Raw genomic sequence first — 144,179 nt, 5'->3', positions numbered from 1 at the left:
AATTTTCACAGATGCACCATAGAAAGCATCCTCTCTGATTGTATCACAGTTTGGTACGGCTCCTGCTCTGTCCACGACCACAAGAAACTACAATGGGTTGCGAACGTAGCCCAGTCCATCACGCAAACCAGTCTCCCATCCAGTAATTCCACCTACACTTCCCACTGCCTCGGAAAAGCAGCCAGCATAATCAAGGATCCCAGACATACTCTCTTCTATCTTCTTCTGTCGGGAAAAAGATACAGAAGTGTGAAGACACATACCAACCGATTCAAGAACAGCTCCTTCCCTGGTCCTGCCATATAATAAGCTGATCTTTCGTTTCACCCCAGCTATTTCTGTAACACTACATTCTGCACCCTCTCCTTTCCTTCTCCCATATGTACTCTACAAATGGAACGTTCTGTCTGTATAGAGTGCAAGAAACAATACCTTTCACTGTATCCCAATACATGTGACAATAATAGTCATAGAATCTCTACAGTGCAGAAGGAGGCCATTTGGCCTATTGAGTCTCCTCTGACCACAATCCCACTCAGTCCCTAATCCCATAACACCGTCTATTTACCCTGCTAATCCCTGACACTAGGGTCAATTTAACATAGCCAATCAACCTAACCTGCACACTTTTAGAGTGTGGGAAGAAAGCGGAGCACCCGGAAGAAACCCATCAGACACAGGGAGAACATGCAAACTCCACGCAGACAGCGGTCCGAGGCCGGAATTGAACCTGAGGCCCCTGGTGCTTGAGACAGCAGTGCTAACCACTGTGGCACCCGCGGAATGGAATAAAGAAGGCTAATTCTGTGCACTCCTTTTTAAAGTTGAGCCTCAATTGCAAGGTGAGCAGATACAGGTAAAAACAGGTGACACCTACTTCAGAACGGCATGGTGGCACAGTGGTTAGCACTGCTGTCTCACAGTGCCAGGGAAGTGGGTTTGATTCCCACCTTGGGCCATCATCTGTATGGAGTTTGCACGTTCTCCCCATGTCTGCGTAGGTTTCCTCCCACAAAATGTGCGGGTTTTTTTTGATTAGTATTGCTCATTTGCCCCTTAGAATCAGGGGGTTAGTAATAATAAGTAGGCTTATGGGGCTAGGGCCTGGGTGGGATTGTGGTCGGTGCAGACTCGATGGGCCAAATGGCCTCCTTTTGCACTGTAGGGATTCTATGAATCGTGAGAGAGAGGTCTTCTTCAAAGAGATCAATGCCTGACAGGGGCACAAAGCAGGAATCATATGCCTCTGGGGAAAGGTAGCCGAATGACCTGTGTGATTGTCCTGTGAAAGGGTTAACTCGACCCTGAGTGCTGGGCTGAGAGATTCCACAGTTACTGACTCCGGTGAAAGAGTTAAACATGCTGTTACTTGTAGTGGAAACCAGCAATTGCGGCGGGGTGGTGGGGGGAGGTGGATTGGGACTCTTGGTGCTGTTTCTGCTGCCAATTTGCGCTGGCATCCACTCATTGTTTCATATCCGCTTCCCCCTGAAAGTGACTTATTTTCAGGGATGAATCATAGTTCCTGAAGCCATAGAAACTCTTTCGAGAAACACTCTGACCTCTTCAGGGCTGAGTAAACACAGGTCTGTTGTATTACAGAAAGATGCATATTTACTGAGCATTTTCCACCTGAAGGGAGGTGCAGTCCAGAAAAGAGAAGCCTCTCATGGCCTTTTACCTTCCTCCCAGTTCTAACTGTCTTTGTGTTGCTGTCTCTCAGAGTAACCAAGGCATCTGCATTGTCAGCAAGACAACACAAACTGGTTTGATTTGCAGATGTTTCTGTACGAGGAGCGGATAAAGATTGCTGCCACTGTACCAAGATGCATGCAACACTTATAGACCAGCTTTAGCACCAGTTGCTACTACTGGCACACTTGACACTAAGCACAGCCTTTTGCCAATGTCCGGTCATGCCTGCAAGTCCATGGGAAGTGGTAGTTTAGAGGGATTGTCACTGGACTAGTAATCCAGTGACACGGGGTAATGGTCTGGAGACCTGGATTCAAATTCCACCAAGGCAGATGGTGAAACATAGAAAATAGGAGCAGAAGGAGGCCATTCAGCCCTTTGAGCCTGCTCTGCTATTCATCACAATCATGGCTAATCATCCAACTCAATAGCCTAATCCTGCTTTCTCCTCTTAACCGCTGATCCCATTCGCCCCAAGTACTGTATCTAGCTGCCATTTGAATTCAATAAAAATCTGGAATTAAAAGTCTAATGACAGCCATGAAACCATTGTATAAGTTTATATATTAGTGTCACAAGTAGACTTTCATTAATGCCACAGTGAAGTTACTGTGAAAATCCCCTCGTGGCCACACTCCAGTGCCTGTTCAGGTACACTGAGGGAGAATTTAGTATGGCCAATGCACCCTAACCAGCACGTCTTTCTGACTGTGGAAGGAAACTGGAGCAACTAGAGGAAACCCACACAGACACGGGGAGAACGTGTACACTCTGCACAAACAGTGACGGGAATCAAACCCAGGTCTCTGGCGCAGTGAAGGAGCAGTGATAACCATTATGCTATATTGTAAAAATGGCCTGGTTCACTTTAGGGAAGGAAATCTGCCGTTCTTATCTAGTCTGGCGACTCCAGACCCACCATACTATTCTTGATATCTTAAATGCTCTTGGAGGAATGGGCAATAAATATTGGCCCAGCCAGCGACACGTACATCCCAGGAACAAATGAACAAAAGCATAATCCCTTAAGAGAATAAAGTTTATTAGTTAGTGTCACATGTAGGCTTATATTAACACTGCAATACAGTTACTGTGAAAATCCCCTAGTCGCCACACTCCTGCACCTGTTCAGGTATAGTGAGGGAGGATTTAGCACGGCCAATGCACCTAACCAGCATATTTTTCAGACTATGGGAGGAAACCAGAGCACGCGGAGGAAACCCATGCAGACACAGGGAGAATGCGCAGACTCCACACAGACAGTGACCCGAGCCAGGGATTGAACCCAGGTCCCTGGCGCTGTGAGTTGGCAATGCTAACCACTGTGCCACAATACCACCACATCCTGCTGTGGATGTATAACGGGTGTACAACAACCCTTGTACAACAACCTGTAGTTGCTAGACCTGGTCGTTACAGCAATTGGAATACATGGTTCAGTCGGTAACTCTCTAAGTTGGATAGCCCACACCGGGATAGTGAGTTTATAGACCATGCCAGGAGACTTGAGCACAGAATCTGGCCAATCATTCCCAGTGGAGCGCTGAGGGAGCATTGCACCATCAGAAATGTCACCCTTCAGCTGAGCTGCTCAATCAAAGTCCCATCTGCACTCGGAGGTCGATCCCATGGCATTAATTTGAAGAAAAGGAGTGGGGAGCTCTTACCGCCATCCCGGCCAATACTTATCCCTCAACCATCAGCTAAAAACAGCAGACGTCACGTACAAAAACTGCCCTCTCAGGTTGATTAATGTGTATGCCCCTGCCGCCAAAACCGATCGGCTGGCGGTTTTTGAGCAGCTGCCACTGCTGCTCACCACCTCCAGGCCAGTCATTCTGGGTGGGGATTTCAATTGTATCATCGACAAGGCCGACCGATCCAGCAGGGCTGTAAACAAACTGGACGCTACGTCCAGAGCCCTGCTGGAGACGGTCAAAGATGCCAAGCTGCTCGACGTCTTCAGCAACCTAGCAGACGGAGGGCAGCGCAGGTACACGTGGTCGCGGCCCGACGGGTCAGTCCGCTCCAGGATCGACTTTATGTTTGTGTCCCGCACGCTCACGGTCAGGCCCACCGACGTCAGGCCGGTGTTCTTTTCTGACCACTGCCTCCTGCTGGCCAACTGTCAGGTGGAGGCAAACCAGAAAGTGGGCAGGGGGTCCTGGAAGCTGAATGTAGAACTGTTGACCCCAGAGAACCTCGAGGAACTCAGGAGGGTTTACCACGGTTGGAGGACCGTCAAACCCTTCTTTGAGTCTCCATCGCTCTGATGGGAAACCATCAAAGACAACATCAAAAGGTTCTTCATTCGCAAAGGGGTTCAGAAAGCCAGGGGGAGACGGGGGGACATGTCCCGACTCCAGAAAAGCATGCAGGAACTGCTCCAACTGCGGTCGATGGGGGTCGATGTCAGGGAGGAGCTCCAGGAGGTGAAGAGCCAGCAAGCCTCGCTCTTTGCCTCGGAGGCCGCCAATGTCATCTTCCGGTCCAGAGTCCGCTCCGTGGAGCAGAACGAAAAGTGCTCGTGTTTCTTCTTCCAGAAGGTACACAGAGAAACCTCTGTGATCAGCAGCCTGAAGGAAGAAGACGGCTCAGTAGGGTCATCGCAGTCTGACATTCTGAGGATCTGCAAATCCTTCTATGCCGGACTGTATGACCTGAAGCCGACAGACAGCACGGCCTCCCAGTCTCTCCTGTCGTCTATCACGCAGGTCTTAGACGACGGCGAGCGGGACAGCCTGGACAGACCGGTGTATCTGGACGAGCTGACCAAGGCCGTCGAGTCCTTGCAGAAGGGTAAAACTCCCGGAAGCGACGGCTTACCGGCGGAGTTTTACTCGGCGTTGTGGGACGTGAGGGGCCCGGACCTGCTGGAAGTATACGAGAGTATGCTTCTGGAAGGCAGGATGTCAGAATCCATGAGGAAAGGCATCATTACCCTCATCTACAAGCAGAAGGGGGAAAGGGAGCAAATTCGAAATTGGCGACCCATTTCACTATTGAACGTGGATTATAAAATTCTGGCCAAAGTCATCGCCAATTGGGTCAAGTCTGCTCTGGGGTCAGTGATCCATCCCCACCCGGCAGGAAGATCACTGACAGCCTCGCGCTACTCAGGGATATGATCGCCTATGTGCAGGACAGGCAGGTGGATACCTGCCTCATCAGCCTAGACCAGGAGAAGGCGTTTGACAGAATATCGCACAGCTACATGATGGATGTGCTCTCCAAAATGGGCTTTGGGGAGGGAATCTGCAATTGGATCCGGCTGCTCTACACAGACATCAGTAGCGCAGTTTCAGTCAATGGCTGGGAAACAGATAGCTTCCAAATCAGGTCTGGAGTCAGACAGGGCTGCCCTCTCTCCTCTGTCCTTTTTGTGTGTTGCATTGAACCCTTTGCCGAGGCCCTCAGAAGCAACCCAGGCATCAAAGGGGTGACAATCCCAGGCAGCGGAGGCACGCAGGTCAAAGCCTCCCTGTACGTGGATGACGTGGCTGTCTTCTGCTCGGACCCCTCATCTGTTTGCAGGCTCCTCCAGATCTGTGAGCCGTTTGAGCTGGCCTCGGGAGCCAAAGTCAACCAGGGTAAGAGCGAGGCCATGTTCTTTGGGAACTGAGCCAACAAATCCTTTGTCCCCTTCACCAAGAGGGCAGGTTACCTGAAGGTGCTGGGAATATGGTTTGGAGCAGCAGGGGCATGCGCCAAAAACTGGGATGAGCGCATCGCGAAAGCCAGGCAGAAACTGGGCTAGTGGGAGCAACGCTCGCTCTCCATGACAGGAGAAAACCTAGTGATCCGATGCGAGGTGCTGTCCGTGTTGTTGTACGTGGTGCAGGTGTGGCCTATCCCCAAATCCTGCACTGCAGCAGTGACGCAGGCCATCTTCAAGTTTATCTGGAGATCAAAGATGGATCGCATCCGGAGGGAGGCGATGCACAAACCTCCAGAGAACGGAGGGAAGAACGTTCCCAACACCGCCCTCATCCTGATGGCCACCTTTGTGTGCGGCTGCATCAAGCTGTGTGTAGATCCTCGGTACACTAACAGCAAGTGCCACTACTTTTTGAGGTTCTACCTGTCCCGAGTGTTGCGAAGGAAGGGTCTGGCCACACTGCCGCGGAACGCTCGGAGTATGTGGACCATACCGCAGCACCTGTCCTTCGTGGAGAAATTTTTCCGCAAACACACCTTTGACCACATGGCGATTAAGCAGTGGCCAGCGCGTAACGTCCTTGGGACCCTGAGAGAAAAGGAGATGGCGGATCCTGTCGGATGGTTCCCTGAGCAGACTGTCAGTGTCATCTGGCAGAACGCCTCATCACCAGAACTGACAAACAAGCACCAAGATCTGGCTTGGTTGGTGGTGAGAAGGGCACTCCCCATCAGGTCCTTTATGCACGCTCGAGGTCTCAACAGCACCGCACGCTGCCCTCGAAGCGGCTGCGGGGCTGATGAGACGGTCGCACACCTCCTTGTGGAATGTGCCTTTGCAAAGAAGGTCTGGAGTGAGATGCAGTGGTATTTGTCGAGGTTCGTCCCGAGCAGCTCGGTGACGCAGGACTCTGTGCTCTACGGGCTGTTTCCGGGGACGCACACCGAGACAAATATCAACTGCTGCTGGAAGGTCATCAAACTTGGTGAAGGACGCACTTTGGTCTGCCGGAAACTTGCTGATCTTCCAGCTGAAAGAACTGTCCTCGACCGAATGTTGCAGACTGGCACATTCCAAGGTCCAGGACTACGTGCTGAAGCTTGGGGCAGCCGCCGCAAAGGCACAGTGGGGAAAGGCCACACTGTAAGGCCTTTTAACGGAGGCAGACCGAGGGCCCAGGAACTGCAGAATACCCTCGACCTGCGTAACTGTGTGGCAATCTGAGCAATAACGGCACACAGTAATTTATTGAGGCATGTATATAGTTTTAATTATTGAAATGTAATCATTGTAATTAGTACAAATCTGTAAATATTGAGGCATGGATATAGTTCTAAGCATTGAAATGTAGTCATTGTAATTTGTACAAATCTGTAAAAATGTCTTCGATTCTGCACTGTTTGCAGTTCAAAGCCCTGTACATTTGCAACAGTTTATTTGAGATTTTATGAATAAAGTATATTTTTGGAAAAAAAAAGCTAAAAACAGATTATCTGCTCAGCATCACATTGCCGCTTGTGGGATCTTGCAATGCCCAGCCTGGCTGCTGCATTCTCTACATTGCAACAGTGACGGTGCTTTAAAAATATCAATTGGGTTTTAAAGCACTCTGAGGCTTTGAAAGGCGCGAGGGAAATTAAAGTCTTTTTGTTCTTTCAAGAGGGAGGGAAAAGGAAATTGGCCAGGAAAAGAACAGAGGGGAATATTGGAGAGGGGTGTTGGGGTAGGGGGTGGGGGTGGGAGGTGGGGGTGTGTGGGGCTATGATTTCAGAATGCGTGTGGGGGTGAGGCTATGGTTTTGGAAGGGGTGTGAGGGGATGGGGCTACGATTTCAAAAAATGTGTGTGATATGGGGCTATGGTTTACAAAGGGGTATGGGAGGGGTGGGGCTATGGTTTTAGAAGGGGGGTGGGGGGTGTTGGGGGTTGGGACTATAGCTTTGGAAGGGGTGTGGGGGTGGGGTTACGGTTTTGGAAGGGTTAGAACATAGAACATAGAACACTACAGCACAAACAGGCCCTTCGGCCCACGAGTTGCGCCGATCACATCAACACCTACCAATCTACAGACCTATCTATAACCCCCAATCCCATTAAACCCCATATACTCATCCAGAAGTCTTTTAAAAGACCCCAGCGAGTTCGCCTCCACCACCACTGACGGCAGCCGATTCCATTCACTCACCACCCTCTGAGTGAAAAACTTACCCCTAACATCACTTCTGTACTTTCCTCCCCGCACCTTAAATCTGTGTCCTCTCGTAGTGACCATTTCAAATGGTCGCTAAATTTCAAGGGTTGTGGGGGATGGGGCTATGGTTTTTTTTAAAGAGGTGTGGAGGGGTGTGGGTGGTGACACTATAGATTTGGAACGGTTGTGGGGGATGGGGCTATGGGTTTGGAAGGGTTGTGGGAGGTGGGGCTATGGTTTTGAATGGGGTTTGGGGGTGGAGTTATGGTTTTGGAAGGATGGGATTGGGGCATTGGTTTTGGATGGGATTTGGGGGGTGCGATTATGGTTTTGGAAGGGGTATGGGGGGGTGGGGCTATGGTTTTGGAAAGGTTGGGATGGGTCTATAGCTTTGGAAGGGGTGAGGGGGTGGGCTATGATTTTGGAAAAAGTGTGGGGGTGTGGGGTTATGGGTTCGGAAGGGGTGTGGCTACGGTTTTGGAAGTAGTTTGGCAGGTTTTGGCAATCTCCCAAACTTGATCAATACTTAACCTGACTAACAATCTGAAAACGCACCTTGTACCCTACCTGAAGTAAGTGTCAGCAGCAAATATATAAATAGGAGGGTGTGTCTCACCCAACACCTCATTGACTTATAGAATCCCAACAATGCAGAGAGAGAGGCCATTTGGCCCATCAAGCCTCACAGCACCAAAGATTCAGATTCAATTCCCGGCTTGGGTGACTGTGTGGAGATTGCACGTTCTCCCCACGTCTGCTATGGCCTCTACTTCCACTTTTCTGTCTTGCCAGGGCTGGCACAGTGGCATAGTGGTTAGCACTGCTGCTTCACACGCCAGGGACCTGGGTTCAATTCCAGCCTCAGGTCACTGTCTTGTGTGGAGTTTGCATATTCTTGCCGTGTCTGTGTGGGCTTGCTCTCGGTGCTCCAGGCTCCGGTTTCCTCCCACACTCCAAAGATGTGCAGGTTAGACGGACTGGCCATGCTAAATTGCCCTTTAGTGTCAGGGGATTAGCAGGGTAAATACATGGGGATAGGGCTTGGGGGGATTGCTGTCAGTGCAGGCTCGATGGGCCAATGGCTTCTTTCTACCCTGGAGGGTTTCTATGATTTTATGACTATTCCTGGAAGTGGAGCAGTGGTTAGCAGGGTAAATATGTGGGGTTATAGAGATAGGTCCTGGGCAGGATTGTTGTTGGTGCAGCCTTCATCTGTACTGTAGGACTTCTATGAGGTCTCCCTCTTGCACCATTTGAAGTTCTTTCTCCATTTTGTAGTCATTTTCAGATAACAGGAGTCACTCCTGTTCTGCCCATCAGTACGTGCACTGTGTCTTCTTACTCCGTCACCACCCCCCCCCGACCTTCATCCTGAACATACAGCCAAAATGTAAACATGGCAGTTGCTCTCCCTGCATGTACCCCATTTATCTCATGCCTCCATTCACAAGACCACTTCTCCCCCCACCATCAATCTGGAAATACATCCTCCAAAACTTCCTGTCCAGTCAGTGGCACAGTGGTTAGCACTGCTGCCTCATAGCACCAGGGACCTGGGTTCAATTCCTGGTTTGAGTCACTGTCTGTGTAGAGTCTGTACATTCTCCCTGTGTCTGCATGGGTTTCCTGTGCATGCTCTGGTTTCCTCCCACGCTCCAAAAATGTGCGGGTTAGATGCATTGGCCAGGCTAAATTCTCCCTCGGTGTACCTGAACAGGGTGTGGTGACTAGGGGAATTTCACAGTAACTGCATTGCAGTGTTAATGCAAGCCTACTTGAGACTAATAAATAAACTTTAATTAACTTTGCTGATTTCCTAAGCTGTGTATCCCTTTCCCCTTCTTTATGCAGAGGCTGATTATACAGGGGGTGCAGGAGAGCAGAGTGTGGAGACCTATGACTTCCACAGCCTGTGTTAACAGACGACAACAGGCATCATGGGTGGTGTCATCCTGTGTTACAGGAATTTGCACACAGTAGCTGAATCCGGAAGGGCATTAGCCTAAGCAGAGGGTGGAGTAAGGAAGGAGAGTGACACCAACTCTCTAATGGCTTCCTTCCCCTTTTCGACCCATTCAACCAGCCACTTAGCTCTTACAACCAATGGGACGTTCCCCTTCCAATATAAAAGCAAACTACTGCCGGAATCTGAAACAAAAACAGAAATGTAAGTTTCAGCAGGTCTGACAGCACCTGTGGGGAGAGAACAGACCTAACGTTTCAAGAGTCATCTAGACTCGAAATATTAGCTCTGTTCTCACATTACTGTTACATTGTTTGTTTTAAATAGGGTATAACCACTCATTATAGTCAATATAACTGATTCATTGAAGTGATTCTATTAAAAATATTGTGCAACCCTGAACTTGGGATCTAAACAGCAGAACTTTAAACAGCCTTACCTCTTTGCGGTGTTCTTTGGGTCAGTTTCACAGTTTCCCTGAGCAGATACCTTGTGTCTAAGTTTGAAGTTTATTTATTAGTCTCACAAGTAGGCTTGTGATATTAATATATAAATTTAACTCTGCAATGAAGTTACTGTGAAAATCCCCCCGGTCGCCACACTCCAGCGCCTATTCGGGTACACTGAGGGAGAATTTAGCATGGCCAATGCACCTAACCAACACGTCTTTCAGACTCTGGGAGGGCACAGCAAGAAGTCTCACAACACCAGGTTAAAATTCAACAGGTTAATTTGGAATCATGAGCTTTCGGAGCGCTGCACCTCCCTGAGGTGAATGGAGAATCTCCACTCACCTGAGGAAGGAGCAGTGCTCTGAAAGCTCGTGATTCTAAGTAAACCTGTTGTACTTTAACCTGGTGTTGTGAGGCTTCTTACTGTGCCCACCCGAGTCCAACGCTGACATTTCCAAATCAGGACTGTGGGAGGAAACTGGAGCCTCTGGAGGAAACCCATGCAGACACAGGAAATGTGTGCAAACTCTGCACAGGCAGTGACCCAAGCAGGAATCGTACCCAGGTCCCTGGCGCTGTGAGGCAGCAGTGCTATCTATTGTGCCACCGTGTTATTCTCTCTCTGAAACCAATATACTTGATCTCTTGAAGTGAAGCTATCAAAAATATCATGCAGTCTTGATCTTGGGATCTAAACGGCAGAATTTTGAACATTACCTTTTTGCCCATTATGGTGTTCTTTGGGTCAGTGTCACTGTTTGTCTGAGCAAGTCTACTGTGGAGTGCTTCAGGGGACTTTTACAATGCTGAAAAGCTCTGTCATGTAAACGCAGGACGTTGTTGTTTGATTCCAGGGGCCTGACTTTGTATACTTAGTTCCAGCAGGGGAGGGCAGCTGCCCAACCTGGGAGGGGCATCTTAATATGCACAAGGGTGAACAGACTCCCCCTTCAGCCGAATTCACCTTTCGGTTCTGAATTGTACAGGGCTAGGTAGCAGAAGGGAACCAGCTTTCAAACTGAGGTCAGCTTTACCCATAGTGAAAATTCATTGGTTGCTATAAGAAGTGTAACAGGCTAAGGTTAGCAAAGGGAAAAGGCACAGACTTCTATTTTAAAACCCAGACTACTGATGTCCGGTTTAGAATTTCAGTGTTTCCAGACAGGACACTTCAAACCTGTGTCCATGCCAACCCTGTGTAGCATAGTGACAGAAATCTCTATGTCACTATGGCATTCAATACATTTTGGAGTTATTTCGTTTGGTGTAAATCAAAGTAGAATGCTTCTTTAAAAGGACATTTTTGATTTGATTTGATTTATTATTGTCACATGTATTGGGATACAGTGAAAAGTATTGTTTCTTGCACACTATAGAGGCAAAGCATAAGGAAAAGGGATGGGGCCAAGGGGGCAGCACGGTGGCACAGTGGTTAGCACTGCTGCCTCACAGCACCAAGGATCAGGGTTCAATTCCCAGCTTGGGCCACTGTCTGTGCAGAGTTTGCACGTTCTCCCCCTGTCTGTGTGAGTTTCCTCCAGGTGCTCTGATTTCCCCACACAGTCCGAAAGACATGTGGGCTAGGTGGATTGCCCATGCTAAATTGCCCCTTAGTGTCAGGGGCACTAACTAGGGTAAACGCATGGGGTTAAGGAGATGGGCCTAAGTGAGATTGTTATTGGTGCAGACTCGATGCACCGAATAGCATCCTTCTGCACTGTAGGATTCTATACTTGTATGATTCATACTGTTCATACAGCACATAGGGAGAAGGAAAGAAGAGGGTGCAGAATGTAGTGTTACAGTCATAGCTAAGGTGTAGAAAAAGATCAGCTTAATAGTAGGTCGATTCAAAAGTCTGATGGCAGCAGGGAGGATGCTGTTCTAGAGTCGGTTGGTATGTGACCTCAGACTTTTGTATCTTTTTCCCGATGGAAGAGGGTGGAAGAGAGAATGGCCAGGGTGCGTGGGGTCCTTAACTGTGCTGGCTGCTTTTCCGAGGTAGCGGGAAGTGTAGACTCAATGGGTGGGAGGCTGGTTTGCTTGATGGACTGGGTTTCATTCATGGTCCTTTGTAGTTTCTTGCAGTCTTGTTCAGAGCAGGAGCCATACCAAGGTGTGATACATCCGGAAAGCATGTTTTCTATGGTTCACCTGTAAAAAATCCGCAAATGCTGCGGTCTAGCTTTAAAATTTCTTTCAGTTTCACACAATATACTATGTGTGCGTGTGTGTATGGGTGATATCTCTTTAAAAGTGTAAAGCGAACAATTGATACATTCACACAGTGAGCTGGCGCATCCTTGGGTGATTGGTCCAAAAAGTAATGAGCGGGTCTTTTGGGCGGGCACTTGATTGGTCCAGAGAGAATGGGGTGGGGCCAAAGGGCCAGTGTTGGCTGTGTGATTGGCCAATTTGGAAGGAGGGGGTGGGGCTTGCTGCAGCTCCCTCCCGCCAAGCTCGAATTGTGAATGGGCAGCGCGGCGGAATACCGGCGTCCGATTGGTGGGAAAAGACAATGGGAGGCGGGGTCCGTGTGGACGGTGACCTCTGATTGGGTATAGGGGCAGAGGGGGCGGGGCGGGCAGCGAGGTGATTGACAGGTGAGGCAGCAGCTCCGCCTTAAGCTACATTGTGCCCGGCACAAAAGTAGCAATCTGATAGCGGAGCCGCCGAGCTGCAGCGCAGCGCCCCGCAATAAAAAGGAGCTGGAAACCCGGCTCAGACAAGAGCCAGGGTCCGAGCAGCGGCGCAGCCGGATAGGGGAAGGAGAGGGGGAAGAGAGGAAAAAGAAAGTGCGGGGCCAAAGAGGCGGGGGGATAAATGCCAACCGGTGTGGGGCAGAGCAGAGATGCAAAGCTTACCTGCGCTCGGAATTGCGGTCGCGTAGCTTGCGACTGAGAAGGGAAGAGACTCCGGGTGAATCACAAAGTGCGGCAAAGCCCTTCAACCCGCACCTGAGGACTGCTTTGGAGGAAATAACACTGGAGGATCCCAAATTCAAAAGTTTCTACCTGAACAAGTGCTGGCGATTTTACCTAAACCGGAGGGAGGGAGCGAGAGAGAGACCTGGAATGGATTAAAAAATCGGAATCACAAGGGAACACAAAAACACACTTTTAAATAACAGATTATCAACAGCAAACAATAAATTGGAGAAATCGACCAGGAAGGAAAATTAAGATGAGTTTCAGAATAGACTGAGAAGATTGTAAGTGTGCACCTTTTGTGAATATTTGCCCTGTTCCATTTGGAGAGCGGTGAAATTGACTGGGAACGGACATTTCACCTGAGAACTTGTTTGCTGCAGAAAGCCAGCGATCAGGATTTGTTTAACCTCGCTGGGAGAAAGGGGGAAATAGAAATAAATGATTCTGTGAAGGACTCCCTCCCCCTTGACTCCCCCCTCTCTGTGTCTGTGCAGGGAGCAAAGCTGTAGACCATGCTCCCTGGGCATTGCCTGTTCCTGGTCTACCTATCCCTGTGTCTGGCGGGGCTGGCTCTCTGTGCCTCCAAGGCGATGGTTTGCCAGGAGATCACTGTGCCCATGTGCAGGGGGATCGGCTACAACCTCACTTACATGCCCAATCAGTTCAACCACGACAACCAGGACGAGGCGGGGCTGGAGGTTCACCAGTTCTGGCCTCTGGTGGAGATCCAGTGCTCGCCGGACCTCCGCTTCTTCCTGTGCAGCGTCTACACCCCCATCTGCCTGGTGGAGTACAAGAAGCCCCTGCCCCCCTGCAGGTCGGTCTGTGAGAGGGCCAAGTCGGGCTGCTCCCCTCTCATGAGGCAGTATGGCTTTGCCTGGCCGGAGCGGATGAACTGCGACAAGCTGCCCGTGCTGGGAGACCCCAACAACCTCTGCATGGACTACAACAGGAGCGAGGCCACCACGCTGTCGCCCCCTTTCCTCAAGCCCACCGCCGCACCCAAGGGCCCCAGTAAGAATTTGAGACCCCCGTGGCCACACCCCGGCAAGCAGCCCGGCCAGCCGGCGGAGTGCCAAGGGAAGTGTTGGTGTAAGGAGCCGCTGGTACCCATCTCCAAGGAGAGCCACCCGCTGTACAACAGGATCAGGACGGGCCAGGTGCCCAACTGTGCCATCCCGTGCTACGAGCCCCACTTCAGCGAGGACGAGAGGACTTTTGCCACCTTCTGGATAGGCTTGTGGTGCATCCTGTGTTTCATCTCCACCTTCACCACCGTCTGCACCTTCCTGATCGACATGGAGAGGTTCAAGTACCCGGAGCGCCCCATCATCTTCCTCTCTGCCTGCTACCTCTTTGTGTCCGTCGGCTACATCGTCCGGCTGATCGCCGGCCACGCCAATGTGGCCTGCAACAAGGAGTACAACCACATCCAGTACGAGACCACCGGCCCTGCCCTCTGCACCGTAGTCTTCCTCCTTATCTACTTCTTTGGGATGGCCAGCTCCATCTGGTGGGTCATCCTGTCTTTCACCTGGTTCCTGGCGGCAGGCATGAAGTGGGGCAACGAGGCCATAGCCGGCTACTCCCAGTACTTCCACATGGCGGCCTGGCTGATCCCTAGCGTCAAGTCCATTGCTGTGTTGGCGCTGAGCTCGGTGGATGGCGACCCAGTGGCTGGCATCTGCTACGTGGGCAACCAGAACCTGGACAATCTGCGGGGCTTTGTCCTGGCCCCCTTGGTGGTGTACCTGTTCACCGGCACCATGTTCCTCCTGGCCGGCTTTGTATCCCTCTTCCGCATCCGGAGCGTCATCAAGCAAGGTGGCACCAAGACGGACAAGCTGGAGAAGCTGATGATCCGGATTGGCATCTTCACTGTGCTCTACACCGTGCCCGCCACCATCGTGGTGGCCTGCTTCATCTACGAGCAGCACTACCGGGACCACTGGGAGCGTGCCCTCAGCTGCTCCTGCCCGGGGGGCCAGGGCCAGCACCCCCGACCCGAGTACGCCATCTTCATGCTCAAGTACTTCATGTGCCTGGTGGTGGGCATTACTTCCGGAGTGTGGATCTGGTCGGGCAAGACCTTAGAATCCTGGAAACAGTTTGGCAGCAGGTGTTGCCGGGGTGGCAAGTTGGCCAACGATGTGATGTATGGTGAGGGCCACACTGCCCTGACTGCCAGGACAGGGGGTGGCAGCTCTGCCTCCTACCACAAACAAATATCACTGTCCCACGTTTAACACTCCTTGGAGAAAGGGTTCATGCACATATTGTAGATAGATATTTTATATATATATAATGAAAAAAATACATTCGAGGTCATTTCACCTCTTAACTTGTGAGTCTTTTACACTGTCTTGTCAACGTGTGGATTGTAAGCATTGTACAGTACGCTATTTGTGGTAAATACACCTCAGTGGGATCAGAAAATGCTGGAAAATTTCTGCAATTTGTGGAGAGAGAATAGAGGCCACATTTCGAGTCAGGATTTGATTTGATTTTACAATGCATTGGGATACAGTGGTTAGCACTGCTGCCTCACAGTGCCAGGCACCTGGGTTCAGTTTCTGGCTCAGGTCACTGCCTGTGCGGATTCTGCACATTCTCCCCGTGTCTGCCTGGCTTTCCTCTGTTTCCTCCCACAGTCCGAAAGACATGCTGGTTAGGTGCATTGGCCATGCTAAATTCTCCCTCAGTGTCCTCGAACAGACACTGGAGTGTGACGACTAAGGAATTTTCACAGTAACTTAATGTAAGCCTGCTTGCGGCATTGATAAATAAATGTAAACTGTGCTATACAGACAAAACATACCGTTCATAGAGTACATAGGGGAGTGCATTGAGGAGAAGGTGCAGAATGTAGTACTACGTTCGTAGCTAGAGTGCAGAAAAAGATCAACTTAATGTAAGGTGGGTCCATTCAAAAGTCTGATGGCAGCAGGGAAGAAGCTGTTCTTGAGTCAGTTGGTACGTGACTTTTGTATCTTGTAAGCTTTATGTATCTTCATCCGGACCCAAAACATTGGCTCTATTCTCTCTGCACAGCGGCTGTCAAATCTGCTGAGATTTTCCAGCATTTTTTTGTTTCAACTTCCAGCGCCCGCAATATTTTGCTGTTATCTGAGTGGAATCAGTCACAACTTGTTTTTTTAAAAAAAGAGGGTCACTGTAGTCTACCATGATGTGCCTGCCAGTGTCCAGAATCTGTTCCATTTCGAACCAGAGGAGAGAGTCAGCAACTGGGGGCACAATAGTTCAATTTTATCTTTGCCATGGCTAGTCTTATTGGGAAGGTTCCTGCTCCACGCACTTTCTAAATCCTTGGGAGGGAGCTCTCTTACTAAACAGAACGTGTGGGGGAGATATTAATATTATTAAACAATGGAGCATTTAATAACTGCTACATTCTCCCTGTCCCTCTGAATTACTGCCACTTTCTCTCTCTTTTCCTGTGCATTGTCCAGCGCCGAATCCTCTCCTGAATTCAGATGTTAACGCACTGTTGTTAGGGTTACGTGCTGGCAAGCTGGAATCATTTACTGTGTGACAGATCCTTGTCCCCAGCAGTTGGACTGCTCAGAGACAAGGCTGCGTTAAGCACCTTCTCCCCTGCGCTGTGTCTCCCGTCCCTACCGAAAGCAGTATCGTTCAAACCGGCCCAAAGTCCATTGATGGCTGACTTCATTTTTTGCCAGAGTAAATTGAGCTGTTTTTATACAATTGCAGAATTCCCCCAGCATCCCTTAAATCAGGAATTAGACAAGGGCTTGAGTTTTACTTTTACTCATTAGTTTAAAAAATAGTGTCCTGATTTAGGGAAAACTAGAAGTATCTGGATTGAATGTGGTATTTGTAGGCTGTTCTACTTGAAGGCATTGCAGTCAACACCCGGCTTTAGTTTGGGTGATGTGGCAGTGAATCTTTTTGGATATTTGGCTATGAAGACATCACTAATTCAAGCCTGATATATACACAAGTATGTATATGTAGAAATATATATGATATAAATGTAAGGGTGGCATAGTGGTTAGCACTGCTGCCTCACAGCACCAGGGACCTAGGTTCAATTCCGGCCTTAGATGACTGTCTGTGTGGAATTTGCACATTCTCCCCGTGTCTGCGTGGGTTTCCTCCAGGTGCTCTGGTCTCCTCCCACACTCCAAAGATGTGCGGGTTAGGTTGATTGGCCATGGTAAATTGCCCCTTAGTGTCAGGCGGATTAGGAGGGCAAATACATGGGGTTACAGGGATAGGGCCTGATGGGATTGTTGTTGGTGCAGGCTCGATAGGCCAAATGGCCTCCTTCTGCACTGTAGGGATTCTATGATTCTGTACACTTGTGCAGAATTATCGGGATGAGCTAGGCTTCCGTTCTGCAATAGTTGAATCCAAAGGGAGCCTAGGATGGGATGATGCTATTTGGGGGCAGACATGTCCTTGGTGTTAAGAGCTGTGTAATTTATAGTTGCAACTATAGTGAACACAGAGAGAGAGACCGCATCTGCCTCTCTCTCTGGTGCCTGTCCAGCATCTTTGCAATGTCCCAGTTGGGGCAAAGGTGGGAGAGTGCCCCAAACTCAAATCCAATCCATCACCCCTGTACCCTAAACTCTGCAATTCTGTCCCTAAACATTGCTGTCTCTCCTTCATTGAGGCAGTACTTAAAAACTGATTTTATTTAACCACACGTCATAAGAACATTAGAAATAGGAGCAGGAGTAGGCCATCTAGCCCTTCGAGCCCTTCCTAACATCTCGACATGTTGAATGTGTATCTGGTTTTGGTCCTGTGATGCACCCTGGGATGTTTTACTATGTTAAAGGCACTATACAAATGCAAGTTGCTGCACGGTGGGTAGGTAGCTGCAGACCAGGAACAGCCTGGTTCTCTCCAGCCCAGGATTATTGCAGCATCGCTACTCATTCAGTTTTCCTCCATGCCTCTGTCCTCATGCCTGCCACAAAATAAAATGAAGAGACAAACGGCAGGGAGCCCTGAAATTATTATCCCGACACACTCTGGTGTCCAAATGCTTAGCGTAGGCAATGAGGCTTTGGAATAGGGCAAAAGCTAAAGACTGCAAGCCTGGAATAAAAAAACAGAAAATGCTCAGCAGGTCAAACAGCATCTGGGGAGAGGGAAACAGAGTTAACCTCTCACATCCGTGACCCTTAATGAAAATTGGAAAAACATGAACAGGTTTGGTGCAAGAACAGAGGCAAGGAGGGAACAAAGTGATAGATTGAGGTCTCCACCAAAGCATCAGGTTTCACATTTCAGCCAGTGTATTCCAGTGTGTAATTTCAGGGTTCCTTGTGTCAATAGCTTGCTGCCCGAGGGTCATGAGAATGATACAGTGCAGCAGGAGGCCATTCAGCCCATCATAACCGTACTGGCTCTTTAAAAGAACTTTCCAATTAGTCCCACGCCCGCTGATCTTTGCCCCTGGCCCTGAAAGTCTTTCCCTTTCAATTTGAATATTCAGCCAACATTGCCGAAGCAGATCACCTGGTCAATATTGCTTTGCTGTCTGTGGGATCTTGCTGTGCTCTAGCTGTCCATGCGTGTCAGATTACAACAGTGACTGCACTGTACTGTAAATTGCTGCGCAGCGTCCTGGTAGCGTGAAAGGCACTGGGTAAATGCACTGTTCTAAAGTTGCAAAGTGTCTGATAAGAGTGAATAAGGAAGGTTCTTTTTTTTTTGGCCAGTAGCTTCCGCCACCCTTCCAAATCTGGTTTCGTTAGTTTATTAATTCTGTCCTGGCGTTGGGCCTGTGATTGGCAGCTGGTGGAATGGTACTGGGTCCTGGTCGGTGGGTTGCCTTGGGTCAGTGAGCTGGTCAGGGTGCGGGCTTGCTGCACTCAGTGTGGTGCAGGGAGAGTCGCAGAGTTTCGCCTGCAGTGTGTTTGCAGGTAGATAATACTCATGGTTCCGATTGGCTGTTGCTCCCCCCGCTGTTATTTGACCTTTAACCTGACCTGTAGATAGTGACACTCCTTGGGCTGATAGCTCACAGTCAGTTTAGTTGGGATTGCTGGAGAAACCTGATTTCAGAGTGCTTAGCACTAATGCACTTTCCTACAAGGTTCCTTGCAGCTAGTTTCCACAGCTCCATTGCTAAAAGGACTATTACGGGACAGGCTAGGGTCTATTATTCCCCAAAAGGAGAAGGTGGGGAAGAGATCTGATTGCAGTTGCCAACGCGATAAACGGTGGAGAAAATGTTTCCACTTGTCAGGGAGTCCAGAATGATATGGCCCATAAATATAAAAAGAAGAGAAGCTGTGAAGGCAAAAGAATTGACAGGACAACGGGCTGGGGAGTGGGATAAGCTCTTAACAGAAAACCAACATGGACAGCACAGTGGTTAGCACTCCTGCCTCACAGCGCCAGGGACCAGGGTTTGATTCCCAGCTTGGTTCACTGTCTGTGCGGAGTTTACACATTCTCCCCATGTCTGTGTGGGTTTCCTCTGGGTGCTCTGGTTTCCTCCCACAGTCTCAAAGATGTACGCGTTAGGTGGATTGGCCATAATAAATTGCCCCTTAGTGTCAAGGGGATTAACAGAGTAAATATGTGCGGTTACGGGTGGGATTCTGGTCAGTACAGATTCGATGGGCCGAATTGCCTCCTTCTGTGATTCTAGGTTGGGGGAATTGGCCATGGTAAATTGCCCCTTAGTGTCCAAAGATATGAAGGTTAGGTGGATTACCCATGGTAAATGCACAGGAGTTACAGGGATGTTGTGGGGATGCTCTTTAGAGAGTCATTGCAGACTTGATGGGCTGAATGGCCTCCTTCTGAACTGTAGTGATTCTATGATTCTATGGATACAACAGGTTCCTTCTCTGCTGTAACCATTCTGTGACAGTCAGTAATAAATCCATCTGAGAATTCAGGAGGAATTTACCCAGAGAATGGTTAGAGTATGGAACCTGCTGATACATGGAGGCAAATAGCATCAGTGAGCAGAGGCCTCGAGGGAGAAAGCAATAGAAGGTTATGCAGATAGAGTGTGATGAAATAAAGTGTAGAGGAAACTCAGGTGGAGCATAAACACTAGTACAGTCATATTCTGTCAATGAGCTGCCTCTGCTATAATTACAATGTGATTCAGCTATGTCAACGTCACATTGTTTTGCACACTGTGGTCACTGGATGGCACTGTGGCGCACAGTTCAGCAACCTCTCTCCCAATCCATTGTTTGCACTATTACATTCATCATTGTCAATAAAACCTTTGGTGATTTACCCATCTCAGACAGAGCCTGAGTCCCCCAACTGACCCAAAGGATAAATTATTTGCCAGGTACGGCACTGAAGTTTAAAGGAGAAATGATCTGCGATCTCTGCACGGGTTCATTCTTGAGCTCTTTACCCGATGGTCTGTGCTGGACTGCAGGTGTATGCGCCACTGCTGGGCAGGGGATTGGACTCAATTGTGATGCCTCCTTTAGTTAAATAGCCAGTCTCGTTTGCCATCTCCCCAAAGGCGGAAGTGAGCCATCGCTCAGCACAACAGGAGGAATTAGCACTGTGAAGGGGAATATCAGAATATACCATTTACTGATAAAAGGGTATTGGGCAATCTTACCTTCAGAAGCTCAAAAATAAAGACTTGCCTTTTATGATCATCAGCCTTACAGCCAAGTGAGCACTTTTTGGAGTTAGTCACTGTTGTAATAGAGGAAATGTGGGACCCAATTTGTGCTCAGTAAGGTCCCACAGACAGCAACGTAACATGGGTAGAAGGATAAATATTGGCCAGGTCACCAGGGAGAATGCCCTTGCTCTTCTACAGAATAGCCCTGGAACCTTTTACATTAGGGCGCTCAGTACTGCAGTGGAGTGTCAGCCTGGATTTTGTTCTGAAGTCCTGTGGCAATCGAACCCTCAACCTTCCTGTTACTCCCTGGACCATAGCTCATTGCTTTTAATTTGTACTAATTTAATAAATCAATAACAAAATAGGGCAGATCATCGAATCATAGGGTTGATCTTTGAAAGGATAGAGGAGGTAATGGATGTTGGTGAGCAATGGTTGGTGTTTTTTGTTTGGATAGGTGAAGTGACTGGGGTATTTCTCCCAATCGTTCATTGTAATCTCTGTCGGAAGATCTGGGGCAAGCCCGGAGCATTTGCATTATTTTTCCAAGTTTCCCTGATCCCACCTTTGATGTTGATATGGACAATTGGGGGGGGGGAAGAAAAGGCAACAACATGCCGAGAAGAAGTTTACGTAAGTAGAAGACAGTCTCTCATAACTCCAGTAAACTTCAAGAGAAACATCTTTGCCCAGAGAGAGAGGTGAGAATGTGCGACTTGCTGGTGCTTGAGGTGAATAAGGTGGATGCAAATAAAGGGAAGCTGGATAAAGAGTGGCAGGCACTGCTGCCTCACAGCACCAGGGATCCAGGTTTGATTCCTGACTTGAGTCATTGTCTGTGTGGAATCTGCACGTTCTCCCTGTGTGTGTGTGGATTTTGTCCGGGAGCTCCAGTTTCCTCCCACAGTCTGAAAGACGTGCTGGTTAGGTGCACTGGCCACGCTACATTCTCCCTCAGTGTACCCAAACAGGTATCGGAGTGTGGCAACCAGAGGATTTTTACAGTAACTTCATTGCAGTGTTAATGTAAGCCGACTTATGACACTAACAAATAAACTTTACTTTCAGAAAGGAATAGAAGTGTGTGCCAATGGGGTTAGATGATGAAATGTGGGAAGAGATTTTTGTAAAGCATAAACCCAGATATAAATCTAATGGAAATAAGTCTTGGTATGCTGGAGGTAAATTAACGGATCCAGGCACTGCTGTATACAGTGTGTATACTTTGATTCAGGATCTAGATGTGGAGCATTGATTGGGTACAGTAGCGTAATGGTTTAATAATGCAGAGGCTGGACTAATAGCTTCTCTGCTCACTTGTCCGATCTGAGATTTTACAATCAATTTCAATTTAGAAATAAAAAAAAACTTATGCCAGTAAATGTGATGTTACTGAATTGTCAGAACTATTAGTTAAAATCCCAAACTGGTTCACTAATGTCTGGAGAGGGAGACAGACCTGCTGTCCACACTCCTGTCTCACCTTAGTGTGGTAAAGTGGCCTGCGCAGTTCCTGTCAAACTTCAAGAGAAAGTCTCAGCAGCAGTTTTTCAGAGCTAGGCATGCCAGCGGAATTTGCATCCTCAGAATGAAATTGTAAAAAATAATGGCAATTTGTAGGCTAGGAGTCTGTGTGCTGTTGGATCCAAATTCTTGGAAATCTAACTGAAAATTCCCATTCTGTTCTAATGCGAATGTCTCGGTAAAATTATTGGCAAGTCCCCAAAGTCCAGCTGCGCAAAGAACCTGTGCAGTGGCAAAGATTTGTACCTAGATGTCGCCAGTGAGCTCTGTAAAATGGGATACTAGTGACATCTTGTGGTAGAATATTAACAGGCACTCATCATTTTGGCTTTATTTCGCAAGGTCCCAGATACAGATGAAAGGAAGGGTGATTGAAGGCTTATAGGTCCATCAGCCATACTGTCCAACGCATCCCTGAGTATGCCATCTTTAGGGAAAGGCAACCCACACACACCCCACATAGACACACACAGACACACGCACACCACACATAGATCCCCGCACACACACATACATACACACACACACTCCCCACAAACACACCCCTCACATACACACAGGCACACAGATCCCCACACACACACATACGTACACACACACCCCACATACACAAAGATGCCCACATACACACATGCGTACATGCACACTCCCCACACATACATACACATCCCACGTGCACATAGATCCCCACATGCTTGCACACACATGTCCCCACACTTTTTTAAAGTTTATTGTCACAAGTAGGCTTACATTAACACTGCAATGAAGTTACTGTGAAAATCCCCTAGTCACCACACTCTTGCACCTGTTCGGGTACACTGAGGGAGAATTTAGCATGGCCAATGCACCTAACCAACACATCTTTCGGACTGTAGGAGGAAACCAGAGCACATGGAGGAAACCCACGCAGACACGGGGAGAATGTGCAGTCTCCCCACAGACAGTGATGCAAAGCTGGAATTGAACTCGGGTCCCTGGCGCTGTGAGACAGCAGGACTAACCACTGTGCCACCATGCTGCCCCATACACACACACACACACTCCCCAACACATGTACACATAACCATATGCACATATACACACACATATAAACATACACACACATGTACACCTCACACGCACACATAAACATTCCCCCAACACATACACACAACCATATACACACACATATACACACGCATACATATATGCACCCCCCACACACACATTTCCCACATACACACTCCTCCAACACACATATACACAACCATATACACACACATAAATACATACACACGTCACCACATGCACATATATACACACCTCACACATACACACTCCACACACATGCACACATACACAGATACATACACACATGCACACCCCACATACATGGATACACACACATGCACACCCCACACACATGTACACATACATGCAAAACAGCTGCAGCCAGTTCTCAGGAAAATCTCTTGAGAAATTCCTCACCGATTCCCTCAGCACCAGTGCAGTAGTGAGGGGGTGCTGCACTATCAGGGTGCCATCTTTTGCGTAAGATGCTAAGCTAAGTCCCCAGCCATTCTCTAAGATGGACGGAAGAGACCAGGGGAATTGTCCACGAGCCGACATTTATGCCTCAGAGAGGTCACCAAAACAGTTTGTCATTCCTGTGTGGCTGCTTGTGGCAATCTGTCATTCAGAAACTGGAAATGCCCTCAGGGACTTGTCGGATTGTTATGATGTGTTGGATCTTTGCAAAGATATTGAATTGAGATGGCACCACACAGGGATCATCTCAGCAGGAGGCAAAACCTCAAACCTACAGGACTCATAGGGAGTGGGGCTAAACTATCAGTCTTAGAATATAAATGCAGGCCCAGCCAGCGATGCCCATGTCCCACAAATGAATTTTTTTAAAAAATCAAAAATTATGCTGAGAAATATAGAAACTAGGAGCAGGAGTAGGCCATTCGGCCCTTTGAGCCTGCTACACCATTCATTTTGATCATGGCTGATCAAAAACTCTTCTTCAAAACAGCTTAGACTCGGAAGGTTAACTCCGTTACTCCCTCTCCACAGATGCTGCCAGGCCTGCTGGAATTTTCCAGCTCTGTCTGCTTTTAATGTCACATCGCCAGCATCTGCCGTATTGTGCTTCTATTTTTAAGAGTCTGATTTCCTTACCAACAACACCCCCCCAGCACTTAGATGTTTAAATCATTTGCAGCAATAAGCATCCTAACCAGGTTTAGCCAACACCAGTACATGAATGTGGGATGTCCCTGTCAGTGGGTAAGGGGATAATTAAGTGGTACATTTTCGCACCAGAGTTCTTCACTCACTTGGCATTGCTCCTTTTAAATATAATTTTTGTTGACAAGGTTAGTTGGAGGGAGCAATTCTTATCATTTTACTTCCATTGACAGCTGAATAGCTTGCAATCATTAGTTTTGTCTTTACAAAGAGAACGTCTATATTTCACATTGTAAGAAAATGGGTCTTTGTCACAAACAGGGAAGGATCATCTCACATCAGCCTTGTTCCAACTGAATGGTCCAACAGGCTGGATGGGCTAAATGGCCTTACTCCTGTTGAGACCAGGAGCAGAAGTCGGCCATTCGGCCCATCGAGTCTGCTCCGCCATTCAATAAGATCATGACTGATCTGATGTGTTAATCCTCAACTCCACTTTCCCGCCGTATCCTCATAACTCTCGATTCCCTCATTCATTAACAATCTGTCTATTTGTTCCCGTGTGGCAGCAGTATGGGGTTTTTAAAATGTGCTTGGAGAACACAGTAAGGCACAGGAACCCCACATTCCTGCTGAATATGGGACAAAGATGAGTCACTTGCCTAATGTATTGGTTCTGACTGCATGGGGATGGGGAGCGGGTTGGAGCCTTCCCTATTTTTCACTGGAATATGATTCAGACAGGTATCTCCAAATGTTAAATTTACTAACCTGTGACATTAGGTGTATTGTAACTATCTCTGACAGTTAGGCATCAAAAAGGGCATAAAATTAAAGCACTTGGCCTATCGGTAACAAACACATAGAGGACCCCTGATTAAACCATTGTAAACATCAGAACCAGCTGGATGTTTTAATTTGATTCGATTTGATTTATTATTGTCACATGTATTGAGATACAGTGAAAAGTATTGTTTCTTGCATGCTATACAGACAAAACATACCGTTCATAGAGACCTTTGTCTCAGAGGCTATCTGGGACGATGGTGACTTCACCTTTCTGTTCGATCTCTCCATCACTTCTTTAGTATCTGCTGTGCGTGTCCCTTTGTTTTGTCCAGGTCTCCTCTGTGTGCGTGTTGTATCTCTCTCTGTGTGTGCCAGTTTTCAAAGCATCCTACTAAATTTCCAGCATCATGAGTAACTCTGAGGACTTGAGCGGAAAACATAGGCTGATACAGTGCAGTGCTGAGAAAATGCAGCAAATCTTAGATGTAATTTTAAATCAATATTCCCCCTCTGTTCTCCCCATTAGACGATGCTACAGCAAAGAGGAGCAGGGACTTTCTCCTTGGCCGCCAGTTATCCCTCAGCCCACTGCATTGAAACTATTCACTATACCCTCCGACCCTCCCCTCTCTGAGGCTGAGCATGCTGTTCTCAGCAAAGGCCTCAGCTTTGTACCATTATGCCCCCACCTCAATGACGCCAACACTGAAACTATTTAATTGGCTGTCAAACCAATTGCTATCGGTGGGACCTTGCTGTGCAATGTACCCCACCCCTTCCTGAAACAAGTAAACGCACTTCCAAACGGTAACTCAGTCGCAGTCACTTTATTTGAGAGTGGAGTGTGACAGTGTATCGCAATCATTAGGTGAATCTCTCTTTATTAAATTCCGCAACGCAGCAACTTTCTGAATGTGGCTGAGATTGATCAGGGTGCAAGGAAGTGCTGGACTTTTAATTATAGCAACCACAATGTTTTCTGAGTTGTGCACAGTGTAAGGTGATTTTATAGCATTGCTTAAAGATAATGCCCAGCAGAGGGCCATCACCTGGACTATCTGCTCTTACCTGGGTTGGGTTAAGGGCAGTAGGTGGAAACTGGACAACCTTTCTTTGTGGTAGGTATTTGTTTCCTGTTTAACTCAAACCCGTTCCTCTTGGGAAGTCTGTTTTACGGAAAGTCTTAAGGACTAATAAATGTAAATATTTCCCAATAACTAATGTAAATAATTTCAAGGATTCTTAGCTTAAGTACGGGTTTGTTGCAAGCGTATTTATATCTGGGTGCATCCTAGGCTCGGAATTCAAACCAGCAAAATGTATTAGCAGGTTAGGTGGATTGGTCATGCTAAATTGCCCCTTAGCGTCCAAAGATGTGCAGGTTAGGTGGATTGGCCTTGCTTAGTTTCCTCTTAGTGTCCAAAGATATGTAGGTTAGGAGGATTGGCCATGCTAAATTGACCCTTAGTGTCCAAAGATGTGCAGATTGGCCATGCTAAGTTGACCCTTAGTGTCCAAAGATGTGCAGGTTAGGTGGATTGGCCACAGTAAATTGTCCCTTAGTGTCCAAAGATGCGCAGGTTAAGGGGATTGGTCATGGTAAATGTTCACAGATACAGGGATAGGGCAGGGAGGAGGGGGTGGGCCCAGGTCAGACGCTCTTTCAGAGATTCGAAGCAGACTCGATGGGCCAAATAGCCTCCTTCTGCACTGTTGTCAGGATTGTATGATTCTCTATGTACCATCTGAATTTGTCACAGCCCCTGGAGTAAGGATGTAAGTCAACTTTGACTCACTTCCTTCCACCACCACCACCACACCACCCCCCCCACTGCCCCGCCCCGCCCCGCCCCCCCAACTCCCCCATTCACTACACCCCTTTGTGGTCATTTTACATAGTCTAAAAACTTCGTATGTATTATATTTTGGAAAGATCTGAGATTTTATTAAAGAAATGAAAAGTAGATATTTATGGAAAGGATTTCTGTCGTCTTTTTTTTGTTGCTGTCATTTGTTGATTCGATATTAGGGGAAAAATAAAGTTGGAGTTATGAATGTTTGATCAAATGTCTGGGTTTTTTTCTCCTCTTTTTTTCTGTGCGTCGTATTGAAAAATCTCCAAGTAGCAGTGTGAGCCCACAGCTCCAACACTGACTCATGAAGCCCACCATTCCACAAGTGTCACTGATTTTGTAATTATTAATTATCACTGCAATTCATATAGCCCTACAGTGCAGAAGAAGGCCATTCAGCCCATCGAGTCCGCACTGATCACAATCCCATCCAGGCCCTATTCCCATAATCCCACATATTTACCCTCCTTATCTCCCTGACACTAAGGGGCAATTTTAGCACGGCCAATCCAGCTAACCAGCACATATTTGGAATGTGGGAGGAAACCCGATGCACCTGGAGGAAACCCACACAGACACGGGGAGAACATGCAGACTCCACACAGACAGTGACCCAATTTGAGAATTAAACCCAGGTCCCTGGAGCTGCGAGGCATCAGTGCTAACCACTGTACCACCGTGCCACCCCACTTCCTGTCAGTGCTGGTGCCCCTGAGTCCAAAGTCGTCAATTCATGTCTCACTTCAGCACAAAATCCAACCTTGGGTTGGGATCCACAAATCTGCAGCATTCAGGCACTAAAATATCAGAAGCTTCCAGAATGCTGGTGTTAAAGTGCCCCAATGGAGCTGTAGGGAATGCACTTCTGACACAACTATTAGCCGGCATTAAAAGGACAGGATAGAGGGAACTCAAGTCTCTCTTTTTTATGTCAAAGGCCCCTCACAATCCAGGGGCCTTTAACTCACTGGGGGGGGGAGTTTTCCCATCCCACCCTCTGTGGGTGTCACAGCACCAGGGATCCGAGTTCAATTTCTGGCTTGGGTGACTGTGTGGAGTATTTGCACGTTCTCCCTGTGTCTGCATGGGTTTCCTCCGGGTGCTCCGGTTTCCTTCTACAGTCTAAAGATGTGCTGGTTAGGTTGATTGGGCGTGCTAAATTGATCTTAGTGTGAGGGGGATTAGAAGGTAAAATATGTGGGTTCGTGGGGATAGGGCCTGGCTGGGATTGTGTTTAGTGCAGACTCGATGCACTGAATGGCCTCCTTCCGCACTGTAGGGATTCTGTGATATACCAAAGGCCTGTTTACCTGGGGCGGGTCTTTTGGTTTTGGGGTGAGTCTGGCCGGAAAATCCCATCCATTGTGTCTGACTTGGAAAAGGTTGAATTTGAAACTGAGTGCAATGTAGGGGCAAGATGACAAACACACCTAGAATCAACAAGAGGCAAAGACCCAACCCCTATATTCTGAACTAAAACATCCTCCTAATTTCATTCCCTCTTCTCAACCTCTCCCTATGACCCGCTCTTCTCCTTTGCCTCATGGTTAAAACAAACCTTCAATTACATAAATATGAATCCCTGTTAAATTCAATAAAGGATTCAGATCAGGACAACTCTGCTTGTTTTTTTTATAAACTCATGCGGCCTTAGATTCTTTTCTCTTTGAATCAGTCTCCTTTGATTATCAGCTTGCCTGCCACAGGAAACAGCTTCACCTTATTTACTCTTACTAAAACGTTTCATGGCTTTGGACACCTCTATTGAGTATCTTCTTAGCCTTCCTGTTCCAAGGACAGCAACCCCACTTCCCCAGTCTCCCCATCTCAATGGGCAGCATGGTGGCACAATGGTTAGTGCTGCTGCCTCATAGCGCCAGGGACCTGGGTTCAATTCCAGCCTTGGGTGAACTCTCTGTGCAGAGTCTGCATGTTCGCCCCATGCCTGTGTCGGTTTCCTCCCACACTCCAAAGATGAGCAGGTTATGTGGGTTGAATGTACTAAATTGACCCTTAGTGTCCAACGATGTGTAAGTTAGGGTGGATTACTCGGGGGAAAAAGGTGGATTATGGGAATAGGGTCTGAATGGGATGCTCTGTCGGAGAGTTGGTGCAGACTTGATGGGCCAAATGGCCTGCTTCTGCACTGTAGGGATTGTATGATTGAAGTCCCTCGTCCCTGATCCTGAAAACATTTGCAAGACTAAGGGGAAAATGCAGGGGAGTGGGACTAATTGCAGAACTCTGTCAAAGAGCTAGTGCAGGCAATGATGGGCTGAATGACCACCTTCAGTACAGCGTGATTCTATGTTCATCAGGCCTAAAGATTTGGGACTGCAGTGGGTTAATGTTGTGCAATGTGAGAGGGCGGCACAGTGGTTAGCATGGTTGCCTTGTAGCAGCAGGGATTCGGGATCGATTCCCGGTTTGGGTCACTGTCTGTGCGAAGTCTGCATGTTCTGCCCCGTGTCTGCATCATTTTCCTCCCACAAACCAAAAGACGTGCTGTTTAGGTGCATTGCCATGATAAATTCTCCCTCAGTGTACCCGAACAGGCGCTGGAGTGTGGCCACAAGGGGATTTTCACAATAACTGCATTGCAGTGTTAATGTAAGCTGATTTTAACACTAATAAATAAACTTTTTTAAAAAAATCACCAGCAGCTCAGGGTTGGAACATCTCCTTCATTCCAATAAAGAGACATTCAGACAGCTGGGCAGCGTTTTTTTCAGCAGTCCAGAATATAAGCAGCTGCTGGAGTTCCTCGAATCGCTCACCTGGCAATGCAAAGGGTTTCTAAAACGCTGCTTTCAGCATGGTGGGATTGAAAGGTAAGTGTGAGGGAGTGGTTGGTTCGATGCCTCTCCTTTTGTTCACTAATGATGAATGATGACTAAATATTTGCTTTGCCACCCACCCCCGCACCCCCCCCCACTCCCTTTCACTAAGTGTTTACTTAAAAAAGGCACATTCAAACCTCCTTTCACACAGCACACATGCAGAACCATCCCCCCTGCCCCACCCCAACAACATAAAGAAAGACTTTCATTTCCGTAGTACTTTACAACATCCCGAAGCATTTTTGGCACCAATTAAGTATTTCTAATGTGCAGTCACTCTTCCAATGTAGGAAATGGTATCCTCCTGTATTTGGCTGGCACGGTAGCAGCACAGTGGTTAACACTGCTACTTTACAGCACCAGGGACCTGGCTTCAATCCCTGTCTCAGGTGGAGTTTGCACGTTCTCCCCATGTCTGTGTGGGTTTCCTCCAGGTGCTCCAGTTTCCTTCCACAGTCCAAAGATGTGCAGGTTAGGTGGATTGGCCAAGCTATATTGCCCCTTAGTGTTAGTGGGATTAGCAGGGTAAATGTGTGGGGTTAAAGGATTAGGGCCTAGATGGGATTGTGGTCAGTGCAGACTCAATGGGCTGAATGGCCACCACTGTGTGTACTGTGATTCTATTCCATTCTTCTAAAAGCAACTTCAGCATAGAAAGCTCCCAAAAGCAGCAATGTAATAACAATCATAGAATCCCTACAGTGCAGAAGGAGGCCATTCAGTCTGCACTGACATGGCAGCATGATGGCATAGGGTTTAGCACTGCTGCCTCACAGGGTTCAATTCTGGCCTCAGGTGCCTGTCCGTGTTGAGTTTTCACATTCTCCATGTGTCTGTGTAGGTTTCCTTTGGATGGTCCAGTTTCCTCCCACTTCCTTTTGTCCACTCAAGGACAAAAGAGGGAAATTATGTGTAGAACCAAAGGAAGTAGGTGAGATCCTTAATGAGTACTTTGCATTGGTATTCACAAAGGAGAGTGACACATTGATTCTTGGTGTCTTGGAAGGGTACCTAAACCCTTTAGAACAGGTCATCATTATGAGGGAGGACGTGTTAGGTGAATTAAAAAGCCTCAAGATAGACAAATCTCCAGGGCCAGGTGGCTTCTATCCCAGATTGCTGAGGGAGACATGAGATGAAATTGCTGGGCCTCTAACAGAAATCTTTGTTTCTTTATTGACCACTGGTGATGTCCCAGAGGATTGGAGGCTAGCCAACGTTGTCCTATTATTTATGAAGGGTAGCAAGGATAACCCGGGTAACTATAGGCCAGTGATAGTGAAACTGTTGGGGAAAATTCTTAGGAATAGGATCTACACGCGTTTGGAACTGAATGATCTTGTAAGCGATGGACAAGCATGGTTTTGTACATGGGAGGCCACGTCTCACTAATTTAATTGAGTTTTTTGAGGAGGTGACAAAAATGATTGACAAGGGAAGGGCTGTAGATGTTGTCTACATGGACTTTAGTAAGACATTTGACAAGGTCCCTCATGGCAGGCTGGTGCAAAAGATTAAATCTCACGGGATCAGAGGTGAACTAGCTAGATGGATTCAGAACTGGCTTGGCCATAGAAGACAGAGGTTAGCAGTGGAAGGGTGTTTTTCTGAATGGAGGTCTGTAACTAGTGATGTTCCGCAGGGATCACTGCTGGAACCTCTGCTGTTTGTAATATATATAAATAACTTGGAAGAAAAGTTGGTCTGATTTAGCAAGGTTGTGGATGAGACTAAGGTTGGTGGAGTTGAGGATAGTGATGAAGATTGTCGGAGAATACAGCAGGATATAGATAGGCTGGAAAATTGGATGGAGACATGGCACACGGAATTTAATCCGGGCAAATGCAATGTGATGCATTTTGGTTAATCCAATTCAGGAAACTATAAAATAAATGGCAGAACCAAGAGGAGCATAGACACACAGAGAGATCTGGGAATACAGGTCCACGGATCCTTAAAACTGGCATGCCCAGGTGGAAAAGGTGGTGAAGAAAGCATATGGCATGGTTAATACCAGGAGAATCATAGAATCCCTACAGTACAGAAAGAGGCCATTCACCCCATTGACCACAATCCCACCCAGTCCCTACCCCCATATCCCCCAACTGATTTCGGAGAGTAGTCCATGGTGAGTCCTTAATGAGTACTTTGCATTGGTATTCACAAAGGAGAGGGACACATTGTAATGCTTCCTCCCCACATCACCCACAAGCACAAGATAACGCCATCTGCACTCTCAAAACCAACCACAACATTGTTATCAAACCAGCAGACAAAGAAGGGCCATTGTCCCACTGAACAGAACGGATTACTACAAAGAAGTGTACCAACAGCTGAACAACGAGAAAAACTACACAGTTACCCACAGATCCAGCCAAAGAACACACCCGTCAATTCAGACTGATCGAGACCTTTGATCTGGACCTTCAGAACACCCCCCGTGCTCTCATCCCACGTACTTCCCATGTTGGAAATCTCTACTACTTCCTGAAGACACACAAGGCAAACACACACGGACATCCCATCATATCGGGCAATGGGACCCTGTGCGAGAACCTCTCCGGCTACGGCGAGGGCATCCAGAAACCCATTATACAAAGAGCCCCCAGCCTTTGTCGCAACACTACAGACTTCCTACAGAAACTCAGCATACGTGGAGCAGTTGAACTAGAAGCACTCCTCATCACAATGGATATCTTGGCACTTTACACCAGCATCCCCCACGACGATGGCATTGCTGCAACTGCCTCAATATTCAACATCAACAACTGCCAATCTCCAAACGCAATTTTACAACCCATCTGTTTCATCCTGGACCAAAATGTCTTCACCTACAACTAGTTCTTCATCCAGCCATGGGGACCAAATTCACACCTCAATATGCCAATATCTTCATGCACAGGTTCGAACAAAGCCTCTTCACTGCACAAGACCTTCAACCAATGCTACTCACTAGATACATCAATGACATTTTCTTCCTTTAGACTCATGGTGAACAATCACTGAAACAGCTATACGATGACATCACCAAATTCCAGCCCACCATCACACTCACCATGGATTACTCTCCGGAATCGGTTGCATTTTGGACACATGCATCTCCATCAAGGACAGTCACTTTAGGACTTCACTGTACCGCAAGCCCACGGATAACCTCACAATGCTCCACTTCTCCAACTTCCACCGTAAACACGTTAAAGAAGCCATGCCCTACGGACAAGCCTTCCATATATACAGGATCTGCTCAGATGAGGAGGATCACAACAGACACCTCCAGGCGCTGAACAATGCCCTCATTGGAACAGGATATGGCGCTCGACTCATCGATTGACAGTTCTGACGCATCACAGCGAGAAACAGCACCGAATTCCTCAGAAGACAAACACGGGACACAACAGACAGAGTATTCTTCGTCATCCAGTACTTTCCAGGAGCGGAGAAGCTATGACATCTTCTCCGGAGCCTTCAACATGTCATCGATGAAGGCGAACATCTCACCAAGGCCATCCCCACACCCCCACTTCTTGCCTTCAAACAACCGCACAACTTCAAACAGGTTATTGTCCACAGCGACTACCCAGCCTTCTGGAGAACAGTGACCATGACACCACACAACCCTGCCACAGCAACCTCTGCAAGACATGCCGGATCATTGACACAGATGCCATCATCTCATGTGCAAACGCCATTCACCAGGTACACAGTACATACTCTTGCAACCTGGCCAACGTTGATACACTGTAGGAAAGGATGTCCTGAGGCATGGTACATTGCGGAGACAATGCCAACGCTACGACAACAGATGAACTTGACAATCACCAAGCAGGAGCGTTCGCTTTATGTTGGGGAACACTTCAGCAGTCACAGGCATTCAGCCTCCGATCTTGGCGTTCTCCAAGGTGGCCTTCATGACACACGACAACGCAGAATCGCTGAGCAGAAACTGATAGCCAAATTCCGCACTTGAGGATGGCCTCAACTGGGATCTTGGGTTTATGTCACACTATCTGTAACCCCCACAACTTGCCTGGGCTTGCAAAATCTCACCAATTGTCCTGGCTGGAAACAATATAAATCTTATATATACTATATACAATCTTCCAGGAAACATATAATTCCAACAATTGTTAGCAAAAATAAGAGTGCATGGAATTGAAGGTAACCTTTTACCTTGGATTGGAAATGGGAGTTAAACCAGTGACAAAGGGCACATACTCTACTTGTGGCCACGTGACAAGTGGGGTAATAATGGAGGATAAGTTGGAAGAACGAGCTGGCTGATTTTTGATCTACATCACAAACACTCCTTCCATGGCCACAGCAATTTCATTGGCAGCATGGTGGTACAGTGGTTCAATTATGCGTTCAATTATGGCCTCAGGTCATTTTCTGTGTGGAGTTTGCACATTCTCCTCGTGTCTGCATGGGTTTCCTCCAGGTGCTCCAATTTCCTCCCACAGGACAAAAATATGCAGGTTAGGTGGATTGGCCATGATAAATGGGGAGTAAATATGTGCAGTAATGGGGAGAAGGCCGGGTGGGATTATTGTCAGTGCAGACTCAATGGATGGAATGGTATCTTTCTGCACTGTAGGGGTTCTGTAATTCTAAATCCTAAGTGGGACCTGAGTTACTTGCACAAAGGCAAGGCACTACCGCCTGAGCCACAAGCTGAGCTTCTGTTGTAGAGAGAATGAGTGAGCACAGTAATGATAAATAGTTCAATTTGGGTAAACGTGAGGTCATCCATTTGACATCCAAGAAAGACAAAAGCTTTTTTTTAGAAAAGGAGACGCAGGATGGTATAGTGGTTAGCATGCTGCCTCAAAGCACCAAGGACCTGGGTTCAATCCCAACCTTGGGTGACTGTGTACTCTAGTTTCCTTCCACAGTCCAAAGAGGATGATGTGGAGATGGACTGGGATGGGCACAGTAAGAAGTCTCACAACACCAGGTTAAAGTCCAACAGGTTTATTTGGAATCATGAGCTTTTGGAGAGCTGGTCCTTCATCAGGTGAATGGAGAGTTGGGTTCACAAACAGGGCATATATTGACACAGACTCAATATCAAGATAATGGTTGGAATGCAGTCAAGGGCATTTAGCCTCTGATCTTTGGGTAAGTATTCTCCAAGCCTGCCTTCAAGGCTGACAACAAGGCAGAATCACCAAGCAGAAACTGATAGCCAAGTTCCGCTCATGAGGACAGTCCCAACTGGGATCTTTTGTTCATGTCACATCACCTGTAACCCCCACAACTTGCTTGGGCTTGCAAAATCTTACTAATTTACACCTCTTTAATTCTCTCTTTACTTGCACTGTATGCACCTGTAAAGACTTGATTACCTGTTAAAACTGACATTCCAACCATTATCTTGTTATTGAGTTTGTGTCTATATATGCCCCGCTTGTGAATCCAATTTTCCACTCACCTGATGAAGGGGCAGCACTCTAAAACCTCGTGCTATCAAATAAACCTTTTGGACTTTAACTTGGTGTTGTGAGATTTATACTGAATCCAAAGATGTGCAGGCCAGGTGGAATGGTTCTGCTAAATTTTGCCTTCCTGTCCCAAGATGTGTAGATTAAGGGGGTAAATACATGGGGTTACAGGGAGGAGACCTGGTATGCTGTATTTGAGAGTCAGTGTAGTTTTAATGGGCTGAATGGCCTCCTTCTGCACTGGAGGGATTCAGAGATTCCAAATTGCGAGAAATAGGTGCTGTAGAGGTGTAAAAAGATTTGGTAGTCCAAATATAAAAACCAGGAAAAGTAGATAATCGCAAAGAAAAACAATCTAAAAGGCACATGGAATGTTGGCCTTAATCAGAAGAAGGTTGGAATACAAAGGGTGCAAGCTATGCTTCAGTCGTAAAATCTCGCTCTAATCGCACCTGGAGTACTACATTCAGTTTGGGGCCCCGCACTTCAAGGATGTAATCGGAGGGGATGCAGCACAGATTCAGCAGAAATAAACTTGGGTGTAATTATGAGGTTCTGTTGCAGAAACTCGAGAAGCGAGCTGATTAAGCTTTTAGAAAGCTTAAAAGGATTCGATAGAGGAGATAAGGTGAAAGCAAAGTTGGATATGGACACCAAAAGCATGGACACAATCTTGAGTCCAGACTTAGGCTGTGCAACAGAAAAACTGTGACAGCAACAAATTTTCAATAGATGATGGGTTCTGAGGACAACTGGAGCAATCAGGAATGAGATAAAAGGGGAAAACGGGAATCGAGGTACAGACCAGTTATGATCTAATGCAACGGTAAAGGAGGTCTATTCCTATTCCTACCTCACAGAGACCATGACAAACTATCACTGAGGGTGGCACAGTATCACAATGGTTAGCCTCACAATGTCAGGGACCTGGGTTCGTTTCGCGGCTTGGGTTACTGTCTGTCTTTGTGGAGTCTGCAATTCTCCCTGCGTTTGCACAAGTTTCCTCTGGGTGTTCCGGTTTCTTCCCACTGTCCAAAAGGCGTGCTGGTTGGTGCATTGGCTGTGCTAAATTACTCCTTAGTGTTCCCGAATAAGTGCCGGGGTGTGGCGACTAGGGGATTTTCACAGTAACTTCATTGCAACATTAATGCAAACCTGCTTGTGACACTGATAAATAAACTTTAAAATCAAGTTTAAACTTTAAAAACATTAACAAACCACCATTTAACCTCTGCACTGTAGTGCAATTAGTACTGATATTTTAGGAAGTTTATCAGATTTGAATTCTTCGACTGTGCAGACTGGCATTGGTCAGATGCAATGCTATCTCGGGATAGCACCATCCTGCTGGGTTAGGGGACTGCTGGGGACAATGACCTCACAGGGAATAGAAAATACTCCCCACTTTTGGGACACCATAAGGATTCAAATGACTGACCTCTAGACGCTCGAGTGAATCAGGTTTATTAATTTCCAAAATAAGAAATTCCAAACAGGTATGAACAGGGTAAGAGCCGATAATGTGCATTTCGTCACCTCAAAGCAACCAACATTCTTTCCCATCCTCTCCAATGGGTAGCCCAGCCACCAGCAGTATATAAACATGCTGGCAATCTGCAGCATCTGAAAAGCAAGTGTTCTGGGTGATCTTTCAGACACTGGCAACCAGTCCACATTCCGGCCCACTCACTGCAATCCCCTAATTTTAAATTGCCAGCATTCACCCTTCTGTCCCTCTCCCCTTTCCTACAATTGACAGAAGGATCAGAGTGTTCCTTGCTGGGTTTCCCAGCACAGTCAGGTCGGAAATGCATCAGTGGCTTTTCCTCATCAAGGTCCCTTGTGGAACAATTCACTCCACCACAGTATAGAATCATAGAATCCTTCAGTGCAGAAGGAGACCATTTGGCCCATCGAGTCTGCGCTGACCACAATCCCATCCAGGCCTTATTCCCATAACCTGACATATTTATCCTGCTAATCCCCCTGACACTAAGATCAATTTATCACTGTGGGATGAAATCAGAGCACCCGGAAATCAGAAATCGGAGCACTTGTCATACAGACAGGTGGCATAGTGGTTAGCATTGCTGCCACGCAGTATAGGGACCCAGGTTCGATTCTCAGCTTGGGTGACTGTCTGTATGGAGTCTGCATGTTCTCATGTCTGCATGGGTTTCCTCTGGGTGCTCCAGTTTCCTCCCATACTCCAAAGATGCGCTGGTTAGATGGACTGGCTAGCGCAAATTGCCCCTTAGTGTCAGGGGACTAGCTAGGGTAAGTGCATGGGGTTATGGAGGAAGGGCCCGGATGGGTGGTCAGTGCAAACTTGATGGGCTAAATGGCTCTCTTCCGACTGTAGGGATTTTATGATTCTGATATGCAGATTCCAGACAGACAGTGACCCAAGGCCTGACTTGAACCCGGGTCCCTGGCACTGTCAGGCAGCAGTGCTAACCACAGTGCCACTGTGCTGCTCCCAGAGTTTGTTCTGACCAGGACCTAATTTATTTCTGCGCATCCCACCCCACTTTCCCCTCCCATTTGTTCTTCGGCTTGGTGCTTAGAGCACCCCAATCGAGTTGTGATGAATGACAGCAACGGGGGAGAAGAGAAAAATCATATTGTTCGTAAACATGCAGGAGGACAACTTGGAAAATAAAACTGTAATGGCCATTGGTAATTGCATTTCTGTCATCCAGTGGCTGTCAGCGTTACCAGGATGTTGAGCACAGTGTCCAGAATATTAAAAGAAATCTCATAGTATGGTCCGAAGAACGGATGGAGATTTTTTTTCAAGAACAGGAAAGAAATATTTACAAAGCGTTCAAAAGGCAGCACGGTGGGATAACCAGCACAATTCTGTATCCATCCTTGGGAATACTGCGCCATTACGTCACCAAGGATGCAAAAGGTTTTGTTTGTATTAGAAGACACACACACAACCAACATCTTCCAGAGATGTTCAAGGCTGGTTGGCAAAACAGTCTCGAGAAATAAAATGCAGAGCTGGAATTTAATTGTGTCGCTGCATCGTTGTCACCTCAGAAAAAAGCCCATTTTCCTTAAGAGCAAGCATTATCCTGCTGAATTGACACGAGACCATAAAATATAAGAGCAGAATTAGGCCATTCAGCCCATCGAGTCTGCTCCACCCTTCAATCATGGCTGATATGATTCTCATCTCCATATAAGGTACTTGCACTCAACCCCAGTGTCATAATGTCACATCACTGGGGGAAAAAAAAAACTACACATAAAACATCAGCTTCCAAGTTTGCCTCTCAATTATGCTCTTCAATATTTTTCTTTGCCCTTTTATGAAGATTTTAGTTCCACTGTCTTCACCGCTGACAGTCGTTTCCCCAGTACCTGCCTCACTCAGGTACAAGCCTCAACATTGCTAGTAAGCTGCAGCTGAGTTAGGACAGTCCCCTTCTGATACACACACCACCACCCTCCACCATCCCCAGCAGCGATTGTGGGTTCGTAGCAAGGAGAGGAAATCCTGCCCAATTCTTCCCCCCTTGCTCCAGTCAAGGGCTTGATGGCCGTTTTAAAGCGCTTACCAACAAAGGGCAATGACAGAAATGCAAACAGCTTCCTCTCTTCATAACAATGAACATTATGGGCAAAAGTTCAGATAAATACAACTCTTCTGTGAATAAGCAAAGCAAAAAACATTTCATTCAGAATTTATCTTGGTAATACTGATTTAGTAAAAGACTAATATTTCAGCTCTTTACAGCTTTATTTTCCTCTCTCTTCTTTCTATTATCTATTCTGTATTAGTAGCAGAGCCTGGGATATTACAAAATTGGCCATTGCCACAACCACTCCATCCTTGTTACAAAAAAGTTCAATTATAAAGTTTTTTTCTTTAAAACTATCTTTTATAAAAAAAAGTTCTTGCATTAGTTACAAACCATAATTTGCAAGTATATATTATTCTACCATAACTTTATATATATATTACATCAAAAAATATGCATATATTATTTTTAAGTCACACATAGGATATAGAAATTCTACTCGAATCGCAGCAGGCAGCGACCAAGATTTCATGAGTTGATCGAACTGAGTTATGGCAGCAGTATCCAAGCAGTTTGGTTGAGGGTGCAGTAGTTGGCACCCCTTCTCTGCTGCCCGCACCTGCCCCCTCCACAGCTCATCCTCCACTGTACGATTAGTATATTAATTCTCGCTGCACATAGGGTTGTCAGTTCCAGATTTACCCTGGAGTTTCTAGGAATTATGTTTTTTTTAAATTTTATTAATTAGCGTCACAAGTTAGACTTACATTAACACTGCAATGAAGTTACTGTGAAAATCCCCTAGTCACCGCAGTCCAGCACCTGTTCGAGTACACTGATGGAGAATTTAGCTAATGCGCCCTAACCAGCACGTCTTTCGGACTGTGGGAGGAAACCGGAGCACCTGGAGGAAACCCACAGACACAGGACGAGCGTGCAGACTCCACACAGACAGTGACAAAAGCTGGGAATTGAACCTGGGTCCCTGGTGTGGTGAGGCAGCAGTGCTAACCACTACACCACCACCGATATCAATAGCCCAGAAGAAAAGGGGTTTCAAAATGTCTGCTCTCTAAACTTTTTGTTTTAGAAAGACCTGCCTGTTAGTTGTGCGTGTATTGCAGACAGGAACGATGGCTGTTCGGCTGGATACAGCATGTTATGAAATCTCCAGAATAATGTTCAATTAGAGTTGACAACTCTAGCTGTGTACCTTTCCTAACCACAGGCTCCATCATCAAGTGACCTAACAAACAATAACCTTAGAATAGATGGCAGTAGCCATTTTGGTGCGACAACCAAAGATATCAATTAGATTTGCTCCATTTCATGGTTCCGCAGCCTTCTCGTAACTCTGCTAAACTCCCCCTCATACGCTTTCTCCAACACGGAAGCATCTACCACTGGGAAACTGCAATAAATATTTTGGGGGAATTTAAAATATCAAACGTTAACAGAGGAGCGTCTGGAACATTTGGACCATGTTGAAAGATATTTTGGTACTGAAGGAGGATTCACATATACCTCTGAGTATCTTTTACACACAGACTTACACACCAACCCCCCAACCACTTGAGAAGGCAAACAGATTGATTGCTTTATCAACACCAGTGATATCCATCCACTAACTAGGAAAAGTTGGCCCTAAACACAAGGAGTTTGCCCAGATTGTTTTCTACCAAAATAACAGCTGAAAATTGAGGGTAAATTTAAATGGCAACCAGTCTATGAGCTGGGCACAGTAAGACCAGATATACATCACGAATAAACCAGCTCAATGAATATGTTGGGCTCATGCATTGTTGAAGGATGTTGTTTGTGAAAGGACTGAGAGGATTATTAAACCGCAACATCCCTGAAGCAAAACTCAGCCATGCTAACAGCGAGGGACAAGATTTAGTCATTTCTTTCCATTTGGTTCTTGGATCATCGTTTGTGGACTTTGTGATCACTTTATGTGATCTCTCAGTTCGGCAACTGTTGGATTATTTTTCTGGTGTGCACCAGTAGGACAACGAGCACGCACCAGGATTCAGACAGGTCAGTATTACAACACCTGCACTGGCCCATAGTCTATCCATGGACAAGTAGGAATGGCTTCAAACACCCGTGAACCAACATGCATGCACATACACACACACAGAAAGCCAGGCCATCATGCCTGGAAAGGGATCCAGCACCTTATCGTTGGAACAAAGGAAATTTAAAAGATTACCCAAGGCTCACTCTCATGCATCTTTTAACTGACTTGACCAGCCCAGGAGCAATATTTCAACACTCAAATATTCTAGATAGTGTTCAAACACCTGTGCACATTAGTGGCTGCCTCTGGGTTGATACAACACACAAGGAGCCTATTCAGCCTATTGTGCCTGTGTAGGGTCTTTGAGAGAGCTGCCTAATTTGCCCCACTCTCCCAGCTATTTCCTCATGGCACTGCAATGTTCAATCAATCATTCAATTTATCCAATTATTGTGACTACCAGCCTTCCAGGTCAAGAAAACATGCTGATAATAGTCATCCTTATAAAATCTGTATTATAATGCCATTTATACATTGTAGGATAGTTCGACAATGGACCTGTCCAGTTCGGTGCAAGAGGTGGTACAGTTGGTGCCCGAATGTTTACAGTGTTATGTCTAGCCAAGCATTAACGGAGGTAGATGGGATGTATAAACCAATACAAAATCTGCACCTTTTACCCTCCACCTTTTCATGCATGTTTAGAGCATTTACAAAATGCCAAGTAAGAAACATCATTGCAGCAGCTTCCTGTGGTTTGAACCAACTGGATTCCAAGGCTAAGCAGAAAGATTTCAACTTGTGGTGGTTAGCCAACACAATAAGGAAACATTGATGATGTAAGTATTTGGGAGAAGGAAAGGGTCATAGTGACTAAAACAGAGACGTCTTTAAATTTTTTTTGAGGGTAATTGGTGCATAATGTATAAGTAACAGGTCAGATCACAAAGTGCAGGTACCATTCAGCTCACGCAATAAGCAAACGAGGGCATAAGAGGGTAAGTAAGTTAGCACTCCAGCATTCTGCTTAGAATTACTAGGTCCCAAAATCCAGACTGCACTCAAGATTTTGGAAAAATCAGGAAGTTAAATCTGCAGTAAAAGAGATCAGAGGGAGGCAGGCTTTCAGTCAGGATCATGTGCATCAGGGCAGTTGGTATATTGTGTGCACATTGCGAATGTCACACATTTTGGCTCAAGGATAACTAAGTCCGTGAGACTTGGCTGTGTTAATACGACATTAAGGATGTTATATGGTCTGCAGGACTTGGTGCCTGGTCTCTCTCATTGTTGGTATTGTGCAGTAAGAAAAATAACATTAGTAAGTCAATAGTACAGATCAACAAACATCCGGCACCCCAATTGGAAAACATCTGAAGGTAACATAGGAGGTGGTGGGAGCAGGCACGATAGCAGCATTTAAGAGACATCTAGACAAATACATGAATAGAATGGAAATGGAAGGATAAGGACTCTTGTAAGTGCATCATGATCGGCACAGGCTTGGAGGGCTGAAGGGACTGTTCCTGTGCTGTACTCTTCTTTCTTTGAAATGGTGATGTAATAGGAGGAACTCTGGGGAGAAAGTTGTTTTAGAGGTAGTAGTGAACAGGGCAGTGTGATATTGAAACTATAGTAAGCACAGATTCTGAAGGCTCTCAGTCAGATGTGAAAAGGTCATTAGGGCAGACTGCAGATTTTCATCTCAGTGCAACGAAGAAAAGCTACTCTAACCAAACCCAAGACAATGCATCATACTTGCCAATTCCAAGAATTTAAGTGAGAAGCATTTTAAAATGTATGGTTAAGATTTAGAAATCCAATTTTGCCATTAAGGTTGTGAACCATCCAGGATTGGCCTGGAGTCTCCAAGAATCGAACTGTAGTCTGCAACCCTGGAGAAAAATCATCGGATCCTTAAAAAAAAAGATAGTTTCCATGTCATTTTCTTTGAACATTTCAATTTAGCAAATATAGAAATATTTGAAATGGGAAATAAAGATGGTTTAATTGATAGCTAAGCATCATCCAATGGGGGAAGGGTAATCAGTCTTTTTGCTTTCCAACTGGCATAGGAAGGCCATGATAGTCACAAGTCATATGATGAAATCTCCACAAATAGATGTCATCACCATTGGCAACCCTATTTGACATTGGTTTGTAAGTTGTAACATAGTCAGCCAGTGAAGATTGGAAAAGACAGAAGATTATTTCCCCCATCACCTTATTCTGATTTCCTAGCAGATAAAGGCATGCTTGGGTGTTTACAGAGCCATGATGTGAATCTAAACTGGGTTAGATTCCTAGTCTGTGCTGTTTCTCAATCAGGGTTTTTAATTCTCCAGGATGTTTTCAAAGCAGCCCATGGAAAAGGGCATTCAACAGTTTCTTTAAAAAAATCTTTCAACACTTATTACTAATAAAAATATTAGAAAAAGTGCAGTTTGACTTACAATCAGGAAATATCCAGTTAGGTAAAGCAGAGAGATTTTGCTTTCCAAGTGGTGTGTATAGGTAATACACCATGAGATTGGCTAGGCATGCTGGGTGACCAATGGAAGGAGTATGGGGGCGAGTTAGAGGTCATGTGGTGACACCTCCAGAAGTACATACAGAGTTGGAAACCCTGCTTGCATGGGTGCACATTGGTTAATCACGGCATCCTTTGTGCAGATGAACAGGCAAGACTATCTACCCCCGGTTGCTAGTGATAATTTGTACTGTAAAGGGTAGTGATGTGCACACTGGTTGACACCAGAATTGGGAGCTTCACTGCAGTATCCCCATGGGCAACTACTCAGTGTTAAGATTCTATGAAATACTCATGCATTTCAGGCAAGGTACTGGACCCATGACAAACAAAAAACGGTGACCTCTTGGGAAAGTGCTCTTCCTAGGAAGAGTTGGGAAAACTGACTACACCCCATTCAGTTTTAGAATCTAGAAGGTACCAATGAGACATGTTTCATAGAAGCATTTCACAGAATCCCTACAGTGCAGGAGGCAGCCATTCAGCCCATCAAGTCTACACCAACCCTCTGAAAGAACACAGCACCCTCTGCCCTATTCTTGTAGTTCCATGCATTACCACTACCTATCCACCCTAACCTACACATCTTTGGACACTAGCATGGCCAATCCACCTAATCTGTACATCTCTGGACACTAAGGGGCAATTTAGCATGGCCAATTCACCTAATCTGCGTATCTTTGGAAACCAAAGGGTTATTTAGCATGGCCAACCCACCTAACCTGCACATGGTTGGACTTCCACAAACATTCCACAAATGCCTCACATCACCGTTCCAGCCTGCTGCTCGTGAAGGGAGGGGACACAAAAGGGAGATTTTGAACTAAACTAAAAATGACAAGTATTCTACTTTATCCGCAGAATCCACGTTATGCTAAAGCGTTTGTTACAACATTTTAAAGTGGTGGCACATCTTTCATGCAACCTGCCTAAAATCCCTCACCAATAAGGTTTGAGCATGTTCCCTACCATGTGAATGGTGCACTAAGATATGCCTTGGATCCTATCAGTAGGACGTTGCTGCAGATTTTATTTGCTAACAAACCTGTTCCCATCCTCATTTTCACATGCAACTGATCTAAAAATAATCCAATACATTACAAGGATCAACGCAGACACTAAAAGATTAATTCTCCTGTGAGTTATGCCCACTGGGGTCCTATGTTAGGACAAAGGTATGGACAACATTATTGACAAACTAGCCCCTACCTGGCCAGCATGGAAGAAAGGAAGGCTGTTAGGTACATAAAATGTTGACTCAGATTACACTATTATACTGGAAGGAACAGAGAAAATCCCCTTTACATTGTTCAAACTCCAAACATGACACATTAACCTTTGTCAATCTCTCCAGTTGCTCTCAGCCTCTCCACCTGCCCCACTTCCTTTAAGGTGCTCCTTAAAACCTCTCAGCTGGTCTAAAATCTCACCAGGCTCTGTGTCAAATTTTGTCTGATATTGTTACTGGGAAATTTTACTACGTTGAAGGCGTATAAACACAGTGGCTGGCACCACAATATTTGCGGAAACCTTGAAAAAAAGATGCTGAAAGAGCAAGTGATGGTGACCAAATCCATGGAGGCTTCACTTAAGCAGAATCCAACATGATAAGAGTCCAAATCTCACCCACCTACACAAAAAGCAGGTGTTGAAATGGCCAAGCAGAGCCAAATTATCAGGCATTTCCAGTTACCCACAAACAACTGGGAAAATTGTCCCAAGATTTCAGCATTTCTTTTTTGACGTGCAGCTCCATCACAGGCATTTCGTCAAACTCAGCAGAAATACGTCAGGTGCAACACGTCAACTGTTCCCATATCACCTCATGCTGCTGGGAGTTGGTCCTCCCATTCCCACCAGTTAAACGATAAAGTTCAGGAGTGGCCCCATCTTCACACACTCAGTTGTTTAGTATTAAATCCAGCTTTAGTTTGCCTGCTTCGACCAACACTGTTGGCACTTGTTAGTCTACCTGCCACAAAGGATGTTCAGTGGTGAAGGCTGGAGGAAGGACAACTATCAAGTCTAGATACTATCCTACTCAGATGTGTCAACTAGTTCCTTACACAACAGTGGTCACTCTCAAGTGACAGCAACTTGCACTGGTTTTTGTCTAAGAGCATTGCATTTCTGCAACTCCTGTTCTTCAACCTAATATTGGGTCAACCTCAGGGAATCTAATGTTCATTCATTCAGCAGGGCTGCAAAGTGCACCACCTCCAATTCAGCCACACTACGCTGTGCAAATATTCCAGTTGTACATTAATTACTATTAATGAAGTAAATCAGTGTATTCTCCCCATTATATTGTGTATACCGTTCGTGTTTCAGAGTTCAATGGAGCGTCATAGAATCCCTACAGTGCAGGAGCAGGCCATTCGGCCCATCGAGCCTGCACCGCAAACAATTCCACCCAGACCCTATCCCTGTAACCCCACATATTAACCCCCCTTGCCAAGTAGGGTCAATCTTGCATGGCCTGTCAATGTAACCCACACATCTGTGGACTGTGGGAGGAAACCGGAGCACCCAGGCAGACAAGGGGAGAACGTGCAAACTCCACGAGTTGGGAATCGAGCCCAGGTCCTTGGCACTGTGAGGCACCAGTCAAATAGAAACCCTACAGTATAGGGAGGGGCCATTTGGCCCATCGAGTCTGCACCGACCGCAATGCCACCCAGTCCCTACCCCAATATCCCTACATATTTACCCACTAATCCCTGCAACCTGTGCGTTTCAGGACACTAAGGGCAATTTTTAGCATGGCCAATCAACCTAACCCGCACATTTTTGGACTGTGGGAGGAAACCCATGCAAACACGAGGAGAATGCAAACTCCGCACAGTGACCCAAGCCAGGAATCAAACCCAGGTCCCTGGAGCTGTGAAGCAGCAGTGCTAACCACTGTGCTACCGTGCCACCCACAGTATAAACCCTTTTGCCACCCCATTGCTACCTTTGAAGATGTCGGCTTAATTAGTTGATGGAATTTCTACGGGTGGCAGCTTTTATCCACAAACCAGGAGAAAATGAAATCTTCCCAATTGACAACCTTCACTGTAGCTGACTCCACCTTTTGCTTCCCTTGTGTGTGCCAGTCAGCATCTACCTGCCCGCTGGCCTCAAGTGAAACACCCAGCTGGATTTGTAGATCTAGAAACAAATAGGGCAACCCCCATTTCTAGTTGGCAAACATGCTCTGGACAACCTCTGCTCACCGTGGCGTTGGAGGGTAGATACACTTCACTCCCTCCTTAATCAAATGGAGGTTTACTGGACTCTGCTGAAGAACTGTCTCACAGGGAGCTACCCCTCAAAAAGGAAGGGAAAGTTGCTGGTATTTCACTTTGAAAGTACCATTTTCTCTCCCGCACAGACTTGCCATTTTACAGTAGTTGATTTGCACATGCAAATCTTCACTGCTTCTCCCTCACGTTTTAAAGTAACAATGAAGATTTAAAATATATAAACTTCCACAAAGACATTTCATAAGATTTCCTGTTTAGTTTAAAGATGGAGAGAGAGTATTTCAACTTTGACTTGGTCTCACTGGGCCTGAGAAGGGAGGGTTTTTGCTTGTTGTTTAAACACTGCTGTTGCTTTTTCTGCATCTTGTTTATGTTATAAAAAGTTAAGCACCATAAAGCCTGTGCACTGTACAACCTAACCTGGGCAAACTGGGCCGGGAGGGTGAGGAAGGAACGGTTATAACCAGCAATAAAACTCAAGCCTAGTTTCAACAGTTTATTGGCAGGGCCTTTGGTATACGATGAACAAACAACTCAAATTTGTTTTAAATGGGATTCAGAGATTTATACTTTTAAAACCTACATTTTGATGACTTTGCCCTATCAATCTGCCCTGTACCATATCACTCCCAGAACCACCTCATGCCCCATTAGGATCAAAGATGCTGCATTTTACTGGTTGGAAAAAAAAGTGGGAAATTCACTTGCACAGCGATGGAAGAAAATGAAAATAAATCAAACCGCTTATATTCGGGGGGGGGGGGGGGGGGGGGGGGAATAATTGTAAGCAGTGTTAAAAATTGGCTCCTCTTGGTGAAGAGAGACAAACATGTTAGAGTAGCCATAAAGAGGTTTACTTCTACCATGTGTCGTGGCTGTACCAACTGGGTAACTACAGTCAGAGAAAACAGTAAAACGTCTCTCAACAACCAGTTTAAAGTCCAACAGTCTGAAAGAAGTCATGTTTCCATGGTAAACTGTAAGAGAGGTTTCAGTTGCAACAGAAGTTGATAGATTTCTTTCAAGATTATGAAAGAGTTTGATGTGTGGGGATGGTTCGTAACTGGGGGCCATTAACTCAAGAGACAACTAACAGATTCAGCGGGAAACTGAGGGGAAACATTTTTCACCCAAAAGAGGTAGAATGTGGAACCCCCACCTCTGTTTGAGATGTCTTGCATAGATGCAAAAGGGGAGGTTAGATATGTAGATGTGAGAGGAAGGAATGAAGGATATTTTGTTCAGGTGAACTGAAGCAGGGTAGGAGGATGGATAAACACCAGCACAAATCTGTTGGGCAAAATCCCACATAATTTGCTGACAAGCGGTCACACCCCGTGAGTAGGGTCATGTATCTGTCCAGAGAATGAGGCAACGTCACAAATTAAGATTGCAATTTGATGATTAGCAGGGGCCCCTGAGTGGAGTGAGAACACTAGAGTGGATACTTACAACAGCTGAGTGACCCAGGTGTGGAGTTGGACAGCCCTCAGGACTTAAGACACTCCATCGTGCTCACAGACCTACCCACCAAATACCCCAAACCTTCCCCTTCCCTCCCCCAAACCTAGCCCCCAATAACTTATTCAGATCAGCCTAGAACAGAAGAGAAATTCAAACATTAAAAACACTGCAGTTTGAAACCCATAGTTTCTTTGGGACATGTGCTCCTGCACTGTAGACTGGCAGTACAGTTTTAATTCGGGCTTATTACCCAGTAAGAGCCCTACATCTGAGGTAATACTGTTATCTTCAAGATGATAAGTCTGAACTGATGGACACATCAACATAACGCCTTCAACTTGAATTTGGTTTTCCTCTCTGCAGGTGCTGCTGGGCTTGCTGAGTATTTCAGATTTCCAGCATTCTCCTTTCGGACCATTGTTGGGAGCGCTAGATTACAACTGAGAGATGCATGTATAGGTAGATGCACATCATAACTCAGTTGCATAGACCCTAAGTTCAAAATTCCAACCCCGAATACCTCCACTTATCTACCCTCCTTTACAACTCTCCTCAAAAACTAACTCTTTGACAAGTTTTTTGGTTACCCGTCCTAATATTGAAGGTGGCTCAGTGTCGAATTTGGTTTGAAAATGGCCCAGTGAAGTGCCAAGACACTAAAGGTGCTAATTAAGTGCAGGTTGTTGTCTTATACCTGCCCAGCCTACCGGGTAACGATGTAGATAATGCCCAAACATTGAGGTGGAAAAGAATATTTACTGGGATGGATGGTGGGACAGGTGGGGGGTTAAAAGAGAAATTGACTTCAACCTTAAAGCCTACATCGCAGAATTATCTACGAATGCTTGCAGGTTAAGTCCACCCCACAGCTAAAAGAAATCTTCACACATGGAGAGCTTTGATGTTTGTTAAACTTGCACAGTGCACATGGTCAGTAATTTGCGCCAATTATGATGCCATTTTATTCTCCCACTGGCTGCCATTGTCCTAACCTACCTGCAGAGTCCACGCAACATGATTTCAATTTGTTTTGGATGTTATTTCTTAAAATTAGAACAAATTAAAATAAAAGCTTGAGGAACTTCTCAGTTATAGGCCTACACAGTAAGCATAAAAAAAATCTCCACGCTGCAAGTTGCGTCCTGCTGTGTCAGTGTAGTGTCAAAATATTTTCTCTCCCTTCTCCTAAAAGGCATTGAAGCCAGGCGGACAACATTTAATGTTAATCTCTTAAGTGTGCTCTTCAGTGCCAAGAGCTGCGACTTGGTATTCAGCTGTCGAAGGATTCAGTTGCCCCAACTGGAAGACTCTTTATCTGCTGGTGCAATACATGCCGATGAGATCAAGTCTCCTGTCTAGGAGAGGATGGCATTAGAACGACTAATTCCTATCAAATTGCCAGCACTGAGTGATCGCCTTATAGCAGCTTTGCTCATGTCTTTGTACTTGTCCTCACACAACCTGGAGATTGCCTGGTGGAGGAAAAGAAAGCAAAGGAATTATTGCCTGGTCCTTACTTCTTCTTAACTTCACTTATTGCTCTCCCCTATCTGCCAATCCATATTGTTAAGCCCCTTTCTTTCTCCATATCGCCTCATGCCATGCAATATCCATCACCCAAGAGTTAACATAGCCACGAACACTGCCATTGGAATAATTTGTTGCTCAATGGTCTTAGGATTGCTTGGAGATCTGGTTAATGGAAACGTCCCCTTGACTCCCACCTTTGGAGAATGGGAAATTCCGAATAGAGTTGTAGCACCCAACGCGACAGTTTAGAGAATGTTGCAAGCCAACTTCTCCTGCTCCCCGCGCACCCTCCAGACCCCCCTCCCATCCTTCAGCCCCTCACCCCCCTGCCCTCACCCTCCTCAGCCCCTCACCAACCCCCCCCTCAGCCGCTCACCCCCCACCCCCTCTTCCTTCAGCCCCTCACCCCCCCCCCTCCATTCCCATCCTTCCTAGAGGCATCATTTCCTAGCCAGATGCTTTTCAATAGCAAATAGGTCTCTCTGGTGGAAGAATAAGGCACTGATTCATCCCATGTTAGCTTGCAGCAAGTAAATCATTAAAATTAAAGATCCACCCTTTGCAAAAATTGGTTAATGTTTTTAAAAAGATGTGTTGTGTGGGGAAGAGGAAAGAAAGAAGGGAATAAAAGGCACTACAAGGGAGAACACTGTGGTATTATAACATGCCTCCCAGTGCCACATTACAGACCTACAGCCCTAAAGTTCCTTGAGCTGATTCACTATTCAATTAGATCAGGGTTGTTCAGTATCTAAACTGAATTCATCCATCCTGATCGTATAACTGTTAATGCCCTTAACTAAGTGTCCCAGTGTCTGTGGGAGTTTGCGCGTTGTCCCCGTGGTTGCATGGGTTTTCTCCGAGTGCTCCAGTTTCCTCCCACATCCCAAAAACGTGGTCTTAGGCTGATTGGTGTAACAAATTGTCCCTAAATTAGTCTTCCCCCAATCTTCCCCAATAGGTGTAGACAAAGGTCATGGGTAGAGGAGGGCACTCAATGTTAAAACGGCGGTGCGGGCTTGTTGGGCCAAAGGGCCTGTTTCCCGTGCTGTGTTCTTTGTGCTAAAAACCTCAAGTTTGAGATTTTCCATAGCCCCTAAATCAAGAAACTTTTCTGGGGATGGGGGTCGGGAAGGAATTATAGATTTCCTTTGTGTTGTCCTGATATTACCCCTGAATGGTCCAGTGTTGTTTATTCTGGACTGCCCCCACCAAAGGGGGCAACTTGTTCCCCGCCCTGTTCACTCACCACTCCTTTAATATTCCACCTTTTACAAAGAAAGAACAGTAAAGCACAGGAACAGGCCCTTCGGCCCTCCAAGTCTGCACTGATCATGATGCCTGCCTAAACTAAAACCATATGCACTTACGGAGTTTGTATCCTTTCATTCCCATCCTATTCATGTATTCGTCTAGATGCTGCTATCATGCCTGCTCCCACCACCTCCTATGTTACCCTCATTGTTTTCCAACAGGAGTGCCGGAGGTTACCTGCACTTCTTTATGCTTTTATTGATTTACTAATGTTATTTCTCTCACTGCACAATACCAACAAGACAGACAAGGCACCAAGTCCTGCAGACCATATAACATCCCTAATGTCCTGTTAGCAGAGCCGAGCCTCACGGACTTAGTTACTCTTAAACCAAAATGCGTGGCGTTTCCAATGTGCGCACAATATACTGACTGCCCTGATGCACCAGTAGAAACTTCTGGACTGCAGTGGGACAAACTCTACTGAACTCATGGAACATTTTGTTTAGGAGAAGGTACTGCATATATAAAAGTTATTCTGCAAGCATTATGCTATTTCACTTTGGACAGTTGATCAATTCTGCAGACAGAGAACGTGTGGAGGCCGCTGAGGAAAGCGAATGGGATTTGGTGCAAGTTAGGATGCAGAAGGTGCAAAGTGGGAGAGCTGGCAGAAGATCACGGCAGTCACTAGGAGTGTGTTGTTAATTAAGGAGGCAAATGGAAGGTTGCATTTCGTAAATGTGGAATTAGTCGAGGCCTGGAGAACATTGCAAATCAACCATCACATCCAAGGAGATAAGGAATGACGACAGTGTGACTTCATTTAAGAACATTTAGGGTTGCATGTGGTTAGCACAGCTGCCTCACAACACCAGGGACTGGGGTTCAATTCTCGGCTCAGGTCGCTGTCTGTGCAGAGTCTGCACTTTCTCCCTGTGTCTGCTTGCGTTTCCTCCAGGTGTTCCGGTTTCCCCCCCCCCACAGTTCAAAGATGTGCTGGTTAGGTGGATTAGCCACGATAAATTGCCGCTTACTGTCTCAAGATGTATACGTTAAGGGAATTAGCAGGGTAACTATGTGGGGTCACGGGGATGTGGCTTGGGTGAGATGCTCTGTTGGAGAGTCAGTGCAGACTCGATGGGCTGAATGGCCTCCTTCTGCACTGTAGGGACTGTGAACAGCCCAAGTTATCTGTACGCTTCCGTTATACACCCTGTAGGTCACAGACACAGTGGCAGCCTCCAGTCGGGCAAGCTTTGCATCAGTGAGCAACACTGGCAGCACTCCCCACAGCAGGCAAACTCACGGGGACATGGGCATATAATCTGGATGCAGTACCCGGGCAACAGCTGTTTTTTGGGTGAAATTTTAAGTCTTCTCAGGTGGATGTACCCAATCCCATGGCTATTTTCAAAGGGTAGTGGGCTCTCAGTGCACTGATTAACATGTAATTTTACCTCAGTACAGTTTGTGGGATCTTGCTGTGTGCCAGCTGGGTGCACCACATTTTAACAATGTTACACTTCAGAAGTATTGAATTGAATACAAAGTGCGCGGGAACATTGAGGTTGTGAACGGCACGGTATAGACACACTTGTTTGTACTTCTAAACAGCTATTACCTCTAGTTTCTGTGCTCGCTCTTTGCTGAGTGGCTCCAAGGGGAAATTCATATTGTTGTCATCTGCCAGAGAGCGCAGATCAAAGTAATATTTGGCGTAAACACTAGCAGGAACATTAATGTTAAACTGTAGCAGCTCTAGGAACTGTCTCTCCATCTCATTCCTGTTGGGGGGGATGGAAAACACCATGAGAACCTTTCATTAAAGAAAAACAGCCAATTGATAAAGACAGAAGACAGGTGACAATCTGGATGAGAAGTGTAACTGACTTTGACAGTGCAGTAACCTTGGAACATAAGCAGTAGCTAACAGCCAGACCATTGTGTAGTATGTTATGACCCATTACAACTCTCAACATTATTTGCAAGTCTGTTTGCAAATTTTCATGCTACAGGAGCTTCTAACTCTAAATAACCCTCTGACATTCACCATCCAGGACTTCCAGATTAAAAATAGTCACTTGAGGTGCTAGAGGATGGTGGCTGCCTGTGGAATTATACCATAGTACAAATCCCTGTCCTCGAGAAAGGAAGGGAGAATAAAGAAATTTGCTTTAGAAAATGAAAGCAGGAGGCCATTTGGCCCTTCATGGCTGATCATCCAACTTGATGATAGCTCAATAGCCTCCCCCCCATATCCTCTGATCTCCTTTGCCTCAAGTGCTATATCCAACTGTTTCTTGAAAACATTCAATATTTTGCTCTCAACTATGTTCTGTAGTAGCGAATTCCATAGGCTGACCATTCTCTGGGTGAAGAAATTTCCCCTCATCCCTGTCTTAAATAGTCCAACGTGTATCCTCAGACTGTGATTCCTGGTTCTGATAACCCCCACCATCGGGAATACCCTTCTTGCAGCTACCCTGTTAGAATTTTCTAGGTTTCTATCAGATTCCCCCTCATTCTTCTGATTTCCAACAAATGCAATTCTAACCGACTCAATCACTTCTCATACATCAGACCTGCCATCCCAAGAATCAGTCTGATAAAACTTCTCTGCACTCCTTCCACAGTAAGAACATCCTTCCTCAGATAATGACAACAAAACTGTACACAATATTCCAGATATGGCCTCACCGAGGTCCGGTATAATTGCATCAAGACATCCTCCTCCTGTACTTGAATCCTCTCTCCATTAAGGTCAACATATGGTTTGCCTTTTTTTTTACTGCCTGCTGCACCTGCATGTTTACCTTCAGTGACTGGTGTACGAGGACATTCAGTCCTGTTGCACATTCCCCTCTCCTAATTTATGGCCAGATAGTAATCTGCCTTCCTGTTTTTGCTACCAAAGTGGATAACCTCACATTTATCCAAATTATACTGCACCTGCCGATCATGAATTTGTCTCTCACTCGACTTGTCCAAATCACACTGAAGCATCTCTGCATCTTCCTCACAGCTCACCCTCCCAACCAACTTTTGTTGTCTGCAAATTTACTTCTCTCATCTAAATCATTAGGGATGAATAGCTGGGGTCCCAACACTGATCCCTGCAGTGCCCCACTAGTCACTGCCTGCCATTCAGAAAAAGACCTCTTTATTCCTACTTTGTTTCCTGTCTGCCAACCAGTTTTCTATTCATCTCAATACACTACCCCCAGTCACTTGGGTTTTAATTTTACATGCTATTTCTTACGTTGAACTTTGTCAAAAGCCTTCTAAAAGTTCAAATAAATGACATCTACTGGTTCCTCCTCATCAGCTCTATTAGTTACATCCTCGAACAACTCCAATAGATTTGTCAAGCACGATTGGATGGCTCAGTGGCACAATAGTTAGCACTGCTGCCTCACAGCACCAGAGTCCCAGGTTCAATTCCAGCCTCCTGTCACTGTCTGTGTGGAATTTGCACATTCTCTCTGTATCTGTGTGGGTTTTCTTCGGGTGCTCCGGTTTCCTCCCACACTCCAAAAACGTGCAGATTAGGTTGGTTGTCCCTTCGTGTCAGGGGGATTGGCAGGACAAATATGTGGGGGTTACAGAGAAAAGGGTCTGGATGGGATTGTAGTCAGTTCAGACTTGATGGGTTGAATGGCCTCCTTCTGCACTGCAGGGATTCTATGATTCCCCTTTGTCTACCAGATAAGGCTATGTGAATAGTATTTCAACTAAGTGTCTCCCTTTCCCATGACCGTAGATCCTGTTACCAGTTGTCAACACATTATTAGAACAACAACCACCTAACATGGGATAATAAGTTCAAAGTTAGACCATGACTTTTCACGGATGATGCCAGGAGGCACAGCTTTGCTGAAAGGGGACAGGAAATTTAGAACACTCCCACTGAAAAGCTGTTATGAAAACGTCAAAACTGACATTGGTAGATTCTTTGTCAGGTAAGGGTGTTAAGGGATATGGAATTGAGGCAGAAACTAGAGTCAAGATACAGATCAGCACAATCTGACTGGCCTGAGGAACTGCATGTTCTACTCGTGTTCCCATAATCCTAACGTAAACACGAGCCATCAGATCCAATTATGAAATGTAGACATTCTTACACTACAGCATGAGGCTTTGGGGTTTGATCCTGATTTTTCAGTTCCATTCCCGAGAGAGCCAACTAAATCCCAACGCAAAAACACAGCCTACCAATGTGGCTTTTTAAGGCAGGTATTTAATGTGTAAACCTGCAGAGTTAGCTAACGTGTTTGCGCTGTGGACTTCTGAATTATGGAGCAGAGACAAATAAGGACCACATTCTGTTGCGCACTACTGATGCAGGAGGACATTCATCAATGAAGTGCAAACATAAATACACTTTAGTCATTAACAAGTCAGGCCGCTTTGTATTAGCAGCCTTAGATAGGAGTGGGTTTGCAATTATGATTAGAGTCTACACAAGGTGCAAAAGTGAGGTGACAATGACTGGGTTCCCTCGACTTAAGCATCACATGGCAATCCCTCACCCCATAAACTGAACCAATAAAAAAATGCTAGGGGGAGGGTGATGGGAGAGCACGCATGAGGAATGAGGGACAGGGAGGGGGGGGGGGGGAAAGAGAGGGAGAGAAACAGAGTGAGAAGCAAGCTGGCGGGTGGGGGAAACAGAGCGAGAGGCAAGCTGGGGAGGGGGGAAAACAGAGCGAGGGGCAGAGACTAGACAGCGTGGGGGGGGAGGTGGCTGGGGAAAAGAGAGAGAGAGAGAGAGAGAGATTTAGTTCTCCTTTCTGAACTCTTGTATCCCCACAACAGATGAAAAGGATTCATATGTTGTGCATTATCAGCAAATGATTCAGAACCACTTTCACCGGGATGATAACAGAGATTTACTGGGGAGGGAAAAAACACACATACAAAGGCCTTGGGCAGTCGCCACGGCAACAAATGGACTCTCAGAATGCTGCTGTTATCATGTCAGAGGATGAGGGCCCTTGAACCTGCAGAGGCGCATTATAGAAAGGCTTTTAACAGGAAACTGCTCTTCGTTATGCAACAGGCTAATACATAGGTAGCATATACTAGGAGTGCTGCACTTTGCTGCCCTTGACATTCTGTGGCCATGGATGCTGTACAACTCTTGACGAGCTTTATTTAATAATTATCTGAAAATGAACCACAACGTCCACTTACTCTCATCTTTTGCGAGCTTCCATTTTGAGCGAGACTGAACAAAGGCTCTAATGTGAAAGACAGCCTCAACCTTCTTTTTAATTCACTTGTCATTCACTCCAATAATCACAAAAAAAGAGGTCTGAAGAGGGAGCATCTAAAAAGTGTAGCAAGTAAATAAAGCTGCAGTGTCTCACTAAGATGTGCAACAAGTTTCCCTTGCTGTGGCTCGAACGTGACCCATGAATTTTCCTGAGAACAAGCCAGGATCATTTGTCCCATTTGTTTCCTAAACATTGAAAAAAATCACTTCATACCTCCAAATGGACTGTTGGTCTTGAAAAACAAAAGACAAATGCACACTCCAGCACCTGGTAGTTAGTTGTTCTGATCTGGAATGTCTCTTGCGGAAGCCGATTCAATATTACTTAGGAACAGGATATCCAAAGATGTGCGGGTTAGGTTGATTGGCCATGCTAAATTGCCCCTTAGCATCAGGGAGATTAACAGGGTAACTATATGGGGTTACGGGGATATGGCCTGGCATGGGATTGTCATCAGTGTAGACTTGATGGGCCAAATGGCCTCCTGTACAGTAGGGATTCAATGATATATATTTGAAATGGAAAAAATCAGCAGGGCTGTGGAACTAATTGATAGCTCTTAGAGATCTAGCACAGGGAAAAATGAACAGACTGATCTTCTGTGCTAGATGATGCTACGGATACCATTGGGCAGCACGGTGGCACAGCAGTTAGCACTGCTGCCTCTCAGCGCCAGGGATTCGGGTTCGATTCCCAGGTTGGGTCACTGTCTGTGCGGAGTCTGCACATCCTCCCCGTGTCCACATGGTTTTCCTCCGGTTTCTTCCTACAGTCCAAAAGGCGCACTGGTTAGGTGCGTTGGCCGTGCTAAATTATCCCTCAGTGTACCCAAACAGGCAACCGAGTGTGGCGATTAGGGGAGTTTCACAGGAACCTCATTGCAGTGTTATTGCAAGCCTACTTGTGACACTAATAAATATAAAAAGCTTAAATAAACTGCAGTATGAATTTTAACATGTACCTGTACCACTTCCTTAGCAGAACATGAAGCTGTTTTCTACTTTTATTTGGTAATATGGGAGGAGGATAAAGGCTCAGGCGTTCGGGGCACTGAGCTTCAACAGGTTTAGTAATGGCCAACCTCAAATACTTACATATCCTCAACTGTCATGTCTTTCAGGATCTGGCAATAGTCCACATTCCAGACAGCCTGATCATCCCAGACCTTGGAAGCAAGCAGGATGGCACCCAGCACAATTCGTTTCCAGTTACTTGGACAGATATCTATCTCAGCGTAAGTCAGTAACCTTTCTAGGTATACCTGGAAGAAGAGGTGTTCACTCTGGTTACTACTTCACAGACAAAACAAGATTAACAGCAAAAATTTGCTGCACATTGCAAATACCCAGAGTACTTAGATAGCTCATTGGGGGGAATGGGAGAGGGGGGCGGGGGGGAGAGACGACTATTGGGCCACACCTTGAAGTGGGGGGAGAAAGAACAGAGGCCAAGAAAAACTGGTCTGCTTTTGCAGATTTCTTGGCAGAGGCTTCAGCGCTCAAGGACTGCAGTAGTCAAGGAGTTGTATGCCTGCTCGGGTGAGTAGTGGTGCATGGTGACCTAAAAGGGTAAAAGAATGAAACAACGTATGAAGATAAAATGCCACATCATTGTGGAACTCCAAAACATTGTGCCAATGAATGATGCAGGATTGAAGCTGCATTCACAACAAAACCATTCTCCTGTAGTTACACCACTCCAAAGGTAGCAAAGGGGACATCAAAGTTTTGCCCACCACAGGGAAGTATTTGCACTGTTGCCTCACAGCGCCACTGACCAGGGTTCAATTCCGGCCTCAGGTGGCTGTCTGTGTTGAGTTTGCATGTTCTCGGCATTTCTGCGTGGGTTGCCTCCGGGTGCTCTGGTTTCCTCCCACCGTTCAACAACTGTGGTTTACGTTGATTGACCATGCTAAATTGCCGCTTAATATCGGGGGGCCAGCAGGATAAATACGTGGGGTTACAGGGGTTAAAACTATATTGACTTTCTCTGATCTTACTACGATTTCCAAGTGTATCGTTATGGCTTCCTTAATAATAGATACCAGACTGTCCTGACAACTGATTTCAGGCGAGCTGGCCTGTTGTTCCTTGTTTTCTCTATCCCTCTTCGCCGTGTCATATTTGCTCATTTCCAAACTGCTGGGACAAATCCAGAATCCAGGGAGTTTTGGTACAACATAGTTAGCATATACCACTAACCACTATCTCTGCTGTTGTGGGGTTAAAGGAAAAGGCCTGGGTGGGACTGTTGTCAGTACAGACTCAATGGACCGAATGGTCTCCTTCTGTACTATAGATTAATGATGATCTCTTAAATCATCATTTAAGAGATGATTCCATCTCTTAAAGCAGAAGGGTGTAGGTCCAGGCCATGTCAGATTTTAGTCCCTCAATTCCTTCAGCTCTTTTTCTTTGCTGATATTAATTTCTACACCCTTCATAGCACCTAGCTTGCCTTCTATTTCTGATATCTAACTTGTGTCTTTTAATGTGATAAGACAAGACACAAAATATTTGTTTACTGTCTCTGCCATTTCCTCATTTCTCCAGTAATTCCTCCTGCCTCTGCTTCTGAAGGACCACTGTTTACTCTCTTTTCCTTGTTATATAATAATAGGTCCTTTAATCTGTTTTTTATGTTCCTGGCTAGTTTGCTCTCATATTCTCGCTAAAAGCAAAAGCTAGAAGAGATCAAGGGATCCAAGTCTATCCACTTTCTTTCACTAAAAACTAATTCCCAAAAAAAATTTAAATCAGACGAGATTCTTGACAAAACCCTCCTGAAACAAGAGTCCACAAAACATAATGATATTAGGAGAAAATATAAAAGGTATATGCTTATCTGGGAATTGTACAGTTTAGAAAGAACATAGGACAGGAATAGGCTATTCAGCCCCTCAAGCCCACTCCACTATTCAATAAGATCATGGCTGATCTGTGGCCTAACTCCATATACCTGCCCTAGGTCCATATCCCTTGATACTCTTACTCACAGGGCAGCATGGTGGCATAGTGGTTAGTGCTGCTGCCCCACAGTGCCAGGGACCTGGGTTTAATTCCCAGCTTGAGTCACTGTCTGTATGGATCCGTACATTCTCCCCATGTCTGTGTGGGTTTCCTCTGGGTGCTCCAGTTTCCTCCCACAGTCCATAAGACGTGCTGGTTAGTACACTGGCCATGCTAAGTTCTTCCTCAGTGTACCTGAACAGGTGCCAGAGTGCGGTAACAAGGGGATTTTTTACAGTAACTTCGTTGCAGTGTTAATGTAAGCCTTACTGTGCCACTAATAAATAAAAAAATTTGTTCATCTCAGGCTTCAACTTAACAACTGAACCAGCATCCACCAACATTTATGTTCCAAACCTTCCCCGCTCTCTGCACATAGAAGTAACATCTCTCCTGAATGGCTTAGCCCTAATTTTTAGATTACGGCCCTTGGTTTTAGAGCCCTCAACTTTTGAATTCGAGAGAATAAAGGCCTAATTTGTCTAGTCTTTCCTTGTAACTAAACCCCTGAAGGTATCATTCTTATAAACCTGCTTTGAAGTCCCTTCAGGGCAAAAACATCCTTGCTAAGGTGTGGTGCCCATACCTGCTCTTAAGTTGTGTCTAACAAGGGTTTGGTACAACTGCAGCATAACACCTGCATCCCTACACTCCAGTGTTTTTTTTAAGATGTGAAGGCCAGCATTCTGATGGCCTTCTTGACTACTTTCTGCACCTGTTTGTGGCATTTTAAGGAGCTATTTACCTGAACCCCCAAGTCTCTTTGGATAGCCACTGAATATAACAGTGTGCCTTCTAAAAAAATCTATCCCTTTTGATCCAAAATGGACAATCTCATGCTTTATGTTAAAATCCATCTACGACAGCTTGGCCCAATCAATATCCTGTTGCAGTTTTATGTTGTCCTCAACACTACCAACAACGCTGCCCAATTTTGTGTCATCCACAAATTTGGATATTTGGCTTCTTATGCCATTATTTGATTTTGATTTATTATTGTCCAATGTATTAACATACAGTGAAAAATATTGTTTCTTGCACCCCACACAAAGCATACTGTTCATAGAGAGTGCAAAACATAATGTTACAGTCAAAAGTAAAAGTTTATTTATTAGTCACAAGTAAGGCTTACATTAACACCGCAATGAAGTTACTGTGAAATTCCCCTCGTCAGCACAGTCTGGCGCCTGTTCGGGTCAATGCACCCAACCAGCACGTCTTTCAGAACGTGGGAGGAAACAGGAGCATCCGGAGAAAACCGGCAGACATGGGGAGAAGGTGCAGACTCCGCACAGTGACCCAAGTCAGGGAATCAAATCTGGGTCCCTGAGGCTGTGAAGCAGCAGTGCTAACCGCTGTGCTACCATTCCACCCCTCTACACCTACACCCTCATCATAGCTAAGGTGAAGAGAAAGATCAACTTAATGCAAGGTAAGCCCATCCAAAACTTTGACAGCAGCAGGGAAGAAGCTGTTCTTGAGTCGGTTGATACATGACCTCAGACTTTTGTATCTTCCTCCTAATGGAAAAAAGGTGGAACAGAGAATGTCTGGGGGTCCGTGGGGTCCTTAATTATGCTGGCTGCTTTGCCAGGGCGGCAAGGAGTGTAGACAGAGTCAACGGATGGGAGGCTGATTTGTTTGATGGATTGGGCTACATTCACAACCCTTTGTAGTTCCTTGTGATCTTGGGCTGAGCAGGAGCCATACCAAGCTGTGATATAACGAGAAAGGATGCTTTCTATGGTGCATTGGTAAATGTTGATGAGATTCATAGCTGACATGCCAAATTTCCTTAGTCTCCGACAAAGTAGAGGTGATGGGGACTTTCTTAACTATAGTGTCGGCACTGGGGGACCAGGACAGGTTGTTGGTGATCTGGACACCTAAAAACTTAAAGCATTTCTACTTCATCCCCATATCTAAGTCATTAATGAATATTGTAAATAATTGAGGCCCAAGACAACTCCTTGTGGGACATCACCAGTCACAGCCTCCCAATTTGAATACTTACCCGTTGCTACAAATCCGTTTCCTGTTGTTCAACCAATTTTCTAATGATGTCAGGGGCAGCACGGTGGCATAGTGGTCAGCACTGTGGCCTCACAGCACCAAGGAACTGGGTTCGATTCCCAGATTGGATCAGTGTCTGAGTGGAGTTTGCACATTCTCCCTGTGTCTGCATGAGTTTCCTCCAGGTGCTTCAGTTTCCTCCCACAGTCCAAAGATGTGCGTGTTAGGTGGATTGGACATGCTAAATTGTCAATTAGTGTCTGTGGGACTGATAGAGTAAATATGTGGAGTTTAGGGACAAAGCCTGGATCGATTGTGGTTGATGCAGACACGATGCGTCGAACGCCCTCCTTCTGCACTGCAGGAATTCTACGAATCTATCTTCAATTCCATGGGCTTCCACCTTAGCTAACAATCTCTTGTGCAGGACTTTATGAAGTTTAAAGTTTATTTATGAGTGTCACAAGCTTTGTACTGAGATGCAGAGGGATCTGTCTGTGTCCTAGAGCATGAACTGCACAAGGTTAGCTTTGCTAATTTCTCTGCATTCTAATACAATGTTATCATTTATTGCAAAGGGAATTGAATACAAGAGTAGGGAGGTTATGCTTCAGTTATACAGAGCATCGGTTAGACCACATTTGGAGTACTGTGTAAAATATTGGTCTCTTTATTTAAGGAAGCATAAATGCATTAGGCGGCAGCATGGGTGGCACAGTGGTTCACACTGCTGCCTTACAGCACCAGGGACCTAGGTTTGATTCCCGATTTGGGTCACTGTCCAGGTGGCATCTGCACGGTCTCCCCACGTCTACATGGGTTTCCTCCCACAGTCCAAAAGACGTGCTGGTTAGGTGCATTGTCCATGCTAAATTCTCCCTCAGTGTACCTGAACAAGCGCCAGAGTGTGGATATTGGGGCATTTTTCAGAGTAACTTCATTGCAGTGTTAACGTGAACCTACTTGTGACACTAATAAATAAACAAAAAGCAGTTCAGAGAAGGTTTTCTAGATTAATACCTGGAATAGGCAGGTTGCTTTATGAAGAAAGGTTGAACAGTCTATATGTGTATCTGCTGGAGTTTACAAAAATAAAAAGCAACTTGACTGAAACATAGAAGATTCTGAGGGAACTTGACAGGATGGGTGTAAAAAGGATGTTTCCTCTTGTGGGGGCATCTAAAACTTATAGTTACTGTTTCAAAATAAGGGGTTGTCCATTTAGAACTAAAGAACTAGGGGCAAGAATAGGCCATCAGGCCCCTTGAACCTGCTCCGCCATTCAATAAGATTATGGTTGATCTCTTCGTGATCCACTTAACCGCCCACTCACATTAACCCTCAATTCCTTTACTATTCAAGAATCCAACTGTCCTTGTCTTAAAAACATTCAATGAGGTAGCCTCTACTGCTTCACTGGGCAGGGAATCCACAGATTCACAATCCTTTGTGTGAAGAAGTTCCTCCTCAACTCAGTCCTAAATCTGCTTTCCCTTATTGAGGCCATGGCCCCTAGTTCTGGTTTCACCCGCCAGTGGAAACAACTTCCCTGCTTCAATCTTATCTATTCCCTTCATTGTTTTGTATGTTTCTATAAGATCTCCCCTCATTCTTCTAAACTGCAATGACTATAGTCCCAGTCTACTCAGTGTCTCCTCATAAGCCAACCCTCTGAACTCCGGAATCAACCTAGCGAATCTCTTCTGCACCCTCTCCAGTGTCATCATTTCTCAAGTAAGGAGACCAAAAGCGTACACAGTACTCCAGATGTGGCCTCACCAACAGCTGCAATATAACCTCACTGTTTTCAAACTCCATCCCTCTAGCAATGAAGGACAAAATTCTATTTGCCTTCTTAATTACCTGATGCACCTGCAACATTTTGCGATTCATGCACGAGGACACCCAGGTCCCTCTACACAGCAGCACGTTGCAATTTCTTTTCATTTAAATAATTGTCCATTTTGCTGTTATTGCTACCAAAATGGATAACCTCACATTTACCAACACTGTACTCCACCTGCCAGACCTTAGCCCACTCACAAACTATCTATAGCCCTCTGCAGACTTTGTGTCCTCTGCACATTTTGCTCTACCACTCATCTTCATGTCATCTGTGAACTTTGGCCCACTAGACTTGGTCCCCAACTCTAAATCATCTATGTAAATTGTAAACAATTGTAGTCCCAACACTGATCCCTGAGGCACACCACTAGTCACTGATTGTCAGCCAGAAAAACATCCATCTACCCCCATTCTTTGCTTCCTGTTAGTGAAGCAATCCTCCGTCCATGCTAATACGTTACCCATAACACCATGCACGTTTATCTTACGCAGCCTTTGGTGCGGCACCTTGTTGAATGCCTTCTGGAAATCCAGATACACTACACCCACCGGTTCCCCATTGTCCACCGTGCTCATAATGCCCTCAAAGAATTTCAGTAAATTAGTTAAACATGACCTGCCTTTCATAAACCCATGCTGCATCAGCCTAATGGGACAATTTCTATGCAGATGTCTTGCTATTTCTTCCTTGATGATAGATTCAAGCAGTTTCCCCAGTTCAGAACTTAAGCTAACCAAAAAACATGAGGTAAAAACCTTTTCTCTCAGAGGGTCGCGAGACTTCAGAATTCTCTTCCTCAAAAGGGGGTTGAGGCAGTGGTCGCGCATACCTTTAAGGCAGTAGGAGATAGATTCTTGATAAACAAGGGAATGGAAGATTATCAAAGGTAGGCAAGAAATGTGAAAATGAGGGCTGAGTGGCCTACTCCTGCTCTTAATTCATATGTCTGTATGCTCTGCATTGACCTTTATAATTTGAAGTGCAAGAGTGCTTGGTTTATGCTGAGTGCATTATTTGTTTGAATGTGTGTTCAGGTATGTGTGATGTATGCCTTTAAGAAATGTATTTATGTCCTTGCGAAAGATATGTTAAAATTCAACTCTGTTTAAGCGATGCACTGTCTGCTCCAGGCAGCCTACATGCTAAGGATGCAGGGCAGTAACTGATGCTAGCTGAGGTGTTTATTTTAATCTGAGCTAATGCAGTTTTGTTTATTTTGTGGGTTGTCCTCTGGGGTTTCAGAATAAGGTTTGATTAGGTTGATTGACAGAGACCAAGTCATGTACTAATGGGAGGAGCTAAGATTGCAGAGACAGGCAGGCAGTTTTCTGCTTGGGTGTGCAAGGAGCTCTTTTCTCTCTCTTTGGACATTGCAGTTCAGGACCCACTAGAAAATAGGTATCTCTCTCCAGAGGTGTTTTGGAGGTTTGAGGACTAGCAGCCCATGTATCAGCATGTAAGCCTGTTGTTGTTTGCTAACTGATTTTTGAAGGAGAGTTCGAGTCTATGAGGGATATTGCTTAAATTGGAACTAAAAGAGTTAAACTAGCAGTTAAGCAGTATCTTATTTAATTGGGTAAAAGTGCTTTTTTTTCCCCTTTATAGTTTAACTGTATAGTTAAATAAAATTTATTTCGATAAAAGCCTTCTAGTGGGTCAATAGAATCACACCTGGTGTGAAATACCTTATCCTCACACGAATGCCAAAAATCAAAAATGGTTGGAATTTAACTTCTTAATATACCTTTGGAGTTTCTGATAACAACATGATAGAGAAAGAAAACCTCGCAACAAGGTGGTGATATTGCTCCCCTGTACTACATTTTAGCTTAAATTACTTATGTCTGCCAACTTGCACTGTGAATCTGGACAATTTAGTTCTGTCTTTGTTTAATTTACATTGGATTTACAGCAGATAAACAGATCTTTTGGCTCAACTATCTAAACTAGTTCTAGCCTACTCCACCTCACCTAACTTTATTTAACCACTTTGCTAAGCTGACCTGCTAAAGATTTTTTGTATGAGAACCCTCCAAGTCTCTCTTCTTACAAACCCCTTGAAATTGTATGTTTCGCTGTCACTCCCCATTCTTCCCGCCAAAATGTATCACCCTCAATGCAAGATTAAAGATTTGTTGGGCGATGGATATTGGATGAACACTCAGAGTGGGGGTTTACTGCCCTTCCAAGTGGTGCCAATGAGTTCTTTTGCGACTGGCTGGGAGGGTAGACAGCACCTTTGTCTGACGGCCTGTTGGGGAGTGTCACCTTTGATGATGCTGTGTCCTCTTGGTGCTGCATTGGAATGGGTGCTCAGGAATCCGCGCTAGGGTTTGGGGCCACTGCCCTCTGCCTGAGAGCTAAGAGCACTGCCACAAGGGCTAGCACTGCTGTCTCACTGTGCCAGGGTCCTGGGTTCAATTCTGTCCTTGAGTGACTGTGTAGAGTTTGCATGTTCTCTTTGTGATTTCTCTGTGTACGTTTCCTTTGGGTGCTCCAGTTTTTTTTCTCAATCCAAAGATGTGCAGGTTAGGTGGATTGGCCATGCTAAATTGCCCCTTAGTGTCAGGGGGTTTAGGAGGGTAAATAAGCGGGCTTACGAGGATAGGAACTGAATAGGGTTGTTGTCAGTGCAGGCTTGATGGGCTGAATGGCCTCATTCTGTACTGTAGGGATTCAATGAACACCTAGACAGCGAGTCAGGGAAGGAGCAGGGAGAAACTATGGTGTGAGGGAGGTGCAAACTGCTGGGGAACAGAATGGGAAATTAAGAAGGTGAGGCGTTTGTGTTGCATGTGAAAATGATCTGCAAATGAACTGTTAGATTAAAGATGATAAAATATGTAAAGAATTCAGAAAACAATTTTTGCCCCGAGTGTGGTTGGGATGCAGAACTTGATACCATGCGAGAGCAGTGAAGGTAAATAGTATAGACCAATTTAAAAGGAAGCTGGGCAAATACATTAAGGAGAGCGAAATAGAAAGATATCCTGATAGTGCTGGGTGAAGTAGGATGGGAATAGCATAGATCAGTGAGCCAAAAGACCTGTTGTCTGCTGTAAATCCAACATAAACTAAACAAACACAAAACTATTTCAAATAAATGGTCCAGATTCAAGGTGCAAGATTGTGGATGTGTAATTTTAGCTAAAATATGCTGCAGGAAAGCAATGCTACCACCTAGTGGTGAGGTTTTTAAAAATAAAAATACGAAAGCAAGTATCTCCAGTTGGGCGGCATGGTAGCACAGTTGTTAGCACTGCTGTTTCACAGCTCCAGGGACCTGGGTTCGATTCCTGGCTTGGGTCACTGTCTGTGTGGAGCTTGCACATTCTCCTTGTGTCTGCGTGGGTTTCCTTCGGGTGCTCCGGTTTCCTCCCACAGTCCAAAGATGTGTGGGCTGGGTTGATTGGCCACGCTAAATTGCCCTTAGTGTCCCGGGATGCATAGGTTAAAGGGATTAGTGGGTAAATACGTAGTGATATTGGGGATGGAGCCTGGGTGGGATTGTGGTTGATGCAGACCTGGTGGGCCAAATGGCCTCTTTCTGCACTGTAGGTTTCTATGATTGATTCTATGATTGCACTGCACGCCTCAACACTCCAACTTCCAACAACTAATGTATCCAGCATGAGTCACTCTTACACCTCAAATTATAAAAATTAATGCATAACTTCACAATAAAAAATAGAATCTTTAATGGGATACAATCGTACACAGTGCTCAACAAGTCTGCAGACTCTTTAAAAGAACTATCTTCAGGAAGCATAGTGGAGGATATGTCTATATCAACGGGGACGAAGTGGAAATATTCGAGAGCTTCAAGTTTCTAGGTGTGCAGATCAGCAACAACCTGTCCTAGTCCCTCCACACTGGTGCTTTAGATAAGACCACCAAAGCCTTTATTTTTTCAGAAGACTAAGGAAATTTGGCACGTCCACCGTGACTCTCACCAACGTTTATAGATGCACCACAGAAAGCATCCTTTCTGGTTATATCACAGCTGGGTATGGTTCCTGCTCTGCCCAAGACTGCAAGAACTTACAAAGGATTGTGAACAAAGCCCAGCCCATCACGCAAACCAGCCTCCCATCTACTGACTCCGACAATATTTTCCACTTCCTTGGAAAAGCAGCCAGCATTAAAACAAGGACTCCACGCACCCCAGACGTACTTTTTTCCATCTTCTTCTGTTAGGAAAATGATATAAAATCTGAGGTCACGTATCAACCGACTCAAACACAGCTTCTTCCCTGATGCTGTCAGACTTTTGAATGGACCTACCTTGCACCAAGTTGATCTTTCCCTACACCCTAGCTATGACTAACACTACATTCTGCACTCTTTCCTTCCCTATGAACGGTATACTTGTCGTATATAGCGTGTAAGAAACAACACTTTTCACCGTGTACTAATACGTGTGACAATAATAAGTCAAACTTTCCTGGCTCCATTTTCCCTTACTCGTTTCCAATAACTCTGTGACTGTTTCCTTTTCAAGTATATATCCAATTCCCTTGTGAAACTGTTATTGAATTTGCTTCCACTATCCTGTCAGATTGGGGGTGGGGGGGCAGGCAAAGAGGAGATTGCAGGAGAGCCACGCTGTCTAAGCTTTTTGCCTTGCACTCATCAGGACCAATCACAAGTAAATGGAACAATAATTTATTGTATGAGAAAAGAGAGGGCTTCTTGGTTGCAAGTCAACCAAGTGTGCCCTGCAACATTCTCCATAGTAACAACTCTACCAGACTTGTTTGGCGACTAGTCAGCGCTCTCTTCTCACGCAATATAAATTGTTGCTCTCTTTAATTGTTGTGATCTGTGAGTTCAAGATGAAAAGCTTCAACAGCATGTCCCTTTTCTTTAGCAATAAAAATAACCTCTCATCTCTCCCTGGTTCATTTTAAGCAATTATCTCAGGCACTGACCGTTCCATCCGTGAAATCCATTCCTCCCTATTTATATTCCATCAAACCCTGTCATAGTTTTAAACAACATCTTCAGTAAATCATTCTTTGAAATCCTGTACACCAAGGAGAACAATTCCAACTTCTCTAATCTCTCTAAAAAAAGTATAAATCATGGACGATTTTGTGAAGTGGTATTAAGAGCACAAAGGCTTTAATCAAGAACTACTTCTGCAATACTTTATCAGTTGGCAGGAACCTTCATTTTTCAACGGAAACATCAAAAAAATGCAGGAGAGAACAAGGGTGATGAATTGACGCTGGATTCACTGACAGGTGCTTGTGTGTGTATGCAGGGGGCTGGATAAATGCCACAGTAACTGGCTGAAAACATGAAGAGGGAAGCCCTTAACAGAAATGTAAGCCCCTGCAATGCTATGAATAGATGGTAACCAAGTACATGCAAGAGCAAATCCGACGTGCTGATCTGCCCAAGTATCGACACAGTCACAACTTGGGAAGGCAGTACATACTGACAGCCTTTTTTGCTTAAACACCATAAATTGTAGAACCATTGACAGAATTGCAACAAACAGAACGCTAAGTTAGAAATGGGTGAAATTCTGATGAATGCCCACTCTTTTATGATTAGTTAACATTAGAAATATCCTGTAATCAGGACAGGGAACCCTCTTCAGCTTAGTGGGGTGGGGAAATATTTAGGAGTATTCTGATTCATGATTAGCGACCAGAGGCACGCAAGTGGGATTAGGTGGGAAGTCAGGTGCTTGAAACGTGTCAGTGCAGACTCAATGGGCTGAAGGGCCTCTTCTGCACTACATGTTTCTAGGAATTGGAACTTCACTGATTTTGAGCACAATGAATCTTCTGGAAACAAAACTGCGAAGAGCTGAATTGAACGTGAACGGGGCACAGGTATTTTGTTTTGATCGGGTACAGGTTTAATCATTGGCACAGTGTCCTCAATTGGTGTCCTTAAACAGTGCGAGGTGATGCATCGTACAATGGATGCATGGCATTGGTGCAATTTCCTTACCAGTGTCACGATCGCACATTCTGCAGTCAACTGGGCAGCACCGAAAAGGGTCCGTACAAACCGATATATATGTTTATGTTCTGGGTCACGTTTATAATAATCTACTGGCACCTCTTCTCTCTGTAATGAGAAGATACAAAATCTCAAAAACGTGTATTGGCAACACAGTACAAGAATAGGAACTGCGCTTTGATTCTCTCTTCACTAATCAGCTCACTGGTGGCTAACAAGTCACCTCACCATTAACACTCAGGTCTTCTTGGCAACTTCCTACTTGTGACCTTCTAACCAGCTGCCTGATGGGTGAGTTACAAAGGCCATTAAAATGACACTCCCCAGTTATCCACAGATTAGGCAGTGTTCAGAGAACTGCTACAGCTGCGTTTCCACCAGTGATGGCATGGTCACCTCGGCTCTTTGTTCATCGAACCATAGTGTGCAGATGGAGGTCATTTGGCCCATCAAATCTGCACCAGCCACAATCACACAATCCCTAGCTGGTCCCCCGACATGAACAAGCAATTTAGCATGGCCAATCCACCTAACCCGCACATCTTTAGCCTGTGGGAGGAAACCGCAGCACCCGGAGGAAACCCATGCACAGGTGATGCCAACTGGGTAACTGGCTGTGAGGAATATCACAGCTAGGGGAGGCAATGGCCTTGTGATATTTTAATCCAGGAAGTCAGCTATTGTTCTGGGGGCCCCAGATTTGAATCCTGCCACGGAAGATGGTGGAATCTGAATTCAATGAAAGATATCTGGAATTAAGAACCTACTGGTGATTATGAAATAATTGTCAATTGTCAGAAAAACCTATCTGGTTCACTAATTTCTCTTAGGGAAGGAAATCTGCTGCCCTTACCTGGTCTGGCCTATGCGCGACTCCAGCAATGTGGTGACTCTCAACTGCCCTCTGGCAACTAGGAATGGGAAATAAACGCTGGCCAGACAGCAACACCCATGCCTCACAAATGAATAAAAAAAGGCTAGAACCAGCTTTCATCCCACATACAACAGGCTTTCCAGTAGGAGTGAATGGATAGTAAATCAAGAGTGGAATTCATCGAATGGCTTGGCAACACCAATGTGTGGCATACTGTGTCTCAACACTACCTGTCACCATTGTTGTTTTTAAATGAAAGCATCTGGAATGTTTCATAACGTCACAGCTGAAATAATGTGCAATTTGCAGCAGGCCATGTAACAATCAAGAGTTCTGCACAAGGCAGAATCAGCGACACTCACACTGGGGCACACAGGGGGGAAAACAAATCAGGAAATAGACTGAAATCCAACCTTCTTGTTGAAACGGAGTAAATAAACTGGTTGGCATGGTACTAAATCAGAGCTCTTATTTCTGATCACTATCCAGCTACTCCAACAGAAGTGTTTGGTTGCTGAATTACATCTCCATTTATTTAGCAGTTGGAAATGGGTGCACCAGCAATCTGACTCCATTTGGCAGGGTGATAATAATATCGAAGGAGGGTAAGGGAAAGAGGTGAAGAGCGAGTACAACATAAGAACGACTTTGGCATCGTGGTTAGCACTGCTGCCTTCAGCGCCAGGGACCCAGGTTCGAGTCTAAGTGGGTTTCCGCCGGATACTCGGTCTTCCTCCCACACTCCGAAAGACATGCTGGTTAGATGCATTGGCCATGCTAAATTCTCCCTCAGTGTACCCAAACAGGTGCTGGAGTGTGGCGACCAGGGGATTTTCACAGTAACTTCATTGCAGTGTTAATGTAAGCCTCCTTGTGAAACTAATAAACAATTGGGACATGCTGTTGAAGTTGTACAAGACATTGGTAAAGCCACACATGGAACATTGTGTACACTTCTGGTCATCCTATTAAAAAAATGGATATTATTAAACCAGAAAGAGTGCAGAAAAGGTGCTATCGGGACTTGATGGTTTGAGTTATAAAAAGAGGCTGGATAGACTAGGACATTTTTCCCTGGAACTTAGGTGGTGATCTTATAAAAGTCTATAAACTAACAAGGAGCAGAGATAAGTTAGACAGTCAACATCTTTTCTCAAAGGTAGGGGAATCTAAAACTAGAGGGGGCATAGGTTTAAGGTAAGAGGGAAGAGATACAAAATGGTCCAGAGGAGCAATTTTTTTTCACACAAAGTGTCTGCAACAAGCTGCCAGAGGCAGCAGTAGAGGCGGGTACAATTTTGTTTTTTAAAAAGCATTTAGACAGTTACGTGGATAAAATGGCTATAGAGGGACATGGGCCAAATGTGGGCAACTGGGACTAGCTTACTGGCAAAAATTGGGTGCCATGGACAAGTTGGGCAAAGGACCTGTTTCCATGCTGTGAACCTCTATAAATAAACAAATTATACGATATAGTATAAAAGGGAAAATTCAAAACAACTGGACATGTATGGTATTTTCTGAACTTTAGGATTGCCAGGTTACCAGGTTAGAATGCTCCAGTCCCATACACTCCAATGTACAATACTAGCGTATGGATGATCACCAGCGCATCTAGCTTCACTCAAGTGACTCAATAAGCTCAAGGAATTTAGTTGGCCTTTCAAAATACATAATCCTGTTCATTTTGTGATTGGTTAATGTGGTTAAAATTTCAACAAAGAGGGAAGCACTTACCGTCAATGGGTGATTTTTCTCATCAAAAATATCTATCGATCTGTCTGAATCTCTGGAGGAAGAACACAAGTCGCATTTACTACTTTTAGCACCTGTGACTTTCTATCTAAACTCTGTTGATCTTTCAACTAACTTTGCTGCCACCCTCTGGAGCTCCTTGGCATGGCATTGCCACCTTGGTCCACACTTTATAAAACCTCCTTAAAATTCTCTATTCCAAATAAGTTTTTCCCCCCTCTGTAAAACCCAGTGCTCTCTGCTCAAGATGTTTTTCCTGCATGAAATACAAATTACATGAAATCTGCAGCACAGAAACAGGACATTTAATCTCCACTGGCGATTACACTCCAAGTGGACCAGACCCACACTTCAGCTGCCCTATCAACACCGAGTTCTATTCCAATTCTCCTTTATGTACATATCTTGCCTCCCATCACATGGGCATATGATGCTCACTTCAACTACTTCATAAGGTAGCGACTTCTAGATTCTCTGTGCAATTAAGTTTCTCCTGAATCATAGAATGGAATCATCTAATTATTGTAGCTTGGGATGGCACAGTGGTTAGAGTGTGCCAACTCCACACAGACAGCGACCGAAGTTGGGATTTGATCCCTGGCACTGAGACAGCACCTGTCTCAGTGCTAGGGATCAATTCCCAACTTCGGTAGAGTTTGCACATTTTGCCGGGTGCTCCAGTTTCTTCCCACAGTCCAAAAATGTGCAGGTTAGGTGCACTGGCTATGCTAAGTTCTCCCTCAGTGTACCTGAACAGGCGCTGGAGTGTGGCGACTAGGGGGATTTTCACAGTAACTTCACTGCAGTGTTAATGTAAGCCTACTTGTGATTAATAAATAAAACTTTAAACACAGAAGGCAATTCGGCCTGTTGAACCTACGTTAACTCTCTGCAACGGCAACTCAGCTAGTCTCACTCCCAGGGATACCCCATTAGATTCCTTAGTGACCTTCTTAAATTATTCTTATTAGTGCAAGCGTCACAATTCTGTGTATGCTAAAACTGTGAACTGGAGTGAAAGTAATACAGTAACCCTTTGGAAGGCAAACTAAAAAAGGAGGAACTCTGCTGTTCCTCTCCAGTTGAAGTCTTTATAGCTGAATGTAGTTTTCGCAATAAATTACTTCTTTTTTTTGCTAATCTCCATTCTAAGTTCCAGCTTGATTGATGAACTCTGCCAGCGCCACTCTGAAACCAACATTGAGGCAGCGACTGAGCAATTTTGATCATCTTACTTGTACTTTCCTCTGCCAGATTAACTGAACATTTTTAAATTATAGATTTTGTTAGAGAAGGGTATTTATGGATATAGAATCAGGACAGGTAAATTATTTATTTGCAGAACCACTTGAGCCTATTCCAATATTCCTCCCAGCCTACCCCCCATTTCTTCCAATAGCTTAATCACCAAAACTAATAATTGGAGAAAAACAGGCATGAAATGGTCTGACAAGACATGATAGAATAACCCACTTAAAAGGGAGTGTAGAGAAAATACAATTATTTGTATTAACTTATACAACCAATGCTGGCATTTTCTCAACAAAAGAATGGTAAGAAGTCTCAAACCATCAGGTTAAAGTCCAACAGGTTTATTTGGAGCACTACTCTTTCATCAGGTGAGTGGCTATAGGGGTAAAGGATGATGAAGGAGCAGCGCCCCGAAAGCTCGTGATTCCAACTAAACCTGTTGGACTTTAACCTGTGTTGTGAGACTTCTTACAAATGTGTGGATTAGGTTGATTGTCCCTTAGTGTCCAAAGATGTGCACGTTAGGTGGATTGACCATGCTAAGTTGCCTATTAACGTCCAAAGATGCACAGGTGGGTAAATACATGGAGTTATGGGGTTAGAGCCTGGGTAGAATTGTGGACAGTGCAGACTTGATGAGCCAAATGGCCTCCTTCAGCACTGTAGGGATTCTATGTTCCGTTTTGGGGCTTTGACATTTTATCGTTGGACACACTGGATTTTCTTATAGTGTTGATGAAAGTATACAGAGGGAAATATCATAAGACGTAGCAGCAGAAGTAGGCCATCAAGTCTGCTTCGCCATTCAGTGAGACCATGTGCAATCTGAGATAATCCTCAGCTCCAATTTCCCACCTTATCCTTATAATCCTCGATTCCCCTACCTTCAACTTCATTAGTTTTAGAATTTGCTCCTCCCATTAAACTTCCTTTGCAATAAGAATAGCTCTAGCCTCCTATGACACTTTTTATAGAGGACAAATAGTCTTACATTGTCTTTCACAACCTCAGGATGTCCGACAGCACTTCACAACCTATGAAGTATATTTGAAGTTATGTTGTAATGCAGAATACAGTGACTATACTTGAAAAGCACTTCATCACTTCGTAAGTGTAGTGATCACTGCATGTGGCCTCACTAATGCTTTGTGCTTCACTTCTCCTGCGTTTTATGAACATACAAACTACATTTAATTTTTGCAAATGCTGTCATGTTAAAGTGTAAAGTTGGTTTATTAGTATCATAAGTAGGCTTACCTTAACACTGCAATGAAGTTACTGTGAAAATCCTCTAGTCGCCACATGCTGGCACCTCTTTGGATACACTAAGGGAGAATTTAGCACGGCTAATGCACCTAAGCAGCATGTCTTTCAGACTGAGGGAGGAAACCACACAAACAGTGGAGAGCGTGTAGACTCCGCACCGACAGTGACCCAAGCCGGGAATCGAACCCGGGTCCATGGCACTGTGAGGAAACAGTGCTAACCACCATGCCTGCCATGAACGACAAGACAGAACAGTGCACTTGACATGTCTGCCTTTTTCCTTAACTGAGGGTTTCCTTCCACCTGTGGTTGTAGGGTACCTTTTGTCAATAAAAGCATTAGGTTCCTCCAACTAAAAAAAAATTACACCAGCATTTGACACATCTCCATTCGACTCCTCCAATGGTCTCCTGGCCAGTCTCTCATTTTCTACCTTCCATAGACTTCAGCTCATCTTAAATTGCTGCCTGTATCTTGCGCCATTCATCTGTTCCTCTCTTCCCCCTTCTCCAAAGCCGAAGTTGGCTTTGAGTGAAGCAATATCTCAATTTTAAATTCACAGATCACTTCATGGTTTGCCCCTCTCCATCTCTGTAACTGCCTCCAGCCCTCAGCAGCACCATATTCCAGCAATTCTGGCCTCTTGTACAGCCCATATGTCATCTCTTCACCACTGATAAAACACCATAACATTTTACTATGCTAAAGAACCTCCATAAATGCAAGTTGCTGAAGGGGTGAAAAAAACTCTTATTTTTGCCCCATTAAGATTTGTTGATGGCAGTTATCAGGGTTCCACAGGCCTTCTGGTGGAGGAGACACCACAGGAGGCTACAGATACAATGCCCTGGAGACTAATTTGATTTTCAAAACTAACTTCCTGAAAATTGGCAGTGGATAATTGGCTGAGTACTGACATCCATACTGTGGAACAAACCCTACTTTCTTGTGAAGTCACACAAACTAAGTGCTACAAGATGGCATTAGATAACTGGTAAGAACAATTTGAGAAAGAGTAAGATTACCTGTTCTTTGTGTGATAATATATTGCAAGCGTAACGCTGTAAGGGGAAAAACCATTTAAACTGTTAAACAAATGCAAATTCACACTATCTATAGCCCAACAAATACAACATCCATACTTTCTCACCAGTACGTCCCTTCCCAAAAAAAACTGTTTGCATTCATGCCATCTAACTGGTTCCACCAAGTTACTGTTGAACAAGGCTTCCTCATAGAACTGTTACTGATCTATGCACATCTGTACTTAAAGCATAAGTGAAGCACAGTTTACAAGATGATACGCCACAAGTAACTTGCCAACAGAATGGGAAGACTGGCATAGTGCCCTTCACATTCTCCAGACATCTCAAGGCACTTTGTGACCCATGAATTATTTTAAAACTTGGCAGTCATTGTTATGTAGCCAAATGCGGCAGCCAACTTGCAGATGGCAAAATCCCATAAAGAGGAAAGGTGATTAATGATAAATTAATCTGTCCCTGGTGGTGCTGGCAATAGGGATAAAGACAAGCCAGTTAACTGGCAAAACCCAGCTTCAAGCAGTACCAAGGAATCTTTCATACTCAACTCGAGCTGCCTCCAGTTGAGTATGGAGTTTAATCCAAAAAAGGGCACCTCCATTCTGTTGGCCCAAATGATGAGTTTGTGTCCTAGATTAGGGCTTGAATCCACAACCTTCTGACATTGAGGTGAACATTCTACCCATGGAGCCAAGGCTGATGTTTGAATCAAGGATTGAAGGGTAAATGGAAATTGGATTATAAAAGCCCTTCATTTTAGATTTACTATAAGTAGATGAGGTTAAGGTAATTATAAAGTGCCTTAAATATAGTGAGAACTCACAATGTGCCTGGAACAATATATGCAAAAGTATTATAAACCACAATTTAACCAAGTATTATGAAATTAAATTGCATTCTTCGTGTGTTTTGTAAACCTTGGCCAATGAGCGATCCAACTGCTCAACGTGATAGGAAACACAGTGGCAGACCAAATTCTTTTAGTACAATAGAATACAGACAGGTGTTTTTTCTTGTCAGCTTGGGATATACAGGAGCAAGTTTAACTAAAGGTTTGGAATGTATGGGAGTATATTCACTCCTAGGTAGCGAGGCTGGTCCAGTCTCTCAAGCTGATAAGAGGCTGGATTCAGGCAAAAGAATTACTCCTTTCGCCAATTTAAATTCACACATTAGCTGTGGCTTTGAATATGCTGGAAGTACATGGGTTAGGTTTCCTAACTAATGGGGTAGAAACCTTAAGGTGCAATGAGCTAACGATCTCCTACTTCTGTTGACAGATGGAATGTTATTGGTTAGGGTAATAATGTATAATATTGTAATTGGACCCTCCAGTTTGGGTGACAGACTGGGCAGGATATCGAAGTATTCAGGACAGTATATCAATTTTACATTTGTAGAGTTAAGATAGAGATGATAGACGGTAGTCATCGGCTATTCTCTCTCCGATGGATGCATTAGCAATTAAAATTTCTTTTCATTCTTTAATTACATGCTGACTTTTGTAGTCTGTGTATTGCTTGAGCGAGTCAACTGAATACAAGACATCTCAGTGGGACACCTGAGAAAATTCCTCTTACAAGGATCATTTATTCAGATAAATCACAACAGTTCATATCAAGAAGTTGTAAATAAAAAAAAGCCATGTTTTTAGTGCACCACAACTAGATAAAGAAACTCCACACGTACTTTAAATCTAGTCTGACAGGAAGAGAATTGAATTTGTTGATCACCTACCATTTAATTGTGCTCTTCAGGTTAGGTTGGCTTACAGTACTGTCATCAATAAATATTGTTGAACATGAGCTGTATTTTTTAGTGAGTTGACCAGGAGATACCTGTGTAAATAAATTAAATCAAATCAGAACGATTACTCTTTATTTCCGCACAACAGTACAAGACACTGATTACTATAACTATATGCCGTTACCATAGAGGGAGTGCAGCGAAGGTTTACTAGGCTGACTCCTGTGATGGCAGGTCCGTCATGAGGAGAGAGAGAGTCGGTTAGGATTGTATTCATTGGAGTTTAGAGTGAGAGGAGATCTCATAGCTTATAAAATTCTAACAGGGTTAGACAGGGTAGATTCAGAAATAATTTTCCTGATGGTGGGGGTATCCAGAACTAGGGATCATATTTTTGAGGATAAGGGTTAAACTTTTTAGGACTGGAGATGAGAAATTTCTTCACCCAGAGAGTGGTCAATGTGTGGGATTCACATCACAGAAAGTAGTGAGGCCAAAATGTTGTCTGATTTCAAGAAGGAATTAGATATAGCTCTTGGGGCTAAAGGGATAAAGAGATAAGGGGGAAAAGGGGGAGGATCAGGATATTGAATTTGATGATTAGCCATGATCAAAATGAATGGCAGAGCTGGCTTGAAGGGTCAAATGGCCTACTCCTGCTTCTAGTTTCTATGTTTATGTTTCTATGACATGTAGGTATGAACCCTCATAATGCAAAAGCCAAACACTGTGGGTTTAAATTTCGAGTATGAATAATTATAGTTATTAGCCCCATATCACATTGAAATTCCTTAAACTGCCTTAATGAGTCATGATGCAGGAACATGCAAAAGCTATTCTATTATCAGCAACACTTCGCCAATAGCTATAGCCTGCTCATTCATCCTTCTTCACGTTGAGAGAATACAAAACATTCAGAGATGTGCGAGGCAAGTGCTTTACTCAGAGGGTGGTGAAATATCTGGGATGCCCTGTCTGGAGAGGTGGTGGGAGCAGGTACGATAGCGGCATTTAAGGGGCATCTAGATGATGAATAGGATGGGAATGGAAGGGTACGAATTCCGTAAGTGCATACTGTTTTAGGTCAGATGGGCATCATGATCGATGCAGGCTTGGAAGGCCGAAGAGCCTGTTCCTGTGTTCTACTGTTCTTAGTCCTTTATGATATTGGAAGAATTCCCTGCTAAAAAATCTACCTCTTTGACCAGACCTTTGCTCACTTATCCTAACATCTCTTTATATAGCTCAGTGCCAAATTTTGTTTACTAATCAGTCCTGTGAATATATTGTATACAAAAAGTAGACTGTATTGGGATATCTTTGAACTTGTATAATGTCTGAAATGATACTTGAAATTTGTACATCTGATGTGCTAAGTGTAATTTTACCATGTTAAAGCATGGTGACACAGTGGTCAGCACTGCTGCCTCACAATGCCAGGGACCCGGGTTCAATTCTGGCCTTGGGTCACTATCTGTGTGGAGTTTGCACATTTCCCTGTGTGTGTGGGTTTTCTCTAGCTTTCTCCCACAGTCCAAAGATGTGCCGGTTAGGTGAATTGCTAAATTCTCCCTCTATCAGGAGGATTAGCAGGATAAATATGCGGGATTATGGGGATTGTTGTTGGTGTGGTCTCAATGGACCGAATGGCCTCCTGCACTGTAGGGATTCTATGATGCTATAAAGCTGCTACATAAATGCAAGCTGCTGTTCGAATAGTTCCTTTGGACTTTACTTATCTTCTTGAGCCACCTTGTGTTTAACAAAATACTCAAGAGGAGGCTATTTAATCTTTACAACCCTCCCCCAATATTTTGATAACTTTTCTCAAACAAATGTGAACAGGCCTCATCCACACTCTTTCAGTGAAACTATCACAAACTTTCTGTTAGTCAAAATAGTTTCAATCTTGCTCAGTGCTCTCTATTACTGGGGATCATATCCTTGATAATATTTAAAAGATAGCGATTGAGTTGGATCTCCATCGCCATCTATAGAAACATACAAGATTATGAAGGGAATAGATAAGATAGAAGCAGGGAAGTTGTTTCCACTGGAGGGTGAAACTAGAACTAAGGAACATGGCCTCAAAATAAGGGGGAGCAGATTTAGGACTGAGTTGAGGAGAAACTTCTTCACAAAGGATTGTGAATCTGTGGGATTCCCTGCCCAGTGAAGCAGTTGAGGCTATCTCATTGAATGTTTTTAAAGGAAGGATAGATAAATTTTTAAACAGTAAAGGCATTAAGGGTTACGATGAACAGGTGGGTGAGTGGAGCTGAGTCCATGAGAAGATCAGCCATGATTGTATTAAATGGCAAAGCAAGCTCGAGGGACCAGATGGCCTACTCCTGCTCCTGGTTCTTATGTTCTTATGATGACTGCCAGCCAAGGAGAGCAACGATTAAATCTTTCTTTTACCTGCAGCATTGTCCTTGTTTGATATTTCATTACATTCAAAAATTAAAATGCCTCAGAAATCCACATCGATGTCCAAGGCTCGTAATGCAGAACCTCACAAACAATACCAGTTCTGAAATTTCTAGAAATGTTGTTCTAGAAGCAGTAGTTTGGAGAGTGAGTGTGAAGAGTTCTGTGGGATCCACTACGATTGCAAGACATCCAGAATCTAAATGTTTGTATATTACTGTCCCTATGTCTCAATGAGCATTGCCAACCTTCTTGTTTACTCCCAGTGTCACCAGGAGTTAAAGCTTAACCCCCTGGGCACTGCTGCAAGAAATCCTGGAGAAAAATCATAGAGGCATTTGAAAAGAGATATGGTAAGCTTCCCTAATATTCTTAAAACATTTTATTCAGAGGGGCTAAGTGGGATTATTGCTAAAGTGTAAAGTTTATTTCATCACAAGTATGTTTACATTAACATTTTAATGAAGCTACTGTGAAAATCCTCCAGTCACCACACTCTGCTGCCTTTCAGGTACACTGAGGGAGAATTTAGCATGGCCAATGCACGCAACCAGCGCATCTTTCGGACTGTGGGAGGAAACCAGAGCACTTGGAGGAAACCCATGCAGACATGGGGAGAACATACAGACTCCGTACAGACAGTGAACCAAGCCAGGAACTGAACCTGGGCCTCTGGCAAGGCAGCATTGCTAACTATTGTGTCACTGTGCTGCTAGACTATTAATCCAGAAACTCAATTATTGTTCTGGGAACCTGGGTTCTAATCCCGCCACAGCAGATGACGGAATTGAGAATCTACTTATGACCATGAAACCACTGTCGATTATTGGAAAAACCCTTGCGGTTCACTAGTGTCCTTTAGGGAAGGAAATCTGCTGTCTTTACCTGGTCTGGCCTACATGTGACTTCAGAGCCACAGCAATGTGGCTGACTCTCAACTACCTTCTGAAATGGGGATCTGAGCGTTGCTGGCTGAGCCAGTATTTATTGCTCAACCCTGATTGTCCTTCCGAGGGCATTTGAGAGTCAACCACTTTGCTTTAGTTACATGTAGAATCAGAGGTTTACAGCATGGAAACCGGCCCTTAAGCTCAAGTTGTTCATGCCGCCCAGTTTATTACCACTAAACCATTCCCAATTGCCTGCATTTGGTCCAAATTCCTCTATATCCATCTCACCCATCTAACTGTCTAAATGCTGTTTAAAAAAAACAAAATTGTACCCACCTCTACGACTGCCCTTTGGCAGCTCGTTCCAGACACTCACCATCCTTCGCGTGAAAAAAAACGCCCCTCTAGATCCTTTTGTATCACTCCCCTCTCACCTTAAACCCATGCCCTCTAGTTTTAGACTCCCCTACCTTTGGGAAAAGATATTGACCATCCAGCTGATCTATGCCCTTCGTTGTTTAATAGATCACCCCTAAGCCTCCTGTGCTCCAGGGAAAAAAGTTCCAGCTATCCAGCTTCTCCTTATAGCTCAAATCATCAAGTCCTGGTAGCATCCTAGTGAATCTTTGTAGTTTATTAGTATCCTTTCTATATTAGGATCACCAGAGAACCAGGTAAGGACGGCAGATTTGAACTGTTAGCCTGGCTCCCACATTCCCACATCAGTGAACTAGGTGGGCTTTTCTGACAATCAACAATGGTTTTATGGTCATCTTTTAATTTTAGATTTTAAGTGATTGCAAAAGTCACCATCTGTCCTGGTAGATTTGAACCCAGGTCCCCAGAGCATTATTTTGGGTCTCTGGATTGCTGGTCCAGTGATATTACCACTATGCTACTGCCTCCTCAGGCCATTGTTGTAGTAAAATGTCCTAAAGTACTTCATAGGACCATTATAAAACAAAGTCTGACACCAAGGCAATATAAGGAGATAATGGGGGAGTGGGTATGGGGAGAGTGAGAACAGCATTGTGTTCTTTAATGCCTTTGTTAGACCTGTCCTGCAGCTGGCTTTGTGGAAGGTGCTGCAACTGCCTCTGCGGGTGTGGGGGAGGGGACAGTATGCCTTTGTGGCACCAGCTTAACACAGCCTCTCTCTCTCTCTAGTACCAGCTCCTAGACCTGCCATTTTGCACAGTCAGAAAGCAGCATTTAACAAGTCAATTTCTGTACCTCCAGTGCAATGTTATCACCAATTACATTTTTCTCATACCCTTTATCATTCCAAAGGAATCCTCCCCTTCACAACAGTCCAGTTCACTCTTACAGCGCCCCCAAAACCCACTCCCCTTTGAGCACAAGTAGAGGAAATGCAACATGTCCTGTCTTTCCTTTCCCAATCCAGGGCCCAAACACTTCTTTCAGGAAAAGCAGTAGTTTCTTATGTGCTTTTATACTAACAAAACATTTTTTGTGCTTTAACAATAACTTTGAAGCTTCAATTGCTGTAAAGTGCTTGAGGATATTCTGAAGTTGTGACAGCCTTTTTATATAATGTTAGTAACTGGGCAGTCCAATAGGCTGTTACGTTGCATCTTCATATCTGGGATGAAGCCATGCAAACGATTTCTCGCTGCTTGCCTGTCTTCCTATAGGAAACAGGTTTGAACTGTCCAAACGTGGCTCCTCATATGAACTGGTCTCAGCACTGCGCACTGCTCAGTTTTCCTACTGCTGCTCTGTACCCTCACCTTTTATTTGGTTGAGAAGCAAAGGCCATCACCATGAGAATGCACCAGAGAATACTGGTGAGTGAATGTTGTGCTATGAAATGCCTCTCTTTGGAAAAAAGTGGAAATGCTAATCTATTCTTAAAGTAAACGGGTTGAGTCTCAATTAAAATCACAGTGGCAACAATATTAAGAATTCGTGTACTAATGTCCTATGGTAATGATTTCACAGTGTCCAAGATTTAATCCATCGCTACAGTAAAGAAGGAGATCATTTGGCCCATTGAGTCTGCAATGACTCTCCAACAGAATCCCATGAGGCCCAATGCATAATTCTGCACATTTACCCTGCTAATCCCCCTAATTTACACATCTTTACATTGAGGGACAATTCAGTGTGGTCAATCCACCTAAGCTGTATATCTTTGGACTGTGGGAGGAAACCCATGCAGACACGGCAAGAACACACAAACCACAAAGATAGTGACCCACGCCGGGAATCAAACCTGGGTTCCTAGTGCTGTGAGGCAACAGTGCTAACCAATGTGTCACCATGCCGAGAGCTCGGGGAGAATGAAATGAAATTGACAAAATGTTGTAGCTTAAAGAATTAAATTCTAAAAAGTGTGACAAAATACTAATAGCCCGCGAGGGTGAAGCAGACACACAGCTTGTCTAAAGCAATTGCACTTACGTGGTTTATATGATTGCTCTTTCTTTTCTCTCTCACTGTTTCAAAACAAAGGAAACACATTTTAAAATTTGTGAGCAAACTAAAGCAAATCTATTTGGAGCCAAATGTAGACCTATATCAGTGACCCTTCATCCCACTCTTCAGTGCTTCTGAGAGGGGGTTAGAGGTCTTTATGGAAAAAAAACTACCTCTTCCAACCTACCTGGTGCCAGCAATCACCTGGGGCAATGCACTGCCTGGGATAACATCACCTACACTTACCTGACATTTTGTCTGGAGAAGCAAGATATGCTATCCTGTGGATTCCTTCAAGCGCAAGACCTCGATTACTTAGGCAAGAAATTCAGAGTTTCCATACTTCTTTTAAAGAAAAGTCTAACTCTCCATATCACAGGATCAGAAAATATATATGTCATTTAACTAAATCCTCACTAACGAAACGCTTCATTTACATTTCATATATTGAATAACTTGTGCTCAGATACAACACGATTGCTGGGATTCACTGGCTTCACCCAAGGCATTTTTCTTGGCAGCGGGAGACTGTGCGCTGTGGGCAGGAGGTGGGATCTTTTGGTCTCATCGCTGTCAATGGCATCTTCTATTGATTCAACCCCACAGCGCTGAGAAACATGGCAGGGGTGCGCTATCGGTGGGACCAGGAGGTCCTGCTGGTGTGAAGAACTGGAAGATCACACTCAATAAGCTAAGTCATTGATTCTGTCATGTTAGTGTACCTTTAAGAATTTGGGAGAGGAAGTAGTTTGTCACGAATGTCATACAAGGAGCATTGTTCGATGGTGGAAGACAAGAACTGAAATGGACTATGTTATTATGTTTGCATGTTTTGATTTTGCAAAATATATGTACATTTATTGTAGAGTACTCAGTGTGAAACTGAAAAGGTTTCATTTTTCAAACCATCTTTTAATACCAATGTTTCATTTTTGTTCTTATGGGGAGGGTGTGATGTTAGTGTATCTTTAAGAAATTTAAAAAAAAAAATCATGCTCACAGCCTTATCAGATGTCATGGCTGCTGCCCTGTCTGGAGATGTCCTTTTATTGCAGCTTAAACAGGGGTTTGTTTATTTTTACTGGGGTGTTTATGACTCGGCTTTTGAGGAGGTTGGCAGGTCAGGTGACAGGAGTCTTTCATTTTCAGTTCTGAGCTGCAGGTTTTAGTTTAGAAGGGAGAAAGGAAATCAGACTGAAAAAAGTGTGTCTCTCTCTCTCTCTCTTCCCACCCTAGTTTGGGAAATTCTGCTCTTCAGCTAAAAGCCTTCCTGGAGCAGAAAACCTGCTATTGATGGCTTGACCAGAGTCTTTCCCTGGTGTTCTGGCTTCAAACTATTCTATCAAGAGAACTGCAGAATTCATCCAAAGGACTTAGTTCCAGTATCACGTGAGCATTAGTCTTTGCTGTGTTAAACCTGTGAAAAGGAAGTCACAGGAAGTTTAAAGGAAGTTTTGGTTTTGATTAGAATGTCTTAGATATATTTGTTAAAGGAGACACATTATTGTGGTTGTTTTGTAATTGATAAAAGTTATTGCTAATTTTCTTTTCATATATGTTAACTATATTCTTAATTAAACTGGTTTGATAAAAGCTCCCTAGTGGGTTATTTGAATCATACTATGCTTATCATAGCCAAATTCAAGGGGCAAAACTTACGATCCAGGCAGGCTTCATAAAACACTTCGGAGTTTCTGGCCTGAATGATAAGATTTTTAAACTCCAGATTTCTACTGAATGTAAATTTTACCATCTGCCGTGGTAGAATTTGAACCTGGGTCTCCAGAGCATCACTCTGGATTACTAGTAGAATGATAAATCCACTTTGCCATGGCCTTCCGGTCCAACGACAATACCACTACGCCACTGCCTCCCCTAAAACTAACGTGAAACCACTGTCAGCAAATGATCTACCACTAGTGAGTAACAGAGTCAGAGCACTGAAAGATGCCATGGAAGGTGATCGGTCAATCTGAGGATGTTGTAGAGATAGACAGTTGTCTCTACAACATCCTCAGAGTCACCGACGACAAATTTGTTGAGAACAAATGGTTCAAATCTAATATGTTGTGGGACAGCATCCAGTGTAAGTCAACAATGGATGAATTAAACTTAGTGTAGAACTGTATTTTGTACTTTTGAACAAATGGGGGCATGCAAAGGACAGAAGAGCACTGGAATAATTAAGTTGAGGTGACAAAGAATGGATAAGGTACTCAGTGGCAGAGGGGCAGCAATGTTTCACAAGTGGTGTTGGTGATGGCACATGGGGTTTAAAACACAGCTCGGTATCAAATAGAATGCCAAGGATTCACACAGTTCCTTTCAGTCTGAATTGCTGGAAAGGGGACTTGGAGGAGGATGCTGAGGGAACCCAAGAGTGTTGGGATCATCGCTTTCCTTTTGAATACATGTGAATTGAACTTGGGTATGGCTTCCTTCTATGCTGCAAGATTCTATGGTTCTAAGGGAATGGAATTTATTCTTTGGCTGCGAAGCCAGCCAGCTAGGGAATTTTCACAGCAACTTCATTGCAGTGTGAATACAAGCATACTTGTAACTAATAAATAAACTTAAACTTACACCGACAGCAGACAGTGGGGTTATTCCTCCTAGTCAGACCATTTGCAACATTTTGAAAAAAACATTTTGAAAATATTTAAAGGGGAGGGATAGGCTGGAGGTGGGGCAGGTCAGGGCTAACAAAAGTATTGCCCACTCATATGTGGAGTGTACAGAAGAATTGTCCTTACACTTTCGTGTTTACTTCACTGAGCAGTCTCAGATGCTGTAAACGTTACGTGCCAGGCCTGAACAAACAGCCTCGTGTATCATGTTAATGATGAGCAGTGCTATCAAACACATCAGGTTAAGTTGTATACAGGCTTTTAACTTGTACATTTTAAACAAAGCTTGGGCAATAAAGTGATTAAAACATTAAACCTAACTGCTTGTAGAGGTATGCGAACAGCCAGCAGATCTGTAAGGGATTACACCAAGAGGTTTGGGGACCTCTGCTGAGGCTAACCTGCTTCAAAGAAGCTAAAGGGCTTTAAAAATCCCTCAGTTTGATCAAGTCACTGAAACACCATTGGTCACCATGAACTCCAGGTTGATATATTGAAACCTGCGGCCCTGGTCAGATTCTTATGAATGATAGACAGCTGTAAAGGTAGATAAGCAAAAAAGAAACCTCTTCATTAGATCACAGTGATTAACAGGGAATGAAGAGGATAGATAACCCCCTCTGCCACCTTTGCCAAGTCTCTTTGGGAAGCATGGTGCTTAAAAACAGAAACCTTGCTTGGGAAAGGACGATGGGAAAAAGAGATGCAACTTTCCACCACTGAGCTGAATGTTTGTCCATGAATGTTACAAACTTAATGGAACGTGGCAATATCAAAGGCAGTGTCTGTTTGTTGCTGGGTAGATTTGGTGAATTAATTCATGAGCAGAGCAGCTTTTGTGCTTAGAAAAAAAGATAGAAATTGAAGCAATGTTATGATACTGTATGAAATGTTTTGGTGGAAATAGCATTGTCGGCCCATACTGAGTCAACAGTAGCTCGTGTAATGGCAGCATTTTAAAACAGCCAACATCTCTGATATGTAATGGACAACAATAACATAGATATCATGATATTAATCTGGCTCATATCTACTCACCATCTGGCTGTGACTTGCTCAGGAAGATGGTGCTGGCTCTTGGGTGGTCGGATGGGTTGGATTCACAATTCATATCTGGAAAAGGAGACAGACGTGAGAGAAAAAAAAACACAAAGTGTCTCTCACGTTACAACAACTGGCGCCTTTCTCATTTTTCCCCTCTCATCTAATTGTACCACCTTGCCTTGCCAAATGGCAGGCAGGCAGGGCGAGGTCTTAACATCATGCCCATTATGTTCAATTCTTGCGGTTTCCCAGCAACTGGTTCTGTCCTGCTCCTCGGCAACAACCTGAACCTGAGCCAGATTATTTGCAAACTTGGTGTCATATTTGACCTCAAAGATGAGCTTCTAACTACGTAGCTACACCATTACCAGGACCCAAGACCACCTATCCCAACCTTCATAACATTGCCTTGACTTTGCCTCTACCTCAGTTCACCTGCTGTTGTTCCCTGTTGACTTAGAACTGTTAGTTGGGCTCCCACATTCTACCCTCAATAAACTGGAGGTCATTCAAGACTCTGCTGTTCAAATCTTTAAAGTAAAATAGTTTATTTCTTAGTCACAAGTAGGCTGACATTAACAGTGCAATGAAATTACTATGAAAATCCTCTAGTCACCACACTCCGGCCTGTTCGGGTAGAGGGAGAATTTAGCATGGCCAACGCAGCTCATCAGCACGTCTTTCAGACTGTGGGAGGAAACTGAAGCATACGGAGGAAACCCACACAGACAAGGGGAGAACATGCAGATTCCACACAGACAGTGACCCAAGATGGGAATTGAACCTGGGTCCCTGGAGCTGTGAGGCAGCAGTGCTAACCACTGTGCCACTCCACACTCCAGCAGAATTCCCCCACCACCCAGGGCTTCAATAGACTCTGAAAGGGCTGGTGTGAAGCCAATTTCACTGACTCACATCTAATCCAATCATCCTTGCACTTACTGACCTACACTGACGTATGGTTAAGTACCGCCTTGATAGACTCTCATCCCTGTTTTCAAACTTCTCCTTGACCCCGCCTCCTAATTTTATAATCCCCTCCAGCTCAACAAATGTTCTTCTATTGGTAGGCTTGCCAACTCCACTGTGCGTATTCCAGGATGTGTCTGCAGAAGCAACATCACAGAATCTAGGCAACATGGTGAGCCCAGCCAGGATGGGACAATGTCCAAATATGCAGACCCTACACAGAGTGCTGACAAACGCCCAGCACGGTTTCCTCTTTCTGGCTGGCAGGAGTCTCAGCCAGCTCCCTCCTGATGGTTACGTCAACAGGCTTGTGAGGTCCAGCCTGGGACCATTGGCTTATGCCTACTTCCTGCTGAAGCACTGATCCCTCTGCCAGCTCATACCACACTAATCAGTGCCAGCGGGGTAAAATAAACAGGCTGGGCAGCCAACAGCAATGTTGCCGGTTGTAATGCACTATATTATCACGCTGGCTGCACCTGAGAGGGAGCGCTGCCTAACCTGCCTACCAAATGGACTCTTGTGGCTGCCAGGTCAGAAGTCGATCAACCGAGGGGAACGCCTATCATTTTAAAATCTCCAGGACTGTTTATAATAGCTGCTGTAATAATTGCGGTAGACAGAGGGGAACCAGTGGATGTGGTGTTTTTAGATTTTCAAAAGGCGTTTGATAAGGTGCCTCAGAAGGCTGCTAATAGAAGGTTAGGGTGCACGGAGTAGGGGGTAAGGTGTTAGCGTGGATAGAGGATTGGTTGTCTAATAGGAAGCAGAGAGTTGGTATCAATGGGTGCTATTCCGATTCGCGGTTGGTGACTAGTGGAGTGCCGCAGGGGTCACTGCTGGGGCCTCAGCTATTTACCATTTATATAGATGATCTGGAGGAGGGGGCTGAGTGTAGGGTGACAAAATTTGCTGATGACACGAAGATGAGTGGAAAAGCAAATTGCGTGGAGGGTGTGGAAAGTCTGCAGAGGGATCTGGATAGACTAAGCGAGTGGGTGAGGACCTGGCACATGGAGTATAATGTTAGCAAGTGTGAGGTTATCCACTTTGGCAGAAATAATAGTAGGAGGGATTACTATTTAAAGGGCGAAAAGCTGCAGCATGCTACGGTGCAGAGGGACCTGGGGATCCTTGTGCACGACTCGCAAAAACCCAGTCTGCAGGTGCAGCAGGTGATCAAGAAGACGAATGGAATGCTGGCCTTTATAGCAAGGGGGATATAATATAAAAGTAGGAGGTCTTGCTGCAACTGTACAGGGTACTGGTGAGGCTGCAGCTGGAGTACTGTGTGCAGTTTTGGTTGCCGCACTTGCACAAGGATATTTTGGCCTTGGAGGGAGTGCAGAGGAGGTTCACTAGGCTGATACCAGAGATGAGGGGGTTGGACTATGAAGAGAGACTAAATAGACTGGGTCTGTACTCGTTGGAGTTTAGAAGGGTGAGGGGGGATCTTATAGAGAAGTATAAGGGATAGGGGAGAGGTAGAGAGATTCTTCCCGCTTAAAAAGGATAGCAGGACTAGAGAGCATAGCCTCAAGATAAGGGGGGTGCAGTTTAGGTCAGAGTTGAGGAGGAACTTCTTCACTCAGAGGGTGGTGAATCTCTGGAATTCTCTGCCCGTTGAAGTGGTTTAAGTCACGGGTAGATAGGTTTTTCATAGACAAGGGAATTAAGCGTTATGGGGAGAAAGCGGGAAAGTGGAACTGATTCACTTCAGATCAGCCATGATCTTATTGAATGGCGGGGCAGGCTCGAAGGGCTAGATGGCCTACTTCTGCTCCTATTTCTTATGCTGGAAGATTCTGGGCAATTCCAGGAGTCTCAGGCTCATTCCGGGAGGGTTAGCATCACTAGCCATTGGTGACCTCGCCTTCAGCTTCGTAAGCCGTTAGCATAAGAATGCAAGTGACAGCCATGTTTCAGTTGGTAGCACTTTTGCGGAGTCAGGAAGTTGCAAGTTCAAGTCCTGCTCCAGCACAAAACAAATGCCCGTGCAGTACTCAGTGGCTGCTGCACTGTCGAAAGTGCTACGATCTGGATGAAATGTTAAACCAAGGCCCAATCTAACCTCTCAGGTGCACATAAAATACTCCATGGCATTAACTTCAAAGAGAAACTATCTCCAGTGTGCTGGCAATAATGATCTCTCAACTAACAACACAAAAAAAAATCTGGTCATCAACACATTGCAGTTTATGGGATTTCATTGTGCACAATGGGCTGCCACGCCTTCTCAATTCTAAATTATATTCTCAATTGTAAAGTACTTTGATACATCTGGATGGTCAGAGAGACAGTATACAAGTGCAAGTTTTACGTTTTTTCACAAATACAAGTTGTTACAGTACGCAAAACCAAGTGACCTCCTCTCACTTTTGAACTTAGGTAAGTGGCGCCAACCGGCAAATCGATGACACAGAATATTACAGCTGTGGCAAAGCCTGTCTTTGCTCCACGTCTGCACACACAACGTGTTCCAACAGCAATCGCGTGCAACAATTAGGACAATTTGGTAAAGCGTTAAGGGGCATCTTACAGGAGGAGACTACAATGGAGAGGCAGAAAGCACAGAGGTCTATTAACAGTAATCTTCTTGAATGCCTTCTTCCCTTCCAATTCCTGATTTACAGCTATTTCTGGGACGTTAACCTGTGATCTCTGTAAATGAAGGCGAATGCAAAATGCATAATTCATCTGCCATCGCCTTATTTTCCATTATTACTCCCCAGTTTTCAATAGGACCAATTACTTTTATTAAAGTAAAATTTATTTATTAGTCACAAGTAAGGCTTACATTAACACTGCAATGAAGTTACTGTGAAATTCTTCTAGTTGGCACATTACGACACCTGTTTGGGTCAATGCACCTAACCAGCACATCTTTCAAACTGTGGGAGGAAACTGAAGCATCCGGAGGAGACCCACACAGACATGGGGACAACGTGCAAACTCCACATAGACAGTGACCCAAGCCGGGAATCAAACCTGGGTCTCTAGTGCTGCAAGGCAGCAGTGCTAACCATTGTGCCACCTCCAAAACTCCTAAATCTATCTTTATAATTCTAGCCATCTTTCTCTCACACTGTAAGCTTTCCCTCCATATTAATCTTTTAAGTTTATTTATTATTGAGACAAGTATGCGTACATTAACACTGCAATGGAGTTACAGTGAAAATCCTCGAGTTGCCACAGTCCTGCACCTGTTCGGGTACACTGAGGGAGAATTTAGCATGACCAATGCACCTAACTAGCACATCTGTTGGACTATGGGAGGAAACCAAAGCACGCAGAGGAAATCCACACAGATACAGGGAGAACATGCAAACTCCACGTAGACAGTGACCCAAGCTGGGAATCGAACCTGGATCCTTGGCATTGTGAGGCAGCAATGCTAACCACTGTGCTGTCCCACTTTGTCATTCTTTGCTATTCTTATGTTCTATGCAATCGTCAGACTGGCTATCCACCCCTAGGCAATTATATGCCTTTTAAGTTTGATACTAATTTTAATTTTGTTAGTTAACCGTAGATGGTTGGTCCTCCCCTGGTAATTTTTCTCTCTCTTTAGAATGTTTGTATTCCGTGAATTCTGAAATATCCCTTTAAATATACACATTTACATCTACATCAGATACCATCATTAATTCTAAATATATATCATCTAGATCTAAATGATTGAAAATGGTATTTATGAACTTGCTGACAAGCAGATGATGAGCTTCAAGGTTTATGGAATCAATCACAGTGTTGTCATTCTGATTTCAGTGAAGGGTGAAAGGTTCTTAAAATCCATATCCACTAGATGTACGTAAAACACAGAGCAGTACGGGAAGAGATTTTGTTTTTCTTAAGAGCTACGCAGTACTGGGATGAAATATAGATGATGGGAGCAACTGATGGCGTGTTGAGACTTTTACACAAGGGAACATTTTACATAAAGCAGGGAAATATGACTTTTCCCAAAATCAGAAGCTGATTCAGCCCAGTGACAAAATAGCACCTTTATTCTTAACTTGGCTTATCAGAAGCCCACAAGTAGAGTCCAAGATGACTTTCCCACCAAATTTCTACTGTCTCCTGTCAGGATGAGGAATAGACCATTCACGACAACAGCAGCAAAATACCAAACTCGACTTTAAGTGTTCTGAAGTATCAATCACATCTTCTCAACTCATACAAACATAGAAGCAGAAGTAGGCCATTAGGCCCTTTGAGCCTTCTCTGCCATTCATTTTGACCATGGCTGATCATCAAATTCAATATACTGATCCCACCTTCCTCCCCATATCCCTTGATTCCTTTAGCCCCAACACTATATCTAATTTCTTCTTGAAATCACAAAACGTTTTGGCCTCAACTACTTTCTGTGTTAGTGAATTCCATACATTCACCACCCTTTCGGTGAAGAAATTTCTCCTCATCTCAATTCTAAAGTTTTACCCTTTATCCTCAAACTACGACCCCAAGACTGGACTCTCCCACCATCAGGAATATTCTTTTTGAATCTACCCTGTCTAATCCTGTTAGAATTTTACGTCTACGAGATCCCTTCTCACTCTTCTAAATTCCTGTGAATATAATCCTAACCGACTTAGTCTCTCCTCATATGACAGACCTGCCATCCCAGGAATCAGCCTGGTAAACTTTTGCTGTATTCCCTCTATAGCAAGGATATCTTTCCTCAGATAACACCAAAAATGCACACAATACTCCAGGCGTGGCCTCACCAAAACCCTGCACAATTGCATTAAAACTCAGCAGAACAATACTGTAAACAAAGACTGAGAACTTCCCTCAGAGCTGCTCCACCACTGTGGCTGTGAAGAGAATCCAACTCAGGTTGTCACCTCACTTTACATTACCAACTTGCATCTATATAGCGACTTTAACATAGTAAAATGAGACATTAAGACAGATTACCAAAAGCTTGCTCCTAAAAATGGGCTTTAAGGGCCGAGTGACTTGAAGGAAGGTGACAGAGTTTGCCAAGTTTAGCAGCCTGAGTGGTGCGGTAAGTTGGGCTCCTGCCTCTCAGCTGGAATGGCCCAGGTTTGAGTCCCGCATCAGAATTTGTTGGCCACAGAGGCCTGCATGTATCGGTGCCAGTTCCCAGTCCAAATAATTCGGAGAAGAACACTTGGTTGTACGGGTATCTGACAGTATAACCACCCAGCAAATCCAAAAGAATATTGCCTACATGAAAGGTGATCAGCCAGTGTTGTGGTTACCTTGTGTAACATGAAAAAAAGAGGGGGAAGAGAGAGAGAGCGTAAGAAAAAAGGAGCTGGAAAGCTTTAGATATGAAAATCCAGAGCTTAGGATCCGGGCAGCTGAAAGTACATCATTTCTGCAACGATAAAAGTTGGGCACGCACAAGATGCCAGAATTGGAGGATTAGCTTTATAAACATTAGATAAGTGAGACTGATCGACTCCCAATGAGGAAAAAGAGTATATTAACTTGCCAAGTGATACAAATCAGCTACCACAAAGAAGACACCTTCATCCTTTATTTACATATCCCAGTCACTCAACAAATATTCATGGTGTTGTTCTACTTAACGATATATAATGCCAAGTGGGGTTCAATACAATGTGCAAGCATGAGTCTTACAGCAGGAAACAAACAATCTGATCCTTAATGATGCTGAAATCCAGCACCTCACTACAAAAGATAAGATGAAGCATTTGTAACTGTCTTCAGCCAGAAGTGTTGAAAGGATGGATGATTCATTTCAGCCTCCTACTAGGGTCCCCAGTATCACAGACAACAAGCCTTTAACCAATTCAATTCACCCCCGGTGTTATCAGAAAACTGATGAAGATACTGGATTCTGGACGGCTTTACTGAATAGTGGAGGTGAGGGGTCAAGGTTGGAAAGTTGTGATAAATTAAACAGCAAAGACAAGGGAAGAGAGCAAGGTAAATGGTGATTGGAGCAAGGCAGGAAGGAACAGTGTAAAAACCTAAGAGTGTGACAGCAGAGGAACATAAAAGTTACTAAAATAGTTAAAAGACAGAACTAAAGATTTTGTACATAAAAAGCATTTAGCTTTTGTAACTAAATAATGAACAGACAGCGTAAATGGAAATAAATATGTATGAACTAAGATGTAGCTGGAGGATGACAAAGACTGGGATATGAATCCTCAAGGGTACGTGACATTCAGGAAGGAGAAGGTGGAGGGTTAGCACTGTTAATTAAGAATGGCATTGGTACAATAAAACAGAGATGAGCTTAGTCAGTACCATGGCACAATGGTTAGCACTGCTGCCTCACACAGCGAAGGACCTGGGTTTGATTCCCAGCTTGGGCCACTGTCTGTGTGGAGTTTGCATGTTCTCCCCGCGTCTGCGTGGGTTTCCTCCAGGTGCTCCGGCTTCCTCCCACAGTCTGAAAGATGTGCTGGTTACAAAGAACAAAGAACAACCCAGCACGGGAAACAGGCCCTTCGGCCCAACACGCCCGTGCCGCCGCATCACCCTACACCTATTCTACCCTGCGTGTCTACGAATGGAACCCCTAACTTAGCCAGATTCAGGGGAGAATAGTGTCAATTTAGTAAACCAATCAGCCTAAGAGCACATCTTTGGGGTGTGGGAGGAAACCCACACAACCACAGGGAGAATGCACAAACTCGCACAGACACAGGCCCAAATCCATGTATCTGCACAGCCAGCAGTGCTAGTCACCAAGCTGTTGCGGCGCCCGTCTACCGGTCCACGATCAAGCACACACACTGACACGAAGTACTAGGCCACTCCCGGAACCTCCAAGAGCAGCCCACGCACGACCCACCGTGTGCATGCCCCTCGTTTGACAACGAGGTGGACCTCCACCTGCAGAATAAAAAGACAAAAACGTTAACTTACAAGTCTGCATTTCCGGTGCCTCCCGAGGTTCTGACCTTATTTAATAGCCCCTACTATAACCCTCCATCCCCGTTTCACTCATGTGTCTGTCTAACTGAACCTTAAACGAGTCCAACGTTCCTGCCTCCACCACTCTCCTCAGTAGCGCGTTCCATACCCCCACAACTCTCTGCGTAAAGAACCTTCCTCTCACATCCAAATTATACCTCTCCCCCCTCACCCTTAAATCATGACCTCTCGTATTTGTACCCAGTCTAGGGAGCAGTCTCTCACTATTGACTCTATCTATTCCCTTCAGTATCTTATATACCTCTATCATGTCCCCCCTCAACCTCCGTCTTTCCAAGGAGAAAAGTCCCAGTTTCTCCAACCTTTCCTCGTACCCCAGCCCCTCCATGCTAGGCAACATCCTGGTAAACCTCCTCTGAACCCTCTCCAGAGCCTCCACGTCCTTCCGGTAGTAAGGTGACCAGAACTGGACGCAGTACTCCAAATGCGGTCTAACCAACGTTCTATACAACTGAAGCATTAGACGGCAGCTTTTATACTCTATACCCCTACCTATAAAGGCTAGCATTCCATAAGCCTTCCTAACAACCTTCTCCACTTGTGTCGCAACCTTCATGGATTTGTGAACCTGCACTCCCAGGTCCCTCTGTATGTCTATACTCCTAATCGGTCTACCTTTTATCACATAGCTCCTCTCTGCATTATTCCTTCCAAAATGCATCACCTTGCATTTGTCAGGATTAAATTCCATCTGCCACCTATCTGCCCAATGCACCAACCTATCTATATCCTGTTGTATCACCTGACATTCCACTTCAGTACCCGCCAACCCTGCCATCTTGGTGTCATCAGCAAACTTGCTGATCACACCACCTACGCTCTCTTCCAAGTCATTTATGTATACTACAAAGAGGAGAGGTCCCAGTACTGAGCCCTGCGGCACACCACTGGTCACTGGCCTCCAGCCCGAAAAGGTCCCCTCCACAACTACCCTCTGTCTCCTATTGCCCAGCCAGTTCTCAATCCACCTAGCTACCTGACCTCGTATCCCATGCGCCTTAACCTTTTCTACCAGCCTACCATGAGGGACTTTGTCAAACGCCTTACTGAAATCCATATAGATGACATCAACGGCTCTCCCATCGTCAACCGTTTTTGTCACCTCCTCAAAGAATTCCACCAGATTCGTAAGGCAAGACCTCCCCCTCTAACGAAGCCATGTTGCTTATCCCTAATCAGATCGCAACGCTCCAAATGCTCATACGTCCTACCCCTAAGCATTTTTTCCATTAATTTCCCTACCACTGATGTCAAACTCACTGGTCTATAATTTCCAGGGTTATCCCTACTACCCTTTTTAAACAGCGGTACCACATTTGCTACCCTCCAGTCTTGTGGGACCTCACCTGTGTCCAAAGAAGAGACAAAGATTTGCGCCAGAGGCCCAGCAATTTCATCTTTCACCTCCCTAAGCAGCCTGGGATAAATACCATCAGGCCCCGGAGCTTTATCCGTCCTTACGCTACCCAAAAGCCCTAGCACTTCCTCCCTCGTAATGGATATTTCCTGCAACTGATCCTCAGCTCCCTCCAAGAGACCGCATGACTCCGAACCCCTCTCCTTCGTGAATACTGACGCAAAGTATTCATTCAGGAGCTCCCCCATTCCCTCCGACTCAATACATAACTCCCCACTTTTGTCCCTAAGAGGACCAATTTTCCCTCTGTCTACTCTCTTGCTCCTAATATAGGAATAAAATGCCTTTGGATTTTCCTTAGTCCTACCAGCCAAAGCCATTTCATGCCCTCTCTTCGCCCTTCTAATCCCCCTTTTTAGCTCCCTCCTACTCTCTCTATATTCCTCCAGTGCACTCTCCGTACCCAGTTGTTTCAACCTAACATACGCCTCCCTCTTCTTCCTCACCAAGTCTTCAATACCCCCTGTAATCCACGGCTCTCTAATCCTACCTTTCCCATCCTTCCGCTTAACCGGAACATACCTCTCCTGCAACATCTTCATTTTGCCCTTAAAAGCCTCCCACTTGCCAACCGTGGACTTTCCAGCTAACAGTCCCTCCCAATCAGTGTCCTGCAGCTCCCTCCTAATCCTGCTATAGCTCGCCTTCCCCCAGTTCAGCACACTCCCGTTCGGCCGGCACTCATCCCTTTCCATTTTTATCCTAAAGTAGACGGACTTGTGGTCACTGTTAGCCACATGTTCGCCTACCTCTACCTCAACCACCTGCCCCGGCTCATTACCCAACACTAAATCCAGTATAGCCCCTCCCCTAGTCGGGCTAGTTACATACTGCTCTAGAGACCCTTCCAAAACACATTTCACAAAATCCTCTCCCTCCGTACCCCCAGCTCTAGGCCCCCTCCAATTCACTCCAGGTAGATTAAAGTCACCCACTACAACCACCCTATTCTTCCCGCACCTATCCAAAATGCCCCTGCAAATGCCTTCCTCCACTGACCTCGGGCTGTTGGGTGGCCTATAGTACACCCCTAGCAACGTAATCTCTCCCTTTTTATTTCTCAACTCTACCCACAGTGACTCAATCCCCATCTCTTCCATCCTGTCCTCCCTCTGCACTACTGTGATGTTCTCCTTTACTAACAGTGCCACCCCTCCACCTCTCTTCAACCCTCCTCTGTCACACCTAAAACACTTGTACCCAGGAACATTCAGCTGCCAGTCCTGCCCTTCCCTTAACCACGTCTCCGTTATAGCCACCACATCTAACTTCCTCACAAACATCAAGGCCCTAAGCTCATCTGTTTTCCCTGTCACACTCCTAGCATTGAAACAGACACAGTTCAACCCACGAGTGTCCCTCGGAACCTCCTTCTCCCCAATAATTTTCCTTTCGCTCAACTCTCTCCCAGCCACATCCCCACCCCCCCTCCCTATTAGTGCATTGGCCATGCTAAGTTCGCCATCCGTGTGCCCAAATAGGCACCAGAATATGGCAACTAGGGGATTTTCATAGTAACTTCATTGCAGCATTAACGCAAGCCCAATTGTGACACTAATCATAGATCCCCTACAGTACAGAAGGAGGCCTTTCAGCCCATTAAGTATAAATCGGCCACAATCCCACCCAGGCCCTATTCCCGCAACCCCACACATTTACTCTGTCAATGCCCTGACACTAAGGTCAATTTAGCATGGCCAGTCCACCTAACCCGCACATTTTTGAAGTGTGGGTGGAAACTGGAGCACCTGCAGGAAACCCACACAGACATGGAAGAAACTGCAAACTTCACACAGACAGTGACCGAAGCTCGAATTGAACCTGGGTCCCTGGCGCCGTGGGGCAGCAGTGCTAACCACTGCAATAAATAAACTTTAAACTTCTGGAGATCAAGATGTAGAATCAGTTTGGGTAGAGATGATGAATAGTAAGAACAAGAAATCACTTGTGGGAAAGAATAGAAAAGCAGCATGTTATTTAAATGGAAAAAAAAAATGGTAGAACCCAGAGATACAGGGTATCTAGGTTCCTGGTACATGAATCACAAAAAGCTTGTATGCAAGTACTGCAAGTGATTAGGAAGGTAGATGGAATGAAGTAGAAAAGGTCGAGAACTTCAAGTTTTAGGTATCCAGATCACCACAACGTGTCATGGTCCTCCCGTGCTGACACTATAGTGAAGAAAGCCCATCAATGCCTCTACTTTCTCAGAAGACTAAGGAATTTTGGCATGTCAGCTTCAACTCTCACCAGCTTTTACAGATGCACCATAGAAAGCATTCCCTTTGATTGCATCACAGTTTGGTATGGCTCTTGCTCTAACCAAGACTAGAAGGAACTACAAAAGGTCATGAATGTAGCCTAATCCATCATGCAAACCAGCCTCCCATCCATTGACTCCGTCTACATTTCCCACTGCTTCGGCAAAACAGCTAGCATAATCAAGGACCCCATGCGCCCCGGACATTCTCTCTTTCACCTTCTTCCGTTGGGAAAAAGATACAAAAGTCTGAAGTCACGTACCGACTGACTCAAGAACAGCTTCTTCCCTGCTGCCACCAAACTTTTCAGTGGATTTACCTTGCATCAAGTTGACCTTTCTCTACACCCTAGCTATGATTGTAACACTACATTCTCCACTTTCTTGTTTCCTTCTCTATGAACGGTATTCTTTGTCTGTGCGCTAATACATGACGATAATAAATCAAATCAAATCACGTTCTCATTTATTGCAAGGGTAATGGATTATTAATGTAGGGAGGTTATGCTAGAGTTGTTGGTGAGACCACATCTGGAGTAGTGTGCACAGTTTTTGTCTCTGTTTGAAAAAAGGTTTTAAATGCATTAGAAACACTTGAGTGACATGATGGGTGGCACGGTGGTACAGTGGCTAGCACTGCTGCCTCATAGTATCAGGGATCCGGGTTTGATTCCCGGCTTGGGTCACTGCCTGTGTGGAGTCTGCATGGGTTTCCTCTGGTTTCCCCTCTCATCTGAATGCCAGTTAGGTGCATTGGTCCAAACAAGCGCCAGAGTATGACAACCCGGGGAATTTCACAGTAACTTCATTGCAATGTTAATGTAAGCCTTACTTGTGACTAACAAATAAACTTTACTTTAAAATAGTTCAGAGAAAGTTCACTCCATTGATGCCTGGGATTGGGGTTGATACCTTGCAAGGAAAGGTTAATCAGGCTGGGCCTATATCCACCGAGAGGTGACTTTATTGAAACATACAAGATCCTGAGGGAACTTGACAAGCTGGATGTTGAAAAAATGTTTTCCCTTGTGGGAGGTGCGAGGGATATGGGGCACATTTTAAAAATAAGGGGCCTCCAATTAATTATGGAGATGAGGAGAATTTTGTTCTGAGGGACGCAAATCTTTGGAACTCGCTTCCCCAGGGAGGGGTGGAGGTAGGGTCATTGTAGATTTTTAAGGCAGAGCTAGATAGACAAGAGAGTTGAAGGTTACTGGGAGTAGGTGAGAATGTGGAGTTGAGGCCACAATCAGATCAAGCCCTGACCGTAGTGAATAGTGGAGCAGGCTCAAGGAGCAAATGTTGCACTGAGGTCTTGTGCTCCAGAACTTGCCATATCCCTATTCAACTTGTTCTAGTGCTGCTACAAAAACCAGCAACAGTGTGAAAATTTCCCAGTACGGCCTGTCCACAAAAAGCAGGACAAATATAATCCAGCCCAACCAATGCCTCATCAGTCTGCTCTCAGTCAGTCAGCAGCAAGGTGAACAAAGATGTCAGTGACAGTGTTTTCACGCAGACTTACCCAGTCAGCAACAACTGCCTCAGCAAGGCCAGGGCTTTTAAAAGAGCAGGGTATCCCTTCCCATCCCCAACTGATGCCTTGCTGCCATTTAACCCCCTCTCTAAGGAACGCCGACTGGCTGGAGATGGGACTGCTGCCCCTCAGTCAGGAGGAAGCCCTGTCTCAGACAGCTGTCGGCCAATCTGACTGGCCAGCAACACCAGAGGCTGGAGCAGACAGGATTGGGATTGTAAGCAGGCCCATAGCCTCCAAGTCCCAGGAGTCCAGGTCCAGCAAAGAGTGGAAGTGCTCAGGGTGGAGCGGGTGCATCTGTTGTGGCCACACCTTGTGGGAGAGGTACCCAAGGTTGAAAGGAGGCTTTATATGGAGGTGCCTCCCCTCCCCACCCTTCCAGCCAGAGGCTACCAGAGCATTCAGAGGCTGGTAATTTTGTAACAAGTAACCCACCTTCTCCAAAGCCTGTTCACCATCATCAGGCCACAAGTCAGGAGTGTGATGGAATACTTTCCTCTTTCCTGGATGGGTGCAGCTCCAACAACAGCTCAATACCAGGCAGGTTGCTTTATCCTGGATGATTGGCACCCCAGCCACCACCAGAAACATTCATTCCCTCCACCACTGATGCACAGAGGCAGCAGTGTGTACCATCTACAAGATCAACTGCAGCAATTTGCCAAGGCTTCTTCGACAGCACCTTCCAAATCCATGACCGCATAACAAGAAAAATAGGGTAGCAGATGCATGGGAACATCACCAGTTACAAGCTCCCCTCCAAACTGCACGCCATCCTGATTTGAAACAATAATCGCCATGACTGAACTGTCAGTGGGTCAAAACCCTGGATTCTCCTCCCTAACAGTACTGTGGGTCACCCACACCATATGGATGCCAGCAGTTCAAGGTGAAGTCTCACTCTCAACTGCTCAAGGACAATTCAGAAATGGGCAATTAATTTTGGCATTGTCAGTGATGCTTATATCCCATGCATGAATACTAAAAAACATGCCATATCATTACAGTCTTCTGTGATTCCACTTTCTGGCTGTAATACTTTGAGTGACATGGTACTCAAAAGCAAATAAACTCAATACTACAAACTGGAACGTTTCTGCCCTGCAGATTCGGAAAGCTTCCCATAAAAGATCTGGCAATGTCAGTCTGCAAACAGCTGGTAGATGAGAACCCATGCAGATTACTCACTCTCTGATCTACCATCTCACCCAGCTGGAAAAGCAGTTAGCCCTCATTCATCAATCCCCAACGGCTAGAAGCACCCTGCCATTCCCTGCTGCAGTTTATTAATCCGCTAGTATCACCGTCTCTTATCCTGAGCCTTTCCTCTCATTGCTGCATCAAACTAGTGTAGAATAGTGAAGTAAAAAGCTTCAAGCATGCAGGTACTAAATTCTTTTCATTGCGCCCCCTCACACAACACAGCATCTTATCTCCTTCTCCTTTAAGTGGTCAACCTTAGCACAGGTCAGTGTGGGGTGACACGGCGGCTAGCACTGCTGCCTCATAGCGCCAGGGAACTAGGTTCGATTCCTGGCTTAGATCACTGACAGTGTGGAGTGCACATGTTCTGCGTGGGTTTCCTCCGGGTGCTCCGGTTTCCTCCCACAGTCCAAAAGATGTGCTGGTTAGGTGCATTGGCCATGCTATGTTCCCCCTCAGTGTACCCGAAAAGGCGCAGAGTTTGGCGACTGGGAGATTTTCACAGTAACTTCATTGCAGTGTTAATGTAAGCCAACTTATGACACAAAAAAATAAAATTAAAACTTAGTAGTAGCGCTCTTGCCTCTTAGTCAGAAGGTCATGAGTTCAAGATGCTTTAATTGGACACCGCAAATAAGATGGAATATTTATTTGCTACACCCAATACGGCAACTGGAAAATTCCACATTAGCAAGCTTTTACATTTAGCAAACCAATAAAAGCAGCTTGCACATAATGTTCACTTGGTCATTCCACTGCCCAGCCTCCAATTTTAGATCAAATAAACGACTGCACAAGAGTCCATTCAGGCCACTGCTCCTGTGGCAGTGTGGGCTTTTACTGGTGCTCAAATCCGTTCCTTCGACATTACATTATAATGTCTTTCTGTTCTTCCCTCCCGCTTCCCAGCCTTTCTGAGCTTATTAAATCTCACAGTTCACAGCCTAACTTCTCTTCTGAATTGGAAAAATAAATTTATTTCTACAAATCACCAGTTACAGTTGAAGTAAAAGGTCTCTGATGGTTAGACATATTTAGACTGTAAACAACAGAGCACCAGAGAATATTGAAATTATGTAGCCTGCATTAAGTTAGCTGAGCCTATCCAGAGCATGTAGTTGGCCCCTATAACTGGTTCTAACATCCTTGGTTACAAAGTCATTCTGAGTCACCGCTTCATCTCGAAGAGTGCGTGTTTGTGGATGGAAAGCTGGGATGACACACCACAAAGTTAGCTCGCCATCACCTTCTTAAGGATAATTACAAATGGGCAATGAATATTGGCCTTGCCAACACCGCTTACATCCCATGAAAGATTTTTTTTTAAGCTGCATGCTACCTTCAGGTAACTTACGGTCAAAGATCATAAAGATAAACAACCTCTGCCTCAGAATGGTGAAGTTCTCACCTCTAAGTCATAAGGTTGAGAGTTCAAGTCTCACTCCAGAGACCGGAGCCTGTGTGGGCGGCACAGTGGCACAATGGTTAGCATTGCTGCCTCACAGCACCAGGGACCTGGGTTCGATTCCAGGCTCGGCTCACTGTCTGCGCAGAGTCTGCACATTCTCCTCGTGTCTGCGAGAGTTTCCTCCGGTTTCCTCCCACAGTCCAAAAATGTGCAGGTTAGGTGCACTGGCCATGCTAAATTCTCCCTCAGTGTACCCAAACAGGCGCCAGAGTGTGGCGACTAGAGGATTTTCACAGTAACTTCATTTTATTGTTAATGTAAGCCTACTTGTGACTAATAAATAACATTTAAAAAATAATAAAATATCCAGGCCCACAGTCTCAGTGCAGCACTGAGGGAGTTCTGCACTGGCTGAGGAGCTGCCCCTTCAGATGAGACTATAGGAGGTGGACGTTAAATATCCCAAAGCACGCTTTTGAAGAACAGCAGAGGAATTGTCCCAAACAATTTCATCTTTCAGCCAACATTACAGAATATTTGGTCATCATCTCATTGTGAAGCGTAAGACCTTGCTCTGTGCAAAATAGCTGCTGTGTTTTACATAAGATATACAGCTGAGAAGCAGGCCACTTTGAGAGCTTCAAGTTTCTTGGTATCCAACAAACTGCCCTGGTCCCTCCACGCTGATGCTATAGTTAAGAAAACCCACCTCTACTTTCTCAGGAGGCTAAGGAAATTTGGCAACCCTGCTACAACACTCAATTTTTACAGGCGCCCCATAGAAAACATCCTGTCCAGATGTAGCACAGCTTGGTATGGCTCCTGCTCTGACCAAGACTGCAAGGGTTGTGAACGTAGCCCAGTCCATCACACAAACCAGCCTCCCATCCATTGACTCTGTCTACACTTGCTGCTGCCTCAGAAAAGCAGCCAGCACAATCAATAACTCCATGCAGCCCGGACATGCTCTCTTCCACTTTCTTCCACTGGGAAAAAGATACAAAAGTCAGATCATGTACCAACGGACTTACGAACAGCTTCTTCTCTGTTGCCATCAAACTTTTGAATGGTCCTATCATATATTAAGTCGATCTTTCTCTACACCCCAGCTGTGACTTTAATAGTATATTCTGCACCCTCTCCTTTTCTTCTCTCTTATGTACTCTATGAACGGTATGCTTTGTCTGCACAGCGTGCAAGAAATAATAATTTGCACTGTATCCCAATACACATGACAAAAATCAAATCATCAGGCGCAACCAAGATATGCTAATGCTAAATCTCCACTTGAAACATCTATCTTTCCTCATTTAACTTGGTCAGAATGACGCTCTATTCCCTCCCATGCTTATCTTGCCTCCCATTAAATGTATTTATAAGTGGAAATTGTGGTATAAATATATGTCTTTCTCTCTATAATCACTCAATTTAGGAAGGGGAGGACCTGAACAAGGAATCAACATCATCAGGAGAGGAGGAAAACAATATGGGGGTGGGGAGAGAGGAGAAATTCAAGTAATATTTTTGGTTAAGTAAAATTTTAAAATATTAACAGTTGTGGCAAATCAGCACACTTTAAAATGACTTGTGTGAAATTAACATGTTTATTTCTTTAGTGGAACATAAACCATTTTTTGGGCATTAATGCACGAAACAGGACTACTGTCATCAAACTGCAGGAATACTAAGTGGGGAAGATTAGACTGTAACTGGGCCAAATCAGAGTCCTCTTTTATAGGGCTGGAAGAGTAAACTCTGGCTAACAGCTTGCATTTATATAGCACAGTTAATGTAATAAAACATCCCAAGGCAGCTCAAAGAGCACTGCAAGATAAAACTTGGCACTGAGCCACAAAAGATGATAAGAGTCAATGCTGGCTCCATAAAAAAAACTTGGCCAAAAAGGTAGGGTACTGAAGGAACCTCTTAAAGGACAGGGGCAAAAGAGGTAAAGAGGTTTAGGGAGGAAACTGCAGAGATTAGGGCCGACACAACCATCAATCACAGAATCCCTACTTTGCAGGAGACTGCCATTTGGCTCATCAAGCCTGCACCAACAATTCCAGCCAAGCCTATCCCTGTAGTCGCACGTATTTAGACCCGCTAATCCCTCTAACCTATGTATCCCAGGTCACTGGGGCAAATGCTAAAGCCAATGCACCACTGGATTGGACTGTGGGAGGAAACTGGAGCACCTGGAGGAAACCCACGTAGACATGGGAAGAAAGTGCAAACACAGGAAGTGACCCAAACTGGGAATTGAAACTGGGTCCCTGGCACTGTGAGGTAGCAGTGCTAACCACTGTGCCACCACAGCACCCACAATAGTGGAGCAATAAAAATCAGAGGCATGTAAAAGGGCAGGGATGGAGAAACGTAGAGTTCTTCTAGCGATCTCCACTACACTCATTTTACACTGCAGCACGACTGTGACGAGCTTAGTTACGCAAAAGATTGTGGACATGACCCACGTCCATGAAGCTCAATGTCACCTCATTATCACTGTCTGCCCAATCTGACACTAACTCCTAACCTTCTATGAGAGACACAGGTGGACATTGGGCCTCTTTCTTTATGTGGTTACTGGTCACATGTGGACCTAGACTAAGCACTGGCAGGAAAATCGTCCTTTAGCCTAATCGCATCCACACATTACCTAGCTAGCAACCCCCAACTTAAATACTGACGGCAAATGCAACATCCCTGCTGCCACTCACTCCAGCTGAGATCATCCAATCAGCTACAGAACAGTCAATAAAACAGACTCAGGATGATAGATACTTCAACACAAGAGGGGCCATTTGGTCCATCATGTCCATACTAGCTCTAAAAATGGTCCGACTACACTTCTCTCTCCCCTCATCCTTGTCTCTTCAAATGCTTTGAATATTTATCTACTTTAAAAGTTGCATCAACTAAAGTTTATTTATTAGTCATAAGTAAACTTATATTAAAACTGTAATGAAATGAAAATACCCTAGTCACCACACTCTGGTGCCTATTCAGGTACACTGAGGGACAATTCAGCATGGTCAATGCATCTAACCAGCACGTCTTTCAGACTGTGGGAGGAAATCCACACAAAGGGAAAACATGCAAACTCCACACAGTGACCCAAGCTGGGAATCGAGACAGGTCTCTGGTACTATGAGGCAGCAGTGCTAACAGAATCACAGATTACTATTAGTGCAGAAGAGACCCTTCGGCCCATCGAGCCTGAACCGATGCGTGAAATGCCCTGACCTGCCCACCTAATCCCAGTTGCCTGCACTTGGCCCATAGCCTTGTATGTTATGGTATGCCAAGTACTCATTCAGGTACTTTTTAAAGGAAGTGAGGTTTCGTTCCACTACAATCCTCATAGGCAGCGCATTCCAGACCGTCATAACTGAATCTTCAACTAAGGGGAACAGCTGCTCCCTGTCCACTCTGTCCATGCCCCTCATAATCTTGAGCATCTCAATCAGGTCTTCTCTGCTCCAGAGAAAACAACTTAACCCTATCCAATCTCTATTCATAACCTAAATGTTCCATCCCAGGCAGCATCCTGGTAAATCTCCTAATCACAGTGCCACCAAGCTTGTGGCAAAATATTCCATGCTCTAACAGCTCTCTGCAGGAAGAAATGTTTTCATAATCTCTCTCTCTCTGGAGACATTATGGAGAATTTTAAATCAATGACTCCCTCGCTCCAGAGAATAGCCTCTTACTATTCATTCTGAGTTTTTTCTGCTCCAGAGTAAGTAGTCTCAATATTTAAATTTCCCATCTTAGATATCATTCTTGTGAATCTAAATAGTCTGCAGTCCATGTACTTTCCAAAAACGGAGCAACGAAAATTGCAGATACTAGCCTCACGGTCGTCAATGCCTTTAAAGAATTCAGTAGAAAGTTTAGTACCCAGTGAGTGATTAGAAAGGTGCCACAGGGAAGAGCTGAGGCACATAGCAAGGATTAGAGAGACGTTTGATTGATACATGAGGGGGGAAGGAATAGAGGATATGGTGATGTGGTCAGATAAAACAACGGAGGAGGATATGACATTACAAGCTTATCATAAATTCTTGCTCTTTGTTCACTTACAAGGGATCTTTATCTGTGTCTTAACATTTCCATGCTGTTATTCTACGCCCCCTTTATAAAATCCAAACAGCCGATTGCCTTTTTCATGGCTTGTCCTTGCATGTTAAAAGAATTATACATTTGCTGATTTTTATGGCTAATCATCAATCGAGTCACATGGATGCTCTGTAACTCACTTTTAACATTAGCCATGATACTTCAGGCAGTACTGGTTAGGGTTGGCACAAAAACAACTAAAGACACAAAAACTTCTACGTTGCTATTAGCTTTAATATCCTGGGCAGACAGACAAGTTTCGAGTGGCACAGTGGTTAGCACTGCTGCCTCACAGTGCCAGGGACCCAGGTTCGATTCCAGCTTTGGGTGACTGTGTGGAGTTTGCACATTCTCCCTATGCCTGCGTGGGATTCCTCGGGGGGTGCTCCTGTTTCCTCCCATAGTCCAAAGATGTACCAGTTAGATGAATTGGCTGTGCTAAATTGCCCCAACACCGGTTAAGCTACAACCAGAATAGTGTGTGCAGCTCTGGTCACAGTACTCAAAGAAAGATGTACTTGCACAAGAGAAGGTACAGGAAGATTTATGAAGATATTACCTAGGCTGGCGAATTTTAGTTAAAGGGAAAGATTCCATTGGGTAAGGATATTTTCTTTGGAATAGATGGGGCTGAAGGGAGCTCAATTGCAATGCGGAAAATCATCTACAGTGGACAGGAAGACCCTACAGAATCCTTAGTGAAGAAGGAGGCCATTTGGTCTATCGAGTCTGCAATAACCACAATCCCACCCAGGCCCTATCCCCGTAACTCCACTTAGTTACCCTGCTAGTCCCCCTGACACTAATGGCAATTTTGCACAGCCAATCCACCTAATCCACACATCTTTGGACTGTGGGAGGAAACCCACGCAGACACGGGGAGAATGTGCAAACTCCACACAGACAGTCGCCCAAGGCCTGAATTAAACCCGGGTCCCTGGTGCAGTGGGGCAGTAGTACTAACCACTGTGCTTCAATGCCTCCCTATTCCCCTTCGTTGAGGGAAATAGGAAGTTTAAGAGGCGATTTGAGGAGATATTTTTTCATCCAGCAGCTGGTTAGGGTCTAGAACTCACTGCCTGAAAGGACAGTCGAGGTAGAAACCTTTATATCATTTAAAAGGTTCTTGGATATGCATTGTTGTGCCAGAACTTAGAAGACTACGGACCAAAAGTCAGAAAGTAGGATTCGGCTGGACGGATAGTTGTCAGCTAGGCTGGACACAATGGGCAAATAAGTTTCCCGTTATGCTGTAACTTTCTATGATTTTATGAAGACGACTTGGTTATAACCTTTTGGGTCCTGCTTATGTACCAATATAAATAACTCCCCAAGAGTACAGATCTGCTCTGTGCTTAACTCGCTAATAGAAATCCAGACACAACCCCCCACAAACATCCATATGTCCTGCCAACAAACAGCTCACATTAAGAATGGGAAGACGACCAGAATTTGAACTATGCCTTGAAGTGAAACTAATCACCACCACATCGAGTGGAATTTACACCCTGGAGTCTCAGGATGACACAGACAAAACCAGCTGTTGGCAGTCCCTCACCACATGAATTATCCGTACGCAATCATTTCATTTCAACATCACCCCTCCTCCTCCCCCAGAGGTTATCACATCACTGACTGTAGTGTCCGAAATACTACACAGTGGATAAAGTTACTGAGAAAGGGATATCTGTCCCCAGAATAAGACCGGAAGTAGAAAGCAGCCTGCCCTTGACTTTTAAAACTCAAGGGGAGAGAAAAGCATAAAACCTTTCTGTCCTTCCTCCCCAACTATCAACAACACAGCCTCAGTACCCAATAACAATCAGAAATACATTTCCTATAATATTTAGATTTAATATGCAGTTGATGGGTTGTCAGATCTCCAGAGCTGGGTGAATTCTATAGTCCCTGGGCCAACCTAATATTTGACCTCACAGACAGGAGCATGCAGTATTACAGCAATTCTAAGAATTCAGTTGATTTTCAAATAAGATGAATTACTTTACTACAATGTGCAATATTCATAGAATCACAGAATCTCTACAGTGCAGAAAGAGGCCATTCAGTCCATCGACACTGCACTGACAACAATTCCACCCAGGCCCTATCCCCGCAACCCCACATATTTACCTCACTAATCCCTCTAACCTGTGAGTCCCAAGACATGAAGGCGCAATTTAGCATGGCTAAAACACCTAACTCACACATTTTTGGACTGTGGGAGGAAACTGAAGCACCTGGTAGAAACCCCACGCAGACACAGGGAAAATGAGCAAACTCCACACAGACAGTGACCCAAGTTGGGAATCGAACCTGGGTCCCTGGAGTTGTGAGGCAGCAGTGCTAACCACTGTGCCACCATGCACCCATATATTGATTATGGATGCTCCAAAAATTCTTCACAGAAAATCATTATCTGTTTTCATGTACATTTTCAATCCCTATTCTCTTTCTTTATATTACTCCTTGGCTTTTCGTTACTCTGCACCGCTTTAAAACTTGTTAGTCCATTTCGTATTGTCAGGATGGTTGGTCCAAAGCACTTTCATCAACAAGTCTTAAATTGTAAGTTATAATTACAATTAGCACTTTGTCTTATAGTCAAACCTGGCAACTGGTCATAGCAAAGTCTCACTTAGAACGTCAGATTAATGAATGGTCTGTTAATCAGTTTCCAGTGATATTGGGGGAGGGAGCAGAGAACTGGAAGAACTACCCTGTTTCTTCTTCAAACATTACCTTGGGATCTGTTGCCTCTATCTGCAAAGATATATCTGGCACCACTCAGGTGTCCTGAACCAATTACCCTCTGACTGAGAGGCAAGAGGGCCAAAACCTGAGCCAGGCAGATATCTGCAGTCACGTCACTCAATCAGTTTTCCTGCAGCCCCAGATGCTCGCAGCTGACATCAACTCCACGAGAATTAGATCAAAGCAGTGAAACAATGAGAACCCATTCTCAGTTAACCAGGCATCGCTTTATTAAAATTTGGAGAATGATTGTATATTGTATCTTCAAGTACTTATATTCCAATTTGAGTGTGCCAAGACATTCTCTTCAACTCCTCCTATCATGGCCTCAGGACCAGTAGGCCCTTACTTGCACCAATCTCTCTAGTTGCCATTTCAAAGTGAGCCAAGTGGTGTAGAAGTTTGCTATTTTATAGATCACATGGTCAACCTTCTCATCAGCATCTCCCCTAATACAAGGAACTTACTCCTCATCCATTGTTGCCTGCTTCAAAATCCTGGAATTCCCTCCCTAGCGGCATTATGGGTCAAACCACAACATGTAGACTCCAGCTATTCAAATTGGCAGCTCACCTCCACCTTCTCAAGGGCAACTAGGGACTCACATTACCCATAATTTTCGTTAAGACCAACAAGAATGTAAAATTGTTCTTTACCATTTTATCTGCTTTCTTTGCTACAGAGTTGACCCATATATACTGTACCATATATTCAGTTGCAAGACAAACAAATCAAAAACAAAAGTGCACTGCTCCCCTAAAAGTTCAAAGTGTCAGCTGTGGCTCACATTCTTCTCAGATTCTGAAGATTGAGTCTCTAATCTAGGTGCACAGAGATTTCATGGCACCATTTTATTTATTGTCACAAGTAGGTTTACATTAACATTGCAATGAAGTTACTGTGAAAATCCCCTAGTCACCACACTATAGTGCCTGTTCGGGTACACAGAGGGAGAATTTAGCATGGCCAATGCACCTAACCAGCACATCTTTCAGACTGTGGAAAGAAACCGGAGCACTTGGAGGAAACCCATGCTGACACGGGGTGAACGTGCAAACTCCGCACAGTTACCCAAACATGGAATTGAACCCAGATTCTTGGCATTGAGAAGCAGCAGTGCTAACCACAGTGCCAATGTGCCACCCAAGTGCACAGAAAAGATTCCATGGCACCATTTCTATTAAGGGCAAGGGAGTCTTCCTCTGTAAATACTGTGGATGCTGGAATCTAAAACAAGAACACAGGGTGCTGGAAAAACTCAACATCTGACAAAAAGCCAAAAGTACACAAGACATAAACTCTGCTTCTCTCTCCTTACAGATGCTGTCAGACCTGCTGAGTTTTTGCAGCATTCACTGTTCAAGTTCTTCTTAGTTCCCTGTCCAACATTTATCCATCCACCAATCTCTCAAATTTGATTATTCAGTGTTTTTCATAATCTTGTCTGTAGGGCACTGCCATGTACAAATTAGCCACTACATTTCCTACATTAGAATAGTGACTACATTTCATATGTACGTCACTCACTGATGTGCTCTGGGATATCTTGGCTGGAGTTTTTCAGCCATGCTCGCTCCAAAGCCAGAAAATCCCACCCGCGGTCAATGGACCTTTGCATGATCCAGTAGCACTTTCGGTGGCTTCCTGCTATGGCAGGCTGAGAGACTGGCACACCTGCTTTAAATTGGAAGCATGTTGCTCCCTGATTGCACCATCATTTCGGACTCATTTCTTTTTGGCTACCAACTAATTAAACAAAATCAAATTAACTTGGAGACAAATTAAAAGGGGTAGCTCCCCAAAAGGAGGGGACCTGCCTAAAATAGAAGACAAAACACAAAGGAAACTTAAAATATCAAATTAAAAGGGTGATTATCAGGATCTGTAATACACCCCAGCCCCTGCAATGCCCAGCGGGCACAGAAGACATCAACTGCACCTGTGGACACCGCATGCCCCCTCTCTTGGGACACCCGGCTGCATATATAACCGTGGTAGAGGGGCAGACAATTGGGTAGGATGACCCCCTCATCGCCCGGTGCCTGTAGATTGCATGGTCCAGTACTACCCGCTATGACTGGGAGGGGTTGTTAGCCGGCAAGTCCACGGTCGGTAAGTGGGAGGCTTTCAAGGGCAAACTGATAATGTTGCAGGAAAGGAATGTGCTGGCAAAGAGGAAGGATGGGAAAGGCAGAATTAGAGAGCCATGGATTACAGGGGGTATCGAAGACTTGGTCAGGAAGAAGGGGGAGGCATATGTTAGGTCGAAACAACTGGGAACAGAGAGTGCGCTGGAGGAATATAGAGAGAGTAGGAGGGAGCTTAAAAGGGGAATTAGAAGGGCAAAAAGAGGGCATGAAATGGCTTTGGCTGATAGGATTAAGGAAAATCCAAAGGCATTTTACTCTTATATTAGGAGCAAGAGAGTGGTTAGAGGGAAAATTGGTCCTCATAGGGACAAAGGAGGGGAGCTATGCATCGAGTCTGAGGGAATGGGGGAGATCCTGAATGAATACTTTGCGTCGGTATTCACGAAGAAGAGGGGTTCGGAGTCATGCGGTCTCTTGGAGGGAGCTGAGGATCAGTTGCAGGAAATATCCATTACGAGGGAGGAAGTGCTAGGGCTTTTAGGTAGCGTAAGGACGGATAAAGCTCCGGGGCCTGATGGTATTTATCCCAGGCTGCTTAGGGAGGTGAAAGATGAAATTGCTGGGCCTCTGACACAAATCTTTGTCTCTTCTTTGGACACAGGTGAGGTCCCAGAGGACTGGAGGGTAGCTAATGTGGTACCGCTGTTTAAAAAGGGTAGTAGGGATAACCCTGGTAATTATAGACCAGTGAGTTTGACATCGGTGGTAGGAAAATTATTGGAAAAAATTCTTAGGGATAGGATGTATAAGCATTTGGAGCGTTGCGATCTGATTAGGGATACGCAACATGGCTTTGTTCAGGGGAGGTCTTGCCTTACAAATCTGGTAGAATTTTTTGAGGAGGTGACAAAAATGGTTGACGATGGGCAAGCCGTTGATGTCATCTATATGGATGTCAGTCAGGCGTTTGACAAAGTCCCTCACGTTAGGCTGGTAGGAAAGGTTAAGGCACATGGGATACAAGGACAGGTATCTAGATGGATTGAAAACTGGCTGGGCAATAGGAGACAGAGTAGTAGTGGAAGGGTCCTTTTCTGGCTGGAGGTCAGTCACCAGTGGTGTGCCGCAGGGCTCAGTACTGGGACCTCTCCTCTTTGTAATACATATATATATATAAACGACTTGGAAGAGGGCGTACGTGGTGTGATCAGCAAGTTTGCAGATGACACCAAGATGGCAGGATTGGCGGATACTGAGGAAGATTGTCAGGTGACACAGCAGGATATAGATAGGTTGGTATATTGGGCAGATAGATGGCAGATGGAATTTAATCCTGACAAATGCGAGGTGATGCATTTTGGAAGGAATAATGCAGGGAGGAGTTACATAATAAAAGGTAGACCAATTAAGAGTATAGAAATACAGAGGGACCTGGGAGTGCAAGTACACAAGTCTCTGAAGGTGTCAACACAAGTAGAGAAGGTTGTGAAGAAAGCTTATGGAATGCTAGCCTTTATAGGAAGGAGTATAGAGTATAAGAGCTGTCGTCTAATGCTTCAGTTGTACAGAACGTTGGTTAGACCGCATTTGGAGTACTGCGTTCAGTTCTGGTCACCTTACTACCGGAAGGACGTGGAGACCCTGGAGAGGGTGCAGAGGAGGTTTACCAGGATGTTGCCTGGCATGGAAGGACTGAGTTACGAGGAAAGATTGGAAAAACTGGGGCTCTTCGCCTTAGAAAGACGGAGATTAAGGGGGGATCTGATAGAGGTGTATAAAATAATGAAGGGAATAGATAGAGTCAACAGTGGTAGGCTTTTCCCTAGATTGGGGACAACTATTACAAGAGGTCACGATCTAAGGGTGAGGGGGGAGAAGTATAATTTGGATACTAGAGGAAGGTTTTTCACGCAGAGGGTCGTGGGGGTATGGAACACGCTACCAGGTAAGGTGGTGGAGGCAGGCACATTGGATTTGTTTAAGGTTTACTTAGACAGACACATGAGCGAAACAGGGATGGAGAGTTATAGTAGATGGTATTAAAAAGGGTCAGAGCCTCAGGACGACACTGGAAATGTAATATTACATGTTAATGTTTTGTCTCGTTTAATCCACAGGTGTCGGTCCACCTTGTTGTCAAACAAGGGGCATGCACACGGTGGGTCGTGCGTGGGCTGCTCTTGGAGGTTTTGAGAGTGGCCTAGTACTTCGTTTCGTTGTGTGTGCTTAATCCTGGACCAGCAGACGGGCAGCACAACAGCTCAGTGACTATCACTGCTAGCTGTGCAGATACATGGATTTGGGCCTGTGTCTGTGGGAGTTTGCGCATTCTCCCTGTGGTTGCGTGGGTTTCCTCTGGGTGCTCCAGTTTCCTCTCACACCCCAAAGATGTGCTCTTAGGCTGATTGGTGTACCAAATTGACCCTACACTATTCTCCCCTGAATCTGGCTACATTAGGGGTACCATTCACATACACACGGGACAGGGTAGGTGTAGGAAAATGCTTTGTTGAAATGGCGGCGTGGGCTCGTTGGGCCGAAGGGCCTGTTTCCTGTGCTGGGTTGTTCTTTGTATGATTCCTGTGGCGGGTGGGACAGGAAAGTTCCCCGCCTTGAGACTGTAAAAAGATGCCATGGAAATGCAAGATTTTTTTAAAACCCAAGCCAAGATTACAGACATGAAACTAGTTGCTACTGGGAGTATCTTGCCTTCAGCGTACTCGGCAAAATAGTAACAAAGAAGCATTTTGTTGACATCAACAGCATCGATGTAGGGTTGTTTGTGATATACAACTGCATCTGGTAGCAGTCTTTCAGGAATTCCAACCTTGCATCGTTCAAATTCACTGGCATTCAGAGGAACAGTAAATTACACCACAGTAATCTCCCCGCACACAGACACTTAAAGATGTGTTGTGTACATTCATGCACCAGTCTAAAATTAACATATTGCAGGATCCCAGATGTGTTCGACCTCAAGAGCTCAGGAAAGCAGCTGCCCCCACAATAGCTTTGCATAGGTCACACGCACTGCAATCACTGACGTAGAGTCCATGTACCTCAGTGCGACGACTATCCACCTACAGATGTAATGCATCACCATTTACCAGGCTGATATTCGAAAATAAATTTGCCATCCAAATTTCTCCCCTCATTCCCTGAACCCCGTTAACAGAAGACAGCTGGGTAAGCTCATTCATCATACTGCCAAGTAACCATTTTTCACACATGACTCTCGGCAATGATAATCAGCATACTTTTTGGGCATGAGGGAGGGAGCAATCACAGAATCTCTACAATGCAGGAGGCCATTTAGCCCATCGAGTCTGCACCAACCCTTCGAACGAGCATCCTACTTAGGACCTATCCCCAAAGCAGCCTCGGCAAAGCAGCCAGCATAATTAAGGATCCCACGCACCCTGGATATTCCCTCTTTTATCTTCTTACATTGGAAAAAAGATACAAAAGTCTGAGGTCACATACCAACCGATTCAAGCAAAGCTTCTTCCCTGCTGCTCTCAGACTTTTGATTAGTCCCACCTTGCATTACGTTGATCTCTCTCTGCACCCTAGCTATGACTGTATCACTACAGTCATTCTGTAGTGTGACTGTATTCTGCACTCTCGTTTCCTTCTCTACAAATGGTATGTTTTGTCTGTGCAGCGTGCAAGAAACAATACTTTTCACTGAATACTAGAGTATATGACAATAATAAAACAAATCAAAATCAAATCAAATACCCCACTAATCCCCCTAATCTACACATCTTGAGACACTAAGGGGCCAACTTAGCATGGCTAATCCACATACTTGCACGTCTTTGGAGTGTGGGAGGAAATGGAACATGCAGAGGAAACCCACGCAGACACGGGGAGAAGCTGCAAATTCCAGTCACCCAAGGCTGGAACTTAACCTGGGTCCCTGGTGCTGTGAGGCAGCAGTGCTAACCGCTGTGCCATCCTCCTGCCAATGTCACAGCTGAGGCCTATCCCCAACCTTGCCTGCAAAGTGGCAAGTATGAAGAATTTTTCATATTTCTCACCCCGAGCACTGGAGGTCAATTTATGTCTCCACTGCTGATAAAAGTGATTGAAAAACATAACCCAATAAGAAAGATAACATTCATCTTTTACGGTTGACACAGCCACCTCATTCTAATTTCTAACATTCAAATTCTGGGTGACGTCCTGTGTTAAAAATGTATAATTCAGATTATTTGAATTGAACAAACTGAATTATCAGAACAAGAGTCAATGTGTACAGAAATACAAATTAGGTGCAAGAATAGGCCAGTTGATCCCTCAAGTCAGCACCGTCATTTAGTAGGATCATGGCTTGGTGGCACAGTGGTTAGCACTGCTGGATCACAGCATCAGTGACCCGGTTTGATTCCCCCCCAGTTTGAACCTGTGTGGAGTCTGCACGTTCTTCCCTGTGGTTCCCTCCAGGTGCTCCGGTTTCTTCCCACAGACTGAAAAACATAGAATCCCTACAGTATAGGAGGAGGCCATTTGGCTCATCAAATCTGCACCAGAATCCCAACCAGACCCCATCTCCACAACTTGATGCTAGAACCCATGACACTAAGAGGCAATTTGGCATGGCCAATCAACCTAACCGCACATCTTTGGAGTGTAGGAGGAAACTGGAGCACTAGGAGGAAACCAACACAGAAATGGGGAGAATGTGCAAACTCCACATAGACAGTGACCCAAGTCGGGAATCAAACCCAGATCCCTGGCACTGAGAAGGCAGCAGTGCTAACCACTGTGCCGCGTGTGCATTAACCATGTTAAATCTTCCCTCACTGTATCCGAACAGGTTTGGAGAGTGACGACGAGGGGATTTCCACAGTAACTTCATGGCAGTGTTAAAATAAGCTTACTTCGGCAGTGAGGTTAGCACAGTGGTTAGCACTACTGCTTCACAGCTCCAGAGATCTGGGTTCGATTCCTGGCTTGGGTCATTGTCTGCGTGGAGTTTGCACATTCTTCTCGTGTCTGCATGGGTTTCCTCTGGGTGCTCCAGTTTCCTCCCACCCTCCAAAAATGTGTTAGGTTGATTGGCTATGCTAAAAATTGCCTCTTAGAGTCCTGAGATGCACAGGTTAGAGGGATTAGTGGGTAAATATGTAGGGATACGGCCTGGGTGGGATTGTGATCAGTGCAGACTCAATGGGCCACATAGCCTCCTCCTGCACTGTAGGGTTTCTATGATTCTATGACTATAAACTTAATTATGCATGGCATTTTCTGTTGGGTGTTAATGTAAGCCTACTTGTGACACTAATAAATAAACTTAAACCTAATTACGCATGAGATTGTGGTTGGGATGAGGGACAACTTGCCAGCAATCTGGCCTGTAGTTTTGCCCACTGGTCCCTCTACTTTAAGCTCCTTGCTGCAACTTGGCCCTGCAACAATATCTCTGAGGTTAACTGGCGCCCGGTGTTACCGCCTCTCCCTTCCCCCGTTCCTCCCAGCCGCACGGTGTCGCCCTCCTTACCTTCCGGTGCCTCCCGGTCGCTGATGTGCTGCAAGTTGGTTCCGGGGCTGGGCTCGGCTTCCCGGAGCTCCGCCTCCACTCGGTAAGCGTCGACCCTCTCCTGCTGCTGCCGCTGGCCCCCACGGAGCCCGCTGCGGCCCGACAGCGTAGGGCTGGCCCCAGGGGACACGCAGCAAGACAAGGTGTTCCCCATCCCTCCTCGGTCGGGGGGACGGGGACAGCGAGTGAAACTTTAGCCCTGGTGCCTGTGGCCTAAGAGCGGTTTATTTTCCACAGGGGAGGCGGGGGTGGGGGTTCCGCGCTCGACGCCTCTCAGGTGAGGGAAAGGGGAATCTTCGTTCGTGTCCTCTGGTAAATGGCAGCCTCTCGACCAAGTTCTGGATGCTGTCAAATTTCCCCCACCACCGCCGCCACCCGGCTCTCAGCCCGGCGGCCTCGGCTTCATTTGGCCCCGCGGAATTTCTCCGCCATTTTGCGCCGCGCCGCGCCTGGCCCCCCGGACTCCGGCATAGCAACCGAGCCCGCCCAGTGCCCGCCCCTAATTGGACGTTGTCAGGACGGCGGATCACCAATCCGCGTCTTCATTGGTCAACACACATGCCGATTACTGGACCGCTATTGTCATTGGCTGGTAGGCATGTCAATCACCAATCCTTTACTCCCATTGGTCAATATGTATGTCAATCACCCGGCTTCATTGTTGTGAATTAAAGGCGCTCCCGCGCCTTAAAGTGATCCAACTTTGGCCAAATTTCAAAGCGTCATAAACAGCTGTTTATGACACAGACTCTTGTCTAAGCTTATTAATTTATTTTTTATCAGTGTCACAAGTAGGCTTACATTAACACTGCAATGACGTCACTGTAAAAATTCCCTAGTTGCCACACTCCGGCGCCTGTTCGGGTACATGGAGGGAGAATTTAGCACCTAACCTGCACTTCCTTCAGACTGTGGGAGGAAACCAGAGCACCCGGAGGAAACTCAGGCAGACACAGGGTCTCCAGAAAGTGACCCATGCCAGGATTCAAACCTGGGTCACTGAGTTATGAGGCAGCAGTGCTAACCACTGTGCCACCGTGGACCTTCCCTAAGCTGTTCGTGACACACAGACGCTAGTACAAGCTTATCCAGGATTAGTTGGGATGGGGACATTTTGCAATCATGAAGTATGCACTGAATTAAACTTGATACCGGTTTATGTTTCCAAATGAACCTTTGTCCCTTGTTTGTGCTAAGAGCTCAGCCATAAACCGTGTTTGGGATTCAAATTGTGGACTGATTCCAAGGTGGGGTATAAAACAGAAATCAAAAGTAAGATTCATTTGATTTGATGTATTACGGTCACGTGCATTAGTATACAGTGAATTGATTCTGCATGCTATACAAAGCATTCTGTATACAGAGAAAAGGAGAGGGTGCAGAATGTAGTGTTACAGTTATAGCCAGGGTGTAGAGAAAGACCAACTTAATGCAAGGTAGGTCCATTCAAATGTCTGGTGGGCATAAAAGAGCTAGAATGAAGTTTTAGAAGCATAGAACGAGAGTAAAAGATATAATTTGAAGGTATGCTGGGCACAGCTTGCAAGAAGTCACCACGCTCCGGCACCATCTTATTTGATTCACCATCTTCATAGAGTCCTCTCAGTGCAGGAGCAGGCCATTCAGCCTATTGAGTTTGCACCAACTCCCCGACAGAGCATTTTTTCCAGGCCCTAACCCGTGACCCCATGTATTTACCCTACTAATCTTCCTGACCTATGCATCTTTGGACATTAAGGTGGGATTTTATGGCCTTCCCAAAACCATAAAATCCCACCCGAGGCCAATGGACTTTCCATCATCTGTCCCTTGCCGTTCCGATTCCTGTGGTGAGCAGGGTGGTAGAATTCTAGACTAAGGGTCAATTTAGCTTGGCCAGTTCACCTAATCTGCACATCTTTGGTCTGTGGGAGGAAACTAGAGCATCTGGAGGAAGCCCATGCAGTCACATGGAGAACGTGCAAACTCTGCTCAGACAGTGACCCAAGCTGGGAATCAAACCCAGATACTTGGTGCTGTGAGGCAGCAATGCCAAGCACTGTGTCATCTTATTCCCACCCTTTTAATTTCTCATTCCATTTTCTCTGCTGTTTAAAGTAAAAGTCACCATCCTGTTTCAAAGCTTCTTACTCTTCCCTGAGCCACAATTCCACCAGCACTGCTGCCTCATCCAAATAACTATTACTGATCGGAGAGCATTGTCAGTGGAACTATTCAACGGCAGAGCCATCACAGTTGAGCTTGATCCTCTCTCATTTGATGTGCACATTGCTGGATGGCAGTAAGGGGTGTGATTTATTTTGGCTTAAATCAGGGATGGTAATGTCACCCATAGCAACCCTATTGTTGGTATGAATAATACTAAGTTGCTGCCTTGAATTGTAGCCATTTTGTGTGGTGGAGGTGGTCCCAGCCGATCCATGCTTCTGAGGCTTAGTTACTTCAAGAATCCTTTCTTGAGCAACACATTTACAGTCTTAACAAAGAAAGAAGCATTGCTTGATCTTGGAAATGAAATTCGACAAAGAACTGACGAGAGACAAAGTCGGTTAGGATTATATTCACTAGAATTTAAAAGGATGAGAGGGGATCTCATAGAAACTTATAAAATTCTAACAGGGTTAGACAGGGTAGATTCAGAAAGAATGTTCCTGATTGTGGGGGGAGTCCAGAACTAGCGGCCATAGTTTGAGGATAGAACCGAGGTGAGGAAAAATTTCTTCACTCAGAGATTAGTGAATTCTGTGGAAATTCACTCCCATAGAAAATAGTTGAGGCCAAAACGTTGTCTGATTTGAAGAAGAAATTAGATATAGTTCTCAGGGCTAAAGGGATCAAGCATATGGGGGGAAGGGGGATCTGGATATTGAATTTAATAATCAGCCATCATCAAAATGAATGGCGGAGTAGGTTCGAAGGGGTGAGTAGCCTACTCCTTCTGGTTTCTACGTTTTGATGTTTCCAACTGACATGAGATAGGAGAACAATTGGGATATAGTGACTGCAACAATGTTTGAATTGTAAGGAATAATGTGTAGTCAAAGATAAGGATGAGGGTTCTGTAAAAGGCTCCGTTCTGTGAGATAAGAAAGGACGAACTTGGCAGAAAACTTAGGAAAGGAATAAGTCACGTGGAGGGTTCAACTTGGAGATGGATTGAGTAACTAAAGTAGATATCTTCCTATAGGTGTAATACATAGATTTTTGTGGATCAATGAATTAAAACTGAACAAACATAAAGGGAAATATATTTGAATTGGAGCTAACAATGCTAAAGAAAATAAATCAAATTAAAATTGTCAGGAAGAGAGTGAGGAGATATATAGCCATTATGTTTTAATGTGCCTGGTTATTAGAGCATGAGATACTTTGCGACAGGAGGATTAAAGTTTTTTAAAGTTAATTTGTGAGTCACAATCAGACTTATATTAACACTGCAATGAAGTTACTGTGAGAATCCCCCAGTCGCCATACTCCGGCGCCTGTTCGGGCACACTGAGGGAGAATTTAGCATGGCCAATCCATTGACTCTGTCTACACTTCCCGCTGCCTTGGAAAAGCAGCCAGCATAATTAAGGACCCCACGCACCCCAGACATTCTCTCTTCCACCTTCTCCCTTTGGGAAAAAGATATAAAAATTGAGGTCACGTGCCATCCGACTCAAGAACAGCTTCTTCACTGCTGCTGTCAGACTTTTGAACGGACTTACCTCGCACTAAGTTGATTTTTCTCTACAACTTAGCTATGCCTGTAACACTACATTCTGCACTCTCTCGTTTCCTTCTCTACGAACGGTATGTTTTGTCTGTATAGTGCACAAGAAACAATAGTACGTTCATACATGTGACAATAATAAATCAACTCAAATCGTCTTTCAGACTGTGGGAGGAAACCCACGCTGACATGGGGAGAACGTGCAGATTCTGCATAGATGGTGACCCAAGTCAGGAATCAAACCCAGGTCCCTGGTGTTGTGAGGCAGCAGTGCTAACCACTGTGCCACCAATGCTGAGCACAATCCATTTCACCTTTAAGGAAAACTCAATAAATATTTTTGAACCAGAGAAAGATAGCAAGTTTAATGGGAGAGAGGCAGATGGTGGGATTAGTTTTAGATTCCTCCTGAAAAGAGATGGCAAATGTCAGTGGGCCACAATGCTTTGTTCCACATTAAGTCCAATATTCCTACACTAGTTGCTGGATAGATTAGCTGCACTATTGTGGAGTCTTGTCAATGGGAAAAGCTGGAGCAGCTAGATATAGCAAACCCATTATCTGTTAATATGAACTAGCAAATGTATTCTAGAAGGACTCTGGGCATTATCATTTATAAAGCACCTTTCACGATCTTAGGCTGTCCCAAAGTGCTTTGCAGCTGACATGGTACACTCCAACTGTTGTAAGATGGGAAATATAGCAGGCATGGTGGCACAGTGGTTAGCACTGCTGCCTCACTGTGCCAGGGACCTGGGTTCGATTCCCGGCTTAGGTTACTGTCTGTGTGGAGCCTGCACGTTCTACACATGTCTGTGTGGGTTTCCTCCGGGTGCTCTGATTTCCTCCCACTGTCTAAAAGACATGTTGGTTAGGTGCATTGGTCAAGCTAAATTAGGAGGCATAGTTAGTAAGTTTGGAGATGACACTAAGATTGGTAGCATAGTGGACAATGAAAAAAGTTATCTCCAATTGCAACAGGATCTTGAACAGTTGGGCCAATGAACTGACGAATGGCAGATGGAGTTTAGATAAATGCAAGGTGATGCATTTTGGTACATTGAACCAGGGCAGGACTTACTTAGTTAATGGTAGGGAGTTGGGGAGAGTTACGGAACAAAGAGATTTAGGGGTACGTGTTCATACCTCCTTGAAAGTAGAGTCACAGGTAGTCAGAGTGGTGAAGAAGGCACTCGGCATGCTTGTTTCATCGGTCAGAACATTGAATGAGTTGGGATGGCTTGTTGAAGTTGTACAAGCCTTTGTTAAGGCTACACTTGGAATACTGTGTGCAATTCTGGTCACCCTGTTATAGAAAGGATATTATTAAACTAGAAAGAGTGCAGAAAAGATTTACTAGGATGCTACCGGGACTTGATGGATTGAGTTATAAGGAGAGGCTGGATAGACTGGGACTTTTTTCTCTAGAGCATAGGAGGCTGAGGGGTGATCTTATTGAGGTCTTTAAAATAATGAGGGGCATAGATCAGCTAGATAGTCAATATCTTTTCCCAAAGGTAGGGGAGTCTAAAACTAGAGGCATAGGGTTAAGGTGAGAGAGGAGAGATACAAAAGTGTCCAGAGGGGCAATTTTTTCACACACAGGGTGGTGTCTGGAACAAGCTGCCAGAGGTAGTAGTAGAGGCAGGTACAATTTTATCTTTTAAAAAGCATTTAGATAGTTACATGGATATGATGGGTATTGAGGGATATGGGCCAAATGCAGGCAGTTGGGATTAGCTCAGGTGTTCTAAAAAAAAGGTCAGCATGGACAAGTTGGGCCGAAGGGCCTGTTTCCCTGCTGTAAACCTTTATGACTCTATAAATTCTCCTTCAGTATACCCGAACAGGCGCTGGAGTGTGGTAACTGGGGGATTTTCACAGTAACTTCTTTGCAGTGTTCATGTAAGCCTATTTGTGGCACTAATAAATAAACTTTATTTTGTCCATAGCAAGATCCCACAGGCTGATAATCTGTTTTTGTGATATGCAGGTGAAATATACCAGGACATGAGAAAGAATTCCCTCCCTGTCATTCTAATGCAAAGTAGTACATGAAATCCATTATATCTGTCTGAAAGGTTTGGCAGTGCCTTGGTTTAATGTTCTCATCTGAAAGGTAATACCTCTGACAGTGCAGCACTCCCTCAATACCACACGATACAGGAGTGCCAGGGTGGATTTTTGCCCTCCAGTTTTGGGACTGGCAATTGAACCACAATCTTCCAACTCAGAGGCAAGAGCAGTCCCCTTTCCCATTCTTGGATCTATTGACCCTTGCTGGGAATACAAGTCAAGGACCCTCCAATGCTGGAATCATACCCCGATAATTGAACTGCCTCCTGATATTCAACGATGCCCATATGTTTTTGTTTATTCTTTCTTTCATGGAATGTGGGCAATGGTGGCAGGGTCCTTGAACTGAGTGGCTTGCCACATCATCTCACCCATTGCTGTGGGTTTGGAGTCACAGGTAGGCCCTACCAGGTCAGGGTGGCAGATTTCCTTCCCTAAAGGGAAGGATGGTAGCCTGTATTTAGCCTGTAATTTAAAGAAGTGCAGAACCTCCATGGCATTGTCTCCACCTGCACTATGTTGCTTCTGTCCACCCTTTAGTCTCAAATGAGATTTTCTTTGCTAAATAGAAAAATTACAGGGCATGGAGTGAAAAATTGAATCATCAACCCTGCCTCTCACCCATTGATGGCTGGAACATCATGACCGGACCCTCAGGTGTCTCTCTCTCCCACCACCACCACCACCACCGCTCCCCACCCCCCCAGCCCCCAAACACAGACACACAGACATGTGAAGAAAAAAGAGAGAAACCCAAGGCCAATAAGGGAAAGAAATGCTCTTGAAAATCTTCCAACTGTCTGCTTGCAAGCAAAACTAGTCCAGCAGATCATATAGGCCAAGTGTTACATACGGAACCATTTAGCTTCTAATGCTGGCAACTCAGCTCACTTCTGAGGGCATACAGAGAGATTTTTTTTAACCTCATATTCACACACAATATTCACACACACACCTTTTCCCCCTTTGGGGAATAGTGGGGAAGTGGTGGAAGGATTCCCGAGCTGATTATCAGCCTGTTGAATGCTTGTTATGAACACTCCTTCCATGGCCAACATGTCATGTTGTTGGGCTTGAACCCGGAGCTCCTGGTCCAGAGATAGAGATGCTATTTACTGTGCCACTAGACCTCCTGTATAGAGAGTCAGCACCCACACATGAGCCAATAAACAATTGTTTGGAGTGCGCACAGTAATGAGGCAATTAATTCCTATCATGAAACTGCACCTTTATCTTATGCTCTGGTTACTAACCTGGTTGAAAGTTCTTCATTAAGTTTATTTATTAGTGTCACAATAGGCTTACATTAACACTGCAATGAAGTTACTGTGAAAAGCCCCTAGTTGCCACACTCCGGCACCTGTCCGGGTACACTAAGGGGCAGTTTAGTGTATGCAATACACCTAACTGGCACGTCTTTTGGAGTGTGGGAGGAAACTGGAGGAAACCTATGCAGACACAGGGAGAACGTGCAAACTCCACACAGATAGTCACCCAAGCCGGGAATTGAACCTGGGTCCCTGGTGCTGTGAGGCAGCAGTGCTAACCACTGTGCTGTCCAAACACTGCAATGAAGTTGCTGTGAAAATCCTCTAGTCACCACATTCTGGCACCTGTTCGGGTACACAGAGAGAATTTAGCATGAAAAATGTACCTAACCAGCACATCATTTGGACTGTGTGAGAAAACCAGAGCATCCGGAGGAAACCCTCACAAATGCAGGGAGACTCCACACAGACAATGACCCAAGCCGGGATTCAAACCCGGCTGTATGGCACTATGAGGCAGCAGTGCTAATCACTGTGTAAAACATATTGGGCAATTAAGCATTTTGAGATGCCTTGAGATCATAATGGATCTTATATTTAAAGTTTTAGATATTCCTGAACCGCTGGGAGTTTTTTTGGTGGGTGGGGGCTGTGGGCGATTATTTGGGGGGAGAAATAATTAAACTAAAATTTAATTGGAACCGAGAATTTAAAGCAAAGATTAAATGAGCACAGAACATAACAACCCACCCCCCACCGACTACAGAGCCACCTTAAACCCTCAAGTGGGTGATAATGGAGCAAGTGCAGAAACAAACAAACAATGGGTCCAGAGGTGTAAATAGTTACAGCAGACAGGGAGGGAAGCATTGAAAACCTGGCAAACTGAAGGGTGTTGTTGCTGAAATGTGGAACATTTCCAGCATCCACATTATTCTGCGCTTGTTCCAACTTAAGAGGCTTGCCAACATAGTTAAAATACATGGAACAAACATGGTGGTGGCAGCGTTGATACTATGTTGGCTGAGTGACAGGTAACAGTGTTGAATGGCTGTTTTTCAGATTAGAGGTAGGTATAATGGGGTGCCTCAAGCGTCGATACTAACTAAAGATCATGGCTTTTCTTAATCCATATTAATAACCCAGTCTCAGATGCGCAAGGCACGGTTTCAATACTTGAAGGCTACACAAACCTTGGCATTCTTGTGAACTGTGGGGAGGGTAGTGATAGACTTCAAGAGGACGTAGGCAGGCTGGTAGAATAGGCTGACATGTAGGGCTGTGAGGTGCTGTAGCTTGATCAGAATAATGAGGAGAGGCAGTACAAACCCAAAAGATACAATTCTAAAGGGGGTGCAGAAACAGAGAGACCTGAGGGTATACCTGCACAAATGGCTAAAGGTGTCAGGACAGCTTGCAAAGGTAGTTAATAGAGTATAGGAATCCTGGGCTTTATAAACAGAGACGTAGACTATAAAAGTGAGAAAGTAATGATAAACCTGTATAAAACACTGGTTTGGCCTCAACTGGAGTATTATGTTGAATTGTGGGCCGCACACTTTAGGAAAGATTTATAAAATGGAGGCAGAAGGACAGCACAGCACCAGGAACCCGGTTCGATTCTCAGCTTGGGTCACCGTGTGTGCACATTCTCCCTGTATCTGCATGGGTTTCCTCCAGTGCTTCGGTTTTCTCCCACAGTCCGAAAGACTTGCTGGTTAGGTGCACTGGTCATGCTAAATTCTCTCCCAGTGTACCTAAGCAGGTGTTGCAGTGTGGTAACTAAGGGATTTTCTCAGTGACTTTATTGCAGTGTTAATGTAAGCCTACATGAAAATGCCAAACCATTATGGGCCAGTTTGTCTTACATCAGTGGTGGCAAATTACTAGAATTAATCCTGAGAAATACGATTGACTATCACGTAGAAAGGCATGGATTTGTTAAAGGAAGGTTTTGCCCTACAAATTTAATTGACTTCTTTGAGGACATGCAAGAAGGGTTGATGAAGGTAATGCAGTGGATGTTGTGTATATGGATTTTAGCAAGGCATTTGACAAGGTCCCACATGGCAGGTTGGTCAAAAAAGTAAAAGCCCATGCAATAAAGGGTTATGTGGCAAACTGGATCAAATGTTGGCTTAGTAACAGTAAACAAAGGGTAATGGTTGATGGATGCCTTTGTGAATGGAAAGTTGTTTCAAATGGTGTTGCAAAGGGCTAGGTGTTGGAACGCTTGCTAATTGTGTTATATATTAACGATTTGGATGTGAAGTTGGGGTCACGATTGGAAAATTTGCAGACGACACAAAGATTGGCCAAGTAGTCGATAGTATAAAGAATAGCTATAATCTACAAAAGCGATATCAATGGGTGGACGGTAAAGTGGCAGATGGATTTTAACATAGAGAAGAGTGAGGTAATGCATTTAAGAAGGTCAGACAGTTATATGGAGTACACAATAAATGGGAATATACTAGGAAGGGTAGATGAAGTGAGAGATCTTGGCGTACAAGTACACAGGTTCTGAAAGACAGTTCAAGTAGAGAAGAAGGCATATGGAATGCTCTCCTTCATTGGCAGAGATATAGAATATAAAAGTAAGGATGCAATATTGGAATTGTATAAAACACTGGTGAGGAGGCCACAACTGGAGTATTGTGTGCAGTTCTGGTCATCACGTTACAGCAAGGACGTAATTGTTCTGGAGAGAGTGCAGAGAAGGTTTACAAGAATGTTCCTAGGGCTAGAAAAGTGTAGCTATGAGGACAGATTGGATAGGTTGGGGTTACTTTCCTTGGAAGAAAGAAAGCTGAGGGGTGACTTGATACAAGTGTAAAAAGTTATGAGGGGAAGAGAGAGAGTGGACACGATAAAACTATTTCCCTTGGTGGAGAACTTAGATTCAAGATAAATGGAATAGGTGTAGAGGGGACATGAGGAAGAACTTTTTTAAACAGAGGGTGATGGGTGTCTGGAATTCACTGTCCAAGTTGGTGGTGGACGCAGAGACCCTAAACTATTTTAAATGGATCTGTACCTTTAGTCCTGTAAGCTACAGGGCAGTGGGCCGGAAGGTGGGATTAGAAAGGACACTTAGTAGTCCTCAGGCTGGCATGGACAAGATGGGCCAAGTGGCCTTCTGTGCTGTAACCTTTCTATGGTTTCTATTGGTGGAAGAGTGAAGAACCAGATGATACCAATGGAAGGTGATTAAAAGAGCCAAAGGCAGTGAGAAGGAAAACTATAATGCAGCTTGGGATCTAGAATGTACTGCCTGGGAGTGTGGAGGAGGCAGATTCAACATAGCTTTCAAAAAGGAGTAGGTCAACACCTGAAGAAAAGGATAAATGAGGGAAAGGGCAGGGGAGTGGGACTTACCAAGTTGCTCTTGCCATGGACTTTTGAAGGGCCAGATGTTGTTGTTCTTGCTGCAACCATTTGGTCAACCTGTGATAAACGCAAGCTGGCAGCATGTGTGGAGAGGGAGAGAAACAGAGTCAATGGGCGGGATTTTCCGGCCACACTCGCCCCAAAACCGGAAAATCCTGCCCAAGGTCAATGGACCTTTGCATGGTCTGCCCTCCCACCTGTTACAATTCCCATGGCAGGCATGATGCAAAAATTCCAGAAATGTCTTAAATCAGCCCGCTTCTCTCTCCACAGATCCAGCTGGCTGTTGCTGATTAGTATTTACGGGATTTGACGTTTTATTTCAATTACTTGCTGGGTTTAATTTGTATTCACAATGAGCCAAAGCTCTGGGACCCCAAATTAAACAGGATCCTGAATCACCAGAGTGCCGTACTGTCGGATGGGTCGTCTTTTGGATAAGACATTAAACCCAAGGCCCAGTCTGTCCTCTAAGGTGGACTAATGGCAGGGGAGTTCTCCATTACTAAAACAGATAAGCTGGGCTTGCTGTACGCAGAATAGCTGTTCATTTTACCACATCACAACGGTAACTGCACTTCAGAAGTATTCCAATGTGACTGTCAGACATCCCGAGGTTGTAAAGGATGCTGTACAAAGTCCCATCTTTCTTTCTCAGTTTTACAGAGTACGTTTGAGCCTGGGCTGGAACAGAATGGCTTTACTGCCGTATGATGGCGCTATGATACCAGGACTCCGGAAATTCCACGAAGCATCGGCAACCTTTCACTACGCCAAGAGGGACATAGTGATCCGACAGAACTGGAATCAGCTTGGAGTAGCAGCGGTCGTGTGGGATGCCGTAAGTATCCGACTGTCATTTCACATTCATGACTAAAAGCAAAACCCTGCGGTTGCTGGACATCTGAAATAAAAATGGAAAGATCCCAGGATAAACTCAGCAGCTCTGGCAGCGTCTGTGGAGAGGTGACTAGAGCTAACGTCTAATTTTGAGTCTTCTGAAGTCATACAGACTCAAAGCTCAATTTCTCTCTCCATAGGTACTGCTGGTCAGGCTGAATTTATCCAGCATTTTATTTCATATTCATGAGTACCTGAGATCTCAGCCTGGTTTAGTACCTTCATTGACAGGTTATCACCAGATGTGAAACTAAGTTATAAAAAGAGAGACTTGCATTTATGGAGCAGCTTGCACCACCTCAATTTATCCCAAATTGCTTTGCAGCCAACAAAGTACTTTTGAAGTGTAGCCTCTCTTGGAATGCCTCTACTTTCTCAGGAGGCTAAGGAAATTCAGTATGTCCACTACAACTCTCACCAATTTTTACAAATGCACCGTAGAAAGCATCCTACCTGGTTGTATTACAGCTTGGTATGATTCCTGCTCTGATCAAGACCGCAGGAATTTACAAAGGGTCGTGAACGAAGCCCAGTCCATCATGCAAACCATACTCCAATCCATTGACTCTGTCTACCCTTCCCGCTGCCTTGGGAAAAGCAGCCAGCATAAGCAAAGGCCCCATGCACAGCTCCTTTCCTTCTGCTGTCAGACTTTTGAATGGACCTATCATTTTGATTTGATTTATTATCACATGTATTTGTATACAGTGAAAAGTATTGTTTCTTGCGTGCTCTGCAGACAAGCATACCATTCATAGGGAAGGAAAGGAGTAGAATGTAGTGTTACAATCATAGCTAGGGTGTAGAGAAAGATCAACTTAGTGCAAGATCGGTCCAATCAATAGTCTGATTGCAGCAGGGAAGAAGCTGTTCTTGAGTCGGTTGGTAGGTGACCTCAGACTTTTGTATTTTTTTCCTGACAGAAGGTGGTGGAAGAGAGAATGTTTGGGGAACATGGGATCCTTAATTATGCTGGCTGTTTTTCCGAGCAGCGGGAAGTGTCGGCAGAGTCAATGGATGGGAGGCTGATGGACTCGGTTATATTCATATCCCTTTGTAGTTTCTTGTAGCCCCGGGCAGAGCAGGAGCCATACCAAGCTGTGATTCATCCAGAAAGAATGCTTTCTATGGTATTTCTGTAAAAGTTGGTGAGAATCGTAGCCGACATGCAAAATTTCCATAGTCTTCTGAGAAAGCAGAGGCATTGGTGGACTTTCTTGACCATAGTGTTGGTGTGGAGGGACCAGGATAGGTTGTTGTGATCTGGACACTTAAAAGCTTGAAGCTCTTGACCATTTCTACTTTGCTCCCATTGATGTAGACAGGGGCATGTTTTCCACTATGGTCCCTGAAATCGATGACTATTTCCTTCATTTTGTTGACATTGAGGGAGAGATTATTGTCATCGCACCAGTTCACCACATTCTCTCTCTCTCTCTCTCTATTTATTAAGCTGATCTTTCTCTACACCCCAGCTGTGACTGTAACATTATATGCAGTGCCTTCTTCTTTCTTTCTCCTCTATATACTCTACGAATGGTATGTTTTGTTTGTAGAGTGCGAGAAAAAAACTTTTCACTGTATCCCAACATGTGTGGACAATAATAAATCAAATCAAAACAAATCATTGCAGGGAAAGGGGCAGCCAATTTGCACACAGCAAGATCCTGCAAACAGCATTGTGCTAATAACCAAATCATCTATTTTGGGGACGTTGGATAAATATTGGCTAGAACACCAGGAAGAACATGCCTGCCATTCTTCCAGCAATAACTATACAATCTTTTGCATCCACCTTAGAGGTTCAATGTCTCACTTAAAGACTGCTGAACCTCTGAGGACAGTGCAGCAGCATACTGGTTATGTCAGTTTGGATTTTGAGGCTCAAATCTCTGGACTGGGACTTGAACCCACAACCCATAGTCTGACAGTGTAATGCAAAGGAGCACAAGTGTGAACTTGTGCCACATGAAAGTACCAAATCACATCCAGCTTAGATTTTGGACTTTATGGTTGTTGCATTACTTCATTAGTTTTGGTACTGAGGGATATCCTGAGTTGGTGCAAGTATGCTGTCTGTTCAAGTCTTTCTCTCTTCCTTTATTTCAGGGGTGGAGAGTAGCTGGGGCTAAGTGTCACAGTAGAAAGGAAATATTTCAATACTACAATAGCGAAAGGGCATCAGAGAAGGACTGGAAACCATAAAGCAACCATAAAACTGAAGTTCATCACAAACTGGGGAAGAACCTGAATGAATACTTGCTCCAAATATTCACAGGGGGAAGACATTAGAGATCTTCCCTCTCCAAACATTCCAGCTAGGAGACACAGTGGGCTGAATGGCCTCCGACCACACTGTGACCATTCTACCGTGGCTTTGTTCCAGGCAGGATGGAAGTTCTGACAGGCTGACCGGCCTCGAAACATTGTCATTTACCCTGGAGTGCTGAGAGACATTAGGGAGAAGATTTGTGAGGCATTGATAGTCCTGGTATGGGAGTCAGTGGAGAAGCACCAGAAGAGTGAAAGCAAGAGAATATGATTGATGCAGTAAAAAGAGGGCCAAATCTTCATTAATCACATTTTGAGGGCAACATAGTGGCACAATAGTTAGCACTGCTGCCTCACAGTGCCAGGGACCTGGGATCCATTCCAACCTTGGGTCACTGTCTGTGTGGAATTGGCATGTTCTCCCCATGTCTGCATGGGTTTCCTCCAGGTGCTCTGGTTTCCTCCCACAGTCCAAAGATGTGCGAGTTAGGTGGATTGGCCATGCTAAATTGATCCTAGTGTCAGGGGTCCAGCTAGGGGTTATGGCCTGGTGGGATTGTGGTCGGTGCAGACTTGATGGGCCAAATGGTCTCCTTTGGCACTGTAGGATTCTATGAGAAGGTGAATCTGAAGCCAGTCTTTTCCTTAAGCCAGGTTTATTTCCAAGACTAGAGTAAAGATACAGATTCCTCCTATTCCTCCCCAACATCCAGTGTAATCTCCTTTTATACTCTTGCAATGATTCCCTTAATCTTTCCCGATTGGGGGCAACTGCTCTTAATTACCAACTTGAAGCATGTACTCTATTGCAACACCATTCCAACATTGGCGCCAACTACAGACTCATTAGTGTTTCTTTCATAGCTTGTGAAGTAATGGAATCGTGTATTAGGAGTAACCTTGCAGATTATGTGTACAATAATCTAGTAGTTAACAGCAGTCAAGGTGGATTTAAAATGGGACTATGCCACCAGATCTACCTTCCCAATTTATTTGAGGCAGTAATGGCTCAAGTGGAAATGTGGCGGGAATCCTTAATAGGGATTGACTTCTGAAAGGCTTTCAATAAATTCCACACGAAAGGCTATTAATTAATGTCAAAACTGTATAATTCTCCAAAGATGTACAGGTTAGGTGGATTGGCCATGCTAAATTGACCCTTAGGGCGGGATTTTCCACGCTCGCCCAAAACCAGAAAATCTCACCTGACCTTTCCATGGTCCACCCCTCACCCGCTAGATTCCCGTAGTGTGTGGAATGGGAAAATTCGCCCCTTAGTATCAGGCGTATTAGCGGGATGGATACATGATACGTGGGTTTACGGGGATAGGGCCTAAGTGGAATTGTTGTCAGTGCAGGCTAGCTGGACCGAATCGCCTGCGTCTTTGCTTGTAGAGACTCTATGACTCAAATTCTAGGAAAACCTTGGGAATGGATAAGAAGCTGTCTGATGCGTGGAACAGCAACACGTTCCCAATAGAACAGTTAGGTTGGTGCAGACGGAATGGGAAAATCTCAGCAGCATAGTCTTGGGACCAAGCTAATTGACCTGGATTCAGGAATTCAATGCATTGTGGCCAGATTTTGAGAAGATACCCAGACTAGGAGGACCAGTGGATTGGGAGGAGGCAACTCAGACATTGAAGAAGAATTCCACAAAATATGCAGAATAGGCAGAATAATAGCCCAGGAAAGTGTCAGCATGTTACACCAAGGATGCTACATGTATTTGAGGTAGGTGTTGAAATAACTAAGGATAACACTGAAAAAAAATGGAGGAATCTTAACAGGTTGAACACAAAATGTATCCAATTGAATTCGAGCAACAATTGCCAAAGGACAAGTACTAAAGCCAAATGCTTGAGGTGCTGGAGGTCTGGAATAAAAGCAGAAAGTTCTGGAAGTACTCAGCTGGTCTGGAAACATCTGCTTTCCACAGATGCTGGCTGACGTGTTGAGTTTTTCCAGCACAATCTGACAAAGAAATGATGAATTGCTTCCTCAAGGACATAACTCTGGTGAGGTAATCTTTTGGAGAGGAGAATTGCAAGCCTTGTGTATGACCCAACCACCTAAAAGACAGTCAAGGCTAAGAGAAGCCTTTCCTTCTGTGTTTCAGGCCATTGTACTTTGCACATATCTTGAACTAGGAACAATCCAGCTCCAAGACCGTACTGTGATAGAGTTGGGAGCGGGTACAGGATTAGTCGGAATAGTTGCAGCACTGCTAGGTAGGTGGTGGGTTACCAATGTTCATTGCACCCCGTGTTACTGAAACCGCACAGCACTCCCACATTACTGCAAGAAGGTGTGCGTGGAAGTGTAGACTCAGTTCTGCTCTTACTGATCTAACCTCAATCAGCTGGGTGTGGGGAGGAATTGAGCAAATGTATATGGTCTAGAGAGTGTGTTGAAATATCAATCATGGATTCTGAGCTGTCTCAATTAAATCTCTGCTTGAGAAAAAAGCTCTGGCCCTTTTAAGTGACTGTAACACTATATTCAATGCCTTCTCCTTTCTTTCCTGCGCAAACTCTGGGAAGTATCCAAGAGAATGAAGTTAAATGGCTAATATCATGGGCGGACTGACAGCTTGCTAGGTGATACTAAGATAGAAAGATTCACTATTCCTCTTGCACCTTTGATGATCTCAGGATCTTCTGAAGCACTTTGTACTTTTTGATACTGCTGTTACGAAGGAAATGTGGCAAATAATTTCACACAGCTAGTTCCCACAAACAGCAATAACATAACAACCTGGTCATCTGTTTTAGTGATATTGATTTTGGATAAGCATTGTTGTCAAGAGGAGGTGACATCTCTGGCAGTGCAGCACTCGCTCAGTGCTGTGCTCAAGTGTCAGCTTCTACAACACCTTTTCCCTGCCAGTGTCATCAACCACCTTCCTGAACCAGCAGCCGACTTGCTCAGTTTCATTTTCCCTTGTCGCTCCCCCACCCCACCTTCTTCCTCACACCTCTTCTGTCACAGAGTCACTGAAATAACTTCTCAGAGGCTGGCATCCTTTCAAGATTCCCTTTATTTACAAACTTATATCCACTCTTCAGAGTCCTTCCGGTTCAAGGTCAGAATCCAGAATGTCCGTATCCTTGACACTCCTCAATATTTTTTTATTCAGTCATGGGACATGGGTGTCACTGGCTGGCCAGCATTTATTGCCCATCTCTAGTTGTCCTTGGAAGACAGTTGAGTCACACGTAGGCCAGACCAGGTAAAGACAGCAGATTTTTTTCCCCAAAGGTCATTAGTGAACCAGATGGGTTTTTCTGACAATGGGCAATGGTTTCATGGGCATCAGTAGATTCTTAATTTCAGATATGTTTTATTGAATTCAAATTCCGCCACCTGCCATGGTGAGGTTTGAACCCAGGTCTCCAGAACATTAACTGAGCTTCTAGATTAATAGCCTAGCGATAATAGCAGTAGGCCATTGCCGCCCCTACTGGTGAGACTCCCTGATTGGGCAGGCCTGATTGAGGCCATGACTGTCACTTTGCTACATTGAAGGTGTTTTATAGTTGATGTGTAGGTGCTGTTTGCTTTCAGAAGCAAAAACGGATTTAATCCCTCACTCCTCACTGTAAAGTGAACATACGTATTCTTTAACACAGTTTTGTTCCATTGTTTCTCTTAAAACAGGTGCTGATGTAACAGTCACTGACAGGGGAGTGGCGCTACAGTTCCTGGAGTCTAACCTCCAAGAAAACATCCCCCCTGACCTGCAGAGCAGGGCGCGGGCCAGGGAGCTGAGCTGGGGGGTAGACCTGCAGCAGTTTGATGCAGGTGGCTATGATGTGGTTTTGGGAGCTGACGTGGTGTACCTGGAGGAGACCTTCCCAGCCCTGCTGGAGACGTTGGAATACCTCAGCTCCGAGCAGACCACGATTCTGCTGTCTTGCCGCATCCGCTATGAGCGAGACCAGAACTTCCTGAAGATGCTTGGCAGTCGCTTCACAGTGGAGAAAGTCTACTATGACACCGAGAAAGATGTTCACGTTTATAAAGCACAGAAAAAAGTGGTGAAGGAAGACCTTTAACTAGAATGTAACACCTGTTTAGATCTACTTAGGAAGGAGAGGAAGCCATTCTCAGTTTTCAAATTTCTATGTGCCCCTCCGCAACCTCAACAGTTTTTGAGGGAAAGAGTTCTATACTTCCACAGTCCTTCTTTGTGAAGTGTTTTTTGGCCTTGGGTCTAATTTTAGGGCTATACCTGCTTGTTCTGGACTTACTAATATTTTCTCTCTATTCAACCTATCAAATCCTTTCTAAACCCCCCAGTGAGACCATCTTCTTTGCTCAAGGGAATACAAACCTTGTCCATGCAATCTTCTGCCACAATTTAACCCACTTGGTTCTGGCAAATTTGGCTCTTTCCAAGGCCCATCAGTGCTTCCTGAGGTGCATCTCCTAGAAGTGGACACATCCTCCAGAGGCAGTCTAACCAGAGCTCTCTCTACAATTGTGAAATAATTTCAACCCTTCCAGCCCCCTGAAATAAAGGCCAACATTCCATTTGCTTTTTTGCATCACGTTTTTGTATCTCTATCCACTAGCTTTTAATGATTTCTGTACTTGGACAGCTCAACCATTTTGCTCTGTCACAGTCCCACTTATTTCTCTTAAGCCCAAAATGCATGATACCACACTTCTGAGATCTAATCTCGACATCTTTGACCAAGCAAGTCCACCTGAACAAGCCTAATAAAGAGGTTGTTATGTTTAAGATGATGTCTCACATGTGTGGATCTTTTTTGTTAAACCACATTTATTTCCTGAATTAAGAGCAAAATACTGTGGATGCTGAAATCTGAAACAGATACAGAAAATGCTGGAAAGATTCAGCAAGCAGGTCTGACAGCATCTGTGGAGAGAAAAACAGGTGATGTTTCGAGTCAGGATGACGCTGTCAGAACATTTCCAGCATTTTCTATTTTTTCCACAGTTCTGACAAAGGTTCACCCTGACTTGAAACATTGGCTGTATTGTCTCTCCCCAGATACTGTCAGACCTGCCAGGGAGCGATCTTACAAAAAACTTCCAAGTGCCAAATGAGTATGAAGACGGAGAGTTACAGATTAATTTCTCGGGTGAGTTTGAAAGTGCAATCTTATGCCACATTGTGCAAAAAATGATGCATAATCTGATTCCCAGGTGGACAATGTCTGAGCTCACTGGAAAGCTGGCTGCTCACCCCAGAGGGTGCAATTGTGCACGTGGAGATCTCAGACAGCACACAGAGAGATCTGTCAGGCACTCCCTTGGCCTGCCTCCTCCCGATTACCACATTGCCTCCCCCACACTCCACACCCAGATCGCTGGCTTCCGTGGCTGATCATCCTTCCACAGCCCAGTTGATCATCACCCATCCAACACCCCCAACCCAGCTGAACCTAATTTTTCACCTCTCGCACAATCTTGCCAGCTCACCACACCCATCGACTGGTGGGATGAGCCCCCACGGAGTTTTTCCAGCATTTTGTATTTTTATTTCCAAATTATCAGCTCCACAGTTCACCCTCACACCTCGAAACTTTAAAGTTTATTTATTAGTGTCACGAATAGGCTTGCATTAACACTGCAATGAAGTTACTGTGAAAATCCCCAGTTGCCACATTCCGCCACCCATTTGGGTACATTGAGGGAGAATTTAACTCTGTCAGAAGGTTTGGGTTATCAAGTCCCCAGATGCTTTGCTCTGTTAAGAGTGGCGTACCAGACCAAGTTGAAGCACGTGGGCTGCTGTGTACAGAGACACCCACTCGTGTGGGAGAGTAGCCAGGGCTTCTGCAACCGCATCCCAGCAAGACTGAGCAGCTTCGGGAGAGGAGAGGGCAGAAGAGTGGAATGCAAGCAAAAAGAAAATATTATTGAAGAGCAAATTCCTACTTACAAAGCACTGCACTTCACATCTTGCTGCCTCATTCATTTTCATTTGTGAGATGTCTGAGCAATTTGTGCAGAGTGCCGTGACTGACAGTTTAAATAACAGAACGCATGAAGGGTGATGGTCACAAAGAGCCCCCACCAATTGCCTTGCTGTGCTGCAGTGCCGCTGCAAATGCCCCAAATCCCAGAATAATAAAGTCAGGGGCTAATTAATCACGCATGTATTTCTTTTTTTGAGCATCACACAACACTGATAATTAAGACTTGTATTAAGTAAGAAACCTGACTGCTTAACTGTTAAATTATCCAACTGCAAAGACACGTACCTGCCCTGAAAATCTAATGGACTGTGTGTAGTTTAGAATAATTGATTGTTTAATACGAATGAAATATTAGCTACAGAACATTAATAGCACTTCCTTGTTATTTTAAATTTTTCAGTATTCCAAACAATATATTGCATAGAATCCTTAGTGCAGAAGGAGGCCACTCAGCCCATCAAGTCTGCACTGACAACAATCCCACCAGTGCCCTATCCCCGCAACCCCATGTATTTACCCTTCTTAATCCCCCCGATACTAAGGGGCAATGCAGCATGACCAAGCCACCTGACCTGCACATCTTTGGACATTACATAATAGGCAGATATTATACAGTATAATCTGATTAAATAGATGAAACAGCTGTACACTTTAGCCTATTTGTTTGAACAATCATTGTTCCCTCAGTAAAAGGTAAATGTAACCATTTGAAGTACAAATTAAGAGTCTACTTACTGTTGCTCATCCTGGCAGGTGCACTACTTGACTCTCTCGCCCTTGTCCACACATTTTATCTCTCTGCTCCTCTGTCTCTCTCTCCCAATGTCCCCAAAAATTGGAATTATATAGCGCTTTTCATGACCGCCAAAGTTCTTCCCAGCTAATGAAGTATAGTCAATGGGGAAACAGGGCAGCCAATTTGTGCTCAGCAAGCTCCCATAAGCTGCAAAGTAATCATTGTCACAATCCTGTTAGAGACTGGTAAGGTTTAAAAAGAGAGGCGAATTTCCCACTGACATACAGAAAGAACTGCGTTTCAAGGTTTTAAGACTTTTCCTATAACAAATAAACTAAAAACCAATTAGACTAAATTAATTAGGAAGGCTGCTTCTCCATTAACTAATTAATGCAAATGAAATTATTACAGCACACTCCCAGCGGATATGTACCTTGAAGAACAAGCCCATACTCTTCATGATTCACAGCCGACTTATTTCTCTATTCAATGAACAGCGTGACCCTAGGAAGTTCTGTGAAACAAAGGGAACTTGCGTGTTTGTCCGTAAATCTCTGAAGATGAAAGGCCATGTTAGAGTGGTGAGAAAGGCATATTGGGCACTTGCCTTCTTCAATTGAGGCACAGATTACAAAAGCAGAAAAGTCATGTTGGAGTTGTATAGAACTTCAGTGAGGCCACAGGTAGAGTAAAGTGTGGCGTTCTGGTCACCATATTATTGGAAGGATAAGCTTGCACTGAAGGGGGTGCAGAGGAAACTCACCAGCATGCTGTTTGGGATTGAAGATTTAGTTATGAAGAAGGGTTGGATAGACTTGGGTTGTTTTCATTGGAGCAGAGAAAGACGGTGGGGGGAAGGGGTGGTGATGTGATCAAGGTGTACAAGATTATGAGGTGCTTGGACAGAATGGATAGGGAGCAGCTGTTCTCCTTAGGTGAAGGGTCAGTCATGAAGAGACAGGTGAGGGCAGAAGATCTGATGGGATGTGAGGAAATATGTTTTTTTCCAGAGGGTGGTGGCAGTCTGGAATGCACTGCCTGGCAGGGTAGTAGAGACGAGTTATCTCACATTTTTTAAAAAGTACCTGGATAAGCACTTGGCTTTGGGCCAAGTGCTGGTAAATGGGATTAGTTGGGAGCTCAGATGTTTCCTGTGTGCCAGTGCAGACTCAATGGGCACTGTATGATGTTATGATCCCTGCCACACAAGGGCAAATCTCTCAGTTTCCTTTGCAATTCTCTTCACTCAGTGCTCTGATTATCTTAGAACCAAGCACCCTTTCTGGCGACTCCGTGGTGTCACGACCAACACTAAATGGTCTTTCCCTTTGCTTCTCACAGCAGCAGTTGTTTCTGTCTCTCTCCCCAGGTCTTTGAGTCTGAGTGTGTCTCTGTCCAAAAGAGCGATTCCTCTTTGGCGTTATACTTGATTTCCTATTGATTTTGGGCAAGGCCTCTTCCCTCATGACAACCAAATTGCATAGGCCTGTCTCTAGGCAGACTTCATTATGGTCTCACTATTACCCCCCCCCCCCCCCCCCCCCCCACTATTGAGGACATTCTACTTCATCTTAAATTGAAGCAAACATTAGGATTTTCATTTGCGTGTGGCCCCTTTTACAACTTCAGGACATCTCAAAGTGCTTCATAGTCTACTTCATCCTTTTTTTCGCCATGTCTGGTCACTTTTGCAATGGAAGAAATGCCAATTTGTGAACGGGGGGGGCGGCACAGTGGCACGTTTGTTAGCACTGTTGCCTCACAGTGCCAGCGACCTGGGTTTGATTTCCAGCTTGGGTCACTGTCGATGCGGAGTTTGCATGTTCTGCCCATGTCTGCATGGGTTTCCTCTGGGTGCTCCGGTTTCCTCCCACAGTCCAAAGGTGTGCTGGTTAGGTGGATTGGCCATACTAAATTGCTCCTTAGTGTCAGGTAGGTTAGCTAGGATAAATGCATGGGGTTATGGAAATAGGGGCTGGATAGGATTGTGGCCAGTGCCGACGCGATGGGCCTAATGGCCTCCTTCTGCACGGTAGGGATTCTATGATTAAAAATAAATGACTGCCTTAAATCCCTCATTCATTAAATAACAATCAGCTAATCTCTTTTTGGTGACTATTTATTAGTGCGACAAGTAGACTTACATTAACACTGCAATGAAGTTACTGTGAAAATCCCCTACTTGCCACACTCTGGGGCTTGTTCGGGTTTACTGGTGGAGAATTTAGCACGTCTTTCGGATTGAGGGAGGAAACTGGAGCATCTGGATACACGAGGAAAACGTGCAGACTACGCTCAGACAAAATGACCCAAGCTGGGAATTGAAACTGGTGCTGTGAGGCAGCAGTACTAAGCACTGTGCCACCATGCTGCCTATTGACTGATGAAAACATATTTCCTGGGACATGGGAGAAAAGGTGCTGCGGGATCTTTTACATCCACCAAACCAGGCAAATAGAGCCTCTGTTTGATGCCTCATTCAAAAGAGAGCAGCGGAGACAGTGCAGCACTCCATCAGTATTGCATTGGAGTGTCACCTTTTGTGCTCAAGTCTTGGAGTGGGACTTAAGCCTCGTGACTCAGAGACAAGTGGGCGACCCCACTGAGTCAGAGGTGGCACTGAACTAAAATAAAAAGCTAAGCGTATTGAAAATAGGTATTTGTTAAAACTTAATAAAAAGGTTCCAAAGACTACTTTCACTCATTTCTTAAAACTAAAATGGATAAAACTAATGGACGACCAATTGTTGAAATCTCGCAACCACTCAGGATTATGGTTCCGCTGACGGCACACCCACACTGAGGGTTTCCGGCAGCAAGGAGTGCGCTGACAATGGTGGAACATAAGATTTCACCACCAGCAAACAGCGTGTCACCCCTCGCTACTGCAAAACACACTATGAAACTTTGTCTACACTTCCCGCTGCCTTGGTAAAGCAGCTAGCACACTCAAGGACCCCACACACATCGGACATTCTCTCTTCCATTGGGAAAAAGATACAAAAGTCTGAGATCACGTACCAATCGATTCAAGAACAGCTACTTCCCTGCTGCCATCAGACTTTTGATTCTGATTTTGATTTGATTTATTATTGTCACATGTATTGGTGTGTATTTATTTTCGTTCTATATTACATTCTGCACCCTCTCCTTTCCTTCTCCCCTATATTTGATTGTCACATGTATTGGGAAACAGTGAAAAGTATTGTTTCTTGCATGCTATACAAAGCATACCGTTCATAGAGAAGTCTGTGTGAGTTTGTATGTTCTCCTCACATCTGCGTGGGTTTCCTTCAGGTGCTCCGGTTTCCTCCCACACTCTGAAGATATGTGGGTTAGGTGGATTGGCTATGCTGAATTGCCTCTTAAATTTGGGGGACTAGCTAGGGGAATGCATGGCGATGGGGCCTGGGTCGGTGCAGACTCAATGGGCCAAATGGCTGCCTCCTGCACTGTCTGCTTGTATGAAACGCCTGGCTGAGGAGCAGGATGATGTTGAAAAGATGCAAGAGTCAGAAAATGGAGAGTCGGCAGAACCCAAGTCAGAAGGTTAAGCAATCCTTTTGAAACCGGGGAGAATGTCCACACGTACAGTGAACCAAGACAGGGAATCGAATCTGAGTCCCTGGCATTGTGAGGCAGCTTTGCTAACCACTGTGCCACTACGCTGACTAAATAGGCTGTGAAAGCATTTTGGGATGGTTGTAGAAGGCACCACACAAATGCAAGCCTTTTCCCCGAGGGCTGGGGGTTGGGGTGAGGGAGAAGAGTGAGAAAGAAAGAAAACCACATCAAAAGCTGCTCTGCAGTAAGTTCAGGTGACCTGCTGCATACTTTTATGAAACCCTCTCACAGATGAAGTAATTGAGACAGAGCTGGGGAATCCACAGGCCTGCCAGAACAAATCAGTCAAATAATTTACCACAATAAGAATAATTGTGAGGCAGCGCCCACGCTTGAATGGTCACCATGAATAAGAAGCGATGGCTTTGCACACGGCAGTCCATCTGTTTACCTTGTCATTGCGCTCGGTTATCCTAAACCCACCACTTAATCTTGTCTCAAAGCAGCAGTGCTTTTAACACACGGACCGCGGTACATGTCACGAGTGCTGGAGATCTGAAACCAAAAGTGTGCTGGAAATATTCAGCCCATCACGCAGCAGCTGCACAGAGAGGGAAACTGGTTGATGACCGAGTCAGGATTGAAAGTTCGTCAACTTACGATGTTGCACAGGATCTTGAGCCCCGAGTTCAGTGCCTGTGGGAATACTGGCAGGACTCCGGCAAAATCTCGTGAATCTCGCCAGTGTGATAATGATTTCGGATTTTCACCGCCCCCCCCACCCTCGCTGGTGATGTCATCAGGTTCATGCCCGTTAATTTTAATATATTATAGTAAAGCAGCCAGCATAATTAAAGTCCCCATGCACCCTGGACATTCTCCCTTCCACATTCTTCTGCCGAGAAAAAGTCTGAGGTCACGTATCAACCGACTCAAGAACAGCTTCTTCCCTGCTGCCATCAGACTTTTGAATGGACCTACCTTGCATTAAATTGATCTTTCTCTACCCCCTAGCTCTGACTGTAACACTACATTCAGCACTCTCTCCTTTCCTTCTCTATGTTTTGTCTGTACAGCGCACAAGAAACAATACTTTTCAGTGTATGCTAATACATATGACAATAATAAACCAAATCAAATCAAACTGTTACCTGCCAAATATTGTGCCCTTGCTGTAGTTTCAAACCGTGCCGATGAGACATAAGTCAGCAAGGTTTACAATAACTTCACCTAAATGTGAACCTTTCATGGAAATCCCCTCCCTTCCCCGAGTGGTGTGAAGGTGCGTGTAGCCACCCCCCGCCACCGGGGGAGAGGGAATTAGCCTGGCAATGCCCCCGGTACAGGTTGGCAGCATGCCCAGACCAACTTGGCAGTGCCGACCTGTGCTGGGGGGACAGTGCCAGGCACAGACCCTAGTGGGAGTGGGAGTCGCGAGGGGATCCATTTTTATGTGGTGGTGAGTGGGAGCAGACCTGGCATCTAGGGATGACGCCGATGGCTATTTCGGTGGAGGAGGGGGTAAGGGGTCCGTTGGTTGGGAGGAAGCAGGGGGTGGGCAGGGAAGGCCCTGAGACTTCCATGGTGGGAGGGTGATGGGTAGGTGACCTTTTGCTTTAAACGTGGCGCCCCCATCTCAGTGCTGCCGGGCTTTATCAGGGTTTAGACCCCCCACCCCCACTACATGATGGTACGAAACACACCCAGCTGTTTTTTGTGACAGAGTGTGGTAACATCTGGAGAGAAAGCCACACTGTTTTTCTCACTGGAACTCTGCCATATTTTGTTAAGATTGCCCCCATAGACTCTTGTTTCTCTCTCCAGACAACAGCCTGCATTGAGCACAGAATCATCGAATGGTGGCAGCAAGAACAGCAACATCTGCCCCTTCAGTTAGTGCCAATCCTCCGTCCTTTCCCTGCAGCCCCTTTTCTTCATGTGACACAGCCAATTCCCTTGTGAAAAAGTCACATTGAAATCTACCTCCTCCACATTCCCAGCCAGTGCTTCCCAGATCCTAACCTATTGCTGCATAAAAAATGTTTAAAGCTTAAAGACTAAAGTTGAAAGTTTTGAAGTCTATTTATTTCTGTCACAAGTAGGCTTACGTTAACACTGCAATGAAGTTATTGTGAAAATTCCCTTGTCGCTGCACTCTGGCGCTGTTTGGTTACACTGAGAGAGAATTTAGCATGGCCAATGCACCTAATCAGCACATCTTTCGGACTGTGGGAGGAAGCCCACGCAGACACAGGGAGAATGTACATGCTCCACGCAGGAAGTGATCCAAGTCAGAAATTGAACCCTGGTCCCTGGCGCTGTGAGGCAGCAGTGGTAACCACCCTGCCAAGGTGCCACCCTATTAGTGTTGCAAGTAAGCTTACAATAACACTGCTATGAAGTTACTGTGAAAATCCTCTAGTCGCCATAATCCAGAGCCTGTTTGGGAACACTGAGGGAGAGTTTAGCATGACTAATACACCTAATCAGCAAGGCTTTTGGATTGTGGGAGGAAACCGGAGTGCCCGGAGGCTTTCACACTCCACCCTTTCGCTGTTTTTGCCAATCACCTTCAACTTGTGTCCTCTGGTTTTTGGCCCTGCCACCAATGGGAACAGTTTCTCTCCATCTGCTCAATCAAGGCATTTGCACATTCTCCCCGTGTCTGTGTGGTTTTCCTCCAGATGCTTTGGTTTCCTCCCACACTCCAAAGATGCGCAGGTTAGGTGAATTAGCCACGGCAGGGCTACGGAGATAGGGTGGAGGGGATGACTTGGGTGGGATTGTGGTTGCTGCAGACTCGATGGGCCAAATGACCTCCTTCTGCACTGTAGGCATTCTACGAAGTGAAGTGAGGTGTGTGTTAACTGCTCACAACATTGACTGAGAACGTGGGAGCTCCCTTTGTGTCCAAAGTGTAAATATTTATTTTGGTTTACCATTTGAAGTTGATAGTTTTACTCATATATGGACAATTAAAAATTTTCTATCGTTCACTATGAAATATTTGGCATGTATTCAACTCAATTTTATTTAAGGGATCATGGTTAGTTAACAAGCCTGATTTATATAAGATATAGAAGCAGAATTAGACCATTCAGCCCATCGAATCTGCTCCGCCATCCAATCATTAGTGGTACGATTCTCATCCCCATTCTCCCATAATCCTTGATCCCCCTATTGATCAAGGACCTATCTATCTCTGCCTTAAAGACGCTCAATGATGTGGCCTCCACAGCCCTCTATCTCAATGAGTTCCACAGATTCACCACCTTTTGGCTGAAGAAATTCCTCCTTATCTCAGCTTTAAAGGAGTGTCCCTTCACGCTGAGGTTGTGCCCTCGAGTTCTACTCCTCTCACTAGTTGAAACATCCTCTCCATGTCTGGGCCTTTAAGTATTCTATAAGTTTCAATTTGATCCCCCCCCTCATCCTTCTCTCTGAGTCACGAGGCCCACTGCAATGAAGGAAGGACACTCATGTGGCCTAGGTTGCTTGGTACTGCATTAGAGCCTTTAACATACTGTACTGTGTGACCTTCTGAGTATTTCCAGCATTTTCTGCTTTTATTTGATTGGCATTTTAACACTGGATTAACAAAATACACCCTTATTCAGAACACCTAAATCTATTGTCACCTGCTGACAATGCCCTTGTTTGGGAACAAGGACCTTTCCTATTTTGGCTCAGAAGGTGAGTAGGTGTCAGCTGTGGCTCACTTCTCACTCAGAAGGCCGTGGATGTGCGTTCCATTACCAAATTCTTAAACATAAACTCCAGGCTGTCACTCCACTGCAGTCCTGAGAGAATGCTCCACTGTCAGAGGCGCCATCTTTCAGGTGGGATGTTAAGTTGAGGCCCACACTAAGC

At 45.0% G+C, this 144,179-nt stretch overlaps 3 protein-coding genes across 4 annotated transcripts; 2 read left to right on the top strand and 1 right to left on the bottom strand.

Moving 5' to 3' along the window:
• Window positions 1-12,810: 12,810 nt before the first annotated feature.
• Window positions 12,811-21,095, top strand: LOC145349927 (frizzled-5-like). Its single transcript, XM_080198599.1, has one exon. The coding sequence runs from the start codon at window positions 13,401-13,403 to the stop codon at window positions 15,132-15,134; it is 1,734 nt and encodes a 577-aa protein (XP_080054725.1). The 5' UTR covers window positions 12,811-13,400; the 3' UTR covers window positions 15,135-21,095.
• Window positions 21,096-38,854: 17,759 nt separating this feature from the next.
• Window positions 38,855-116,901, bottom strand: ccnyl1 (cyclin Y-like 1). The gene is made up of 10 exons (XM_080198596.1): window positions 116,400-116,901; window positions 86,189-86,263; window positions 82,509-82,543; window positions 76,756-76,856; window positions 75,001-75,036; window positions 71,441-71,492; window positions 68,818-68,937; window positions 57,078-57,244; window positions 52,329-52,491; window positions 38,855-49,392 (listed from the first exon to the last, which is right to left on the bottom strand). The coding sequence occupies exons 1-10, from the start codon at window positions 116,590-116,592 to the stop codon at window positions 49,276-49,278; spliced, it is 1,059 nt and encodes a 352-aa protein (XP_080054722.1). The 5' UTR covers window positions 116,593-116,901; the 3' UTR covers window positions 38,855-49,275.
• Window positions 116,408-134,805, top strand: mettl21a (methyltransferase 21A, HSPA lysine). Of its 2 annotated transcripts, none has more exons than XM_080198597.1 (4): window positions 116,408-116,481; window positions 127,546-127,728; window positions 132,178-132,289; window positions 133,719-134,805. In XM_080198597.1, exons 2-4 carry the CDS (start codon window positions 127,582-127,584, stop codon window positions 134,114-134,116), a joined length of 657 nt encoding a protein of 218 aa, XP_080054723.1. In that variant the 5' UTR covers window positions 116,408-116,481; window positions 127,546-127,581; the 3' UTR covers window positions 134,117-134,805. The 2 variants fall into 2 exon arrangements, with proteins under 2 accessions (XP_080054723.1, XP_080054724.1); XM_080198598.1 differs by lacking the exon at window positions 116,408-116,481 and adding an exon at window positions 122,195-122,272.
• The last annotated feature ends 9,374 nt before the right edge of the window (window positions 134,806-144,179 follow it).

This window comes from Carcharhinus amblyrhynchos, chromosome 11, assembly GCF_965287045.1.
Source record: "Carcharhinus amblyrhynchos chromosome 11, sCarAmb.v2.hapA, whole genome shotgun sequence".
NCBI lineage: Eukaryota > Metazoa > Chordata > Chondrichthyes > Carcharhiniformes > Carcharhinidae > Carcharhinus > Carcharhinus amblyrhynchos.
Note: the sequence above shows the minus strand (reverse complement) of the source record. Positions and strands in the feature narration are given on the sequence as shown.

Excerpts from the sequence above, each read along its gene's own strand:
- LOC145349927 (XM_080198599.1), top strand. The coding sequence starts at position 13,401 with ATGCTCCCTGGGCATTGCCTGTTCCTGGTCTACCTATCCCTGTGTCTG.
- ccnyl1 (XM_080198596.1), bottom strand. The coding sequence starts at position 116,592 with ATGGGGAACACCTTGTCTTGCTGCGTGTCCCCTGGGGCCAGCCCTACG. Across the intron at positions 86,264-116,399 it reads CGACCGGGAGGCACCGGAAG|ATATGAATTGTGAATCCAAC; the intron begins GTAAGGAGGGCG and ends CTCCTTTTCCAG. Across the intron at positions 57,245-68,817 it reads AATGTGCGATCGTGACACTG|GTATACCTAGAAAGGTTACT; the intron begins GTAAGGAAATTG and ends CTCTTCTTCCAG.
- mettl21a (XM_080198597.1), top strand. The coding sequence starts at position 127,582 with ATGGCTTTACTGCCGTATGATGGCGCTATGATACCAGGACTCCGGAAA. Across the intron at positions 127,729-132,177 it reads CAGCGGTCGTGTGGGATGCC|GCCATTGTACTTTGCACATA; the intron begins GTAAGTATCCGA and ends TCTGTGTTTCAG. Across the intron at positions 132,290-133,718 it reads AATAGTTGCAGCACTGCTAG|GTGCTGATGTAACAGTCACT; the intron begins GTAGGTGGTGGG and ends CTCTTAAAACAG.